The following is a 144,179-nucleotide window of genomic DNA, read 5'->3' on the forward strand; positions in this document are numbered from 1 at the left end:
GAGACCATTCTAATTGTTTCTTAATGATCCAATTAGAGACCATTATGGATTGATGATCCAATTAGGGACCATTCTAATTATTTCTTTAATAATGAGCTTTATCCCTTAGAAAAAAATTGAGATTTATCAGTCATAGTAGCGGAGCTATGGCAAAATTTTTATAAAAATTACGCATAAAATAAATTCATTCAAAGCATAAAAAGAGGAATTCCTACCATATTCTAGGAACTATCATCCTAGATTAATTAAAAGAATTTTATTATGCATGGAGATGTGAATGTTACATGTAGATGTAGATGTATGGATGTGAGTGTGAATGTAGAGGTGGATGTATGCATGGGACGTGGATGTATGCATGTAGAAATAGATGTGTAGATGAGGATGTAAATGGAGATGTGGATGGATGCATGTAGATGTAGAGGTATAGATGTAGATGTAAATGGAGATGTGGATGGATGCATGTAGATGTAGATGTATAGATGTAGATGTGGATGTGGAGGTAGATGGATGCATGTAGATGTAGATGTATAGATGTAGATGGGAATGGAGATATGGATGTATGCATGTAGATGTAGATGTATAGATGTAGATGTGGATGTGGAGGTGGATGGATGCATGTAGATGTAGATGTATAGATGTAGATGTGAATAGAGATGTGGATGTATGCATGTAGATGTAGATGTATAGATGTGGATGTGGATGTATACATGTAGATGTAGATGTATAGATGTAGATGTGGATGTGGAGGTAGATGGATGCATGTAGATGTAGATGTATAGATGTAGATGGGAATGGAAATATGGATGTATGCATGTAGATGTAGATGTATAGATGTAGATGTGGATGTGGAGGTGGATGGATGCATGTAGATGTAGATGTATAGATGTAGATGTGGATGTGGAGGTAGATGGATGCATGTAGATGTAGATGTATAGATGTAGATGGGAATGGAGATATGGATGTATGCATGTAGATGTAGATGTATAGATGTAGATGTGGATGTGGAGGTGGATGGATGCATGTAGATGTAGATGTATAGATGTAGATGTGAATGGAGATGTGGATGTATGCATGTAGATGTAGATGTATGGAGGTGAATGTGAATGTGGATGTGGATGTATGCATAGAGATGTAGATGTATGCATGTAGATGTGAATGTACGCATATAGATGTGGATGTATGGATGTGAATATACGATATGCGATGTGAGGGAATCTGAAGTGATGAGATAGAAATGATGTGATGGGATGAGTATACATATAAATGGAATATGGAATAAGTAATGTAGATTGATGAGGGATAATGTGGAAAAATTAAAGTTAAAATAGAAATTGTGTTGTAAACTGTTTGTAAATACTGTTTGTAAATGCTGTTTGTAAATGATTGTTTTATGTCAAGAATGCTGGGGGGAGCATTTTGACCGTCTTGTGATTAAAGTCGTGATGGTAAAGTTGCAACTGCTGACGGGGAGTCAATGAAGGACGTCTCGCGTAGCAAGGTCGGCCGAGGTCTTGACCAGCCTCGGTGCGATTAAAATGGTGAGCTTCCGGTACGGTGGATGAGGGGCCAAGGAAGCGGCCTATGCGTGAAGCGCTAGGTTACCTGCGAAGGATCCTAGAGGGTGCTGACCATACGGTGCTCGGGCTCTGGGTTGCCTAGGATACCCACGCGTGCGTCGAGGAAGATATTGGAACAGAGTTGGAGTTGTTTTCTGAAATCGAGCATGGATCTGGTTGATTGACCTTGCTGGTCTTCAATGGATGAGTCCATGGCTCCTTATATGGATCTGTTGGTTGATCTTGCTGATCTTCAACGAGAGTCCATCTTGTTAAGTGATTATATTGTCAAGTATTATGGGCTAGGAACTATCGAAACGGCTCCTGAGCGTTCTAGTTGCCAATGATGCCATAGATACTCTGATGAAGGAATGATGGGAAATTAAGAATCAATTGGATAAATTGGAAGATGGTGATCAATGATACTATGGTTTTATTAAAGGATTGTTTTAAACTGGTTGAATCTGGTTGAAAAAAAGGCAATTTCATATTGGGTGTGTGAGTGGTGTGACTAGTTTTATTTTGCATGAACATCCGGCTAGGGGGCCTTGGAACTCTTTTCCTTGGTACCCGGGACAAAACCTAACCAAATTTTTAATTGGATCCCATCACTACAGTGGTTGGGCGGTTGGCTAACCCATGGGATTGGATGGGGTTAGGCTGGACTGATGGATCCGTAAATCGAGACTCAAACTTTTGTTTTTACGATAGAAAAAAAAATAACTCCCGGACAGTAACTGTTCTATGGATAGGAATCAACGGCTGTGCCTCTTGAATGGGGAAAAAAGCGTTGATCCCAATGATCCAAGTGCAAGTTTCTTCCTTGAACTGACTAAGTATCTTATAGATGTAATCGGATCATCTCGATCAGAAATGATCTTGACTACGTTAGAGTAAAAAGTTATCCTGGTGGAATCGCCCGTGCTTTCCGGTAAAGGAAGTTTTTTCGGGTTCGGTTTTGGAACAACCGACGGATTAGTCTCTTATCCGGATATCCGTGGGCGAGGCCCCGAGTGTGGGACCCCTGTCCCGCGCGAGAAGCGCTACTTCCGCTGCCAGTACCCCGAATCCGTTGCTCGGTGGGAACAGGGATCTTACAGATGTGGATATGGATGTGAATATATGATATGTGATGTGAAGGAATTTGAAGTGAAGAGATGGAAAATGAGGTGATTGGATGAGTACACATATAAATGGAATGTGGAATAAGTAATGTGGTTTAATGAGGAACAATGTGGAAAAATGAGAGTTAATATAGAAACTGTATTTGTAAACTGTTTGTAAATGCTGTTTGTAAATGGCTGTTTTATGTCAAGAATGCTGGGGAGGCATTTTGACCATCTTGTGATTAAGGTCGTGGAGACCTAACTGATAAAGTTGCAACTGCTGACGGAGAGTCAATGGAGGACGTCTCGCGTAGCAAGGTCGACCGAGGTCTTGACCAGCCTCGGTTCGATTAAAATGGTGAGCTTCCGGTACGGTGGATGAGGGACCAAGGAAGCGGCCTATGAGTGAAGCGCTAGGTCACCTGCGAAGGATCCTAGAGGGTGCTGACCATACGGTGCTCGGGCTCTGGGTCGCCTAGGATACCCACGCGTGCGTCGAGGAAGATATTGGAACAAGGAGTAAGAGTTGTTTTGTGAAACCGGGCATGGATCTGGTTGACTGACCTTGCTGGTCCTCAACGGATGAGTCCATGGCTCTTTTATATGGATCTGTTGGTTGATCTTGCTGATCTTCAACGAGAGTCCATCTTGATAAGTGATTATATTGCCGAGTATTATGGGCTAGGAACTATAGAAACGGCCCCTGAGTGGTCAGGTGGTGAGCGTTCTAGTTGCCAATGATGCCATAGATACTCTAATGAAGGAATGATGGAAAATTTGAGAATCAATCGGATAATTTGGAAGACTGTGATCAGTGGTACTATGGTTTCATTAAAGGATTGTTTTAAAGTTAGCTGATGCTAAGAAAAAGGCAATTTCATATTGGGTGTGTAAGTGGTGTGCCTAATTTTATGTTTGCATGAACTTCCGGCTAGGGGGCCTTGGAACTCTTTTCCTTGGTACCCGGGACAAAATCTAACCAAATTCCAAATTGGATCCCATCACTACAGTGGTTGGGCGGTTGGCTAACCCATGGGATCGGATGGGGTTAGGCTGGACTGATGGATCCGTAAATCGAGATTTAATTTCTATTATTACGATAGATGAAGTAAATCCCGGATAGAAATTGTTCTATGGATAGGAATCAACGGCTGTGCCTCTTGATGGGGAAAAAAGCGTTGATCCCAATGATCCAAGTGCAAGTTCTTCCTTGATTTGACCAAGTACCGTTAAAGGTGCAGTCAGATCAGTTTGATCAGTAATGATCTTGACTACGTTAGAGTAAAGAGTTATCCTGGTGGAATCGCCCGTGCTTTCCGGGTAAAGGAAGTTTTTCCGGTTTCGGTTTTGGACAAACCGACGGATTAGTCTCTTGTCCGGATATCCGTGGGCGAGGCCCCGAGTGTGGGACCCCTGTCCCGCGCGAGAAGTGCTACTTCCGCTGCTAGTACCCCGAATCCGTTGCTCGGTGGGAACAGGGATCTCACAGTTGGTATCAGAGCCTTTGGCTAATAAAGATCAACTGAGAAACCAAATATGTCAAAAATTTATCAAGAAGCACAAAAAAGGTTGTAATTGTGTGATATAATTCATACAATTTGATATTCAAACTGAAATTCGTAAATTGGTAAATGGGTCTTCAGATGGAAGTACCGCAATTATATAGAATCCCTGACTTGCTTGAGGCCTAGACATGATGGTATTTACCTTATAATTCCAAGGGCCGTGACTACCGTATATACCGAGAGTATAACTGTAGCTCTTTACTGACAGTATATACGAGTAAATCTAAGACTTGAAATTATAAGCGTTAATGCTATCCAGAGGATGATTTTGAATGTGGTTGATATGATTTTTAATTCTGTTTGAGAATTGATGAATTGATTTGGATTCTGATTGAAAAATGATGATCCCTGAAATTTGGTTGAAATGTAATAAGCTTCAATGAGGATGAATGGGATGAGTCCCTGTGATGATATTCATAACTGGAATGATGAATGGGATGAGTCCCTGTGATGATATTCATAACTGGAATGATGATAATGATTTCAGCAAATCACTATGAGATTAGTGGATTGTGCTGTCAGATTGCTACTATTAATACTTGACTTGGTGGATCAAGTTAAGGGATGACAAATTGAGAACTTGCTTGACTAAAATTCCTGTGGAGGAATGTTCAGAAGAAAATTTTTCGGTCTAATGGACCATTATCGTGTTAAAGATATGAATGATATGATTTGAATGAATTGTTATTGATGAATTCTATATAAGGGATATTATCCCCATATTCTGTTGGGTTGACCGGAATATAAGGAACCCCAGAATAAATTGGATCTTAAGCAAAAAAGTTATCCTCTACTTGCGAGATGAGGACATCTTGCACCTTTTAAGTGGGGTAGAATGTAAGATTCCTCCCCCAGCCTTAGAGGTATACAGGAGTAAGAATCTCCCTTTCTGATCTTATAATTATTCTCTCTCTAAAATAAAAGAAAGATTCTGTTTAAAAAAGGAAGAACCTTTTTCCTGAATACTTCTCAAGAGTCCCACCTGTTTTAAGGATTCAGAACAACGAGTTCAGAAGTGAGAATCGATGTTTTGGATATCAAGGTTTTGGTCTCGAGTACGGCCCAAAAGAAGTTCTTTATCTCTTGGGAAGTATAAGAAGTTATCTCCCAGATATTGTGGACCAAAGAAAGTAGGTGATTTAACTTACGAACTTCTTTTATCTCCTCATCTCAAAGTTCTTAATGCCTTCTATAGAAAATTGTGCCAAACCCAAATCATGGAAAGACGGTAAAACTTCAGTGGCAAGCTACCGTTGGCTTCTAAGTTACGCTAGCTCCTTCCTTTATATAAGTCGTAACTTTTACTTGTCGCTCACAGTAATCTTACTCCCATCGATCTCCTTTCTTCCTAATCTCCTTCATGGCTTGGCAACAAGAATTAGTTTTATCCATAATGATTCCTCACCTTCAAGACGCAAGTGAGTCTGTGAAGAAGGATTTTATAGAACAGTATGAGCACTCACTTTTCCCTCACTTGGGAACTTCTGTAGCGCAGACCAAATGGCGGACCTATCAAGACATAACTAGGGTAACACCCTGGGGTCAGCAGCACTTTCGCAACAATGTCCGCTTGGCCATGGTTATTGAAGCCTTGGGTTTGGGTCCCCGATACTACTACGTCATGAGATCAAGACATCCTGGGTTTTCTGAGCGGGTCTTCTTACTGGCGTGTTTTCTTCCTCATGAGAAGATATGCCTTTACTCCGTTTTTGGCTTGCCTCTCAGAGGTCCTTTTGTTAGAACACCTCATACCACTGAGATAGGCGCAGCAATAACCCACAGAATCATTCCCATAGATGAGTTACCTTATACTTGTGCAGCTTGTGAGGACTGCTTTTGTGACCATATGATGGACGGGCTTATGGAAGTGTAAAGAGTTCCTCTATCTTTACTGTATAAGTTCCAAGAATGAATAAAGTTTAAATCTTGTTCTTATCTTGAATCTTGCTCTCTTTGAGACTTTTTCTTGGTGGTTAATCCTGATTTAAATTTTTCTCTAAGTCTCATAATTCGTGCATCTTGCGAAATTATCCCAGTTTGCGAGATGAGGACATCTCGCGTTTTTTAAGTGGGGTAGAATGTAAGATTCCTCCCCCACCCCCTTTTTGATGTCTAGTATCTTTCCCTGTAATCAATCCCTCTTCAGAAATATAAAGACCTTGTTTCTATCTGTTTTAGCCTAGAGAGAGAAAAATATTCTAGAGAGAGAATATTCAGATTTTGAATATTTTTGGATAGAAAAATATCTCTTCTAATTCAGATGAGTTCCCCTGAAACAGAAATTCAAAAAGAATTTTCCAATGTGCAATTGGAATTAATTGAAAATAGCTATAAAGAACCTTAGCCTAAGGGTCTAGATTTTCAGAAATCTTTAGACTATGGTCCAATTAAGGTTCCTATGGACCAATAGCATCAATCCATGTGTAGGGAGGAGATAAATCCAACTTGTAAAAAGAAAATACCCAAAAATGAGTAAATGCTCACATGAGGTGAAGAGTTGAAAATGTACAAGGTTTATTAGTAAAAAACTATGAGCAATATTAAAAATATGACATATGTAAGGAAGGGGAATTCTTTAAAGGAGGTGCATATTTCACATAAGATGAAGAGTTGAAAATGTACAAGGTTTATTAGTAAAAAAATTATGAGCAATATTAAAAGTATGACATATGTAAGGAAGGGGAGTTCTTTAAAGGAGGTGCATATTTCACATGCTTGAATGAGTTTTAAACTCATAAAAATTGAGATATTTCATCTCTCCTCTCTCCTCATTTAAGTCTAGTTCCAAAAAGTTAGCTTAACTGACCTAAAAATGGTCAAATATTGACCAAACTGATTTAGAAAATTCTAGAATCAGTTTGTTTGGTTAGGAGCTCAATTTTTCCTATAAATAGAAGCCTCCCCCTTGTTGAAAAATATATAGTGTTTATGCATCGTTACTCTACTCCACCTAAGCCAAGAACTGTGAATTCATTTAATAATTCACTAGTTTTTGGAGCTTCCCTCTTTCTTCAATTCCCATTAGTGGCTCCATCAACATACTTAACCAATTGATTGGTTGGGGGCCTCTACCGTGAACAAAGAATCAAGCAAGTTGTAAGGTAATTAGTGAATATTGATCTTTCTATAATTTCTCAATGTTTCTCTCTTCTCAACCCCTCTCAAGCTTGAGAAGTTTAATTGGTATGGTTTTTTTTTTAAAATGCTATTGAAGTTTGAATAGTAGTGAAGAGTTACATGATTTAATAAATGCTATTGAAGTTAATTTTCATTTATGTTTAAATTCTAATGATTCTTATGTAAATTCTCTCTCTCACTCAAGAAATGGTCATATTCATGACCCATTCTCAATCCAAATCAAGCTTTTCATAAAGCTTTTCCTTAACCCAAGATTAAGCTATGCTTGAGGCCAAATTAATGGCTTTTTCTTATGCTTTTAGTTTATGTATATTAATGATTCAATCCATTATGGATTGATAATCCAATTAGAGATTATTTTAATTATTTTCTTAATGATAAGCATTATCCCTTAGAAAAATTGAGATTTATCAGTCATAGCAGCGGAGCTATGGCAAAATTTTTATAAAAATTATGCATAAAATAATCTCATTCAAAGCATAAAAAGAGGACTTCCTACCATATTCTAGGAATTATCATCCTAGATGAATTGAAAGAATTTCATTACAATCATGAAGAAATTGAATTTTAATATTAGGCATAATGGATAAATTTTTATATCAAAAGTGTTATTTTTACCATTTTTATTTCATGCATAGAAGTATGCATAATGGATAAATTTTTATATCAAAAGTGTTATTTTTACCATTTTTATTTCATGCATAGAAGTATGCATAATGGAAAAATTTTTATATCAAAAGTGTTACTTTTATCATATTGGATTTCATGCATAGAGGTATGCATAAAAGTTAATTATTTTATTATAAAAGTGTGACTTTTATCATAATTGAATTTCATGCATATAGGTATGCATAAAAGATATTCTTTTTATACTAAAAGTGTGATTTTCCTCATAAATGGATTTTATGCTTAACTTAGATGCATAAGAGAAATTTTTTTATTCTAAAAGTGTAATTCCTACCAAATTGAATTTATGCATAAGAAGATGCATAAAAGATTGATTTTTTTAATTCAAAAGTGTCATTCTCATCTAAATTGAATTTATGCATAGAAAAATGCATAAAAGATTAAAAATTAATTCAAAAGTGTCATTTTTATTAAAAATGAATTTATGCATAGGAAGACGCATAAAAGATTGATTTTTACTTTGAAAGTATTAATCTCCTTAAATAGAATTTATTCATAAATAAATGTGTAAAGAAATCTTATATCAAATGTAAGAATTCTCTTGTATTCTATAAATAGATAAGAGATGTGATAAGATGTGATAAGAGGTGTGATAAGATGCTTATGAAATAAGTTAGGAGGTGATAAGATGAATTAAGATGTGTATGGGGGGATGAGGTAAGAAGTGTATGTGATAGGATAAGATGTATATGGGTTGTGATAGGGCGAGAATGGATGTGATGTAAAAGATTAGATGTGAAGGTATATGGGGTTATATAAATGGGAATGTGGAAATGGATGTATGTATGTGGATGTGTGGATGTGGAGATGGAGTGTGGATGTATGAACGTGAAAATGGATATATGCATGAAGATATATAGGCATAGATGTGAATGTGGATGTAGATGTGGATGTATAGATGTGAATAGATGTGGATGTATAGATGTGAATGGATGTGGATGTATAGATGTGAATGGGAATGTGGATGTGGATGTATGTGAATGTGGATGTAGATGTGGATGTATAGATGTGAATGTGGAATGTGGATGTGGATGTATGTGAATGTGAATGTAGATGTGGATGTATGTGAATGTGAATGTAGATGTGGATGTATAGATGTGAATGGATGTGGATGTATAGATGTGAATGTGGATGTAGATGTGGATGTATAGATGTGAATGGATGTGGATGTATAGATGTGAATGGGAATGTGGATGTGGATGAATGTGAATGTGGATGTAGATGTGGATGTATAGATGTGAATGTGGAATGTGGATGTGGATGTATGTATGTATGTGGATGTAGATGTGGATGTATAGATGTGAATGGGAATGGGGATGTGGATGTATGTGAATGTGAATGTAGATGTGGATGTATAGATGTGAATGTGGAATGTGGATGTATAGATGTGGATGTATGGGAATGTGGATGTGGATGTATGTGAATGTGAATGTGGATGTGGATGTATGTATGTATGTGGATGTAGATGTGGATGTATGGATGTGTATGTATGAATGTGGATATGGGATGTGGATGTATAAATGAGGATGTGAAAATGGAGGTAAGCATGTAGATGTGGATGTATGGATGTGAATGTGGATGTGGATGTGGATGTATGGATGTGGATATGGATGTGTATGTATGAATGTGGATATGGGATGTGGATGTATAAATGAAGATGTGAAAATGGAGATAAGCATGTAGATGTGGATGTATGGATGTGAATGTGGATATGGATGTGGATGTATGGATGTGGATATGGATGTGAATATATGATATGTGATGTGAAGGAATTTGAAGTGAAGAGATGGAAAATGAGGTGATTGGATGAGTACACATATAAATGGAATGTGGAATAAGTAATGTGGTTTAATGAGGAACAATGTGGAAAAATGAGAGTTAATATAGAAACTGTATTTGTAAACTGTTTGTAAATGCTGTTTGTAAATGGCTGTTTTATGTCAAGAATGCTGGGGAGGCATTTTGACCATCTTGTGATTAAGGTCGTGGAGACCTAACTGATAAAGTTGCAACTGCTGACGGAGAGTCAATGGAGGACGTCTCGCGTAGCAAGGTCGACCGAGGTCTTGACCAGCCTCGGTTCGATTAAAATGGTGAGCTTCCGGTACGGTGGATGAGGGACCAAGGAAGCGGCCTATGAGTGAAGCGCTAGGTCACCTGCGAAGGATCCTAGAGGGTGCTGACCATACGGTGCTCGGGCTCTGGGTCGCCTAGGATACCCACGCGTGCGTCGAGGAAGATATTGGAACAAGGAGTAAGAGTTGTTTTGTGAAACCGGGCATGGATCTGGTTGACTGACCTTGCTGGTCCTCAACGGATGAGTCCATGGCTCTTTTATATGGATCTGTTGGTTGATCTTGCTGATCTTCAACGAGAGTCCATCTTGATAAGTGATTATATTGCCGAGTATTATGGGCTAGGAACTATAGAAACGGCCCCTGAGTGGTCAGGTGGTGAGCGTTCTAGTTGCCAATGATGCCATAGATACTCTAATGAAGGAATGATGGAAAATTTGAGAATCAATCGGATAATTTGGAAGACTGTGATCAGTGGTACTATGGTTTCATTAAAGGATTGTTTTAAAGTTAGCTGATGCTAAGAAAAAGGCAATTTCATATTGGGTGTGTAAGTGGTGTGCCTAATTTTATGTTTGCATGAACTTCCGGCTAGGGGGCCTTGGAACTCTTTTCCTTGGTACCCGGGACAAAATCTAACCAAATTCCAAATTGGATCCCATCACTACAGTGGTTGGGCGGTTGGCTAACCCATGGGATCGGATGGGGTTAGGCTGGACTGATGGATCCGTAAATCGAGATTTAATTTCTATTATTACGATAGATGAAGTAAATCCCGGATAGAAATTGTTCTATGGATAGGAATCAACGGCTGTGCCTCTTGATGGGGAAAAAAGCGTTGATCCCAATGATCCAAGTGCAAGTTCTTCCTTGATTTGACCAAGTACCGTTAAAGGTGCAGTCAGATCAGTTTGATCAGTAATGATCTTGACTACGTTAGAGTAAAGAGTTATCCTGGTGGAATCGCCCGTGCTTTCCGGGTAAAGGAAGTTTTTCCGGTTTCGGTTTTGGACAAACCGACGGATTAGTCTCTTGTCCGGATATCCGTGGGCGAGGCCCCGAGTGTGGGACCCCTGTCCCGCGCGAGAAGTGCTACTTCCGCTGCTAGTACCCCGAATCCGTTGCTCGGTGGGAACAGGGATCTCACACAATGAAGGATGTCTCGCGTAGCAAGGTCGGCCGAGGTCTTGACCAGCCTCGGTGCGATTAAAATGGTGAGCTTCCGGTACGGTGGATGAGGGGCCAAGGAAGCGGCCTATGAGTGAAGCGCTAGGTCACCTGCGAAGGATCCTAGAGGGTGCTGACCATACGGTGCTCGGGCTCTGGGTCGCCTAGGATACCCACGCGTGCGTCGAGGAAGATATTGGAACAGAGTTGGAGTTGTTTTCTGAAATCGGGCATGGATCTGGTTGATTGACCTTGCTGGTCTTCAATGGATGAGTCCATGGCCCTTTATATCGATCTGTTGGTTGATCTTGCTGATCTTCAATGAGAGTCCATCTTGATAAGTGATTATATTGCCGAGTATTATGGGCTAGGGATTAGGAAACGGCCCCTGAGTGGACAGGTGGTGAGCGTCCTAGTTACCAATGATGCCATAGATACTCTGACGAAGGAATGATGGGAAAATTGAGAATCAACTGGATAAATTGGAAGATGGTGATCAGTGATACCATGGTTTTATTAAAGGATTGTTTTAAACTGGTTGAATCTGTGAAAAGGCAATTTCATATTGGGTGTGTGAGTGGTGTGACTAGTTTTATTTTGCATGAACATCCCCGGCTAGGGGGCCTTGGAACTCTTTTCCTTGGTACCCGGGACAAAACCTAACCAAATTCTTAATTGGATCCCATCACTACAGTGGTTGGGTGGTTGGCTAACCCATGGGATTGGATGGGGTTAGGCTGGACTGATGGATCCGTAAATCGAGACTCAAACTTTTGTTTTTACGATAGATAAAATAAATCCCGGACAGTAACTGTTCTATGGATAGGAATCAACGGCTGTGCCTCTTGAATGGGGAAAAAAGCGTTGATCCCAATGATCCAAGTGCAAGTTTCTCCCTTGATCTGACCAAGTATCTTATAGATGTAATTGGATCAGCTCGATCAGAAATGATCTTGACTACGTTAGAGTAAAAAGTTATCCTGGTGTAATCGCCCGTGCTTTCCGGTTAAGGAAGTTTTTCTGGGTTCGGTTTTGGAACAACCGACGGATTAGTCTCTTATCCGGATATCCGTGGGCGAGGCCCCGAGTGTGGGACCCCTGTCCCGCGCGAGAAGCGCTACTTCCGCTGCCAGTACCCCGAATCTATTGCTCGGTGGGAACAGGGACCTTACACAAAGATCCACATCCTTTCCATCAGTAGTGTCCACAAGCACTTCCAACTCTTGTACAATAGCCATCTCTTCACAACCATACAACTCAGCTGGTTCAGAACCCTTATCATCCATGGACTTTGCCTTTAGCATTTCAGCAACACGCAAAGAAGCCTTAGTTACACTCTCGACCATATCTGCATCCATGTCTCTCTGGCTCTCCTGTTCATCAAGGCTAGCAACTACCCATATATCATCCTCAAGCACAATACTCACATCACAAAGCTCTTCATCAACCAAATCTACATGCATACCTTCTTGAGTGTTGCCAACCCCCTGGTATCATCGTCCAAGGACTCCCCAACACATAATGCATCAAATGGAAAAACATCCACTTCATTCATATCAAGCTATCCAAGAAAATCCATAATAATGGAATCTCCCTCCATGCTCTCCACATTTGCATTACAAACCATCTTCAATTCATCACAAGTCTCTACCCCATCCTCCTCCCTTATAGAATCTGACAAAGAATCGTCCTTTAAGCATCCTCTATCCAGCTCCTCTTCCTTCTTATCATCAGCCAATCCCAAGGCATCATCCTCTTTGCTTCCATGTGCATGCATATCATCCAGATCCAAATGCAAATGATCTTCAATAGAGCCTTTCAAATCACTGTCATGTACAGCCACGACGTCCAAATCCAAAGAAGAATCCACTGGCAACTCCTCATCTGCACTTTGCTCCTTCACCTGCTTTTCATCCACCTTCACATGCTTTAAAAACTTTGGAAAAAAATCGGAAGGCACATAGAACATACCCCTTTGTACCTGTATCGGCCTTTGAGGTTTCTGTCTAATTAAACTTTGCATAGAACTCTTATCTACCTCAACCAAATTCACCTGCATATCCCTTGCAGACACAATACCTTCATACGGATAAATACCCATCTCCATCTGCTTCAAAATCTTGCCTTCCTTTTCCCTAGCAACCCTAACTGCATCATCAAAAGACTTGGGATTCTTCAACTCAACCCTGACCTTCAAATGGGGTAATAAACCATCAATAAACAAGCTCTTCTTCAGAAACATTGGAGGAACTTCCTGCTTTAATGTCATACACCACTTACTCCACAAACATGTAAATACCTTCACAAAGTCATCGAGTGATTGCCCATGGACCTCCTTCAAGATGCTCAATTCCTGCCAAAGCACACTAAAATCCTCCACTTGCTGAAAACGCTCCAAAAGGCCTTCTTTCAACCTGTCTAAGGTCAAAACACTAGCATCCTGTGCTTCAAAATCCTTAAGCTAGCTTCGGGCATCTCCCTTCAAGAAAATCTTTATCAGCTTCAGAACCTGCTCTTCATCTGTAACATGATTGCTAATGCATGCCAACTCCATTTGCTCCAAAAAGTCACACACAAAAATTCAGGATAAGACCACATCCTGAAAACCTATCACAATCCCTGAGCTCTCCTCAGTGGAACACACGCCCTTCTAGTCAAAGAACAACGCCAGAGCTATCCTCAGTGGGGGCACCAGAAGAATGTGAGGTGAAAAAAAGAAGAGAAGACCACTGCCTCTATAGCCCTTCACCTCCCAAACTTGGAAAACACTAACACAACGGAGGCACCACCAACCACCGGCTGGAATACTTCTCACACTTCACCACCCAACCCATGCCAAACAGACCACAAAACCGGGGCACCATAGACAAAGTAAACACCCAGCAATTTATATTCCCAATCAACAACACTTCATACAAGCTTCTCCTGACATAGAAGCCTTACTCACACAACTTACAAACACTCAGGCCTGGATTTACTGCCAAGGGAATTCCACCACGGCCACACCACCTCAGGAATTACGACCTTGCGTCTGACGACCAAGCCTCTGCAACACAAACACATCAACACTCTGACCTGTTCACTGCCGAGGATACACCACATCCCCAATCACCACGAACCTCTCGCCTGCCTGCTGCTATGCCAATCACACCAAAAGGAACCCGGCCACTCTCTCTTCAGAGGGCGCCCCACCAGCTAACCCTCAACTCCTCTCTGCAGCCCATCACTTCTGTGTGTGTCGCCAGGAGCAGCAGCTACCCAAACATCTCTCTCTCTCTGTGCTGATTCTCTGCCAGCCACTTCCTCACTAGTCTGCAATGCTATCGGCCCCACCAGCCAAGCAGCAACACTGTCCATAGCCCTGTCTCCTAGGCGGCTCCCACACACGACCACACTCTTTTCTTCTTACGCGTCTGTGGCTGCTCACCAGAGAGCCATTCCAAAACTAGGCGGCAACCACCCTTTGCGTTTGCTCTCCACAATCACCAGCCCGTCGGCTTCAGTGCCCACCTTGCCTTCGCTCACTAGCTCTCCCACACACGGCTGCACTCTACACTTGCCTTGCACCTTGACGCCAGCACCCGCCAAGGCCTCTAGCTCAATCACGTCACTCACACCAGCCCGTCTCGGCCAGTCGCACCAACGTCAACCACCAGCCTCACATGAGCCATGACCACGTGGTTGCCACAGGGGGCTCCAACCACTGCTTCATGTCTAAACCAGGGACCATACCGTCCACGCTGCCAACCCATCACGCTGTTGTAGCTTCTCTCCAGGGTGACCTCCCCTTCTCCGTGTATCTGCGGTTACGCCCCAGAGTCCCAAAACAAAACAAGGCGACCTTTTTCCTTTATCTTTTTGCAGCTGCGCGTCACCCGCCTGGCTCGCCAACTCTCCTCTGAGAAGCCGCTTTTCCACGCCTTTGCCAAGCTTCGCTTCACGTGCTGGCCAGCGATGTAAAGCTCCCACGTGGCTATTCGTTTTTATGGCCACGTTTATTATATTTCTTTTATTTTTTCCTAAGGTCTAAAAGAGGGCCTTACAATGCTTTTCACACCAATGCTTTTGTACCATCCCTTCCTACTTTTCATATACGTGGCTATCCGCATCCTTCCATTTCACAACAAATTCAAGGCAACATTGCCCGCATGCTTTCCATACTTTCAAATACAATCTTCCAGTGCCCACTCATCCTTGGACGTGTACACATTTCAAGCTACCAAGTGGCTGATACCACCTGCAGCTGATATCAACCCCAGCAAACCTCGTCTCGGACAGGCCTGCAAAAACAAGCCCAAAACCAAACCGTCCACCTTGTACACCTGCCAGCGCATTCCAAACAAAGCTCTTCACACACGCCATGCATCCATATATACACAGGCCCAAAACATCTTTCAGATTTATGCCTGACACTGTCAATAGAGTCTCCGTGGGCAGTGATAGATGCAAGATAGTTCTACCATCTATATATATACTAGGGGCCTTGATATATGCACCAATTGTATCAAGATTAAAAGGTTATTTTGTTAGGAAGATGGAAAAACCTAACCTCTTTATTACCTTTACTTAAAATCCTATGGGATGAAATAAGCAAAGCTTTACTGCCAGGTCAGGTTGTCCAAGATCGACCTGACTTGATTGCACGAGTTTTCTATGAGAAGCATAAGGATATGATGCACTTGTTGGTGAAAAAAGATTTATTTGGAAGGGGAGTGGGATTTGTTTTTGTTATTGAATTTTAAAAAGAGACTTTCTACATGCACATATACTATTGATATTGGAAAGTGGACGTAAACCTACTGAGATTGCTCACTATGATAAGTTTGTATTATGTGTTGAACTTCTAGATAAGGCGATGTTTTCTAAGTCGCACAACATAATTAGTCATTGTAATGTACATGGACCATGTGGGGAACTAAATATGCTCTCTCCTTATATGGTAAATGGAAGTTGCAAACATTGTTATTCTCGAAAGTTTTCTGAGACTACTATTGATGACAATGGGTATCCAACTTACATGCGGCAAGACAAAAGTAGTTTCATACAAGTAAAGGATCATGAGGTGGATAGTCAATGTGGGTTGTTCCATATAACCCTTTTCTCTCTATGAGGTACAAAGTCTATATTAACATAGAAGTATGCTCTACCATTATCGTAATGAAAATATTCATATAAGTATGTATACAAAGGACATGATAATCTACTATAGAGTCGCAAGATACACATGGGGTTATTGATGAGGTTAGTCAATATCTGGATGCACGGTATGTGTCTACGTCAGAGGCAAGTTGACACTTATTGATGAGGTTAGTCAATATCCGGATGCGTGGTATGTGTCTATGTCAGAGGCAAGTTGGCGTTTATACTAATATGATTTACATTATGAAAACCATATATACAAAGGTTGTCTATTCATTTTTCGATGCAAAATTATGTTATATTCAATGACTTATGATTTGTGTGATGTAATAGTCCTCGTGATAGAAACTAAATAACTACTCTCACTGAATGGTTCAGATCTGGTCAATTGCACGCAGATTCAAATAGCGTGCTATCTAACTTTTTGATCATGGACTAAAATAAAAAAGGAAATACGATTGGACATATATGTATAATGTTAGCCCTGTAAGATTCCTCCCCCAACCCCCTTTTTGATGTCTAGTATATTCCCATGTAATCAATTCCTTTTCTGAAATATAAGAGATCTTGTTTGTGGCTGTTTTAACCTAGAGAGAGAAAGTATTCTAGAGAGAGAATATTCAGATTTTGAATATTTTTGGATAGAAAAATATCTCTTATAATTCAGATGAGTTCCCCTGAAACAGAAATTTAAAAAGAATTTTCCAATGTGCAATTGGAATTAATTGGAAATAGGTATAAAGAACCTTAGCCTAAGGGTCTAGATTTTCAGAAATCTTTAGACTATGGTCCAATTAAGGTTCCTATGGGCCAATAGCATCAATCCATGTGTAGGGAGGAGATAAATCCAAATTGTAAAAGAAGATACCCAAAAATGAGTAAATGCTCACATAAGATGAAGAGTTGAAAATGTACAAGGTTTATTAGTAAATAAACACATATGTAAGGAAGGGGAGTTCTTTAAAGGAGGTGCATATTTCACATAAGATGAAGAGTTGAAAATGTACAAGGTTTATTAGTAAATAAACACATATGTAAGGAAGGGGAGTTCTTTAAAGGAGGTGCATATTTCACATAAGATGAAGAGTTGAAAATGTACAAGGCTTATTAGTAAAAAAACTATGACACATATGTAAGGAAGAGGAGTTCTTTAAAGGAGGTGCATATTTCACATAAGATGAAGAGTTGAAAATGTACAAGGTTTATTAGTAAAAAACTATGAGCAATACAATTTTGACACATATGTAAGGAAGGGGAATTCTTTAAAGGAGGTGCATATTTCACATGCTTGAATGAATTTTAAACTCATAAAAAATTGAGATATTTCATCTCTCCTCTCTCCTAATTCAAGTCTAGTTCCAAAAAGTTAGTTTAAGTGACCTAAAAATGGTCAAAAAGTGACCAAACTGACTTGGAAAATTCTAGAATCAGTTTGTTTGGTTAGGAGCTCAAATTTTCCTATAAATAGAAGCCTCCCCTTGTTGAAAAAAACATAGTCTCTTATGCTTTGTTACTCTACTCCACCTAAGCCAAAATATATAGTCTCTTATGCTTTGTTACTCTACTCCACCTAAGCCAAAATATATAGTCTCTTATGCTTTGTTACTCTACTCCACCTAAGCCAAAATATATAGTCTCTTATGCCTTGTTACTCTACTCTACCCAAGCCAAAACATATAGTCTCTTATGCCTTGTTACTCTACTCTACCTAAGCCAAATTAGATAGAGTCTTATGCTTTATTACTCTACTCCACCTAAGCCAAAATATAGAGTGTCTTGGGCATTGTTACTATACTCTACCTAAGCCAAGAACTGTGAATTCTTTAATAATTCACTAGTTTTTGATACTTCTCTCTTTCTTCAATCCCCATTGGTGGCTCCATCAACACACTAAACCAATTGATTGGTTGGGGGCCTCTACCGTGAATAAAGAATCAAGCAAATCATAAGGTAAGTATATTGAATTTTGATCTTTTCTATGATTTCTCAATGATTCTCTTTTCTCAACCCCTCTCAAGCTTGAGAAGTTTAATTGGTATGGTTTTTTTTAAATGCTATTGAAGTAAATTGGTGAATAGTAGTGAAGAGTTACATAATTTAATAAATGCTATAGAAGTTAATTTCCACTTATATTTAAATTCTAATGGTTTTTATAATTTCTCTCTCTCACTCAAGAAATGGTCATACTCATGACCCATTCTCAATCCAAATGAAGCTTTTCATAAAGCTTTTCCTTAATCCAAGATTAAGCTATGCTTGAGGCCAAATTAATGGCTTTTGCTATGCTTTTAGTTTATGCACATTGATGATTCAATCCATTATGGATTGATGACCCAATTAGAGACCATTCTAATTGTTTTCTTAATGACCCAATTAGAGACCATTCTAATTGTTTTCTTAATGACCCAATTAGAGACCATTCTAATTGTTTTCTTAATGATCCAATTAGAGACCATTATGGATTGATGATCCAATTAGAGACCATTCTAATTATTTCTTTAATAATGAGCTTTATCCCTTAGAAAAAAATTAAGATTTATCAGTCATAGTAGCGGAGCTATGGCAAAATTTTTATAGAAATTACGCATAAAATAAATTCATTCAAAGCATAAAAAGAGGACTTTCTACCATATTCTAGGAACTATCATCCTAGATTAATTAAAAGAATTTTATTATGCATGGAGATGTGGATGTTTGCATGTAGATGTAGATGTATAGATGTAGATGTGGATGTGGAGGTGGATGGATGCATGTAGATGTAGATGTATAGATGTAGATGTGAATGGAGATGTGGATGTATGCATGTAGATGTAGATGTATAGATGTAGATGTGAATGGAGATGTGGAGGTATGCATGTAGATGTAGATGTATAGATGTGGATGTGGATGTATACATGTAGATGTAGATGTATAGATACGGATGTGGATGTGGAGGTGGATGTATACATGTAGATGTAGATGTAGATGTGGATGTGGAGGTAGATGGATGCATGTAGATGTAGATGTATAGATGTAGATGGGAATGGAGATATGGATGTATGCATGTAGATGTAGATGTATAGATATAGATGTGGATGTGGAGGTGGATGGATGCATGTAGATGTAGATGTATAGATGTAGATGTGAATGGAGATGTGGATGTATGCATGTAGATGTAGATGTATGGAGGTGAATGTGAATGTGGATGTGGATGTATGCATAGAGATGTAGATGTATGCATGTAGATGTGAATGTACGCATATAGATGTGGATGTATGGATGTGAATATACGATATGCGATGTGAGGGAATCTGAAGTGATGAGATAGAAATGATGTGATGGGATGAGTATACATATAAATGGAATATGGAATAAGTAATGTAGATTGATAAAGGATAATGTGGAAAAATGAAAGTTAAAATAGAAATTGTGTTGTAAACTGTTTGTAAATACTGTTTGTAAATGCTGTTTGTAAATGATTGTTTTATGTCAAGAATGCTGGGGGGAGCATTTTGACCGTCTTGTGATTAAAGTCGTGATGGTAAAGTTGCAACTGCTGACGGGGAGTCAATGAAGGACGTCTCGCGTAGCAAGGTCGGCCGAGGTCTTGACCAGCCTCGGTGCGATTAAAATGGTGAGCTTCCGGTACGGTGGATGAGGGGCCAAGGAAGCGGCCTATGCGTGAAGCGCTAGGTTACCTGCGAAGGATCCTAGAGGGTGCTGACCATACGGTGCTCGGGCTCTGGGTTGCCTAGGATACCCACGCGTGCGTCGAGGAAGATATTGGAACAGAGTTGGAGTTGTTTTCTGAAATCGAGCATGGATCTGGTTGATTAACCTTGCTGGTCTTCAATGGATGAGTCCATGGCTCCTTATATGGATCTGTTGGTTGATCTTGCTGATCTTCAATGAGAGTCCATCTTGTTAAGTGATTATATTGCCAAGTATTATGGGCTAGGAACTATCGAAACGGCTCCTGAGCGTTCTAGTTGCCAATGATGCCATAGATACTCTGATGAAGGAATGATGGGAATTAAGAATCAATTGGATAAATTGGAAGATGGTGATCAATGATACTATGGTTTTATTAAAGGATTGTTTTAAATTGGTTGAATCTGGTTGAAAAAGGCAATTTCATATTGGGTGTGTGAGTGGTGTGACTAGTTTTATTTTGCATGAACATCCGGCTAGGGGGCCTTGGAACTCTTTTCCTTGGTACCCGGGACAAAACCTAACCAAATTTTTAATTGGATCCCATCACTACAGTGGTTGGGCGGTTGGCTAACCCATGGGATTGGATGGGGTTAGGCTGGACTGATGGATCCGTAAATCGAGACTCAAACTTTTGTTTTTACGATAGAAAAAAAAAAAATCCCGGACAGTAACTGTTCTATGGATAGGAATCAACGGCTGTGCCTCTTGAATGGGGAAAAAAGCGTTGATCCCAATGATCCAAGTGCAAGTTTCTTCCTTGAACTGACTAAGTATCTTATAGATGTAATCGGATCATCTCGATCAGAAATGATCTTGACTACGTTAGAGTAAAAAGTTATCCTGGTGGAATCGCCCGTGCTTTCCGGTAAAGGAAGTTTTTCCGGGTTCGGTTTTGGAACAACCGACGGATTAGTCTCTTATCCGGATATCCGTGGGCGAGGCCCCGAGTGTGGGACCCCTGTCCCGCGCGAGAAGCGCTACTCTGCTGCCAGTACTCCGAATCCGTTGCTCGGTGGGACCAGGGATCTTACAGTTGGTATCAGAGCATTTGGTTAATAAAGATCAACTGAGAAGATAAATATGTCAAAAATTTATCAAGAAACACAAAAAGGTTATAATTGTGTGATACAATTTGATATTCAAACTGAAATTCATAATTTGGTAATTGGTTCTTCAGATGGAAGTACCGCAATTATATAGAAACCCTGACTTGCTTGAGGCCTAGACATGATAGTATTTACCTTATAATTCCAAGGGCCGTGACTACCCGTATATACCGAGAGTATACTGCAGCTCTTTACTGACAGTATATACGAGTAAATCTAAGACTTGAAATTATAAGCGTTAATGCTATCTAGATGATGATTTCGAATGTGATTGATATGATTTTTAATTCTGTTTGAGAATGACTGAATTGATTTGGATTCTGATTGAAAATGCTGATTGAAAAATGTTGATTTTTAAAAATTAGTTGAAATATAATGAAACCACAATGAGGAGGAATGGGACGAGTCCCTGTGATGATATTCATAACTAGAATGATGATAACGAATTCAGCAAATCACTATGAGATTAGTGGGTTGTGCGGTCAGATTGCTACTGTTAATACTTGACCGGTAGATCAAGTTAAGGGATGTCAAATTGAGAACTTGCTTGACTGAAATTCCGTGTGGAGGAATGTTCCGAAGGAAACTTTTCGGTCTAATGGACTATTATCATGTTAAAGATATGAATGATATAATCTGAATGAATTGTTATTTAATGATGAGTTCTATATAAGGGATATTTATCCCAGTGTTCTGTTGGGTTGACCACCCAGAATATAAGGAACCCCAGAATAAAATTGGATCTTAAGAATAAGAGCTGTCCTCTACCTTGCGAGATGAGGACATCTCGCACTTTTTAAGTGGGGTAGGATGTAAGATTCCTCCCCAGCCTTCGAGGTATATAGGAGTAAGAATCTCCCTTTCGGATCTTATAATTATTCCCTCTCTAAAATAAAAGAAAGTTTCTGTTTAAAAAAGGAATACCCTTTTCCTAAAATACTTCTCAGGAGTCACGCCTATTTTAAGGATTTAGAACAATGAGTTTAGAAGTGAGAATCGGTGTTTTGGATACCAAGGTTTTGGTTTTCATTCGAGTATGGCCCAAAAGAAGTTCTTTATCTCTTGGGGAGTATAAGAAGTTATCCCCCAGATATTGTGATCCTTATATCTGAATTCAATGAAAGTAGGTGACTTAGCCTACAAGTTTCTTTTATCTCCTCATCTCAAAATTCTTAATGCCTTCTATAGAAAAATGTGTCAAACACAAATCATGGAAAGACGGTAAAACTTCAGTGGCAAGTTACCGTTGGCTTCTAGGTTACGCTAGCTCCTTCCTTTATATAAGTCGTAACTTTTACTTGTCGCTCACAGTAATCTTACTCCCATCAATCTCCTTTCCTTCTTAATCTCCTTCATGGCTTGGCAACAAGAGCTAGTTTTATCCATGATGATTTCTCACCTTCAAGACGCAAGAGAGTCTGTGAAGAAAGACTTTATAGAACAGTATGAGCGCTCACTTTTTCCTCACCTAGGAACTTCTGTAGCGCAGACCAAATGGCGGACCTATCAAAACATAACTAGGGTAACACCCTGGGGTCAGCAACACTTTCGTAACAATGTCCGCTTGGCCATGGTTATTGAAGCTTTGGGTTTGGGTCCCCGATACTACTGCGTCATGAGATCAAGACATCTTGGGTTTTCTGAGCGGGTCTTCTTACTGGCGTGTTTTCTTCCTCATAAGAAGATATGCCTTTACCCCGTTTTTGGCTTGCCTCTCAGAGGTCCTTTTGTTAGATCACCTCATACCACTGAGATAGGTACGGCAATAACCAGCAGAATCATTCCCATAGATGAGTTACCCTATACTTGTGAAGCTTGTGAGGACTGCTTTTGTGACCATATGATGGACGGGCTTATGGAAGTGTAAAGAGTTTCTCTATCTTTACTGTATAAGTTCCGAGAATGAATAAAGTTTAAATCTTGTTCTTATTTTGAATCCTTCTCTCTTTAAGACTTTTCTTGGTGGTTAATCGTGATTAAAATTTTTCTCTAAGTCTCATTTTCGTGCATCTTGCGAAATTATTCCAAGTTGCGAGATGAGGACATCTCGCATTTTTTAAGTGGGGTAGAATGTAAGATTCCTCCCCCAACCCCCTTTTTGATGTCTAGTATATTCCCATGTAATCAATTCCTTTTCTGAAATATAAGAGATCTTGTTTGTGGCTGTTTTAACCTAGAGAGAGAAAGTATTCTAGAGAGAGAATATTCAGATTTTGAATATTTTTGGATAGAAAAATATCTCTTATAATTCAGATGAGTTCCCCTGAAACAGAAATTTAAAAAGAATTTTCCAATGTGCAATTGGAATTAATTGGAAATAGGTATAAAGAACCTTAGCCTAAGGGTCTAGATTTTCAGAAATCTTTAGACTATGGTCCAATTAAGGTTCCTATGGGCCAATAGCATCAATCCATGTGTAGGGAGGAGATAAATCCAAATTGTAAAAGAAGATACCCAAAAATGAGTAAATGCTCACATAAGATGAAGAGTTGAAAATGTACAAGGTTTATTAGTAAATAAACACATATGTAAGGAAGGGGAGTTCTTTAAAGGAGGTGCATATTTCACATAAGATGAAGAGTTGAAAATGTACAAGGTTTATTAGTAAATAAACACATATGTAAGGAAGGGGAGTTCTTTAAAGGAGGTGCATATTTCACATAAGATGAAGAGTTGAAAATGTACAAGGTTTATTAGTAAATAAACACATATGTAAGGAAGGGGAGTTCTTTAAAGGAGGTGCATATTTCACATAAGATGAAGAGTTGAAAATGTACAAGGTTTATTAGTAAAAAACTATGAGCAATACAATTTTGACACATATGTAAGGAAGGGGAATTCTTTAAAGGAGGTGCATATTTCACATGCTTGAATGAATTTTAAACTCATAAAAAATTGAGATATTTCATCTCTCCTCTCTCCTAATTCAAGTCTAGTTCCAAAAAGTTAGTTTAAGTGACCTAAAAATGGTCAAAAAGTGACCAAACTGACTTGGAAAATTCTAGAATCAGTTTGTTTGGTTAGGAGCTCAAATTTTCCTATAAATAGAAGCCTCCCCTTGTTGAAAAAAACATAGTCTCTTATGCTTTGTTACTCTACTCCACCTAAGCCAAAATATATAGTCTCTTATGCTTTGTTACTCTACTCCACCTAAGCCAAAATATATAGTCTCTTATGCTTTGTTACTCTACTCCACCTAAGCCAAAATATATAGTCTCTTATGCTTTGTTACTCTACTCTACCTAAGCCAAAACATATAGTCTCTTATGCCTTGTTACTCTACTCTACCTAAGCCAAAACATATAGTCTCTTATGCCTTGTTACTCTACTCTACCTAAGCCAAATTAGATAGAGTCTTATGCTTTATTACTCTACTCCACCTAAGCCAAAATATAGAGTGTCTTGGGCATTGTTACTATACTCTACCTAAGCCAAGAACTGTGAATTCTTTAATAATTCACTAGTTTTTGATACTTCTCTCTTTCTTCAATCCCCATTGGTGGCTCCATCAACACACTAAACCAATTGATTGGTTGGGGGCCTCTACCGTGAATAAAGAATCAAGCAAATCATAAGGTAAGTATATTGAATTTTGATCTTTTCTATGATTTCTCAATGATTCTCTTTTCTCAACCCCTCTCAAGCTTGAGAAGTTTAATTGGTATGGTTTTTTTTAAATGCTATTGAAGTAAATTGGTGAATAGTAGTGAAGAGTTACATAATTTAATAAATGCTATAGAAGTTAATTTCCACTTATATTTAAATTCTAATGGTTTTTATAATTTCTCTCTCTCACTCAAGAAATGGTCATACTCATGACCCATTCTCAATCCAAATGAAGCTTTTCATAAAGCTTTTCCTTAATCCAAGATTAAGCTATGCTTGAGGCCAAATTAATGGCTTTTGCTATGCTTTTAGTTTATGCACATTGATGATTCAATCCATTATGGATTGATGACCCAATTAGAGACCATTCTAATTGTTTTCTTAATGACCCAATTAGAGACCATTCTAATTGTTTTCTTAATGACCCAATTAGAGACCATTCTAATTGTTTTCTTAATGATCCAATTAGAGACCATTATGGATTGATGATCCAATTAGAGACCATTCTAATTATTTCTTTAATAATGAGCTTTATCCCTTAGAAAAAAATTAAGATTTATCAGTCATAGTAGCGGAGCTATGGCAAAATTTTTATAGAAATTACGCATAAAATAAATTCATTCAAAGCATAAAAAGAGGACTTTCTACCATATTCTAGGAACTATCATCCTAGATTAATTAAAAGAATTTTATTATGCATGGAGATGTGGATGTTTGCATGTAGATGTAGATGTATAGATGTAGATGTGGATGTGGAGGTGGATGGATGCATGTAGATGTAGATGTATAGATGTAGATGTGAATGGAGATGTGGATGTATGCATGTAGATGTAGATGTATAGATGTAGATGTGAATGGAGATGTGGAGGTATGCATGTAGATGTAGATGTATAGATGTGGATGTGGATGTATACATGTAGATGTAGATGTATAGATACGGATGTGGATGTGGAGGTGGATGTATACATGTAGATGTAGATGTAGATGTGGATGTGGAGGTAGATGGATGCATGTAGATGTAGATGTATAGATGTAGATGGGAATGGAGATATGGATGTATGCATGTAGATGTAGATGTATAGATATAGATGTGGATGTGGAGGTGGATGGATGCATGTAGATGTAGATGTATAGATGTAGATGTGAATGGAGATGTGGATGTATGCATGTAGATGTAGATGTATGGAGGTGAATGTGAATGTGGATGTGGATGTATGCATAGAGATGTAGATGTATGCATGTAGATGTGAATGTACGCATATAGATGTGGATGTATGGATGTGAATATACGATATGCGATGTGAGGGAATCTGAAGTGATGAGATAGAAATGATGTGATGGGATGAGTATACATATAAATGGAATATGGAATAAGTAATGTAGATTGATAAAGGATAATGTGGAAAAATGAAAGTTAAAATAGAAATTGTGTTGTAAACTGTTTGTAAATACTGTTTGTAAATGCTGTTTGTAAATGATTGTTTTATGTCAAGAATGCTGGGGGGAGCATTTTGACCGTCTTGTGATTAAAGTCGTGATGGTAAAGTTGCAACTGCTGACGGGGAGTCAATGAAGGACGTCTCGCGTAGCAAGGTCGGCCGAGGTCTTGACCAGCCTCGGTGCGATTAAAATGGTGAGCTTCCGGTACGGTGGATGAGGGGCCAAGGAAGCGGCCTATGCGTGAAGCGCTAGGTTACCTGCGAAGGATCCTAGAGGGTGCTGACCATACGGTGCTCGGGCTCTGGGTTGCCTAGGATACCCACGCGTGCGTCGAGGAAGATATTGGAACAGAGTTGGAGTTGTTTTCTGAAATCGAGCATGGATCTGGTTGATTGACCTTGCTGGTCTTCAATGGATGAGTCCATGGCTCCTTATATGGATCTGTTGGTTGATCTTGCTGATCTTCAATGAGAGTCCATCTTGTTAAGTGATTATATTGCCAAGTATTATGGGCTAGGAACTATCGAAACGGCTCCTGAGCGTTCTAGTTGCCAATGATGCCATAGATACTCTGATGAAGGAATGATGGGAATTAAGAATCAATTGGATAAATTGGAAGATGGTGATCAATGATACTATGGTTTTATTAAAGGATTGTTTTAAATTGGTTGAATCTGGTTGAAAAAGGCAATTTCATATTGGGTGTGTGAGTGGTGTGACTAGTTTTATTTTGCATGAACATCCGGCTAGGGGGCCTTGGAACTCTTTTCCTTGGTACCCGGGACAAAACCTAACCAAATTTTTAATTGGATCCCATCACTACAGTGGTTGGGCGGTTGGCTAACCCATGGGATTGGATGGGGTTAGGCTGGACTGATGGATCCGTAAATCGAGACTCAAACTTTTGTTTTTACGATAGAAAAAAAAAAAATCCCGGACAGTAACTGTTCTATGGATAGGAATCAACGGCTGTGCCTCTTGAATGGGGAAAAAAGCGTTGATCCCAATGATCCAAGTGCAAGTTTCTTCCTTGAACTGACTAAGTATCTTATAGATGTAATCGGATCATCTCGATCAGAAATGATCTTGACTACGTTAGAGTAAAAAGTTATCCTGGTGGAATCGCCCGTGCTTTCCGGTAAAGGAAGTTTTTCCGGGTTCGGTTTTGGAACAACCGACGGATTAGTCTCTTATCCGGATATCCGTGGGCGAGGCCCCGAGTGTGGGACCCCTGTCCCGCGCGAGAAGCGCTACTCCGCTGCCAGTACTCCGAATCCGTTGCTCGGTGGGACCAGGGATCTTACAAGCCCGAGTGTGCATGTGAGCAATATTATCTATACATATTACTTATAGTGTGTAAAGGCTGCATATCTTTTGAGGATGTACAAACAGTGAATGGACATTTGTATTGTTGTTTTAAGATTTCATGTGAAGCCAGAGGAATGCTGGAGAGATACGAGTGGTATATATGTCTTCAAGAAGCTACATTTCAAAAAACCAGATTCTAATTGCATCAACTTTTTGTCATTATTTTGCTTTTTTGTGAGCCTATATCTCTTGGATAGGTTTGGCACAAATTCTCTATCAAACTTCCAAATATTTTTTTCATGGCTTGGAGAGAAGGTGTGCTGAGATTGGTGTTTGTCATTCTATAGCTAAGAATCAATCTCTCTATTACACATGCAAGACCTCTTACAATAATATGAAAAACGTCTACATGATTTTGAAGGGTTGTCTCTTCCCGATAGATCAACTCTTGCTACTGAAAACAATGGTTTGTTGATGGAAAGAGATGATGTTTGATTCTGTTCTCAATATGATGATTTGGCTCTTTCCAAAAAAGGAGTCTTAATAGTTGTCAATCAAGAGCATTTTATACCATCTTTGAGGCTGTTTATTTGAAGAATGGTAGTGTTTTTTGCCATTGTTTTTTTCCTTGACAGAGCAAGTGGATTAGGCAAAATATATATTTATAATGCCTTTGTATCTTGATTACGTGGATAGAATCAAGTTGCTTTCGCATGTGCATCTTCTAGAATAGCTGCATTGTTACTTTTAAATGGATGTACTGCACACTTACGTTTCAAAATCCCATTGGTTTTCAATGCTTTTTAGCGTGCATGGTCTCTAAATATGTAAAAGTACTCTAAATATGACCATCACCTAAATTCGAATTTCTATTTTTGGAGATACTTATCTCTTAATAGAACTATTCTTGTCTTCTTATTTCTTTTAGGATTTTATGGAGCTAATATTTTCACTCTTATCATTTTCCTAATGATTCTAGCCTTATTGTCTTAGCCTTCTCTAAGTGCGCTCTCTTTCCTTCTTGAAATCTATCTTAAAAGAGACAAATAAATGGCTTGGGAGGGACCTTACAAGAGAAAATGAAGGACTATGATGATGTTCAAAGGAGGCCCTTGAAATTAAAAGGGTATTTTGTGTTCTCGAGGATTCCCAAGTCTAGATATGGCTCACTGAAATAGCAACACCAAGCTTGCTCATCACTTCTATAAGCATTATAAAGTGTTTAGAAGAGATAGGATGCCACCATTTGAGGATATGCATGGTTATAATAATGTGAACTTGCCCGTGGTGGTTTTCAAGCAAATGGAGTCAATCCTATTGCAAAGAAGGAGGTGGAGAGAATGCAACCTCTCCTCCAAAGAGGCTATGTATATACGGTTATAAGGTAAACTTGCTCGTGGCGGTTTTCAAGCAAGATGGAGTCAATCCTAGAACCCACATTGACTATCCACCTCATGATCCTTTACTTGTATGAAACTACTTTCGTCTTGCCGCATGTAAGTTGGATACCCATTGTCATCAATAGTAGTCTCAGAAAACTTTCGAGAATAACGATGTTTGCAACTTTCATTTACCATATAAGGAGAGAGCATATTTAGTTTCCCACATGGTCCATGTACATTACAATGACTAATTATGTTGTGCAACTTAGGAAACATCGCCTTATCTGGAAGTTCAACACATACAAACTTATCATAGTGAGGAATCTCAGTAGGTTTACGTCCACTTTCCAATATCAATAGTATATGTGCATGTAGAAAGTCTCTTTTTAAAATTCAATAACAAAAACAAATCCCACTACCCTTCCAAATAATTCTTTTTTCACCAACAAGTGCATCATATCCTTATGCTTCTCATAGAAAACTCGTGCAATCAAGTCAGGTCGATCTTGGACAACGTGACCTGGCAGTAAAGCTTTGCTTATTTCATCCCACTTAGGATTTTAAGTAAAGGTAATAGAGAGGTTAGGTTTTTCCATCTTCCTAACAAAATAACCTTTTAATCTTGATACAATTGGTGCATATATCAAGGCCCCTAGTATATATATAGATGGTAGAACTATCTTGCATCTATCACTGCCACGGAGACTCTATTGACAGCATTGCTTATATTAATCATCTATGCAAGCCCTTAGTATACTTTAGCACACAATGCTTTCTGGCTATTATGTATCCATACTAATCTTGATTCTTCCATGCTGCTATGAGTATCAACAATGTATTGTTACAAAAGGCGACGACCACGTAGAAGGCACACATTTGTATCTTCCCTTATTTGTAATCTATATGCATAATATTACCGTTGAATTATAGTATTTGTCTCCTCATTTGAACCTTATCTTTTCGTACCATGGAGATCTGGAAGTTCAACACATACAAACTTATCATAGTGAGCAATCTCAGTAGGTTTACGTCCACTTTCCAATATCAATAGTATATGTGCATGTAGAAAGTCTCTTTTTAAAATTCAATAACAAAAACAAATCCCACTACCCTTCCAAATAAATATTTTTTTTTCACCACCAAGTGCATCATATCCTTATGCTTCTCATAGAAAACTCGTGCAACCAAGTCAGGTCGATCTTGGACAACTTGACCTGGCAGTAAAGCTTTGCTTATTTCATCCCACTTAGGATTTTAAGTAGAGGTAATAAAGAGGTTAGGTTTTTCCATCTTCCTAACAAAATAACATTTTAATCTTGATACAATTGGTGCATATATCAAGGCCCCTAGTATATATATAGATGGTAGAACTATCTTGCATCTGCCACACTACTACGGAGACTCTAATGACAGCATGGCTTATATTAATCATATATGCAAGCCCTTAGTATACTTTAGCACACAATGCTTTCTGGCTATTATGTATCCATACTAATCTTGATTCTTCCATGCTACTATGAGTATCAACAATGTATTGTTACAAAAGTCGACCACCACGTAGAAGGCACACATTTGTATCTTCCCTTATTTGTAATCTATATGCATAATATTACCGTTGAATTATAGTATTTGTCTCCTCATTTGAACCTTGTCTATTCCTACCATGGAGTGAAATTCTAACGTGCTAACAATCTTCTCCTCGAGTAAACAGAACATATTTTTTTATAGTATTTGTGCGAGACATTATTTGAATATCTCTATGACCTACATGAAGAGCATCCCCTTGACCTAGTATGATAGCAGCTATCTTACTACCCGTAGGAACCAATTATTTCCTTAATATTGATCCAACTTCAGTGACCATTCTGAAATCTACATGTGGACTGGACTGTAACATTTCTCTTATTGTATGAAATGCACATGCATATGGATTGTGTTTATATATCATTATTTGTAAGCTTTCAAGCATATTATGATTTACAAAAAGCATCCCATGAAAAGTCTATTCTCTAATTCATGCTCCGTATATATATATATATATATATAATTGGAAAAATTGAGGAGCCGCATCTCATATTCTATTAGGTATTACAAAGCCAACATGATGATACGTAATACCATGGATTCGAAAATTAAATACATACCTCCCCCTAGTGATTTGATTATCCAAGTGAGTACCCAGTGAAACAATGCTAAGGCATTGTTTTTATAAGAGCATATATTCTTTTTGTGTTCCTTACCAAGTAACAGATCAATCAATGTAGAAGGAGGATTGTCCTTGCATTTGGAGGAGAGGTTTCATTCTCTCAACCTGTCTCTTCATATAACCCTTTTCTCTCTATGAGGTACAAAGTCTATATTAACATAGAAGTATGCTCTACCATTATCGTAATGAAAATATTCATATAAGTATGTATACAAAGGACATGATAGATCTACTATAGAGTCGCAAGATACACATGGGGTTATTGATGAGGTTAGTCAATATCTGGATGCACGGTATGTGTCTACGTCAGAGGCAAGTTGACACTTATTGATGAGGTTAGTCAATATCCGGATGCGTGGTATGTGTCTATGTCAGAGGCAAGTTGGCATTTATACCAATATGATTTACATAATGAAAACCATATATACAAAGGTTGTCTATTCATTTTTCGATGCAAAATTATGTTATATTCAATGACTTATGATTTGTGTGATGTAATAGTCCTCGTGATAGAAACTAAATAACTACTCTCACTGAATGGTTCCGATCTGGTAAATTGCACGCAAATTCAAATAGCGTGCTATCTAACTTTTTGATCATGGACTAAAATAAAAAAGGAAATATGATTGGACATATGTATAATGTTAGCCCGAGTGTGCATGTGAGCAATATTATCTATACATGTTACTTATAGTGTGTAAAGGTTGCATATCTTTTGAGGATGTACAAACAGTGAATGGACATTTGTATTGTTGTTTTAAGATTTCATGTGAAGCCAGAGGAATGTTGGAGAGATACGAGTGGTATATATGTCTTCAAGAAGTTGCATTTCAAAAAACCAGATTCTAATTGCATCAACTTTTTGTCATTATTTTGCTTTTTTGTGAGCCTATATCTCTTGGACAGGTTTGGCACAAATTCTCTACCGAACTTCCAAATATTTTTTTCATGGCTTGGAGAGAAGGTGTGAGGACATTGGTGTTTGTCATTCTATAGCTAAGAATCAATCTCTATTACACATGCAAGACCTCTTACAATAATATGAAAAACGTCTACATGATTTTGAAGGGCTGTCTCTTCCTGATAGATCAACTCTTGCTATTGAAAACAATGGTTTGTTGATGGAAAGAGATGATGTTTGATTCTGTTCTCAACAGTATGATTTGGCTCTTTCCAAAAAAGGAGTCTTAATAGTTGTCAATCAAGAGCATTTCATACCATCTTTGAGGCTATTTATTTGAACAATGGTAGTGTTTTTTGCCATTGTTTTTTTTTCCTTGATAGAGCAAGTGGATTAGGCAAAATATATATTTATAATGCCTTTCTATCTTGATTACGTGGATAGAATCAAGTTGCTTTCGCAAGTGCATCTTCTAGAATAGCTGCATTGTTACTTTTAAATGGATGTACTGCACACTTAAGTTTCAAAATCCCATTGGTTTTCAATGCTTTTTAGCGTGCATGGTCTCTAAATATGTAAAAGTACTCTAAATATGACCTCCTATCATCTAAATTCGAATTTCTATTTTTGGAGATACTTATCTCTTAATAGAACTATTCTCGTCTTCTTATTTCTTTTAGGATTTTATGGAGGTAATATTTTTACTCTTATCATTTTCCTAATGTTTCTAGCCTTATTGTCTCAACCTTCTCTAAGTGCGCTCTCTTTCCTTCTTGAAATCTATATTAAAAGAGACACATAAATGGCTTGGGAGGGACCTTACAAGAGAAAATGAAGGACTCTGATGACGCTCAAAGGAGGCCTTGAAAATTAAAAGGGTATTTTGTGTTCTTGAGGATTCCCAAGTCTAGATATGGCTCACTAAAGGGAAATACCAACACCAAGCTTGCTCATCACTTCTATAAGCATTATAAAGTGTTTAGAAGGGATAGGATGCCACCATTTGAGGATATGCATGGTTATAATAATGTGAACTTGCCCATGGTGGTTTTCAAGCAAATGGAGTCAATCCTTTTACAAAGAAGGAGGTGGAGAGAATGCAACCTCTCCTCCAAAGAGGCTATGTATATACGGTTATAAGGAAAACTTGCCCGTGGGCGGTTTTCAAGCAAGATGGAGTCAATCCTAGTGAAAAGAAAGAGGTTGAGAGAATGAAACATCTCCTCCAAATGCAAGGACAATCCTCCTTCTACATTGGTTGATCTGTTACTTGGTGATGATAATGCAAGTAAGGAACATAGAAAGAATATATGCTCTTATAAAAACAATGCCTTAGTATTCGTTTCACTGGGTACTCACTTGGATAATCAAATCACTAGGGGGAGGTATGTATTTAATTTTCAAATCCATGGTATTACATATCATCTCATGTTGGCTCTGTAATACCTAATAGAATATGAGATGCGGCTCCTCAATTTTTCTAATTATATATATATATATATATATATATATATATATATATGTGTGTGTGTGTGTGTGTGTGTGTGTGTGTGTGTGTGTGTGTGACGGAGCATGAATTAGAGAATAGACTTCATGGGATGCTTTTTGTAAATCATAACATGCTTGAAAGCTTACAAATAATGATGTATAAACACAATCCATATGCATGTGCATTTCATACAATAAGAGAAATGTTACAGTCCAGTCCAAATGTAGATTTCAGAATGGTCACTGAAGTTGGATCAATATTAAGGAAATAATTGGTTCCTACGGGTAGTAAGATAGCTGCTATCATACTAGGTCAAGGGGATGCTCTTCATGTAGGTCATAGAGATATTCAAATAATGTCTCGCACAAATACTATAAAAAAATATGTTCTGTTTACTCGAGGAGAGGATGGTTAGCATGTTAGAATTTCACTCCATGGTACGAATAGACAAGGTTCAAATGAGGAGACAAATACTATAATTCAACGGTAATATTATGCATATAGATTACAAATAAGGGAAGATACAAATGTGTGCCTTCTACGTGGTGGTCGACTTTTGTAACAATACATTGTTGATACTCATAGCAGCATGGAAGAATCAAGATTAGTATGGATACATAATAGCCAGAAAGCATTGTGTGCTAAAGTATACTAAGGGCTTGCATATATGATTAATATAAGCAATGCTGTCAATAGAGTCTCCGTGGCAGTGATAGATGTAAGATAGTTCTACCATCTATATATATACTAGGGGCCTTGATAGATGCACCAATTGTATCAAGATTAAAAGGTTATTTTGTTAGGAAGATGGAAAAACCTAACCTCTCTATTACCTTTACTTAGAATCCTAAGTGGGATGAAATAAGCAAAGCTTTACTGCCAGGTTAAGTTGTCCAAGATCGACCTGCTGACTTGATTGCACGAGTTTTCTATGAGAAGCATAAGGATATGATGCACTTGTTGGTGAAAAAAGAATTATTTGGAAGGGTAGTGGGATTTGTTTTTGTTATTGAATTTCAAAAAGAGATTTTCTTATGCACATATACTATTGATATTGGAAAGTGGACGTAAACCTACTGAGATTGCTCACTATGATAAGTTTGTATCTGTTGAACTTCCAGATAAGGCGATGTTTCCTAAGTTGCACAACATAATTAGTCATTGTAATGTACATGGACCATGTGGAAAACTAAATATGCTCTCTCCTTATATGGTAAATGGAAGTTGCAAACATCGTTATTCTCGAAAGTTTTCTGAGACTACTATTGATGACAATGAGTATCCAACTTACATGCGGCAAGACGAAAGTAGTTTCATACAAGTAAAGGATCATGAGGTGGATAGTCAATGTGGGTTGTTCCATATAACCCTTTTCTCTCTATGAGGTACAGAGTCTATATTAACATAGAAAATATGTATACAAAGGACATGATAGATCTACTATAGAGTCACAAGATACACATGGGTTATTGATGAGGCTAGTCAATATCTGGATGCACGGTATGTGTCTATGTCAGAGGCAAGTTGACACTTATTGATGAGGTTAGTCAATATCCGGATGCATGGTATGTGTCTATGTCAGAGGCAAGTTGGCGTTTATACCAATATGATTTACATAATGAAAACCATATATACAAAGGTTGTCTATTCATTTTTCAATGCAAAATTATGTTATATTCAATGACTAATGATTTGTGTGATGTAATAGTTCTCGTGATAGAAACTAAATAACTACTCTCACTGAATGGTTCAGAGCTGGTAAATTGCACGCAAATTCAAATAGCGTGCTATCTAACTTTTTGATCATGGACTAAAATAAAAAAGGAAATATGATTGGACATATGTATAATGTTAGCCCGAGTGTGCATGTGAGCAATATTATCTATACATGTTACTTATAGTGTGTAAAGGCTGCATATCTTTTGAGGATGTACAAACAGTGAATGGACATTTATATTGTTGTTTTAAGATTTCATGTGAAGCCAAAGGAATGCTGGAGAGATACGAGTGGTATATATGTCTTCAAGAAGCTGCATTTCAAAAAACCAGATTCTAATTGCATCAACTTTTTATCATTATTCTGCTTCTTTGTGAGCCTATATCTCTTGGACAGGTTTGGCACAAATTCTCTACTGAACTTCCAAATATTTTTTTCATGGCTTGGAGAGAAGGTGTACTGACATTTGTGTTTGTCATTCTACAGCTAAGAATCAATCTCTAATACACATGCAAGACCTCTTACAATAATATGAAAAACATCTACATGATTTTGAAGGGCTGTCTCCTCCCGATAGATCAACTCTTGCTACTGAAAACAATGGTTTGTTGATGGAAAGAGATGATGTTTGATTCTGTTCTCAACAGGATGATTTGGCTCTTCCCAAAAAAGGAGTCTTAATAGTTGGTCAATCAAGAGCATTTCATACCATCTTTGAGGCTGTTTATTTGAACAATGGCAGTGTTTTTTGCCATTGTTTTTTTTCCTTGACAGAGCAAGTGGATTAGGCAAAATATATATTTATAATGCCTTTGTATCTTAATTACGTGGATAGAATCAAGTTGCTTTTGCATGTGCATCTTCTAGAATAGCTGCATTGTTACTTTTAAATGGATGTACTACACACTTACGTTTCAAAATCCCATTGGTTTTCAATGCTTTTTAGCATGCATGGTCTCTAAATATGTAAAAGTACTCTAAATATGACCTCCTATCACCTAAATTCGAATTTCTATTTTTGGAGATACTTATCTCTTAATAGAACTATTCTTGTCTTCTTATTTCTTTTAGGATTTTATGGAGGTAATATTTTTACTCTTATCATTTTCCTAATGTTTCTAGCCTTATTGTCTCAACCTTCTCTAAGTGCGCTCTCTTTCCTTCTTGAAATCTATATTAAAAGAGACACATAAATGGCTTGGGAGGGACCTTACAAGAGAAAATGGACGCTGATGATGCTCAAAGGAGGTCCTTGAAATTAAAAGGGTATTTTGTGTTCTTGAGGATTCCCATGTCTAGATATGGCTCACTAAAGGGAAATACCAACACAAAGCTTGCTTATCACTTCTATAAGCATTATAAAGTGTTTAGAAGGGTTAGGATGCCACCATTGAGGATATGCATGGTTATAATAATGTGAACTTGCCCGTGGTAGTTTTCAAGCAAATGGAGTCAATCCTATTGCAAAGAAGGAGGTGGAGAGAATGCAACCTCTCCTCCAAAGAGGCTATGTATATACGGTTATAAGGTAAACTTGCCCATGGCGGTCTTCAAGCAAGATGGAGTCAATCCTAGTGAAAAGAAACAGGTTGAGAGAATAAAACCTCTCCTCCACATGCAAGGACAATCCTCCTCCTACATTGGTTGATCTGTACTTGGTGATGATAATGCAAGTAAGGAACATAGAAAGAATATATGCTCTTATAAAAACAATGCCTTAGCATTCGTTTCACTGGGTACTCACTTGGATAATCAAATCACTAGGGGGAGGTATGTATTTAATTTTCGAATCCATGGTATTACATATCGTCATGTTGGCTCTGTAATACCTAATAGAATATGAGATGCGGCTCCTCAATTTTTCCAATTATATATATATATATATATATATATATATATATATATATATGATACGGAGCATGAATTAGAGAATAGACTTCATGGGATGCTTTTTGTAAATCATAACATGCTTGAAAGCTTACAAATAATGATGTATAAACACAATCCATATGCATGTGCATTTCATACAATAAGAGAAATGTTATAGTCCAGTCCACATTGAAATTTGAGAATGGTCACTGAAGTTGGATCAATATTAAGGAAATAATTGGTTCCTACGGGTAGTAAGATAGCTGCTATCATACTAGGTCAAGGGGATGCTCTTCATGTAGGTCATAGAGATATTCAAATAATGTCTCGCACAAATACTATAAAAAAATATGTTCTGTTTACTCGAGGAGAGGATGGTTAGCATGTTAGAATTTCACTCCATGGTACGAATAGACAAGGTTCAAATGAGGAGACAAATACTATAATTCAACGGTAATATTATGCATATAGATTACAAATAAGGGAAGATACAAATGTGTGCCTTCTACGTGGTGGTCGACTTTTGTAACAATACATTGTTGATACTCATAGCAGCATGGAAGAATCAAGATTAGTATGGATACATAATAGCTAGAAAGCATTGTGTGCTAAAGTATACTAAGGGCTTGCATATATGATTAATATAAGCAATGCTGTCAATAGAGTCTCCGTGGCAGTGATAGATGCAAGATAGTTCTACCACCATCTATATATATACTAGGGGCCTTGATATATGCACCAATTGTATCAAGATTAAAAGGTTATTTTGTTAGGAAGATGGAAAAAACTAGCCTCTTTATTACCTTTACTTAAAATCCTAAGTGGGATGAAATAAGCAAAGCTTTATTGCCAGGTCAGGTTGTCCAAGATCGACCTGACTTGATTGCATGAGTTTTCTATGAGAACCATAAAAATATGATGCACTTGTTGGTGAAAAAACAAATATTTGGAAGGGTAGTGGGATTTGTTTTTGTTATTGAATTTTAAAAAGACTTTCTACATGCACATATACTATTGATATTGGAAAGTGGACGTAAACCTACTGAGATTGCTCACTATGATAAGTTTGTATGTGTTGAACTTCCAGATAAGGCGATGTTTCCTAAGTTGCACAACATAATTAGTTATTGTAATGTACATGGACCATGTGGGAAACTAAATATGCTCTCTCCTTATATGGTAAATGGAAGTTGCAAACATCGTTATTCTCGAAAGTTTTCTGAGACTACTATTGATGACAATGAGTATCCAACTTACATGCGGCAAGACGAAAGTAGTTTCATACAAGTAAAGGATCATGAGGTGGATAGTCAATGTGGGTTGTTCCATATAACCCTTTTCTCTCTATGAGGTACAAAGTCTATATTAACATAGAAAATATTATTTTCTCGCTCTACCATTATCGTGATGAAAATATTCATATAAGTATGTATACAAAGGACATGATAGATCTACTATAGAGTCACAAGATACACATGGGTTATTGATGAGGCTAGTCAATATCTGGATGCACGGTATGTGTCTACGGTAGAGGCAAGTTGACACTTATTGATGAGGTTAGTCAATATCCGGATGCATTGTATGTGTCTATGTCAGAGGCAAGTTGGCGTTTATACCAATATGATTTACATAATGAAAACCATATATACAAAGGTTGTCTATTCATTTTTCAATGCAAAATTATGTTATATTCAATGACTAATGATTTGTGTGATGTAATAGTTCTCGTGATAGAAACTAAATAACTACTCTCACTGAATGGTTCAGAGCTGGTAAATTGCACGCAGATTCAAATAGCGTGCTATCTAACTTTTTGATCATGGACTAAAATAAAAAAGGAAATATGATTGGACATATGTATAATGTTAGCTCGAGTGTGCATGTGAGCAATATTATCTATACATGTTACTTATAGTGTGTAAAGGCTGCATATCTTTTGAGGATGTACAAACACTGAATGGACATTTATATTGTTGTTTTAAGATTTCATGTGAAGCCAAAGGAATGCTGGAGAGATACGAGTGGTATATATGTCTTCAAGAAGCTGCATTTCAAAAAACCAGATTCTAATTGCATCAACTTTTTATCATTATTCTGCTTTTTTGTGAGCCTATATCTCTTGGACAGGTTTGGCACAAATTCTCTACTAAACTTCTAAATATTTTTTTCATGGCTTGGAGAGAAGGTGTACTGAGATTGGTGTTTGTCATTCTACAGCTAAGAATCAATCTCTAATACACATGCAAGACCTCTTACAATAATATGAAAAACGTCTACATGATTTTGAAGGGCTGTCTCCTCCCGATAGATCAACTCTTGCTACTGAAAACAATGGTTTGTTGATGGAAAGAGATGATGTTTGATTCAGTTCTCAACAGGATGATTTGGCTCTTCCCAAAAAAAGAGTCTTAATAGTTGGTCAATCAAGAGCATTTCATACCATCTTTGAGGCTGTTTATTTGAACAATGGTAGTGTTTTTTGCCATTGTTTTTTTTCCTTGACAGAGCAAGTGGATTAGGCAAAATATATATTTATAATGCCTTTGTATCTTGATTACGTGGATAGATTCAAGTTGCTTTCGCATGTGCATCTTCTAGAATAGCTGCATTGTTACTTTTAAATGGATGTACTGCACACTTACGTTTCAAAATCCCATTGGTTTTCAATGCTTTTTAGCATGCATGGTCTCTAAATATGTAAAAGTACTCTAAATATGACCTCCTATCACCTAAATTCGAATTTCTATTTTTGGAGATACTTATCTCTTAATAGAACTATTCTTGTCTTCTTATTTCTTTTAGGATTTTATGGAGGTAATATTTTTACTCTTATCATTTTCCTAATGTTTCTAGCCTTATTGTCTCAACCTTCTCTAAGTGCGCTCTCTTTCCTTCTTGAAATCTATATTAAAAGAGACACATAAATGGCTTGGGAGGGACCTTACAAGAGAAAATGGACGCTGATGATGCTCAAAGGAGGCCCTTGAAATTTAAAGGGTATTTTGTGTTCTTGAGGATTCCCAAGTCTAGATATGGCTCACTAAAGGGAAATACCAACACAAAGCTTGCTCATCACTTCTATAAGCATTATAAAGTGTTTAGAAGGGTTAGGATGCCACCATTTGAGGATATGCATGGTTAAAATAATGTGAACTTGCCCGTGGTGGTTTTCAAGCAAATGGAGTCAATCCTATTGCAAAGAAGGAGGTGGAGAGAATGCAACCTCTCCTCCAAAGAGGCTATGTATATACGGTTATAAGGTAAACTTGCCCATGGCGGTTTTCAAGCAAGATGGAGTCAATCTTAGTGAAAAGAAACAGGTTGAGAGAATGAAACCTCTCCTTCAAATGCAAGGACAATCCTCCTCCTACATTGGTTGATCTGTACTTGGTGATGATAATGCAAGTAAGGAACATAGAAAGAATATATGCTCTTATAAAAACAATGCCTTCGCATTCGTTTCACTGGGTACTCACTTGGATAATCAAATCACTAGGGGGAGGTATGTATTTAATTTTCGAATCCATGATATTACATATCGTCATGTTGGCTCTGTAATACCTAATAAAATATGAGATGCGGCTCCTCAATTTTTTCAATTATATATTTTTTTAATTATATATATATATATATATATATATATATATATATATATATATATGATACGGAGCATGAATTAGAGAATAGACTTCATGGGATGCTTTTTGTAAATCATAACATGCTTGAAAGCTTACAAATAATGATGTATAAAAACAATCCATATGCATGTGCATTTCATACAATAAGAGAAATGTTACAGTCCAGTCCACATGTAGATTTCAGAATGGTCACTGAAGTTGGATCAATATTAAGGAAATAATTGGTTCCTACGGGTAGTAAGATAGCTGCTATCATACTAGGTCAAGGGGATGCTCTTCATGTAGGTCATAGAGATATTCAAATAATGTCTCGCACATATACTATAAAAAAATATGTTCTGTTTACTCGAGGAGAGGATGGTTAGCATGTTAGAATTTCACTCCATGGTACGAATAGACAAGGTTCAAATGAGGAGACAAATACTATAATTCAACGGTAATATTATGCATATAGATTACAAATAAGGGAAGATACAAATGTGTGCCTTCTACGTGGTGGTCGACTTTTGTAACAATACATTGTTGATACTCATAGCAGCATGGAAGAATCAAGATTAGTATGGATACATAATAGCCAGAAAGCATTGTGTGCTAAAGTATACTAAGGGCTTGCATATATGATTAATATAAGCAATGCTGTCAATAGAGTCTCTATGGCAGTGATAGATGCAAGATAGTTCTACCACCATCTATATATATACTAGGGGCCTTGATATATGCACCAATTGTATCAGGATTAAAAGGTTATTTTGTTAGGAAGATGGAAAAACCTAACCTCTCTATTACCTTTACTTAAAATCCTAAGTGGGATGAAATAAGCAAAGCCTTACTGCCAGGTCAAGTTGTCCAAGATCGACCTGACTTGATTGCACGAGTTTTCTATGAGAAGCATAAGGATATGATGCACTTGTTGGTGAAAAAAGAATTACTTGGAAGGGTAGTGGGATTTGTTTTTGTTATTGAATTTTAAAAGAGACTTTCTACATGCACATATACTATTGATATTGGAAAGTGGACGTAAACCTACTGAGATTGCTCACTATGATAAGTTTGTATGTGTTGACTTCTAGATAAGGCGACGTTTCCTAAGTTGCACAACATAATTAGTCATTGTAATGTACATGGACCATGTGGGAAACTAAATATGCTCTCTCCTTATATGGTAAATGGAAGTTGCAAACATCGTTATTCTCGAAAGTTTTCTGAGACTACTATTGATGACAATGGGTATCCAACTTACATGCGGCAAGACGAAAGTAGTTTCATACAAGTAAAGGATCATGAGGTGGATAGTCAATGTGGGTTGTTCCATATAACCCTTTTCTCTCCATGAGGTACAAAGTCTATATTAACATAGAAGTATGCTCTACGATTATCGTAATGAAAATATTCATATAAGTATGTATACAAAGGACATGATAGATCTACTATAGAGTCGCAAGATACACATGGGGTTATTGATGAGGTTAGTCAATATCTGGATGCACGGTATGTGTCTACGTCAGAGGCAAGTTGACACTTATTGATGAGGTTAGTCAATATCCGGATGCGTGGTATGTGTCTATGTCAGAGGCAAGTTGGCATTTATACCAATATGATTTACATAATGAAAACCATATATACAAAGGTTGTCTATTCATTTTTCGATACAAAATTATGTTATATTCAATGACTTATGATTTGTGTGATGTAATAGTCCTCGTGATAGAAACTAAATAACTACTCTCACTAAATGGTTCAGAGCTGGTCAATTGCGTGCAGATTCAAATAGCATGCTATCTAACTTTTTGATCATGGACTAAAACAAAAAAGGAAATATGATTGGACATATGTATAATGTTAGCCCGAGTGTGCATGTGAGCAATATTATCTATACATGTTACTTATAGTGTGTAAAGGTTGCATATCTTTTGAGGATGTACAAAAAGTGAATGGACATTTGTATTGTTGTTTTAAGATTTCATGTGAAGCCAGAGGAACGTTGGAGAGATACGAGTGGTATATATGTCTTCAAGAGGTTGCATTTCAAAAAACCAGATTCTAATTGCATCAACTTTTTGTCATTATTTTGCTTTTTTGTGAGCCTATATCTCTTGGATAGGTTTGGCACAAATTCTCTACCGAACTTCCAAATATTTTTTTCAAGGCTTGGAGAGAAGGTGTGAGGACATTGGTGTTTGTCATTCTATAGCTAAGAATCAATCTCTATTACACATGTAAGACCTCTTACAATAATATGAAAATCATCTACATGATTTTGAAGGGCTGTCTCTTCCTGATAGATCAACTCTTGCTATTGAAAACAATGGTTTGTTGATGGAAAGAGATGATGTTTAATTCTGTTCTCAACAGTATGATTTGGCTCTTTCCAAAAAAGGAGTCTTAATAGTTGTCAATCAAGAGCATTTCATACCATCTTTGAGGCTATTTATTTGAACAATGGTAGTGTTTTTTGCCATTGTTTTTTTTTTCTTTGATAGAGCAAGTGGATTAGGCAAAATATATATTTATAATGCCTTTCTATCTTGATTACGTGGATAGAATCAAGTTGCTTTCGCAAGTGCATCTTCTAGAATAGCTGCATTGTTACTTTTAAATGGATGTACTGCACACTTAAGTTTCAAAATCCCATTGGTTTTCAATGCTTTTTAGCGTGCATGGTCTCTAAATATGTAAAAGTACTCTAAATATGACCTCCTATCATCTAAATTCAAATTTCTATTTTTGGAAATACTTATCTCTTAATAGAACTATTCTTGTCTTCTTATTTCTTTTAGGATTTTATGGAGGTAATATTTTTACTCTTATCATTTTCCTAATGTTTCTAGCCTTATTGTCTCAACCTTCTCTAAGTGCGCTCTCTTTCCTTCTTGAAATCTATATTAAAAGAGACATATAAATGGCTTGGGAGGGACCTTACAAGAGAAAATGAAGGACTCTGATGATGCTCAAAGGAGGCCTTTGAAATTAAAAGGGTATTTTGTGTTCTTGAGGATTCCCAAGTCTAGATATGGCTCACTAAAGGGAAATACCAACACCAAGCTTGCTCATCACTTCTATAAGCATTATAAAGTGTTTAGAAGGGATAGGATGCCACCATTTGAGGATATGCATGGTTATAATAATGTGAACTTGCCCATGGTGGTTTTCAAGCAAATGGAGTCAATCCTTTTACAAAGAAGGAGGTGGAGAGAATGCAACCTCTCCTCCAAAGAGGCTATGTATATACGGTTATAAGGTAAACTTGCCCATGGGCGGTTTTCAAGCAAGATGGAGTCAATCCTAGTGAAAAGAAAGAGGTTGAGAGAATGAAACATCTCCTCCAAATGCAAGGACAATCCTCCTTCTACATTGGTTGATCTGTTACTTGGTGAGGATAATGCAAGTAAGGAACACAGAAAGAATATATGCTCTTATAAAAACAATGCCTTAGCATTCGTTTCACTGGGTACTCACTTGGATAATCAAATCACTAGGGGGAGGTATGTATTTAATTTTCGAATCCATGCTATTACATATCAAATAATGTTGGCTCTGTAATACCTAATAGAATATGAGATGCGGCTCCTCAATTTTTCCAATTATATATTTTTCCAATTTTATATATATATATATATATATCTGATACGGAGCATGAATTAGAGAATAGACTTCATGGGATGCTTTTTGTAAATCATAACATGCTTGAAAGCTTACAAATAATGATGTATAAAAACAATCCATATGCATGTGCATTTCATACAATAAGAGAAATGTTACAGTCCAGTCCAAATGTAGATTTCAGAATGGTCACTGAAGTTTTATCAATATTAAGGAAATAATTAGTTCCTACGGGTAGTAAGATAGCTGCTATCATACTAGGTCAAGGGGATGCTCTTCATGTAGGTCATAGAGATATTCAAATAATGTCTCGCACAAATACTATTAAAAAATATGTTCTGTTTACTCGAGGAGAGGATGGTTAGCATGTTAGAATTTCACTCCATGGTACGAATAGACAAGGTTCAAATGAGGAGACAAATACTATAATTCAACGGTAATATTATGCATATAGATTACAAATAAGGGAAGATACAAATGTGTGCCTTCTATGTGGTGGTCGACTTTTGTAACAATACATTGTTGATACTCATAGCAGCATGGAAGAATCAAGCTTAGTATGGATACATAATAGCCAGAAAGCATTGTGTGCTAAAGTATACTAAGGGCTTGCATATATGATTAATATAAGCAATGCTGTCAATAGAGTCTTCGTGGCAGTGATAGATGCAAGATAGTTCTACCATCTATATATATACTAGGGGCCTTGATATATGCACCAATTGTATCAAGATTAAAAGGTTATTTTGTTAGGAAGATGGAAAAACCTAACCTCTCTATTACCTTTACTTAAAATCCTAAGTGGGATGAAATAAGCAAAGCCTTACTGCCAGGTCAAGTTGTCCAAGATCGACCTGACTTGATTGCACGAGTTTTCTATGAGAAGCATAAGGATATGATGCACTTGTTGGTGAAAAAAGAATTATTTGGAAGGGTAGTGGGATTTGTTTTTGTTATTGAATTTTAAAAAGAGACTTTCTACATGCACATATACTATTGATATTGGAAAGTGGACGTAAACCTACTGAGATTGCTCACTATGATAAGTTTGTATGTGTTGACTTCTAGATAAGGCGATGTTTCCTAAGTTGCACAACATAATTAGTCATTGTAATGTACATGGACCATGTGGGAAACTAAATATGCTCTCTCCTTATATGGTAAATGGAAGTTGCAAACATCGTTATTCTCGAAAGTTTTCTGAGACTACTATTGATGACAATGGGTATCCAACTTACATGCGGCAAGACGAAAGTAGTTTCATACAAGTAAAGGATCATGAGGTGGATAGTCAATGTGGGTTGTTCCATATAACCCTTTTCTCTCTATGAGGTACAAAGTCTATATTAACATAGAAGTATGCTCTACCATTATCGTAATGAAAATATTCATATAAGTATGTATACAAAGGACATGATAGATCTACTATAGAGTCGCAAGATACACATGGGGTTATTGATGAGGTTAGTCAATATCTGGATGCACGGTATGTGTCTACGTCAGAGGCAAGTTGACACTTATTGATGAGGTTAGTCAATATCCGGATGCGTGGTATGTGTCTATGTCAGAGGCAAGTTGGCATTTATACCAATATGATTTACATAATGAAAACCATATATACAAAGGTTGTCTATTCATTTTTCGATGCAAAATTATGTTATATTCAATGACTTATGATTTGTGTGATGTAATAGTCCTCGTGATAGAAACTAAATAACTACTCTCACTGAATGGTTTAGAGCTGGTCAATTGCGTGCAGATTCAAATAGCATGCTATCTAACTTTTTGATCATGGACTAAAACAAAAAAGGAAATATGATTGGACATATGTATAATGTTAGCCCGAGTGTGCATGTGAGCAATATTATCTATACATGTTACTTATAGTGTGTAAAGGTTGCATATCTTTTGAGGATGTACAAACGGTGAATGGACATTTGTATTGTTGTTTTAAGATTTCATGTGAAGCCAGAGGAACGTTGGAGAGATACGAGTGGTATATATGTCTTCAACAAGTTGCATTTCAAAAAACCAGATTCTAATTGCATCAACTTTTTGTCATTATTCTGCTTTTTTGTGAGCCTATATCTCTTGGACAGGTTTGGCACAAATTCTCTACCGAACTTCCAAATATTTTTTTCATGGCTTGGAGAGAAGGTGTGAGGACATTGGTGTTTGTCATTCTATAGCTAAGAATCAATCTCTATTACACATGCAAGACCTCTTACAATAATATGAAAAACGTCTACATTATTTTGAAGGGCTGTCTCTTCCTGATAGATCAACTCTTGCTACTGAAAACAATGGTTTGTTGATGGAAAGAGATGATGTTTGATTCTGTTCTCAACAGGATGATTTGGCTCTTTCCAAAAAAGGAGTCTTAATAGTTGTCAATCAATAGCATTTCATACCATCTTTGAGGCTATTTATTTGAACAATGGTAGTGTTTTTTGCCATTGTTTTTTTTTCCCTTGATAGAGCAAGTGGATTAGGCAAAATATATATTTATAATGCCTTTCTATCTTGATTACGTGGATAGAATCAAGTTGCTTTCGCAAGTGCATCTTCTAGAATAGCTGCATTGTTACTTTTAAATGGATGTACTGCACACTTAAGTTTCAAAATCCCATTGGTTTTCAATGCTTTTTAGCGTGCATGGTCTCTAAATATGTAAAAGTACTCTAAATATGATCTCCTATCACCTAAATTCGAATTTCTATTTTTGGAGATACTTATCTCTTAATAGAACTATTCTTGTCTTCTTATTTCTTTTAGTATTTTATGGAGGTAATATTTTTACTCTTATCATTTTCCTAATGTTTCTAGCCTTATTGTCTCAACCTTCTCTAAGTGCGCTCTCTTTCCTTCTTGAAATCTTTATTAAAAGAGACACATAAATGGCTTGGGAGGGACCTTACAATAGAAAATGAAGGACTCTGATGATGCTCGAAGGAGGCCTTTGAAATTAAAAGGGTGTTTTGTGTTCTTGAGGATTCCCAAGTCTAGATATGGCTCATTAAAGGGAAATACCAAAACCAAGCTTGCTCATCACTTCTATAAGCATTATAAAGTGTTTAGAAGGGATAGGATGCCACCATTTGAGGATCTGCATGGTTATAATAATGTGAACTTGCCCATGGTGGTTTTCAAGCAAATGGAGTCAATCCTATTACAAAGAAGGAGGTGGAGAGAATGCAACCTCTCCTCCAAAGAGGCTATGTATATACGGTTATAAGGTAAACTTGCCCATGGGTGGTTTTCAAGCAAGATGGAGTCAATCCTAGTGAAAAGAAAGAGGTTGAGAGAATGAAACATCTCCTCCAAATGCAAGGACAATCCTCCTTCTACATTGGTTGATCTGTTACTGTTGGAATTAGGGTTGCAGGAATGCACACACAACTTCAAGAAGATGAGGAAGCTTGAGCACAACACAGTAGTGTATTATGAGTGCCAAAAATGAAAGATAACTAGCCCTAGAAGATAATGGGCGTATATACAATGCACGGGGGAAAAAACCTCCTAGTGAGGGAAAAAGTGCCCCGGCGGTCCTAAGTGTGTTCACACACATCACTACTATAATATGGTAACAAATCCCCCCTGGAGTGATGCGGTGAACAAGAGCTAGCACTCATGTATAGGGAAGTGTCTAGCTATGTGGACGAATCCACAAAAGGGAGTAAGCCCAAAGCTTTGCGAAAAGCTTCGAACTTCTCACGAGGCAGAGCCTTTGTGAAAAGGTCTGCAAGGTTATCCTGTGTTGGCACATAAGCCAAACTGATCTCTCCTGCAGAGAGTCTCTCCCTGACATAATGGTAGTGCACCTCAATGTGCTTCGTACGAGCATGGAACACTGGGTTCCGCGCAACTGCCAATGCGCTCTGACTGTCAGTGAAGATGGTGGTGGCAGATGGCTGCCCAACACCCAAATCAGCCATAAGGCGTCTGAGCCACACACACTCAACCGTAGCTGTGAAAGCTGCCCTGTACTCAGCTTCACAACTAGAAGTGGCCACAGTAGGCTGCTTCTTGCTCAACCATGATATGCATGAGCTTCCAAGCATGAAGCAAAAACCACTCGTGGACACGCGTGTGTCATAACAACCAGCCCAGTCAGAATCTGAAAAAGCATGTAAATCTGGCGGCAATGATCCCTCCTTGGGATAAAACAACCCAAGATGCCGAGTACCACTCAAATAGCGAAAGATACGCTTCACTGCCTGCCAATGCTTAATGCCTGGGCTATGCATAAATCTGCTCACCTGTGAGACTGCAAACTGAATGTCTGGCCTCGTAATGCATACATAAATGAGGCAACCAACAGCTGTCTGATAGAGTGTGACATCAAAGTGATCTCCAGCATCATGAAGACTCAACTTCAAACCTGTCTCCATTGGAGTAGCAATAGGCTTGCAGTCTTCAAGGCCAAATCTCCGCAACAATGTTTCAATATACTTTGTCTGACACAAAGCAATACCTCCATCACACTGCTTAAATTGTATCCCCAAATAATGATGCAAATGCCCCAAATCTGACATCTCAAAAGAGGCATTCAAATCAGCCTTAAAATCAGCAATATGACTCTCATTTGGTCCTGTGAGCAGCATGTCATCGACATAGAGAGCAATGATTAGATGTACACCATCCACACGTTTAACATACAAAGTGCTTTCTGTTGGACTATTCTGAAACCCATGTGCAGTCAAATATGCATGTATTTTTTCATACCAAGCTCGTGGAGCTTGCTTTAAACCATATAAAGCCTTTTTTAACCTGCACACTTTGTTTTCCTGCCCTCTTTGAACAAAACCACGAGGCTGCGATACATACACCTCCTCATGCAAATCTCCATTTAAGAACGCAGTCTTTATGTCCAGCTGATGTACATTCCAACCATTATGAGCTGCTAATGCACAGATGCTACGAACAGTGGTCATACGACATGTGGGAGCAAAAGTCTCATCAAAATCAATGCCCTTCTCTTGAGCATAACCTTTTGCAACAAGCCTAGCCTTATGGCGATCCACTGTGCCATCAGGCTTACGCTTCAATTTGTATACCCACTTAGTGCCAATGGCCTTCTTGCCAGGGGGCAAGTCACATAAAGACCATGTACCATTCTTCATAATAGCATCGTATTCTGCTTGCATAGCAGCCATCCAATTTTCTGAACTTTGTGCCTCATCAAATGAAACAGGCTCACTTTCATCGCACATACTAGAAACAGCCAATGCATAACAATCTGACGCATAAGAGGCACCATGAGAGCCAGAACGAGTGCGACTAGACAAAGGGGCATCCAACTTGCTGTCACGCAAAGTCTGCACCAGCCATCTAGGCATATTCCTAGAGCCCTCAATCTCTTGTCTCTCATCCTCAAGTGCATCATGCACATCTGCATCAGATATAGGCTGATCTGTGCCATCATTTAAAACCTGCATAGGCTGAAAAACTGCCTCATGAGGTATTGCACTTGACTGTGCACCACTGAAAAGAGGCAACAGTGTATCATAGACATCACGTGAGCTGATATCTGTCTCCTTAGTACATGAAACCAAGGGCTGAACTGCATCTTCCACAAATACAACATCACGGCTAACCAAAATGCGCTTTGTCTGTGGATGATACAAACGATAGCCTTTGCTCTCAGCACTATATCCAACAAAAATACATTTGACAGCTTTGTCATCCAATTTTCTGCGATGTTGCACAGGCACTAATGCATATGCCAGGCAACCAAAAACACGTAAATGGCCAACAGATGGCTTGCGGCCATGCCAAGCCTCATATGGAGTGACAACCTGTAATGCTTTGGTGGGACACCTGTTTAGTACATAAGTGGCACACATGACAGCCTCAAGCCAAAAACCATGTGGTAGACTTTGACTCTTAACCATACATCTTGCCATTTCCATGAGAGACCTGTTTTTTCTCTCAGCCACACCATTTTGCTGTGGTGTATACGGCACTGTACATTGGTGTTTTATCCCACGCTCAGCCAGAAATGCATTAAATTCTGAAGACATATACTCCCCCCCTCGATCTGAACGGAGGGTGCCCATCTTACTTTCTGACACATTTTCAGCCATAACCAAAAACTGTTTGAAGCACAAAAACACTTCGGACTTTGCCTTCAAAGGATATACCCATGCATGCCTGGTAAAATCATCAATGAAAGTCACGAAGTAAAGGTAGTTTCCAAATGATGGAGTTTGCATGGGACCACAAACATCACTGTGAACAAGCTGCAATCTGCGTTCAGCTCTCACTGATCCATCTTTGGGAAAGGAAGCACGCTGCATTTTACCCAATATGCAGCCCTCACAAACATGCTTGACAGGTGCCTCAAGCTTAGGCAAAGAAGACACCATTTCAGATTTCTGCAGGCGCAGCAAACTTGCAAAATTCAGATGACCAAAACGTGCATGCCACAGTTTTGCATTTGAAATAGCCTGCGTATCCATAATAGCACATGCTGAATCCTCTACACATTTGCCATCCATATTGAGCTTATACAGCCCTCGACATAGTGAACCAGATGCTACAATGATGTCACCACAAGAGAGATCATGAACAGTACATCTGTCATCCACAAATTTTACAACCAAACCTGTTTTGGCAAATGCGGAGACTGACAGCAGATTCTTTTTGATCCCTGGCACATACAATGCATCAAAAAGTGTAAAGGTGTTGCCATTTGCAACATTCAGCACAATCTGTCCAACTCCTTTAACGGGATAAGAGGAGTTATTGGCACAAGTGACAGTATTCCCTGTGGGAGCAGACTCAAGGAAAGTGAATAAACTGCGCTGCGAGGTGATATGCTTAGTGGCACCACTGTCAAAGTACCATACATCTGAATCTACTGCAGACATACATGTGTCATGCAAAGATGGGTCATAACTGCACTGCGCATTGAATGCCCATTCTGTATCTAGCACAACATTAGCAGATTCATTGTTAGAAGGAGAGGCATCTGCAACAGCCATACCAGCCTCTTTCTTCTTAGCCTCTTTCGCAGCCAGCTTAGGACACGCTTTGATGACATGATCATTTCCCTTACAGTACTTGCAAAATGTCTTCTGTTTGTCACCCTTCTTCTCATCTTTGTCTTCCTTCTTTGGTTGCGCAGCATTTGCAGATTTCTGCTTACTAGAAGAAAAGCCAGCTTTACCTTTCCCGCTTCTCTGACTAGCACCGAAAGCTTGATCTGCGACACGCATACTATTCCTGTTTTGCCTTGACTGGTCTTCTTGCAGCAAAACAGAAACTAACTCCTCAAATGATAAGGCATTGGGATTGCCTTTCATCATCAAGCGAAGAGTGGAAGCAAAACCCTGATAAGAATCTGGTAGACCATTCAAAACAGTCTGCACAAGTGAACTGTCTGACAGGATTTCATCTGCAGAAATGAGCTGCTCTTTGAAATCCTTGATCTTTGTCAAAAAGCTATCCATAGAATCACCTTCGTTCATATGCTCATTCTCCAACTGTTTTCGGAGATAAGCAACACGAGCCTCATTTCTTGCCTGATACAATGTGGCAAGTACATCCCAAGCATCCTTAGAAGTCCTGCAGGAGCGAATATGTGGGATAATGGTACGTTTGACAGACAGCGCAATCAAGGCATGAGCCTGCGCATCTCTACCATCCCAACGAATCTGCTCTGCTGAAAGTGGTGGTTCCCGAACAGCTGCTACAGCACTTGTGCCTGCACCATCATCAACAGTACCTGTTTCTGATGTGTTTGCAGCATTCCCAGCCACAATAGGACGTGCATCAATACCCTGCACAATATTCCATAACCCCTTTGCTACCAATACATGTCGCATCATATATGCCCACAATGGATAGTTGGTGCCATCCAACTTATCCTCAGCAGCCAACATGCGGAATACATCATTGTTGTCAGCCATGGCCAATGACTGTACTACTAGATGTAAATGCTGTCTGCAAGAGGTAAACCTGTATAAAATCGACCTGTGCTATATAGCACAGCCCAAAACAGACGAATGGGCACCTGTCCTGCAGATTTTAATCTTGACAGAAAATCTGCACAGTAGGACGATTTTGCCTGCGCAGTACTTGGAATGCAAAAACGGAGGGCGAAATGACTTCAGATCAAAATTCTGAAACGACCAAGCCCTACGGGCTCTCCCACGGCATATACTAACCTGCAGGCGCTCGTGAAACCTCGTTGCAATCGGAGGAGATGAAGCGGCAGGTGCCGGTGATGCTGCCCGGGAGGAGGAAGCCTGCTCTGATACCAATTGTTGGAATTAGGGTTGCAGGAATGCACACACAACTTCAAGAAGATGAGGAAGCTTGAGCACAACACAGTAGTGTATTATGAGTGCCAAAAATGAAAGATAACTAGCCCTAGAAGATAATGGGCGTATATACAATGCACGGGGGAAAAAACCTCCTAGTGAGGGAAAAAGTGCCCCGGCGGTCCTAAGTGTGTTCACACACATCACTACTATAATATGGTAACAGTTACTTGGTGACGATAATGCAAGTAAGGAACACAGAAAGAATATATGCTCTTATAAAAACAATGCCTTAGCATTCGTTTCACTGGGTACTCACTTGGATAATCAAATCACTAGGGGGAGGTATGTATTTAATTTTCGAATCCATGGTATTACATATCATCTCATGTTGGCTCTATAATACCTAATAGAATATGAGATGCGGCTCCTCAATTTTTCTAATTATATATATATATATATGTGTGTGTGTGTGTGTGTGTGTGTGTGACGGAGCATGAATTAGAGAATAGACTTCATGGGATGCTTTTTGTAAATCATAACATGCTTGAAAGCTTACAAATAATGATGTACAAACACAATCCATATGCATGTGCATTTCATACAATAAGAGAAATGTTACAGTCCAGTCCAAATGTAGATTTCAGAATGGTCACTGAAGTTGGATCAATATTAAGGAAATAATTGGTTCCTACGGGTACTAAGATAGCTGCTATCATACTAGGTCAAGGGGATGCTCTTCATGTAGGTCATAGAGATATTCAAATAATGTCTCGCACAAATACTATTAAAAAATATGTTCTGTTTACTCGAGGAGAGAATGGTTAGCATGTTAGAATTTCACTCCATGGTACGAATAGACAAGGTTCAAATGAGGAGACAAATACTATAATTCAACGGTAATATTTTGCATATAGATTACAAATAAGGGAAGATACAAATGTGTGCCTTCTACGTGGTGGTTGCCTTTTGTAACAATACATTGTTGATACTCATAGCAGCATGGAAGAATCAAGATTAGTATGGATACATAATAGCCAGAAAGCATTGTGTGCTAAAGTATACTAAGGGCTTGCATATATGATTAATATAAGCAATGCTGTCAATAGAGTCTTCGTGGCAGTGATAGATGCAAGATAGTTCTACCATCTATATATATACTAGGGGCCTTGATATATGCACCAATTGTATCAAGATTAAAAGGTTATTTTGTTAGGAAGATGGAAAAACCTAACCTCTCTATTACCTTTACTTAAAATCCTAAGTGGGATGAAATAAGCAAAGCTTTATTGCCAGGTCAGGTTGTCCCAGATCGACTTGACTTGATTGCATGAGTTTTCTATGAGAACCATAAAAATATGATGCACTTGTTGGTGAAAAAACATTTATTTGGAAGGGTAGTGGGATTTGTTTTTGTTATTGAATTTTAAAAAGAGACTTTCTACATGCACATATACTATTGATATTGGAAAGTGGACGTAAACCTACTGAGATTGCTCACTATGATAAGTTTGTATGTGTTGAACTTCCAGATAAGGCGATGTTTCCTAAGTTGCACAACATAATTAGTCATTGTAATGTACATGGACCATGTGGGAAACTAAATATGCTCTCTCCTTATATGGTAAATGGAAGTTGCAAACATCGTTATTCTCGAAAGTTTTCTGAGACTACTATTGATGACAATGAGTATCCAACTTACATGCGACAAGACGAAAGTAGTTTCATATAAGTAAAGGATCATGAGGTGGATAGTCAATGTGGGTTGTTCCATATAACCCTTTTCTCTCTATGAGGTACAAAGTCTATATTAACATAGAAAATATTATTTTCTCGCTCTACCATTATCGTAATGAAAATATTCATATAAGTATGTATACAAAGGACATGATAGATCTACTATAGAGTCACAAGATACACATGGGTTATTGATGAGGCTAGTCAATATTTGGATGCACGGTATGTGTCTACGTCAGAGGCAAGTTGACACTTATTGATGAGGTTAGTCAATATCCGGATGCATTGTATGTGTCTATGTCAGAGGCAAGTTGGCATTTATACCAATATGATTTACATAATGAAAACCATATATACAAAGGTTGTCTATTCATTTTTCAATGCAAAATTATGTTATATTCAATGACTAATGATTTGTGTGATGTAATAGTTCTCGTGATAGAAACTAAATAACTACTCTCACTGAATGGTTCAGAGCTGGTAAATTGCACGCAGATTCAAATAGCGTGCTATCTAACTTTTTGATCATGGACTAAAATAAAAAAGAAAATATGATTGGACATATGTATAATGTTAGCCCGAGTGTGCATGTGAGCAATATTATCTATACATGTTACTTATAGTGTGTAAAGGCTGCATATCTTTTGAGGATGTACAAACAGTGAATGGACATTTATATTGTTGTTTTAAGATTTCATGTGAAGCCAAAGGAATGCTGGAGAGATACGAGTGGTATATATGTCTTCAAGAAGCTGCATTTCAAAAAACCAGATTCTAATTGCATCAACTTTTTATCATTATTCTGCTTTTTTGTGAGCCTATATCTCTTGGACAGGTTTGGCACAAATTCTCTACTGAACTTCCAAATATTTTTTTCATGGCTTGGAGAGAAGGTGTACTGACATTCGTGTTTGTCATTCTACAGCTAAGAATCAATCTCTAATACACATGCAAGACCTCTTACAATAATATGAAGAACGTCTACATGATTTTGAAGGGCTGTCTCCTTCCCGATAGATCAACTCTTGCTACTGAAAACAATGGTTTGTTGATGGAAAGAGATGATGTTTGATTCTGTTCTCAACAGGATGATTTGGCTCTTCCCAAAAAAGGAGTCTTAATAGTTGGTCAATCAAGAGCATTTCATACCATCTTTGAGGCTGTTTATTTGAACAATGGCAGTGTTTTTAGCCATTGTTTTTTTTCCTTGACAGAGCAAGTGGATTAGGCAAAATATATATTTATAATGCCTTTGTATCTTGATTACGTGGATAGAATCAAGTTGCTTTCGCATGTGCATCTTCTAGAATAGCTGCATTGTTACTTTTAAATGGATGTACTGCACACTTACGTTTCAAAATCCCATTGGTTTTCAATGCTTTTTAGCGTGCATGGTCTCTAAATATGTAAAAGTACTCTAAATATGACCTCCTATCACCTAAATTCGAATTTCTATTTTTGGAGATACTTATCTCTTAATAGAACTATTCTTGTCTTCTTATTTCTTTAAGGATTTTATGGAGGTAATATTTTTACTCTTATCATTTTCCTAATGTTTCTAGCCTTATTGTCTCAACCTTCTCTAAGTGCGCTCTCTTTCCTTCTTGAAATCTATATTAAAAGAGACACATAAATGGCTTGGGAGGGACCTTACAAGAGAAAATGGACGCTGATGATGCTCAAAGGAGGCCCTTGAAATTAAAAGGGTATTTTGTGTTCTTGAGGATTCCCAAGTCTAGATATGGCTCACTAAAGGGAAATACCAACACAAAGCTTGCTCATCACTTCTATAAGCATTATAAAGTGTTTAGAAGGGTTAGGATGCCACCATTTGAAGATATGCATGGTTATAATAATGTGAACTTGCCCGTGGTGGTTTTCAAGCAAATGGAGTCAATCTTATTGCAAAGGAGGAGGTGGAGAGAATGCAACCTCTCCTCCAAAGAGGCTATGTATATACGGTTATAAGGTAAACTTGCCCATGGCGGTTTTCAAGCAAGATGGAGTCAATCCTAGTGAAAAGAAACAGGTTGAGAGAATGAAACCTCTCCTCCAAATGCAAGGACAATCCTCCTCCTACATTGGTTGATCTGTACTTGGTGATGATAATGCAAGTAAGGAACACAGAAAGAATATATGCTCTTATAAAAACAATGCCTTAGCATTCGTTTCACTGGGTACTCACTTGGATAATCAAATCACTAGGGGGAGGTATGTATTTAATTTTCGAATCCATGGTATTACATATCGTCATGTTGGCTCTGTAATACCTAATAGAATATGAGATGCGGCTCCTCAATTTTTCCAATTATATATTTTTCCAATTATATATATATATATATATATATATATATATATACATATGATACGGAGCATGAATTAGAGAATAGACTTCATGGGATGCTTTTTGTAAATCATAACATGCTTGAAAGCTTACAAATAATGATGTATAAAAACAATCCATATGCATGTGCATTCCATACAATAAGAGAAATGTTACAATCCAGTCCACATGTAGATTTGAGAATGGTCACTGAAGTTGGATCAATATTAAGGAAATAATTGGTTCCTACGGGTAAAAAGATAGCTGCTATCATACTAGGTCAAGGGGATGCTCTTCATGTAGGTCATAGAGATATTCAAATAATGTCTCGCACAAATACTATAAAAAAATTTGTTCTATTTACTCGAGGAGAGGATGGTTAGCATGTTAGAATTTCACTCCATGGTGGGAATAGACAAGGTTCAAATGAGGAGACAAATACTATAATTCAACAGTAATATTATGCATATAGATTACAAATAAGGAAAGATATAAATGTGTGCCTTCTACGTGGTGGCCGACTTTTGTAACAATACATTGTTGATACTCATAGCAGCATGGAAGAATCAAGATTAGTATGGATATATAATAGCCAGAAAGCATTGTGTGCTAAAGTATACTAAGGGCTTGCATATATGATTAATATAAGCCATGCTGTCAATAGAGTCTCCATGTGGCAGTGAGATAGATGCAAGATAGTTCTACCATCTATATATATAATAGGGGCCTTGATATATGCACCAATTGTATCAAGATTAAAAGGTTATTTTGTTAGGAAGATGGAAAAACCTAGCCTCTTTATTACCTTTACTTAAAAGCCTAAGTGTGATGAAATAAGCAAAGCTTTATTGCCAGGTCAGGTTGTCCAAGATCGACCTGACTTGATTGCATGAGTTTTCTATGAGAACCTTAAAAATATGATGCACTTGGTGAAAAAACATTTATTTGGAAGGGTAGTGGGATTTGTTTTTGTTATTGAATTTTAAAAAGACTTTCTACATGCACATATACTATTGATATTGGAAAGTGGATGTAAACCTACTGAGATTGCTCACTATGATAAGTTTGTATGTGTTGAACTTCCAGATAAGGCGATGTTTCCTAAGTTGCACAACATAATTAGTCATTGTAATGTACATGGACCATGTGGGAAACTAAATATGCTCTCTCCTTATATGGTAAATGGAAGTTGCAAACATCGTTATTCTCGAAAGTTTTCTGAGACTACTATTGATAACAATGAGTATCCAACTTACATGCGGCAAGACGAAAGTAGTTTCATACAAGTAAAGGATCATGAGGTGGATAGTCAATGTGGGTTTTTCCATATAACCCTTTTCTCTCTATGAGGTACAAAGTCTATATTAACATGGAAAATATTATTTTCTCGCTCTACCATTATCGTAATGAAAATATTCATATAAGTATGTATACAAAGGACATGATAGATCTACTATAGAGTCACAAGATACACATGGGTTATTGATGAGGCTAGTCAATATCTGGATGCACGGTATGTGTCTACGTCAGAGGCAAGTTGACACTTATTGATGAGGTTAGTCAATATCCGGATGCATGGTATGTGTCTATGTCAGAGGCAAGTTGGCGTTTATACCAATATGATTTACATAATGAAAACCATATATACAAAGGTTGTCTATTCATTTTTCAATGCAAAATTATGTTATATTCAATGACTAATGATTTGTGTGATGTAATATTTCTCGTGATAGAAACTAAATAACTACTCTCACTGAATGGTTCAGAGCTGGTAAATTGCACGCAGATTCAAATAGCGTGCTATCTAACTTTTTGATCATGGACTAAAATAAAAAAGGAAATATGATTGGACATATGTATAATGTTAGCCCGAGTGTGCATGTGAGCAATATTATCTATACATGTTACTTATAGTGTGTAAAGGCTGCATATCTTTTGAGGATGTACAAACAGTGAATGGACATTTATATTGTTGTTTTAAGATTTCATGTGAAGCCAAAGGAATGCTGGAGAGATACGAGTGGTATATATGTCTTCAAGAAGCTGCATTTCAAAAAACCAGATTCTAATTGCATCAACTTTTTATCATTATTCTGCTTTTTTGTGAGCCTATATCTCTTGGACAGGTTTGGCACAAATTCTCTACTGAACTTCCAAATATTTTTTTCATGGCTTGGAGAGAAGGTGTACTGACATTGGTGTTTGTCATTCTACAGCTAAGAATCAATCTCTAATACACATGCAAGACCTCTTACAATAATATGAAAAACGTCTACATGATTTTGAAGGGCTGTCTCCTCCCGATAGATCAACTCTTGCTACTGAAAACAATGGTTTGTTGATGGAAAGAGATGATGTTTGATTCTGTTCTCAACAGGATGATTTGGCTATTCCCAAAAAAGGAGTCTTAATAGTTGGTCAATCAAGAGCATTTCATACCATCTTTGAGGCTGTTTATTTGAACAATGGTAGTGTTTTTTGCTATTGTTTTTTTTCCTTGACAGAGCAAGTGGATTAGGCAAAATATATATTTATAATGCCTTTGTATCTTGATTACGTGGATAGATTCAAGTTGCTTTCGCATGTGCATCTTCTAGAATAGCTGCATTGTTACTTTTAAATGGATGTACTGCACACTTACGTTTATAAATCTTATTGGTTTTCAATGCTTTTTAGCGTGCATGGTCTCTAAATATGTAAAAGTACTCTAAATATGACCTCCTATCACCTAAATTCGAATTTCTATTTTTGGAGATACTTATCTCTTAATAGAACTATTCTTGTCTTCTTATTTCTTTTAGGATTTTATGGAGGTAATATTTTTACTCTTATCATTTTCTTAATGTTTCTAGCCTTATTGTCTCAACCTTCTCTAAGTGCGCTCTCTTTCCTTCTTGAAATCTATATTAAAAGAGACACATAAATGGCTTGGGAGGGACCTTACAAGAGAAAATGGACGCTGATGATGCTCAAAGGAGGCCCTTGAAATTAAAAGGGTATTTTGTGTTCTTGAGGATTCCCAAGTCTAGATATGGCTCACTAAAGGGAAATACCAACACAAAGCTTGCTCATCACTTCTATAAGCATTATAAAGTGTTTAGAAGGGTTAGGATGCCACCATTTGAAGATATGCATGGTTATAATAATGTGAACTTGCCCGTGGTGGTTTTCAAGCAAATGGAGTCAATCCTATTGCAAAGAAGGAGGTGGAGAGAATGCAACCTCTCCTCCAAAGAGGCTATGTATATACGGTTATAAGGTACACTTGCCCATGGCGGTTTTCAAGCAAGATGGAGTCAATCCTAGTGAAAAGAAACAGGTTGAGAGAATGAAACCTCTCCTCCAAATGCAAGGACAATCCTCCTCCTACATTGGTTGATCTGTACTTGGTGATGATAATGCAAGTAAGGAACATAGAAAGAATATATGATCTTATAAAAACAATGCCTTAGCATTCGTTTCACTGGGTACTCACTTGGATAATCAAATCACTAGGGGGAGGTATGTATTTAATTTTCGAATCCATGGTATTACATATTGTCATGTTGGCTCTGTAATACCTAATAGAATATGAGATGCGGCTCCTCAATTTTTCCAATTATATATTTTTCTAATTTTATATATATATATATATATATGATACGGAGCATGAATTAGAGAATAGACTTCATGGGATGCTTTTTGTAAATCATAACATGCTTGAAAGCTTACAAATAATGATGTATAAACACAATCCATATGCATGTGCATTTCATACAATAAGAGATGTTACAGTCCAGTCCACATTTAGATTTGAGAATGGTCACTGAAGTTGGATCAATATTAAGGAAATAATTGGTTCCTACGGGTAGTAAGATAGCTGCTATCATACTAGGTCAAGGGGATGCTCTTCATGTAGGTCATAGAGATATTCAAATAATGTCTCGCACAAATACTATAAAAAAATATGTTCTGTTTACTCGAGAAGAGGATGGTTAGCATGTTAGAATTTCAGTCCATGGTACGAATAGACAAGGTTCAAATGAGGAGACAAATACTATAATTCAACGGTAATATTATGCATATAGATTATAAATAAGGGAAGATACAAATGTGTGCCTTCTACGTGGTGGTCGACTTTTGTAACAATACATTGTTGATACTCATAGCAGCATGGAAGAATCAAGATTAGTATGGATACATAATAGCCAGAAAGCATTGTGTGCTAAAGTATACTAAGGGCTTGCATATATGATTAATATAAGCAATGCTGTGAATAGAGTCTCCGTGGCAGTGATAGATGCAAGATAGTTCTACCACCATCTATATATATACTAGGGGCCTTGATAGATGCACCAATTGTATCAAGATTAAAAGCTTATTTTGTTAGGAAGATGGAAAAACCTAACCTCTCTATTACCTTTACTTAAAATCCTAAGTGGGATGAAATAAGCAAAGCTTTACTGCCAGGTCAAGTTGTCCAAGATCGACCTGACTTGATTGCACGAGTTTTCTATGAGAAGCATAAGGATATGATGCACTTGTTGGTGAAAAAAGAATTATTTGGAAGGGTAGTGGGATTTGTTTTTGTTATTGAATTTTAAAAAGAGACTTTCTACATGCACATATACTATTGATATTGGAAAGTGGACGTAAACCTACTGAGATTGCTCACTATGATAAGTTTGTATGTGTTGAACTTCCAGATAAGGCGATGTTTCCTAAGTTGCACAACATAATTAGTCATTGTAATGCACATGGACCATGTGGGAAACTAAATATGCTCTCTCCTTATATGGTAAATGGAAGTTGCAAACATCGTTATTCTCGAAAGTTTTTTGAGACTACTATTGATGACAATGGGTATCCAACTTACATGCGGCAAGACGAAAGTAGTTTCATACAAGTAAAGGATCATGAGGTGGATAGTCAATGTGGGTTGTTCCATATAACCCTTTTCTCTCTATGAGGTACAAAGTCTATATTAACATAGAAGTATGCTCTACCATTATCGTAATGAAAATATTCATATAAGTATGTATACAAAGGACATGATAGATCTACTATAGAGTCGCAAGATACACATGGGGTTATTGATGAGGTTAGTCAATATCTGGATGCACGGTATGTGTCTACGTCAGAGGCAAGTTGACACTTATTGATGAGGTTAGTCAATATCCGGATGCGTGGTATGTGTCTATGTCAGAGGCAAGTTGGCATTTATACCAATATGATTTACATAATGAAAACCATATATACAAAGGTTGTCTATTCATTTTTCGATGCAAAATTATGTTATATTCAATGACTTATGATTTGTGTGATGTAATAGTCCTCGTGATAGAAACTAAATAACTACTCTCACTGAATGGTTCAGAGCTGGTCAATTGCGTGCAGATTCAAATAGCATGCTATCTAACTTTTTGATCATGGACTAAAATAAAAAAGGAAATATGATTGGACATATGTATAATGTTAGCCCGAGTGTGCATGTGAGCAATATTATCTATACATATTACTTAAAGTGTGTAAAGGTTGCATATCTTTTGAGGATGTACAAACAGTGAATGGACATTTGTATTGTTGTTTTAAGATTTCATGTGAAGCCAGAGGAATGTTGGAGAGATACGAGTGGTATATATGTCTTCAAGAAGTTGCATTTCAAAAAACCAGATTCTAATTACATCAACTTTTTGTCATTATTCTGCTTTTTTGTGAGCCTATATCTCTTGGACAGGTTTGGCACAAATTCTCTACCAAACTTCCAAATATTTTTTTCATGGCTTGGAGAGAAGGTGTGAGGACATTGGTGTTTGTCATTCTATAGCTAAGAATCAATCTCTATTACACATGCAAGACCTCTTACAATAATATGAAAAACGTCTACATGATATTGAAGGGCTGTCTCTTCCTGATAGATCAACTCTTGCTATTGAAAACAATGGTTTGTTGATGGAAAGAGATAATGTTTGATTCTGTTCTCAACAGGATGATTTGGCTCTTTCCAAAAAAGGAGTCTTAATAGTTGTCAATCAAGAGCTTTTCATACCATCTTTGAGGCTATTTATTTGAACAATGGTAGTGTTTTTTGCCATTGTTTTTTTTTCCTTGATAGAGCAAGTGGATTAGGCAAAATATATATTTATAATGCCTTTCTATCTTGATTACGTGGATAGAATCAAGTTGCTTTCGCAAGTGCATCTTCTAGAATAGCTGCATTGTTACTTTTAAATGGATGTACTGCACACTTAAGTTTCAAAATCCCATTGGTTTTCAATGCTTTTTAGCGTGCATGGTCTCTAAATATGTAAAAGTACTCTAAATATGACTTCCTATCACCTAAATTCGAATTTCTATTTTTGGAGATACTTATCTCTTAATAGAACTATTCTTGTCTTCTTATTTCTTTTAGGATTTTATGGAGGTAATATTTTTACTCTTATCATTTTCCTAATGTTTCTAGCCTTATTGTCTCAACCTTCTCTAAGTGCGCTCTCTTTCCTTCTTGAAATCTATATTAAAAGAGACACATAAATGGCTTGGGAGGGACCTTACAAGAGAAAATGAAGGACTCTGATGATGCTCAAAGGAGGCCTTTGAAATTAAAAGGGTATTTTGTGTTCTTGAGGATTCCCAAGTCTAGATATGGCTCACTAAAGGGAAATACCAACACCAAGCTTGCTCATCACTTCTATAAGCATTATAAAGTGTTTAGAAGGGATAGGATGCCACCATTTGAGGATATGCATGGTTATAATAATGTGAACTTGCCCATGGTGGTTTTCAAGCAAATGGAGTCAATCCTATTACAAAGAAGGAGGTGGAGAGAATGCAACCTCTCCTCCAAAGAGGCTATGTATATACAGTTATAAGGTAAACTTGCCCATGGGTGGTTTTCAAGCAAGATGGAGTCAATCCTAGTGAAAAGAAAGAGGTTGAGAGAATGAAACATCTCCTCCAAATGCAAGGACAATCCTCCTTCTACATTGGTTGATCTGTTACTTGGTGACGATAATGCAAGTAAGGAACACAGAAAGAATATATGCTCTTATAAAAACAATGCCTTAGCATTCGTTTCACTGGGTACTCACTTGGATAATCAAATCACTAGGGGGAGGTATGTATTTAATTTTCGAATCCATGGTTTTACATATCATCTCATGTTGGCTCTGTAATACCTAATAGAATATGAGATGCGGCTCCTCAATTTTTCTAATTATATATATATATATATATGTGTGTGTGTGTGTGTGTGTGTGACGGAGCATGAATTAGAGAATAGACTTCATGGGATGCTTTTTGTAAATCATAACATGCTTGAAAGCTTACAAATAATGATGTATAAACACAATCCATATACATGTGCATTTCATACAATAAGAGAAATGTTACAGTCCAGTCCAAATGTAGATTTCAGAATGGTCACTGAAGTTGGATCAATATTAAGGAAATAATTGGTTCCTACGGGTAGTAAGATAGCTGCTATCATACTAGGTCAAGGGGATGCTCTTCATGTAGGTCATAGAGATATTCAAATAATGTCTCGCACAAATACTATAAAAAAATATGTTCTGTTTACTCGAGGAGAGGATGGTTAGCATGTTAGAATTTCACTCCATGGTACGAATAGATAAGGTTCAAATGAGGAGACAAATACTATAATTCAACGGTAATATTATGCATATAGATTACAAATAAGGGAAGATACAAATGTGTGCCTTCTACGTGGTGGTCGACTTTTGTAACAATACATTGTTGATACTCATAGCAGCATGGAAGAATCAAGATTAGTATGGATACATAATAGCCAGAAAGCATTGTGTGCTAAAGTATACTAAGGGCTTGCATATATGATTAATATAATCAATGCTGTCAATAGAGTCTCCGTGGGGTGGCAGTGATAGATGCAAGATAGTTCTACCATCTATATATATACTAGGGGCCTCGATAGATGCACCAATTGTATCAAGATTAAAAGCTTATTTTGTTAGGAAGATGGAAAAACCTAACCTCTCTATTACCTTTACTTAAAATCCTAAGTGGGATGAAATAAGCAAAGCTTTACTGCGAGGTCAAGTTGTCCAAGATCGACCTGACTTGATTGCACGAGTTTTCTATGAGAAGCATAAGGATATGATGCACTTGTTGGTGAAAAAAGAATTATTTGGAAGGGTAGTGGGATTTGTTTTTGTTATTGAATTTTAAAAAGAGACTTTCTACATGCACATATACTATTGATATTGGAAAGTGGACGTAAACCTACTGAGATTGCTCACTATGATAAGTTTGTATGTGTTGAACTTCCAGATAAGGCGATGTTTCCTAAGTTGCATAACATAATTAGTCATTGTAATGTACATGGACCATGTGGGAAACTAAATATGCTCTCTCCTTATACGGTAAATGGAAGTTGCAAACATCGTTATTCTCGAAAGTTTTCTGAGACTACTATTGATGACAATGGGTATCCAACTTACATGCGGCAAGACGAAATTAGTTTCATACAAGTAAAGGATCATGAGGTGGATAGTCAATGTGGGTTGTTCCATATAACCCTTTTCTCTCTATGAGGTACAAAGTCTATATTAACATAGAAGTATGCTCTACCATTATCGTAATGAAAATATTCATATAAGTATGTATACAAAGGACATGATAGATCTACTATAGAGTCGCAAGATAAACATGGGGTTATTGATGAGGTTAGTCAATATCTGGATGCATGGTATGTGTCTACGTCAGAGGCAAGTTGACACTTATTGATGAGGTTAGTCAATATCCGGATGCGTGGTATGTATCTATGTCAGAGGCAAGTTGGCATTTATACCAATATGATTTACATAATGAAAACCATATATACAAAGGTTGTCTATTCATTTTTCGATGCAAAATTATGTTATATTCAATGACTTATGATTTGTGTGATGTAATAGTCCTCGTGATAGAAACTAAATAACTACTCTCACTGAATGGTTCAGAGCTGGTCAATTGCGTGCAGATTCAAATAGCATGCTATCTAACTTTTTGATCATGGACTAAAATAAAAAAGGAAATATGATTAGACATATGTATAATGTTAGCCCGAGTGTGCATGTGAGCAATATTATCTATACATGTTACTTATAGTGTGTAAAGGTTGCATATCTTTTGAGGATGTACAAACAATGAATGGACATTTGTATTGTTGTTTTAAGATTTCATGTGAAGCCAGAGGAATGTTGGAGAGATACGAGTGGTATATATGTCTTCAAGAAGTTGCATTTCACAAAACCAGATTCTAATTGCATCAACTTTTTGTCATTATTCTGCTTTTTTGTGAGCCTATATCTCTTGGACAGGTTTGGCACAAATTCTCTACTGAACTTCCAAATATTTTTTTCATGGCTTGGAGAGAAGGTGTGAGGACATTGGTGTTTGTCATTCTATAGCTAAGAATCAATCTCTATTACACATGCAAGACCTCTTACAATAATATGAAAAACGTCTACATGATATTGAAGGGCTGTCTCTTCCTGATAGATCAACTCTTGCTATTGAAAACAATGGTTTGTTGATGGAAAGAGATGATGTTTGATTCTGTTCTCAACAGTATAAATTGGCTCTTTCCAAAAAAGGAGTCTTAATAGTTGTCAATCAAGAGCATTTCATACCATCTTTGAGGCTATTTATTTGAACAATGGTAGTGTTTTTTGCCATTGTTTTTTTTTCCCTTGATAGAGCAAGTGGATTAGGCAAAATATATATTTATAATGCCTTTCTATCTTGATTACGTGGATAGAATCAAGTTGCTTTCGCAAGTGCATCTTCCAGAATAGCTGCATTGTTACTTTTAAATGGATGTACTGCACACTTAAGTTTCAAAATCCCATTGGTTTTCAATGCTTTTTAGCGTGCATGGTCTCTAAATATGTAAAAGTACTCTAAATATGACCTCCTATCATCTAAATTCGAATTTCTATTTTTGGAGATACTTATCTCTTAATAGAACTATTCTTGTCTTCTTATTTCTTTTAGGATTTTATGGAGGTAATATTTTTACTCTTATCATTTTCCTAATGTTTCTAGCCTTATTGTCTCAACCTTCTCTAAGTGCGCTCTCTTTCCTTCTTGAAATCTATATTAAAAGAGACACATAAATGGCTTGGGAGGGACCTTACAAGAGAAAATGAAGGACTCTGATGATGCTCAAAGGAGGCCTTGAAAATTAAAAGGGTATTTTGTGTTCTTGAGGATTCCCAAGTCTAGATATGGCTCACTAAAGGGAAATACCAACACCAAGCTTGCTCATCACTTCTATAAGCATTATAAAGTGTTTAGAAGGGATAGGATGCCACCATTTGAGGATATGCATGGTTATAATAATGTGAACTTGCCCATGGTGGTTTTCAAGCAAATGGAGTCAATCCTTTTACAAAGAAGGAGGTGGAGAGAATGCAACCTCTCCTCCAAAGAGGCTATGTATATACGGTGATAAGGTAAACTTGCCCGTGGGCGGTTTTCAAGCAAGATGGAGTCAATCCTAGTGAAAAGAAAGAGGTTGAGAGAATGAAACATCTCCCTTAAATGCAAGGACAATCCTCCTTCTACATTGGTTGATCTCTTACTTGGTGATGATAATGCAAGTAAGGAACACAGAAAGAATATATGCTCTTATAAAAATAATGCCTTAGCATTCGTTTCACTGGGTACTCACTTGGATAATCAAATCACTAGGGGGAGGTATGTATTTAATTTTCAAATCCATGGTATTACATATCGTCATGTTGGCTCTATAATACCTAATAGAATATGAGATGCGGCTCCTCAATTTCTCCAATTATATATTTTTCCAATTATATATATATATATATATATATATATGATACGGAGCATGAATTAGAGAATAGACTTCATGGGATGCTTTTTGTAAACCATAACATGCTTGAAAGCTTACAAATAATGATGTATAAAAACAATCCATATGCATGTGCATTTCATACAATAAGAGAAATGTTACAGTCCAGTCCACATGTAGATTTCAGAATGGTCACTGAAGTTGGATCAATATTAAGGAAATAATTGGTTCCTACGGGTAGTAAGATAGCTGCTATCATACTAGGTCAAGGGGATGCTCTTCATGTAGGTCATAGAGATATTCAAATAATGTCTCGCACAAATACTATAAAAAAATATGTTTTGTTTACTCGAGGAGAGGATGGTTAGCATGTTAGAATTTCACTCCATGGCACGAATAGACAAAGTTCAAATGAGGAGACAAATACTATAATTCAACGGTAATATTATGCATATAGATTACAAATAAGGGAAGATACAAATGTGTGCCTTCTACGTGGTGGTCGACTTTTGTAACAATACATTGTTGATACTCATAGCAGCATGGAAGAATCAAGATTAGTATGGATACATAATTGCCAGAAAGCATTGTGTGCTAAAGTATACTAAGGGCTTGCATATATGATTAATATAAGCAATGCTGTCAATAGAGTCTCCGTGGCAGTGATAGATACAAGATAGTTCTACCATCTATATATATACTAGGGGCCTTGATATATGCACCAATTGTATTAAGATTAAAAGCTTATTTTGTTAGGAAGATGGAAAAACCTAACCTCTCTATTACCTTTACTTAAAATCCTAAGTGGGATGAAATAAGCAAAGCCTTACTGCCAGGTCAAGTTGTCCAAGATCGACCTGACTTGATTGCACGAGTTTTCTATGAGAAGCATAAGGATATGATGCACTTGTTGGTGAAAAAAGAATTATTTGGAAGGGTAGTGGGATTTGTTTTTGTTATTGAATTTTAAAAAGAGACTTTCTACATGCACATATACTATTGATATTGGAAAGTGGACGTAAACCTACTGAGATTGCTCACTATGATAAGTTTGTATGTGTTGAACTTCCAGATAAGGCGATGTTTCCTAAGTTGCACAACATAATTAGTCATTGTAATGTACATGGACCATGTGGGAAACTAAATATGCTCTCTCCTTATATGGTAAATGGAAGTTGCAAACATCGTTATTCTCGAAAGTTTTCTGAGACTACTATTGATGACAATGGGTATCCAACTTACATGCGGCAAGACGAAAGTAGTTTCATACAAGTAAAGGATCATGAGGTGGATAGTCAATGTGGGTTGTTCCATATAACCCTTTTCTCTCTATGAGGTACAAAGTCTATATTAACATAGAAGTATGCTCTACCATTATCGTAATGAAAATATTCATATAAGTATGTATACAAAGGACATGATAGATCTACTATAGAGTCACAAGATACACATGGGGTTATTGATGAGGTTAGTCAATATCTGGATGCACGGTATGTGTCTACGTCAGAGGCAAGTTGACACTTATTGATGAGGTTAGTCAATATCCGGATGCGTGGTATGTGTCTATGTCAGAGGCAAGTTGGCATTTATACCAATATGATTTACATAATGAAAACCATATATACAAAGGTTGTCTATTCATTTTTCGATGCAAAATTATGTTATATTCAATGACTTATGATTTGTGTGATGTAATAGTCCTCGTGATAGAAACTAAATAACTACTCTCACTGAATGGTTCAGAGCTGGTCAATTGCGTGCAGATTCAAATAGCATGCTATCTAACTTTTTGATCATGGACTAAAATAAAAAAGGAAATATGATTGGACATATGTATAATGTTAGCCCGAGTGTGCATGTGAGCAATATTATCTATACATGTTACTTATAGTGTGTAAAGGTTGCATATCTTTTGAGGATGTACAAACAGTGAATGGACATTTGTATTGTTGTTTTAAGATTTCATGTGAAGCCAGAGGAATGTTGGAGAGATACGAGTGGTATATATGTCTTCAAGAAGTTGCATTTCAAAAAACCAGATTCTAATTGCATCAACTTTTTGTCATTATTCTGCTTTTTTGTGAGCCTATATCTCTTGGACAGGTTTGGCACAAATTCTCTACCGAACTTCCAAATATTTTTTTCATGGCTTGGAGAGAAGGTGTGAGGACATTGGTGTTTGTCATTCTATAGCTAAGAATCAATCTCTATTACACATGCAAGACCTCTTACAATAATATGAAAAACGTCTACATGATATTGAAGGGCTGTCTCTTCCTGATAGATCAACTCTTGCTATTGAAAACAATGGTTTGTTGATGGAAAGAGATGATGTTTGATTCTGTTCTCAACAGTATAAATTGGCTCTTTCCAAAAAAGGAGTCTTAATAGTTGTCAATCAAGAGCATTTCATACCATCTTTGAGGCTATTTATTTGAATAATGGTAGTGTTTTTTGCCATTGTTTTTTTTTCCTTGATAGAGCAAGTGGATTAGGCAAAATATATTTAGAATGCCTTTCTATCTTGATTACGTGGATAGAATCAAGTTGCTTTCGCAAGTGCATCTTCTAGAATAGCTGCATTGTTACTTTTAAATGGATGTACTGCACACTTAAGTTTCAAAATCCCATTGGTTTTCAATGCTTTTTAGCATGCATGGTCTCTAAATATGTAAAAGTACTCTAAATATGACCTCCTATCACCTAAATTCGAATTTCTATTTTTGGAGATACTTATCTCTTAATAGAACTATTCTTGTCTTCTTATTTCTTTTAGGATTTTATGGAGGTAATATTTTTACTCTTATCATTTTCCTAATGTTTCTAGCCTTATTGTCTCAACCTTCTCTAATGTTGAAAGAACGGTAGAGGAGGAGGAGACACACACACAGGAGCAAACCCTAATGTATATTGCAAACCCTAACCATAGAGGGAAGCCATGTCCACTCTCACACAAGGCATAATGCACTAATCCATAATCCACACAACACACAATGAGTTGTGTCCACACTCTACTAACCCTAGCTAATGTCGACACACTATGACCAGCTGGACACGCGGTCATTTATGTCTCACACATGTTCCTACCTAATCTGCCAGCACATAGCATAGCTGGCTCACACTGACATCGAGCTTGAATCTCAACAGCCCCTCTCAAGCTCATGATGTACTGCCGATGAAGATGTAGATGAGCTTGGGATATCAACACTCTCAACACTCCCCCTCAAGCTCATCCCATGTACTCCCAACATAGTCCGGAAGTACTCAAACTTCTCCCTGCTAAGTGGCTTCGTGAAGATATCAGCCACCTGCTCATCAGTCTTCACATAGTGAAGATCAACTGTACCATCCAGCACCTTTTCTCTGACAAAGTGATAATGGACCTCTATGTGTTTGGTCCTCGCATGAAATACTGGATTCTTTGCCAACTGCATACTGCTCATGTTGTCACAATGTATGACAACTTTGCCATCAAGAGGCTCACATAAATCTGCCAAGAGACTCTTTAACCATATAGCCTCACAAGTAGCAATGGCTGCTCCTCTGTACTCAGCCTCTGTATTGGATAAAGCAACTGTAGGTTGCTTTTTGCTACTCCAACTCACCACAGCACTGCCAAGTGTAAAAGCATATCCACTAGTAGACCTCCTGTCATATGCGCTACCTGCCCAATCAGCATCTGTGTAGCCATGTATGTCCAAGCTTTTACCACTCTCATAGAATAAACCATAATGTGCTGTGGTTTTCACATATCTCATGATGCGTCTCACTGCATCCAAATGTGGTTTCCTGGGGCTCTGCATAAACTGGCTGACTAGCCCCACTGAATAACTCAAATCTGGGCGTGTGATAGTCATGTATATGAGACTACCAACCATCTTCCTGTACATAGAAGGATCATCCAATTCCTCGCCATAATCAGCCCGCAACTTCACATTTTGCTCCAATGGTGTACTCATAGGCTTACACCCTGTCATGCCATACTTTGCCAACATATCCAATGCATATTGGCGCTGTACTAACCAAGTACCTGCATGATCTTTCACCACTTCAATGCCAAGGAAGTATCTCAACTCACCAAGATCTTTCATGTCAAATTGCCCACTCAAAGCTTTCTTGACATGCATCACATCTGCACCATGATCACCTGTAATAATCAAGTCATCCACATAGATGACTAGTAAAACAATCCCATGCTGTGTCTTCTTCACATAGAGTGAAGAATCTACTGTAGAAATCTGAAAACCAAGTGAGATAAGATATCTGCTCATCTTATCACTCCAAGCACGTGGTGCTTGCTTCAGACCATACAATGCCTTTTTCAACCTGCATACGTGAGTGGGATATCTAGGGTGTACATACCCTTCTGGCTGTGCCATGTATACTTCCTCTTGTAGATCTCCATTCAGAAATGCATTTTTAACATCCATCTGATGCATTTCCCAGCCATTAGCTGCAGCCATAGCAATGACTGCTCTCACTGTGCCCATCTTAGCCACTGGACTAAACGTCTCATCATAATCCAATCCATGGGTCTGTGCATAACCCTTTGCTACCAATCTAGCTTTATGTCTCTCAATAGAACCATTAGATTTGCACTTCACTTTGTAAACCCATTTACATCCAATAACATTCTTGTCCTTTGGTAGTGCAACCAAGTCCCATGTATCATTATGGACCAATGCGTCCATCTCCACATCCATTGCTTTTTCCCATACATGCTCTCCAACAGCCTCTGTATAGCATGTAGGTTCCACATTCTTCACCATAGATGTCATGTATGCATAGTGCATAGCAAAATCTCTGTATGTCAACCTGTCAACAGGATATCTGACCCTCTGGGATCTCCGCAATGCATGCGGGTCACTCTGTACACCTGTGACTCTAGCATGTGGTGGCACATATCTGTCCTGTCTAGCACCAGGTGTGCGTAAAATAGGTATGCCAAGCTCCTCATCCAAACTTTCAGAACTGGATGACTCATATCCTGTGATTCCAATTCCTTCAACTTTCTTTTTGCCTTTATCCATAGCACTACTCCTAGTGCTTACGCTCTCATGCCTCAAACGTCCTGACCATGGACGTACACTGCTACTCTCAGCTTCTGCTGCTGGCCCAGACATAGTAGTTGAACTAGAACTTGCTTGTGATAGCAAGTTCACAGGCACATCTGCTTCCAGTGACTCAATAACACCTTCATCTTTTGCTTTATACCAACTAGCAAGCTCATCAAACACCACATCACGTGAGATGACCACTTGTCTAGTTTGTGGATTATAACACTTGTAGGCCTTTCGATCCTGTGCATATCCAACAAATATACATTTCTCTGCCTTAGGATCCAACTTTCTTCTCCTTTCATCAGGCACATGCACATAGGCTATGCATCCAAAAACTTTAAGATGTCTAATGTCTGGCCTGTAACCTATGAGCCGCATCTCTGGCGTGCTTCCATGAATGGCTGCTGTAGGTGTTTTGTTCAATATGTATACTGCAGTAGCACATGCTTCTGCCCAATAGTAATCTGGCATGATCTTTTCATTAAGCATCGCCCTTGCCACTTCACATATGACTCTATTCTTTCTCTCAGCTACACCATTCTACTGAGGTGTATACCTGCAAGTCAATTGTCTCCTTATTCCATGCTTCCTCAAGAAATGCTCAAAAGCTTTTGAGGTGTATTCACCACCTCCATCTGTCCTCAGACATTTAATCCAACAGCCATACTGCTTTTCTGCAAAAGCTTTGAAATCCATGAATTTTTCCAATACTTCACTCTTCTCCTTGAGAAAGTATATCCATGTCATCCTGCTAAAGTCATCAATGAATGTAACATAGTATAAGCTGCCTTTGATAGATGGGTTTTGTGCAGGACCCCATACATCACTGTGTACTATCTCAAGTGGCCTGTTACTCATATTTCCTTCTCTAGGAAACCTCAATCTTGCCTGCTTCCCAAACTGACAGGCTTCACAAACATGCATATGTCCATCATATTTGAACCTAGGCAATCCATTGACAATGCCTCTTGTTTGCATGTTCTTTAATCTCTGTATATTTACATGGCCAATCCTCTTGTGTCACATATCAATATCCTGTACCACATTCCTGCTCTTTGAGAACATGGCTGATTTTAGCTCAGGAATTCCAGCATCCAGCTTAAACAGTCTTCCTTCTTTCTTGCCTTTAGCAATCACTCTACATCCATGTTTAAAGTCTTCAACGAAGCATCCATGCTCATTGAATCTAACCTGTAATCCCTGTTCTACCATTTGACCAACTGAGGCCAAGCTTTTAGTGATCGAAGGCACATACAGCACATCTGACATAGACTTTGTCTGACCATTATGCATGACCAATGGTACACTGCCAACATGTGTAATGACATGCTGGGTATCATCACCTGTTTCCACATAGCCTTTGACATCCATTGGCTTCATGTGCTCAAACCATTCACCATGGCATGTCATATGATTTGATGCTCCTGAGTCCATATACCATGTATCATCATTCTCAGCATTTGTTGTCATAGAACCCACAACATGCTTCATGGCAAACAAATGATTTGCAGTTCCATCATTGCTACTTGATGCATAGTTGCCACCATGTTGTGCATAGTTTCCACCATAATGACCACCACGTTGTGCTCTTCCCCCTCTCAAATCATTCTGTTTGCGAAAGCAATCTCTCGCCATATGACCATATTTGCCACAATAATGGCATTCCACATCTTGCATAGAATTTTGTTGGCCTTGCCAACGTCCTCTACCACGGGGGGTACCTCTGCCTCTTTGTGGTGCATATCCACGACCACCTCGAGCACCATATGAAGGCTGAAAATTCTGTTGTGGAGGCCTATCCTGCCATCCACGACCATTACCACCACGTCCACGTGATGCGAATCTCCCCCTGCCTCTAAAGCCTCTCTGCGAGTAGAAAGCCTGATTTCTGCCATCATCATGGCTAGTAGATGCATCCAGAAATGAATCACTGAGCTTGATTTCCTCAACCAATAAGAGTGAAACCAACTCATCGAAGTCGGGTAAACCTGTACTCCTCACGGAGATAGATGTATCAAAAGATTTGTATTCCTTGCCAAGACCACGCAAGGTAATATCCACCAAATCATCATCAGGCATGGGGGCATTTATTGTGGCCAATGCATCTGCAAACTTCTTGATTTCTTGCACATAATCATGTATACTCCTTTTATTCCTTTTCACATTGTGTATCTGCTGTCGCAATTGAGACTTGCGAGCACTCGTATCTGTATCAAACATCTTGACCAAAGTATCCCATGCATCTTTGGGATTCTCAGCATCCTGAATGTGTATGAGCATAGCATCAGAAATGCATATAGACAAATAATGCAGCACTTTGAATGCTCTCTCTGACCATTGCTTATGAGCAATAAGCTGCTGCTGTGTAGGTTGCCGAGGTAGCTCAGGCTCTGGCTCAGCACCTGTAATGAGATTCCAAAATCCCTTTCCTTTCAAGAAACTCTTTGTCCTGTACTTCCATGCTTGGAAGTTCTTCCTATCCAGCTTTTCACCAACAATCTGAACTGGATTATCCGACATGTTGCTCAATGCATACACCTTCCGCACACTTCAAATCTGTAAATGAGCCTTCCTCAGCTCAACCACACTTCAATTAATGTTCCAGATACTCCAAGGTAGCCAACAAACTCCAAATTTGATGTAAAAAATCAACCTGTAAGCATCCAAGACGAACTGACTTACTCAGTGCGGGATACCCTGAATTGACATGCCTTCCAAGGCTCCAAATCGCAATGTAATGGTGCAATCAAGTCTAGGCAACTTGCATTGACACCTAATGAACCTCAATGTTGAGTATCAACTCCATCTGGCATGTGTAATTATCAATTTTTGAAAACCCCTTTTTCTGTTTTTGGAAAAACCAGAAAAACCAGAAAAACCAGAAAAACCAGTAGAAACTTTGCTCTAATTTCTTCAATATTTCACCAAATTGAGCAACCAGGCATTCATTGGCTTAGCAATAGTGTCCATCAACTCCATGTAAGAGGAATTTGTCCAATTGTAAAACACCAAAGATTAATTGCTCGATTAAAATGCTCTGTTTCTGTGCAACCAGTGGACAGCCTATTTTAATCAGCTCATTCCCAGCTCAATTAAGCATCATTGGTCAAACAAATCACATAGCCCTCTTCTCCAAGATGTAAAGCATCCAATTGCTAAGGAATTTTTGGAAGATATCAAGCAACCACTGAGAAATCGATCTCCTCGTGTCAGAACGGACAGTTTTCAGCTCTGTTTTCCCCTGTCTGGCTGCGCCGCCTGCATTCAGGGTGTTTGGGAGTGATTGAAGTGACAATTGATGTTGTATTTAGTTGCCCAACACACTTGGGTATGTGTGCAACCCACCAATGCTTTGATTTTCACCAAAAATAGGCTCCAAATGCATCAATTTTTGACTTTCTTCTCTCTGTTTTGTGAGAGCTCAAAAAACCAGTAATTTCTCTCAATTAAATGCATGTAAATTGCTCCAAAATCACAGTAGGGCTTGCATAAGAGTTGCCATTACATCTCTCATTGTCAGATACATTTTTGCTTTGCCAGAATCACACATATTTCCACCATACATCAATGTTGCCAAGCTTTAATGGAAAGCTTCAAAAACCAGAATTTTGCCTTGCTTTGATTTGCTCTAAAATGCTTTGCTTTTGCCTGTATCAATTGCAATCCGCTCAAGGATGTTTAGAAGACCTTACCCGGTAGGCCAAGCTCTCAGATCTGATAAGATTCGGTGTGCTCCAAGCTTTACAGCTCCAATGGCAGCTTCACAGCTTCTTTTCACAGCTTCTTCTTCTCCCTCTTCACTCACTCACTCATAAACCCTAATAAACAGCACAAGGCTCTGATACCATGTTGAAAGAACGGTAGAGGAGGAGGAGACACACACACAGGAGCAAACCCTAATGTATATTGCAAACCCTAACCATAGAGGGAAGCCATGTCCACTCTCACACAAGGCATAATGCACTAATCCATAATCCACACAACACACAATGAGTTGTGTCCACACTCTACTAACCCTAGCTAATGTCGACACACTATGACCAGCTGGACACGCGGTCATTTATGTCTCACACATGTTCCTACCTAATCTGCCAGCACATAGCATAGCTGGCTCACACTGACATCGAGCTTGAATCTCAACATCTAAGTGCGCTCTCTTTCCTTCTTGAAATCTATATTAAAAGAGACACATAAATGGCTTGGGAGGGACCTTACAAGAGAAAATGAAGGACTCTGATGATGCTCAAAGGAGGCCTTTGAAATTAAAAGGGTATTTTGTGTTCTTGAGGATTCCCAAGTCTAGATATGGCTCACTAAAGGGAAATACCAACACCAAGCTTGCTCATCACTTCTATAAGCATTATAAAGTGTTTAGAAGGGATAGGATGCCACCATTTGAGGATATGCATGGTTATAATAATGTGAACTTGCCCATGGTGGTTTTCAAGCAAATGGAGTCAATCCTATTACAAAGAAGGAGGTGGAGAGAATGCAACCTCTCCTCCAAAGAGGCTATGTATATACAGTTATAAGGTAAACTTGCCCATGGGCGATTTTCAAGCAAGATGGAGTCAATCCTAGTGAAAAGAAAGAGGTTGAGAGAATGAAACATCTCCTCCAAATGCAAGGACAATCCTCCTTCTACATTGGTTGATCTGTTACTTGGTGATGATAATGCAAGTAAGGAACACAGAAAGAATATATGCTCTTATAAAAACAATGCCTTAGCATTCGTTTCACTGGGTACTCACTTGGATAATCAAATCACTAGGGGGAGGTATGTATTTAATTTTCGAATCCATGGTATTACATATCATCTCATGTTGGCTCTGTAATACCTAATAGAATATGAGATGCGGCTCCTCAATTTTTCTAATTATATATATATATGTGTGTGTGTGTGTGTGTGTGTTTGTGTGTGTGTGTGTGTGTGTGACAGAGCATGAATTAGAGAATAGACTTCATGGGATGCTTTTTGTAAATCATAACATGCTTGAAAGCTTACAAATAATGATGTATAAACACAATCCATATGCATGTGCATTTCATACAATAAGAGAAATGTTACAGTCCAGTCCAAATGTAGATTTCAGAATGGTCACTGAAGTTGGATCAATATTAAGGAAATAATTGGTTCCTACGGGTAGTAAGATAGCTGCTATCATACTAGGTCAAGGGGATGCTCTTCATGTAGGTCATAGAGATATTCAAATAATGTCTCGCACAAATACTATAAAAAAATATGTTCTGTTTACTCGAGGAGAGGATGGTTAGCATGTTAGAATTTCACTCCATGGTACGAATAGATAAGGTTCAAATGAGGAGACAAATACTATAATTCAACGGTAATATTATGCATATAGATTACAAATAAGGGAAGATACAAACGTGTGCCTTCTACGTGGTGGTCGACTTTTGTAACAATACATTGTTGATACTCATAGCAGCATGGAAGAATCAAGATTAGTATGGATACATAATAGCCAGAAAGCATTGTGTGCTAAAGTATACTAAGGGCTTGCATATATGATTAATATAATCAATGCTGTCAATAGAGTCTCCGTGGGGTGGCAGTGATAGATGCAAGATAGTTCTACCATCTATATATATACTAGGGGCCTTGATAGATGCACCAATTGTATCAAGATTAAAAGCTTATTTTGTTAAGAAGATGGAAAAACCTAACCTCTCTATTACCTTTACTTAAAATCCTAAGTGGGATGAAATAAGCAAAGCTTTACTGCCAGGTCAAGTTGTCCAAGATCGACCTGACTTGATTGCACGAGTTTTCTATGAGAAGCATAAGGATATGATGCACTTGTTGGTGAAAAAAGAATTATTTGGAAGGGTAGTGGGATTTGTTTTTGTTATTGAATTTTAAAAAGAGACTTTCTACATGCACATATACTATTGATATTGGAAAGTGGACGTAAACCTACTGAGATTGCTCACTATGATAAGTTTGTATGTGTTGAACTTCCAGATAAGGCGATGTTTCCTAAGTTGCATAACATAATTAGTCATTGTAATGTACATGGACCTGTTGGAAATCATGGATCTAGGACTAGGCTAGCCTAAGGAGGCTCAAACATAATGCTAAACATGATTATAAACAAATGACAAAAGCAATACAAAGCAACACAAGATGCACTGACTTGACCAAGAGATTGTGTACTTGAGAATGAATTGTTGTATTACATTACATTGAAATGACCCTTTATATAGGTCCAAGTACCATATGGGCTTTGCCTTTGCATGTGGGATAACTCCTAGCCTTCACCACATTCATCCACATCCCTTTGACCTTGTCTATGATATGACATAGATCACTTTTTCTAACACCCTTCCTTGATCATGGCATATCATAATGCCCTTCCTTGCTTCTAACATTACATGAAAGAAAAAGCTTAACTCATAAGGAGTATAGCTCTACATTGCGAAAAGAAAATGACATGACATGAAAACATTCCTACATGAAAACATTCCTCTCCCATACCCCATCATCATCATAGCATCATCATCATCATATCCATGAACATTGTGCCTCATGTGCACCATCATGTGTTGAGCATGGAAACCCAACTCCCATCAATCCCCCCTTGTGGGCTACCTGGCCAACGTAGGAGAACTGTGAGCATACATCATAGCACATGACCTACATCATCGGTGGTCAGAGGTGAACATACATAAACATTTGGGTAAGAGAGGGCATAAATCATTCGTCATTATGACATGTGAGTCATGACATAATAATCAACATAGACAGTATCTTGTTCATCTTCATCGACATCTTCGTCTTTGTCTTCATCCATTTTTGCGTCTTCATCTGCATCTTTATTTTTGCATAGCATCTTCTCCGTCCTGACATTGCACATAGACTATGCGTGCATTCCCATCCTTGAGGCATCTTCATAATGCAGAGAATTTTCCAAAAAAAAGAGGTAAAAGAACCCTCCCTTAAGTGCCATAGGAACAACCTCAAAAAGGTTTTTTTAAACCTTAGTCTCAAAAAAATAAAAGAGAATCTTTTATTTCAAATGCAAAAACGGCCAGCTTTTATTTCACCGGCGGTGATTTCGGATTTGTCAGCTGCGCTGATTTCGGATTTGTCAGCTGCGAGAAGCCCTTCGTGTATACCTCAGCTGCGCACGGCTTGAGCTGCTCCAAAGGCGACCTTCACCTCTCTGCTCCTTCACGAACAGCAGCAGTGCTTTCTCATGATCACCTCTGCAAGGCGGTGTCTCTGTAATCGCCCTGCTTGTAAGCCTCATCGTCACCACAAGATCTTTGTGGTATTCTGCTGGCAGGGGCATTCCATAACCTACATCCCTTTCTTTCGAGGAAGAGGCCGTCCTACTGGCTATTTCACCTTTGGCGTGCAGTATTAAGCAAGATATTGCCATCGCGTACGCAACTCCGCCATAGCCTTCTGTCTGCAGCGTCCCTCTTCCGGCTGGCTGTATCTGCAACTTCTGGCGCATTCGTTGCTGCTCATCACTTGCCTCTGATGCTGCCTCTACAGCTTATTGCTTTCTCTTACTGCCGGCTAGTCTTTGCTTTGTTGCCGAGTTGCTTATTATCAGAGATCTATCAATGCTTGTGACTGAGGATTTGCTTTGCAAATGGCTGCTTCTCAAGTGACTATGTTTGCAAAGGATTCAAGCACTACTTGTGATCCCTAATTGTGGATGCTAAGGAGGATGGAGAAACTCCTTAGACTTAAAAAACCTTAAATCTTTTTCTAATGAAAACCTAAATCAATGCTAAGAGAGAAAGGATCTAAGCTATTGGAGAGCTGAACCTACCAGATCCCTAATGGTGCAAAGACTAATGCAATAATTTTGTTATTCCTTCTTCTCAATGGCACTTCCTTTTGTGGGCACCATATTGAAGAGAAATGGCAAAACAACTAAACTAAGCTAAGCCATAGCCTACCAAGCTCTGATACCATGTTGGAAATCATGGATCTAGGACTAGGCTAGCCTAAGGAGGCTCAAACATAATGCTAAACATGATTATAAACAAATGACAAAAGCAATACAAAGCAACACAAGATGCACTTACTTGACCAAGAGATTGTGTACTTGAGAATGAATTGTTGTATTACATTACATTGAAATGACCCTTTATATAGGTCCAAGTACCATATGGGCTTTGCCTTTGCATGTGGGATAACTCCTAGCCTTCACCACATTCATCCACATCCCTTTGACCTTGTCTATGATATGACATAGATCACTTTTTCTAACGACCATGTGGGAAACTAAATATGCTCTCTCCTTATATGGTAAATGGAAGTTGCAAACATTGTTATTCTCGAAAGTTTTCTGAGACTACTATTGATGACAATGGGTATCCAACTTACATGCGGCAAGACGAAAGTAGTTTCATACAAGTAAAGGATCATGAGGTGGATAGTCAATGTGGGTTGTTCCATATAACCCTTTTCTCTCTATGAGGTACAAAGTCTATATTAACATAGAAGTATGCTCTACCATTATCGTAATGAAAATATTCATATAAGTATGTATACAAAGGACATGATAGATCTACTATAGAGTCGCAAGATACACATGGGGTTATTGATGAGGTTAGTCAATATCTGGATGCACGGTATGTGTCTACGTCAGAGGCAAGTTGACACTTATTGATGAGGTTAGTCAATATCCGGATGCGTGGTATGTATCTATGTCAGAGGCAAGTTGGCATTTATACCAATATGATTTACATAATGAATACCATATATACAAAGGTTGTCTATTCATTTTTCGATGCAAAATTATGTTATATTCAATGACTTATGATTTGTGTGATGTAATAGTCCTCGTGATAGAAACTAAATAACTACTCTCACTGAATTCAGAGCTGGTCAATTGCGTGCAGATTCAAATAGCATGCTATCTAACTTTTTGATCATGGACTAAAATAAAAAAGGAAATATGATTGGACATATGTATAATGTTAGCCCGAGTGTGCATGTGAGCAATATTATCTATACATGTTACTTATAGTGTGTAAAGGTTGCATATCTTTTGAGGATGTACAAACAATGAATGGACATTTGTATTGTTGTTTTAAGATTTCATGTGAAGCCAGAGGAATGTTGGAGAGATACGAGTGGTATATATGTCTTCAAGAAGTTGCATTTCACAAAACCAGATTCTAATTGCATCAACTTTTTGTCATTATTCTGCGTTTTTGTGAGCCTATATCTCTTGGACAGGTTTGGCACAAATTCTCTACCGAACTTCCAAATATTTTTTTCATGGCTTGGAGAGAAGGTGTGAGGACATTGGTGTTTGTCATTCTATAGCTAAGAATCAATCTCTATTACACATGCAAGACCTCTTACAATAATATGAAAAATGTCTACATGATTTTGAAGGGCTGTCTCTTCCTGATAGATCAACTCTTGCTATTGAAAACAATGGTTTGTTGATGGAAAGAGATGATGATTGATTCTGTTCTCAACAGTATGATTTGGCTCTTTCCAAAAAAGGAGTCTTAATAGTTGTCAATCAAGAGCATTTCATACCATCTTTGAGGCTATTTATTTGAACAATGGTAGTGTTTTTTGCCATTGTTTTTTTTTCCTTGATAGAGCAAGTGGATTAGGAAAAATATATATTTATAATGCCTTTCTATCTTGATTACGTGGATAGAATCAAGTTGCTTTCGCAAGTGCATCTTCTAGAATAGCTGCATTGTTACTTTTAAATGGATGTACTGCACACTTAAGTTTCAAAATCCCATTGGTTTTCAATGCTTTTTAGCGTGCATGGTCTCTAAATATGTTAAAGTACTCTAAATATGACCTCCTATCATCTAAATTCGAATTTCTATTTTTGGAGATACTTATCTCTTAATAGAACTATTCTTGTCTTCTTATTTCTTTTAGGATTTTATGGAGGTAATATTTTTACTCTTATCATTTTCCTAATGTTTCTAGCCTTATTGTCTCAACCTTCTCTAAGTGCGCTCTCTTTCCTTCTTGAAATCTATATTAAAAGAGACACATAAATGGCTTGGGAGGGACCTTACAAGAGAAAATGAAGGACTCTGATGACGCTCAAAGGAGGCCTTGAAAATTAAAAGGGTATTTTGTGTTCTTGAGGATTCCCAAGTCTAGATATGGCTCACTAAAGGGAAATACCAACACCAAGCTTGCTCATCACTTCTATAAGCATTATAAAGTGTTTAGAAGGGATAGGATGCCACCATTTGAGGATATGCATGGTTATAATAATGTGAACTTGCCCATGGTGGTTTTCAAGCAAATGGAGTCAATCCTTTTACAAAGAAGGAGGTGGAGAGAATGCAACCTCTCCTCCAAAGAGGCTATGTATATACGGTTATAAGGAAAACTTGCCCGTGGGCGGTTTTCAAGCAAGATGGAGTCAATCCTAGTGAAAAGAAAGAGGTTGAGAGAATGAAACATCTCCTCCAAATGCAAGGACATTCCTCCTTCTACATTGGTTGATCTGTTACTTGGTGATGATAGTGCAAGTAAGGAACACAGAAAGAATATATGCTCTTATAAAAATAATGCCTTAGCATTCGTTTCACTGGGTACTCACTTGGATAATCAATTCACTAGGGGGAGGTATGTATTTAATTTTCGAATCCATGGTATTACATATCATCATGTTGGCTCTGTAATACCTAATAGAATATGAGATGCGGCTTCTCAATTTTTCCAATTATATATTTTTCCAAATATATATACATATATATATATATATATATATATATATATATATATGATACGGAGCATGAATTAGAGAATAGACTTCATGGGATGCTTTTTGTAAATCATAACATGCTTGAAAGCTTACAAATAATGATGTATAAAAACAATCCATATGCATGTGCATTTCATACAATAAGAGAAATGTTACAGTCCAGTCCACATGTAGATTTCAGAATGGTCAATGAAGTTGGATCAATATTAAGGAAATAATTGGTTCCTACGGGTAGTAAGATAGCTGCTATCATACTAGGTCAAGGGGATGCTCTTCATGTAGGTCATAGAGATATTCAAATAATGTCTCGCACAAATACTATAAAAAAATATGTTCTGTTTACTCGAGGAGAGGATGGTTAGCATGTTAGAATTTCACTCCATGGTACGAATAGACAAGGTTCAAATGAGGAGACAAATACTATAATTCAACGGTAATATTATGCATATAGATTACAAATAAGGGAAGATACAAATGTGTGCCTTCTACGTGGTGGTCGACTTTTGTAACAATACATTGTTGATACTCATAGCAGCATGGAAGAATCAAGATTAGTATGGATACATAATAGCCAGAAAGCATTGTGTGCTAAAGTATACTAAGGGCTTGCATATATGATTAATATAAGCAATGCTGTCAATAGAGTCTCCGTGGCAGTGATAGATGCAAGATAGTTCTACCATCTATATATATACTAGGGGCCTTGATATATGCACCAATTGTATCAAGATTAAAAGGTTATTTTGTTAGGAAGATGGAAAAACCTAACCTCTCTATTACCTTTACTTAAAATCCTAAGTGGGATGAAATAAGCAAAGCCTTACTGCCAGGTCAAGTTGTCCAAGATCAACCTGACTTGATTGCACGAGTTTTCTATGAGAAGCATAAGGATATGATGCACTTGTTGGTGAAAAAAGAATTATTTGGAAGGGTAGTGGGATTTGTTTTTGTTATTGAATTTTAAAAAGAGACTTTCTACATGCACATATACTATTGATATTGGAAAGTGGACGTAAACCTACTGAGATTGCTCACTATGATAAGTTTGTATGTGTTGAACTTCCAGATAAGGCGATGTTTCCTAAGTTGCACAACAAAATTAGTCATTGTAATGTACATGGACCATGTGGGAAACTAAATATGCTCTCTCCTTATATGGTAAATGGAAGTTGCAAACATCGTTATTCTCGAAAGTTTTCTGAGACTACTATTGATGACAATGGGTATCCAACTTACATGCGGCAAGACGAAAGTAGTTTCATACAAGTAAAGGATCATGAGGTGGATAGTCAATGTGGGTTGTTCCATATAACCCTTTTCTCTCTATGAGGTACAAAGTCTATATTAACATAGAAGTATGCTCTACCATTATCGTAATGAAAATATTCATATAAGTATGTATACAAAGGACATGATAGATCTACTATAGAGTCGCAAGATACACATGGGGTTATTGATGAGGTTAGTCAATATCTGGATGCACGGTATGTGTCTACGTCAGAGGCAAGTTGACACTTATTGATGAGGTTAGTCAATATCCGGATGCGTGGTATGTGTCTATGTCAGAGGCAAGTTGGCATTTATACCAATATGATTTACATAATGAAAACCATATATGCAAAGGTTGTCTTCATTTTTCGATGCAAAATTATGTTATATTCAATGACTTATGATTTGTGTGATGTAATAGTCCTCGTGATAGAAACTAAATAACTACTCTCACTGAATGGTTCAGAGCTGGTCAATTGCGTGCAGATTCAAATAGCATGCTATCTAACTTTTTGATCATGGACTAAAATAAAAAAGGAAATATGATTGGACATATGTATAATGTTAGCCCGAGTGTGCATGTGAGCAATATTATCTATACATGTTACTTATAGTGTGTAAAGGTTGCATATCTTTTGAGGATGTACAAACAATGAATGGACATTTGTATTGTTGTTTTAAGATTTCATGTGAAGCCAGAGGAATGTTGGAGAGATACGAGTGGTATATATGTCTTCAAGAAGTTGCATTTCACAAAACCAGATTCTAATTGCATCAACTTTTTGTCATTATTCTACGTTTTTGTGAGCCTATATCTCTTGGACAGGTTTGGCACAAATTCTCTACCAAACTTCCAAATATTTTTTTCATGGCTTGGAGAGAAGGTGTGAGGACATTGGTGTTTGTCATTCTATAGCTAAGAATCAATCTCTATTACACATGCAAGACCTCTTACAATAATATGAAAAACGTCTACATGATTTTGAAGGGCTGTCTCTTCCTGATAGATCAACTCTTGCTATTGAAAACAATGGTTTGTTGATGGAAAGAGATGATGTTTGATTCTGTTCTCAACAGTATGATTTGGCTCTTTCCAAAAAAGGAGTCTTAATAGTTGTCAATCAAGAGCATTTCATACCATCTTTGAGGCTATTTATTTGAACAATGGTAGTGTTTTTTGCCATTGTTTTTTTTTTCCTTGATAGAGCAAGTGGATTAGGCAAAATATATATTTACAATGCCTTTCTATCTTGATTACGTGGATAGAATCAAGTTGCTTTCGCAAGTGCATCTTCTAGAATAGCTGCATTGTTACTTTTAAATGGATGTACTGCACACTTAAGTTTCAAAATCCCATTGGTTTTCAATGCTTTTTAGCGTGCATGGTCTCTAAATATGTAAAAGTACTCTAAATATGACCTCCTATCATCTAAATTTGAATTTCTATTTTTGGAGATACTTATCTCTTAATAGAACTATTCTTGTCTTCTTATTTCTTTTAGGATTTTATGGAGGTAATATTTTTACTCTTATCATTTTCCTAATGTTTCTAGCCTTATTGTCTCAACCTTCTCTAAGTGCGCTCTCTTTCCTTCTTGAAATCTATATTAAAAGAGACACATAAATGGCTTGGGAGGGACCTTACAAGAGAAAATGAAGGACTCTGATGACGCTCAAAGGAGGCCTTGAAAATTAAAAGGGTATTTTGTGTTCTTGAGGATTCCCAAGTCTAGATATGGCTCACTAAAGGGAAATACCAACACCAAGCTTGCTCATCACTTCTATAAGCATTATAAAGTGTTTAGAAGGGATAGGATGCCACCATTTGAGGATATGCATGGTTATAGTAATGTGAACTTGCCCATGGTGGTTTTCAAGCAAATGGAGTCAATCCTTTTACAAAGAAGGAGGTGGAGAGAATGCAACCTCTCCTCCAAAGAGGCTATGTATATACGGTTATAAGGAAAACTTGCCCGTGGGCGGTTTTCAAGCAAGATGGAGTCAATCCTAGTGAAAAGAAAGAGGTTGAGAGAATGAAACATCTCCTCCAAATGCAAGGACATTCCTCCTTCTACATTGGTTGATCTGTTACTTGGTGATGATAGTGCAAGTAAGGAACACAGAAAGAATATATGCTCTTATAAAAATAATGCCTTAGCATTCGTTTCACTGGGTACTCACTTGGATAATCAAATCACTAGGGAGACATGGTTCAGAGCTGGTCAAAGTGAGTACCCAGTGAAACGAATGCTAAGGCATTATTTTTATAAGAGCATATATTCTTTCTGTGTTCCTTACTTGCATTATCATCACCAAGTAACAGATCAACCAATGTAGAAGGAGGATTGTCCTTGCATTTGGAGGAGATGTTTCATTCTCTCAACCTCTTTCTTTTCACTAGGATTGACTCCATCTTGCTTGAAAACCGCCCACGGGCAAGTTTACCTTATAACCGTATATACATAGCCTCTTTGGAGGAGAGGTTGCATTCTCTCCACCTCCTTCTTTGTAAAAGGATTGACTCCATTTGCTTGAAAACCACCATGGGCAAGTTCACATTACTATAACCATGCATATCCTCGAATGGTGGCATCCTATCCCTTCTAAACACTTTATAATGCTTATAGAAGTGATGAGCAAGCTTGGTGTTGGTATTTCCCTTTAGTGAGCCATATCTAGACTTGGGAATCCTCAAGAACACAAAATACCCTTTTAATTTTCAAGGCCTCCTTTGAGCGTCATCAGAGTCCTTCATTTTCTCTTGTAAGGTCCCTCCCAAGCCATTTATGTGTCTCTTTTAATATAGATTTCAAGAAGGAAAGAGAGCGCACTTAGAGAAGGTTGAGACAATAAGGCTAGAAACATTAGGAAAATGATAAGAGTAAAAATATTACCTCCATAAAATCCTAAAAGAAATAAGAAGACAAGAATAGTTCTATTAAGAGATAAGTATCTCCAAAAATAGAAATTCGAATTTAGATGATAGGAGGTCATATTTAGAGTACTTTTACATATTTAGAGACCATGCACGCTAAAAAGCATTGAAAACCAATGGGATTTTGAAACTTAAGTGTGCAGTACATCCATTTAAAAGTAACAATGCAGCTATTCTAGAAGATGCACTTGCGAAAGCAACTTGATTCTATCCACGTAATCAAGATAGAAAGGCATTGTAAATATATATTTTGCCTAATCCACTTGCTCTATCAAGGAAAAAAAACAATGGCAAAAAACACTACCATTGTTCAAATAAATAACCTCAAAGATGGTATGAAATGCTCTTGATTGACAACTATTAAGACTCCTTTTTTGGAAAGAGCCAAATCATACTGTTGAGAACAGAATCAAACATCATCTCTTTCCATCAACAAACCATTGTTTTCAATAGCAAGAGTTGATCTATCAGGAAGAGACAGCCCTTCAAAATCATGTAGACGTTTTTCATATTATTGTAAGAGGTCTTGCATGTGTAATAGAGATTGATTCTTAGCTATAGAATGACAAACACCAATGTCCTCACACCTTCTCTCCAAGCCATGAAAAAAATATTTGGAAGTTCGGTAGAGAATTTGTGCCAAACCTGTCCAAGAGATATAGGCTCACAAAAAAGCAGAATAATGACAAAAAGTTGATGCAATTAGAATCTGGTTTTGTGAAATGCAACTTCTTGAAGACATATATACCACTCGTATCTCTCCAACATTCCTCTGGCTTCACATGAAATCTTAAAACAACAATACAAATGTCCATTCATTGTTTGTACATCCTCAAAAGATATGCAACCTTTACACACTATAAGTAACATGTATAGATAATATTGCTCACATGCACACTCGGGCTAACATTATACATATGTCCAATCATATTTCCTTTTTTATTTTAGTCCATGATCAAAAAGTTAGATAGCATGCTATTTGAATCTGCACGCAATTGACCAGCTCTGAACCATTCAGTGAGAGTAGTTATTTAGTTTCTATCACGAGGACTATTACATCACACAAATCATAAGTCATTGAATATAACATAATTTTGCATCAAAAAATGAATAGACAACCTTTGTATATATGGTTTTCATTATGTAAATCATATTGGTATAAATGCCAACTTGCCTCTGACATAGACACATACCACGCATCCGGATATTGACTAACCTCATCAATAAGTGTCAACTTGCCTTTGACGTAGACACATATCGTGCATCCAGATATTGACTAACCTCATCAATAACCCCATGTGTATCTTGCGACTCTATAGTAGATCTATCATGTCCTTTGTATACATACTTATATGAATATTTTCATTACGATAATGGTAGAGCATACTTCTATGTTAATATAGACTTTGTACCTCATAGAGAGAAAAGGGTTATATGGAACAACCCACATTGACTATCCACCTCATGATCCTTTACTTGTATGAAACTACTTTCGTCTTGCCGCATGTAAGTTGGATACCCATTGTCATCAATAGTAGTCTCAGAAAACTTTCAAGAATAACGATGTTTGCAACTTCCATTTACCATATAAGGAGAGAGCATATTTAGTTTCCCACATGGTCCATGTACATTACAATGACTAATTATGTTGTGCAACTTAGGAAACATCGCCTTATCTGGAAGTTCAACACATACAAACTTATCATAGTGAGCAATCTCAGTAGGTTTACGTCCACTTTCCAATATCAATAGTATATGTGCATGTAGAAAGTCTCTTTTTAAAATTCAATAACAAAAACAAATCCCACTACCCTTCCAAATAATTCTTTTTTCACCAACAAGTGCATCATATCCTTATGCTTCTCATAGAAAACCCGTGCAATCAAGTCAGGTCGATCTTGGACAACTTGACCTGGCAGTAAGGCTTTGCTTATTTCATCCCACTTAGGACTTTAAGTAAAGGTAATAGAGAGGTTAGGTTTTTCCATCTTCCTAACAAAATAACCTTTTAATCTTGATACAATTGGTGCATATATCAAGGCCCCTAGTATATATATAGATGGTAGAACTATCTTGCATCTATCACTGCCACGGAGACTCTATTGACAGCATTGCTTATATTAATCATATATGCAAGCCCTTAGTATACTTTAGCACACAATGCTTTCTGGCTATTATGTATCCATACTAATCTTGATTCTTCCATGCTGCTATGAGTATCAACAATGTATTGTTACAAAAGTCGACCACCACGTAGAAGGCACACATTTGTATCTTCCCTTATTTGTAATCTATATGCATAATATTACCGTTGAATTATAGTATTTGTCTCCTCATTTGAACCTTGTCTATTCGTACCATGGAGTGAAATTCTAACATGCTAACCATCCTCTCCTCGAGTAAACAGAACATATTTTTTTATAGTATTTGTGCGAGACATTATTTGAATATCTCTATGACCTACATGAAGAGCATCCCCTTGACCTAGTATGATAGCAGCTATCTTACTACCCATAGGAACCAATTATTTCCTTAATATTGATCCAACTTCAGTGACCATTCTGAAATCTACATGTGGACTGGACTGTAACATTTCTCTTATTGTATGAAATGCACATGCATATGGATTGTTTTTATACATCATTATTTGTAAGCTTTCAAGCATGTTATGATTTACAAAAAGCATCCCATGAAGTCTATTCTCTAATTCATGCTCCGTATCATATATATATATATATATATATATAAAATTGGAAAAATATATAATTGGAAAAATTGAGGAGCCACATCTCATATTCTATTAGGTATTACAGAGCCAACATGACGATATGTAATACCATGGATTCGAAAATTAAATACATACCTCCCCCTAGTGATTTGATATCCAAGTGAGTACCCAGTGAAACGAATGCTAAGGCATTATTTTTATAAGAGCATATATTCTTTCTGTGTTCCTTACTTGCATTATCATCACCAAGTAATAGATCAACCAATGTAGAAGGAGGATTGTCCTTGCATTTGGAGGAGATGTTTCATTCTCTCAACCTCTTTCTTTTCACTAGGATTGACTCCATCTTGCTTGAAAACCGCCCACGGGCAAGTTTACCTTATAACCGTATATACATAGCCTCTTTGGAGGAGAGGTTGCATTCTCTCCACCTCCTTCTTTGTAAAAGGATTGACTCCATTTGCTTGAAAACCACCATGGGCAAGTTCACATTACTATAACCATGCATATCCTCGAATGGTGGCATCCTATCCCTTCTAAACACTTTATAATGCTTATAGAAGTAATGAGCAAGCTTGGTGTTGGTATTTCCCTTTAGTGAGCCATATCTAGACTTGGGAATCCTCAAGAACACAAAATACCCTTTTAATTTTCAAGGCCTCCTTTGAGCGTCATCAGAGTCCTTCATTTTCTCTTGTAAGGTCCCTCCCAAGCCATTTATGTGTCTCTTTTAATATAGATTTCAAGAAGGAAAGAGAGCGCACTTAGAGAAGGTTGAGACAATAAGGCTAGAAACATTAGGAAAATGATAATAGTAAAAATATTACCTCCATAAAATCTTAAAAGAAATAAGAAGACAAGAATAGTTCTATTAAGAGATAAGTATCTCCAAATATAGAAATTCAAATTTAGATGATAGGAGGTCATATTTAGAGTACTTTTACATATTTAGAGACCATTCACGCTAAAAAGCATTGAAAACCAATGGGATTTTGAAACTTAAGTGTGCAGTACATCCATTTAAAAGTAACAATGCAGCTATTCTAGAAGATGCACTTGCGAAAGCAACTTGATTCTATCCACGTAATCAAGATAGAAAGGCATTATAAATATATATTTTGCCTAATCCACTTGCTCTATCAAGGAAAAAAAAACAATGGCAAAAAACACTACCATTGTTCAAATAAATAGCCTCAAAGATGGTATGAAATGCTCTTGATTGACAACTATTAAGACTCCTTTTTTGGAAAGAGCCAAATCATACTGTTGAGAATAGAATCAAACAGCATCTCTTTCCATCAACAAACCATTGTTTTCAATAGCAAGAGTTGATCTATCAGGAAGAGACAGCCCTTCAAAATCATGTAGACGTTTTTCATATTATTGTAAGAGGTCTTGCATGTGTAATAGAGATTGATTCTTAGCTATAGAATGACAAACACCAATGTCCTCACACCTTCTCTCCAAGCCATGAAAAAAATATTTGGAAGTTCGGTAGAGAATTTGTGCCAAACCTCTCCAAGAGATATAGGCTCACAAAAAAGCAGAATAATGACAAAAAGTTGATGCAATTAGAATCTGGTTTTGTGAAATGCAACTTCTTGAAGACATATATACCACTCGTATCTCTCCAACATTCCTCTGGCTTCACATGAAATCTTAAAACAACAATACAAATGTCCATTCATTGTTTGTACATCCTCAAAAGATATGCAACCTTTACACACTATAAGTAACATGTATAGATAATATTGCTCACATGCACACTCGGGCTAACATTATACATATGTCCAATCATATGGAATGAAGGGATGTAATGCATGAAAAATATGAGTAATCACCATGTAAACATGATGCCTAAGTGTGTTTAGTCTCTCACCAAGAGAATGGAAATAGCCTTCCACAAGCCAAGAGAGAAGCCATGAGCTCCAAGAAACATAAGTTTCCATTTGTAAAAATGATCATCAAAAGTTACAACCATGGTCCAAGTCCCCTCTTTTATACATGGACTTGTCCCATTATTAACCCTATTGAATAAAGTTCCTACTTTATTACAAACCATCCCTTCCCAAAGATTTTGTCCTCAAAATCAATAACATGTACAATCTCAAAGTATGAGACTCTAATGTAATCAATGGGAAGTGGTTAAGAGTTCTCAAGTACATCCAAAGCACATATACAATGAAAATCCGGATGTATACAAGTCCACAAAGCTTCAAGCCCAAAGTGTATGAGTGGGACTGTTATGACAGCCCTTCTAGTCGATGAAGACCCTTGAAAATCCTTCATTTAGACTCCATATATTGGGCTGAAAATGATATGTACACTCAGCCATATGTAGCCCACATCATAATCTTTCATTAGGATACGCCATGAAGCTTGTTGGAGTAGAAAAATAGGCCCAATAGTAGACCTTCCCAAAGCTGTCCAGAAATTACAGCATGTATACTTCTCCTCATATTACCCAATTTGCTCAAGTAAACCATACCACTTGGTCACGGAAAGTCATCCACAAGTAAGCCATGTTGTTGGACATACTCCAATGATTGCCAAGTAGCCTCATCCATGGGTAATTGCTTCCATTTGACAAGGTATTCATCAATATTCCGATTCCTCAACTCTCTTGTCCTCTTGCCAATAACCCTCTCCGGCTCATAAATGATCTCACCTTCTTCATTCATGGGTGGAAGCTCTTCCATCTCTTGAGGCAAAGATCCCATAAACCTCTTAAGGTTAGATACATGAAACACATTATGGATCCTTGTCGAAGAAGGCAAATCCAACTTGTAGGCCAAATCACCAACCCTCTTGATAATCAAGTATGGTCCATAATACCTATGAGCCAATTTTGAGTTGGTTACGCCTTTGAGAGTGTTATGCCGACTCTTGGGAAGCTTCAATAGCACATAATCACCCTCTTGAAACTCCACATCCCTTCTATGAACATCCGCCTTAGCCTTCATGACATCTTGAGCCTTCTTCATATTGTCCTTGCAAAGTTGAAGAAGCTGTCTCATTCTTTCCAACTCTTCTTTTGCCAATGGATTGACCACTTTGTCTTCACGGAAGGCTATCGATGGCACATGTACTTGATATCGATAGAGAGCCTCAAATGGTGACATGCCAATACTCAAATGCTTGCTTGAATTATGGCAAAATTCAGCAAGATAAAGCCACTCATCCCAAGATGTTTGCATGTCATGACAATAGTGCCTCAAGTACACCTCAAGCCATTTGTTTGTGCACTCCGTTTGCCCATCCGTTTGAGGGTGATAGGCTGTAGATGGAGTGATTTGAGTACCCAAGCTCTCATATAATGACCTCCAAAAAGTCCCCATGAACTTGGTATCTCGATCACAAACTATGTTGAGTGGCAAGCCATGTATCTTGAATACATGTTCCAAAAATTGCTTGGCAATATGAGATGCTCCATAAGTGGTCTTTGAAGCAATGAAATGGGCTGATTTTGTAAGCCTATCAATCACCACAAATATTTGATCCCATCCATGCTTTGTCTTTGGTAGACCCGTGATGAAGTCCATAGAAATGTGAGTCCATTTACCATCCGGAATAGGTAATGGATGAAGTAAACCACTTGGGAGTTGATGGCTATCCTTATTCTTTTGACAAGAAGCACATTCCATCACAAACTTCTTCACATCTCCCCATATGCCTTTCCAATAAAAACTCTTGCTCACTTTATCATAGGTTTTGAGTACACCAAGATGGCCCGAAAGTGGTGAAGAATGCATCTCATGAAGCACCTTTGGTATGTAGAATGAGGTAGGAACCAAATACACCTTACCCTTGTGCCACAAGAGACCATTGTGAAGCTTGTAATGAGGAAACTCTCCACCTTCACCTTGCTGTAATTTGGTATAAATATGGGCAGCACCTTCATTGATGAGGTATTCCTCTTGAATCCCTTTGATCCATTCACTATATACCTCCATGATTGAAGTTGTAGCGCATGCCCACATTCTAGACAATGCATCCGCCACTACATTGTCCTTCCCGGGTGTGTAGGATATCTCAAAATCATATCCTTGAAGTGTGGCCAGCCATCTCTTTTGCTTTGGAGAAAGATTTGGTTGGGAGAGGAAAAATTTCAGCACCCTATGATCACTTCTCACCTTGAAATGAGCACCATAAAGATAGTGATGCCACTTCTTGATGGCATGAAGTATGGCTACCATCTCCTTTTCGGTAAGCTTTCTACTTTCAAATGCAATGACTCCATGCTCTTGATACAAAACTGCCCCAATTCCTCTACCACTTGCATCCGCCCTCACATAAAACGTCTTTGCAAAATCCGGACATACAAGTATAGGGGCTGAAGTGAGCAACTCCTTGAGCTCATTGAAGCTCTTGTTGGCAATGGAATCCCAAAAGAAAGCCTCCCTCTTGAGCAAGTCGGTAAGAGGTGCCGCAATGGATGCATAATGTTGCATGAATCTTCTATAAAAAGAAGATAATCCCAAAAATCCTCTCAATTGAGTTGTATTGCTTGGTGTTGGCCGCTCTTTGACACATGCCACTTTCTTAGGATCAGCCCTTATGCCATTCTCACCCACCAAGTGTCCAAGATATTCCACTTCATTGACCATGAATGTGCATTTGCTCTCCTTTGCATAAAGCTTGTGCTTCCTCAACACTTCAAACACTTGCTTCACATGACATAGATGTTCCCCTTTGCTCTTGCTATAGATCAAGATGTCATCGAAGAACACTAGCACAAACTTGAAAAGAAGGGGAGCCAATATCCGATTCATCAATGCTTGAAAAGTGGCCGGAGCATTTGTAAGACCAAAGGGCATCACCATGAAGTGAAACAATCCCCTTTCCGTCCTAAATGCTGTCTTCTCTTCATCACCTTCCTTCATCCTTATTTGATGATATCCCGATCTCAAATCAATCTTGGTGAAGAACTTTGCCCCTTTGAGCTCATCAAGAAGATCATCAATGCGAGGTATGGGATACCTATTCTTGATTGTGACCTTGTTCAAGTCACGATAATCAATGCACATGCGAAAGGATCCATCCTTCTTCTTCACCAAGAGAACGGGAGATGCAAATGGAGATTGTGAAGGTTGAATAAGACCCATAGTAAGCAAATCTTGCACTTGCTTAGCCACTTCCTCTCTTTCTACCTTAGACAAACGGTAAGGAGGCTTGTTGACAACCTTTGCATTCGGTTCAAGTACTATGGCATGGTCAATCTCCCTCTTAGGTGGTAGACTCTTTGGCACTTGCAAAATATCTTCATACTCCTTAAGAAGAGTTGCCATTTCCTCATCTATGTGCTGTCCACTGCCTTCCATCCCCTCTTGGGTAACATGTAACACATAGATAGTGCCAAAAGCCTTAATCTCTTTCTTGAGTCACCTTGGAGTGATCAAAGAGAGCTTCTAAGGTGCATTTGCAGCAAGTACCACTTGTTGCCCATGATGTAGAAAGCTCATGAAACCTTGTTGAAGGTTCATGTGAATGTCACCAAGTGAAGCCAACCAATCACACCCCATAATAATGTCGATGGGATCCATATCCAAAACCACCAAATCACCTTCCCAAGTGTATGAAGAGGATAAAACCACTTTTGTAGAAGGGCAAACCAAGCTAGTCTTCTCACTTTCCCCATTTGCCACTTGCACTTGGAATGTTGTAGGTGTCTTCTTTGTGTTGAGTTTGAGAGAGTTGATGGATTTAGAGTTGATAAAGCTATGAGTGCTCCCGGAATCCACAAGAATATGTGCAACCCTCCCATTGATGGTCCCCACCAACCTTAGTGTGCTTGGGTTCTTGCAACCCGCCAACAACTCTTGTGAGATAGAGCATATGCAAGCTGAAATTTCTGCATTGGTAGGCATGTCTCCATCCACAAGGCTTTCCTTAACTCCACCTCCCGGATCAAACGGAAACTCACCATCCTCCGTGATGAAAGAATGGTCTTCAAGTGACTCCTCATGTGCTTCTTCATTGCAATCCTCCCATTCCTCAATGTCATGAGAGTCATCCTTGTTCTCTTCCTCATCCATGAGGATCATAGTGGCCACAATCTTCTTTGATTTACACACATGCCCGGGTGACCACCTCTCTTTGCACTTGAAACATAGCCCTTTGCTTCTCAACTCCTCAATCTTTGGATCATCCATTCTTTGAGTCTTCTTGAAGGGTTGAAAGGGCTTCTTCTTCATGAAGTCACTACTCCTCTTGGCATCAAATTGATGTATGCCATTCTTTGGCTGTCCACCCCCAAATGATGTAGGAGTTCTTGGATTAGAGGATGGTAATGTAGAGGTAGGACCTTTCCCAAAATTGTAAGAAGTAGTGGTTGGTTTGAGTGTGTCTTTGGTGGAGGTCATGGGCTGAGACCTCTTGTACTTTGGCTCATAGAGTTCGGCTAACCTCATAGCTTCTTTGAGAGAGCTAGGCCTTTGAGCCGACACATCCGCCTTGATGAAGTGTTCAAGCCCATGCACAAACTTTTTCATCTTCATGTCTTCACTCAAGCCTTCCACGTACATTGAAAGCTTAAAAAATCTCTTGATGTAATCTCTCACCATCATCCCCTTTTGACAAAGCTCATACCATTCTTCATGGTATCGGTCAAGCACTAAGGGTGAAATGAAGGCCAAGTTCATCTCCCGCTTCAATCCTTCCCAAGTTGATGGCGTGTTCCCTTGTTTGACCAAGTGCCTCCACCATTGATGAGCATAATCTTCAAGATGTAAGGAGGAAAATTGTACCATATCACGCTCACTTTTTGGGTAAAGTTGGAAATAGGTGTCAAGCTTAGTAGCCCACTCCTCCAACTCTTGCGGAGATGACCCGTCACCTTTGAACTTTTATAGTGAGATTTTGTCTTTGACATCCTTGGAAGATATGTGGGATGGGTTATCATGTTGGGTAGAGGGCTTGAATCTTTGCATCTTTGAGTATGACTCCATAAATTGTGCAAAGTCTTTGTAATCCCTCTTGATGATATTCGACAATTCCATCCACTTCTCGTGAGCATCCCTTTGTCTTTGGGCAAAGGACATTTGATTCCAATCGAGTGCAATCTCCCCATCATTCACAAACGCCTCATCCTCTTCCCTTGAATGCATTGCCCTAGAAGAGGTAGGACCCTTTGATGCATTAGGGTGAGACAACCCCGAATGAAAAGAAGGAGGAAACATATCCTTGACAAGAGGTCTCCTTGCATCCGCCATGAATCCCCGAGTGGATGCTCCCAATGGATCCTCTTGTACGGCCTTCATGGAATCCTCATTCAAGATGCCCTTGCATTTTCTTTGCTCATAGTCACCATAATTCCCATGCTTTTCTTGTGCTTGAGACTTCCCAAACTTGTCCTCCATCACACCAATCCGTGAGGATAATGTTTCAAAATGAGAATCAAGCTTGGAGTCTAAAGTCTCCAACCGTTGTACAAGCATTTGCATGAGGGTGTCATGGTTGACCGCCGCTTGTGTCCCTTGAGAAATTTGATTATGTACATTGCCCCCATTGTCTTCATTGATGAATGCATCCCTTGCATCCATATTACCTTCCATGTCCTCATCACCCATGATCATTTCTTGCACAACATCCCCACCCTTGCGTGGTCTTCCCTTCGGCATAGTGAAGAAAATGCAAGATGTTGGTAGAATGCCCAAATGATGTCGGAATTGGACAAAAGAAGGTTCTATGGGTAGGTAATGATGTCTACTATCCTCCCAAATGAACACAGTAAGAATTAGGTGTGGGCAAGTACTCTCTGTTTTAGGGTTTATGTGGGACAGCTGAAAGTAGTAATTTGGCTCTAAAATGCAAAATATATGTCGGAATTAGGATTTTGACGGCTCTATAGAAAGCTAACGAAAGATAGAACCTACCCCTAAAAGCATTTTGATTCAGTCAAAGTGGAAGTATATTCTGTTTGACTTTGACCAGAAAGTCAACATGACTACTTTGACCGAGATTGTGATATTCGATTAACGGGTTCTAAGGCTCATTTGAAAGCTCTCAAGGAGTAGAATAGAGTCGTGTAATCACTCGGACCTAATCCCAAAAACCCTAGGACTGAATTAGGGTTTTGTAAAATCCCAGAAATTTCCAAAATTCGGTCCCAAAGCTCAATCCGGCTACAAATGATTGGCGTTTCTCCCCTTGGTAGTTGTGAATAACCCTTCAAGTGTATCCATGGGGTAAATCTCCAATCAATAAGCTTGTTTGGCTCCCTTGTTGGAAAAATTCCGCCATAGTCTCCTTTGTAATTGGAACCAAATCTCAAATGAAAATGCAGCTTCTCAAATCACAATGCAATACTCTTTGTATCCCACAATGTCATGAAAGATCATATGCACTCTTTGTCCATCAAAGCATTTGCAATATCCACACAATATGACGGAAAAAGGGCCCCATTGCCCAAATGCATCCACAAAGTCGATGGTGAGGATTGTTGAGGATGCGCGTTGAAGCTTGCCGATCTCCCGGCCAAGCTCTTCTCACCCCTTCACCAAGTTTTCCTCCAAGGTGAAGGTTGAGGCCATTTCTTCACACCGGTGTACCTAATCCCCCTTTGTACCGCTTTTCCAAGGCAATCACGGCACAAAGAGTTCAAGCCATTCTCCCCTTGGCCTCTCCAACCAATGCCAAGGTACCCTCACACATTGCTAGATTCTATAGAAACTTGAAGTGGTAGCAATGGTGAGTGTAGGTACAAAATGATGTGGATAATATCAAATGATAGAACAAGTTTGTTGGCTTACAAGTATTGAGCATGACTCATGCCCTTTTACAATTTAGAACTCACCAATAAAGCATGGACTCATGCCTCCATCCATCATCCAAAAGCTCCAACACAAACCAACAATTCACAATGCCCTCACCATGGCATTTGCATAAGCATTGGTTAACCACAATCAAGGCATTTGCAATGGCATTCCAACAATCCCTTTCACATCATATTGACAAATGCATGCTTCCCAAATGCTCTCTTATGCCCATGTGTAAAACATAGCATTGGCATGGCTATGTATAGCATCCATAGTGTCCATATGGCATCAAGATGAGCATGAGAGACTCCAAAAACATTGCATAAGCTTGCTATTCCATCAATGGCATGCCAATTGAGACATAATGAAGAAAATCCCCCAAAATGTGATCTATGAATTGGCCAAGCTCATGTGGAATCAATTCCTTTCACCATTGCCATCAATAATGCATGGAGAAGCAATATTGGCAAGTGAATGGTCAAGCTTTAATGGTTAATTTCTAAAAATTAGGGAAATTTGAATGTGTCCAACCCTAATCCATTCCCAAGCTCCACCAAATGCTTCAAACTTGCAAGAAATTGATCATACCACTCACCAATGTCATCCGGAAAGCTTCAATGGTAGAAAATGTTGAAGAAGCCTCTTGTTGAAGAAAAACGTAGCTCTCTTTTGCTCTGAAATTTGCAGCCAAAATACACCTCCCATGTGCTTGAATAAGGCTTGAAATTATGCTCCAAATAATAGCTAAAAACCCTATTGTAAGGCTTCCATGTCTTGAGGTAGTAGAGCTAGGTGAAGCCTAGCTCTCCCTCTCCCAAATTTCAGCGCTGATTTTTAGGCGTGAGCATGTTGCAGCCCGCCATTTTCGCTTCATTGCCTCCTTTCATGAGAAGAGAATGCTAACAATGATGCCTATGAAGTGCAAGAGCTTAGCAATGCAAGATATGGTTCATGGAAGGTAGACTAAGCTTAACTTTCAGCCATGGAGAAATGAACAAAAGCTCCCAAATCTTGAGAAAAAAATTAGCAAGAAGAGGCTCAAATGAAAGATCTCAGGAAGCTCTACAAAAACCCCAAGGTTTGGCATCAAAACGGGTAAAGGAAGAGCATCCCATGGCTATGGAAAGCTTGAGGAAGAAGAAGATGATTACTAATCATGATTAACAGAAAAGTTAATTGCAATTAGTCACTTGCCCTAAGTTTTGGCCCGACTGCCCCAAATTTTTGGTCCAGAGGCCCAAAATTTGGTCCAAAAATGGCAAAATTGGCCAAAATCACTCAAAATTCAAGCAATTTCCATGAAATGCTCACCATCTCCATGAGATTTGTAAGATTCCTCCCCCAACCCCTTTTTGATGTCTAGTATCTTCCCGTGTAATCAACCCTCTTCAGAAATATAAAGACCCTGTTGCTAACTATTTTAGCCTAGAGAGAGAAAAATTATTCTAGAGAGAGAATATTTAAATTTTGAATATTTCTGGATAGAAAAATATCTCTTATAATTCAGATGAGTTCCCCTGAAACAGAAATTCAAAAAGAATTTTCCAATGTGCAATTGGAATTAATTGGAAATAGGTATAAAGAACCTTAGTCTAAGGGTCTAGATTTTCAGAAATCTTTAGACTATGGTCCAATTAAGGTTCCTATGGGCCAATAGCATCAATCCATGTGTAGGGAAGAGATAAATCCAAATTTGTAAAAAGAAGATACCCAAAAATGAGTAAATGCTCACATAAGATGAAGAGTTGAAAAATGTACAAGGTTTATTAGTAAAAAACTATGAGCAATATTAAAATGATGCCATTATGACACATATGTAAGGAAGGGGAATTCTTTAAAGGAGGTGCATATTTCACATAAGATGAAGAGTTGAAAATGTACAAGGTTTATTAGTAAAAAACTATGAGCAATATTAAAATGATTCCATTATGACACATATGTAAGGAAGGGGAATTCTTTAAAGGAGGTGCATATTTCACATAAGATGAAGAGTTGAAAATGTACAAGGTTTATTAGTAAAAAAAAACTATGAGCAATATTAAAATGATTCCATTATGACACATATGTAAGGAAGGGGAGTTCTTTAAAGGAGGTGCATATTTCACATGCTTGAATGAGTTTTAAACTCATAAAAATTGAGATATTTCATCTCTCCTCTCTCCTCATTCAAGTCTAGTTCCAAAAAGTTAGCTTAACTGACCTAAAAATGGTCAAATATTGACCAAACTGATTTAGAAAATTCTAGAATCAGTTTGTTTGGTTAGGAGCTCAATTTTTCCTATAAATAGAAGCCTCCCCCTTGTTGAAAAATAGTTAGTGTTTATGCATCGTTACTCTACTCCACCTAAGCCAAGAACTGTGAATTCATTTAATAATTCACTAGTTTTTGGAGCTTCCCTCTTTCTTCAATCCCCATTAGTGGCTCCATCAACATACTTAACCAATTGATTGGTTGGGGGCCTCTACCGTGAACAAAGAATCAAGCAAGTTGGAAGGTAATTAGTGAATATTGATCTTTCTATAATTTCTCAATGTTTCTCTCTTCTCAACCCCTCTCAAGCTTGAGAAGTTTAATTGGTATGGTTTTTTTTAAATACTATTGAAGTTTGAATAGTAGTGAAGAGTTACATAAGTTAATAAATGCTATTGAAGTTAATTTTCATTTATGTTTAAATTCTAATGATTTTTATGTAAATTCTCTCTCTCACTCAAGAAATGGTCATACTCATGACCCGTTCTCAATCCAAATCAAGCTTTTCATAAAGCTTTTCCTTAACCCAAGATTAAGCTATGCTTGAGGCCAATTTAATGGCTTTTTTCTATGCTTTTAGTTTATGCATATTGATGATTCAATCCACTATAGATTAATGATCCAATTAGAGATCATTTTAATTATTTCCTTAATGATAAGCTTTATCCCTTAGAAAAAATTGAGATTTATCAGTCATAGCAGCGGAGCTATGGCAAAATTTTTATAAAAATTATGCATAAAATAATTTCATTCAAAGCATAAAAAGAGGACTTCCTACCATATTCTAGGAATTATCATCCTAGATTAATTGAAAGAATTTCATTATAATCATGGAGAAATTGAATTTTAATATCATGCATAAAGGATAATTTTTTTATATTAAAAGTGTTACTTTTATCATTTTTAATTTTCATGCATAGAAGTATGCATAAAGAAAAAATTTTTATATCAAAAGTGTTACTTTTATCATTTTTAATTTTCATGCATAGAAGTATGCATAAAGGATAAATTTTTTATATCAAAAGTGTTACTTTTATCATATTGGATTTCATGCATAGAGGTATGCATAAAAGTTAAATATTTTATTATAAAAGTGTTACTTTTAGCATAATTGAATTTCATGCATAGAGGTATGCATAAAAGATATGGGAATGTGGATGTGGATGTGGATGTATGGATGTATGCATGTAGATGTGGATGCATGAATGTGGATGTATGGATGTGAATGAGGATATAGATGTGGATGTATGGATGTGAATGTGCATGTAGATATGGATGTATATATGTGAATGGGAATGTGGATGTGGATGTATGTATGCATGTGGATGTGGATATGGATGTGTATGTATGAATGTGGATATGGGATGTGGATGTATAAATGAGGATGTGAAAATGGAGATAAGCATGTAGATGTGGATGTATGGATGTGAATGTGGATGTGGATGTGGATGTATGAATGTGGATGTATGGATGTGAATGAGGATGTGGATGTGGATGCATGGATGTAAATGTGGATGTGTATGTATGGATGTAGGCATGTAGATGTGGAGCATGAATGTGGATGTATGGATGTGAATGAGGATATAGATGTGGATGTATGGATGTGAATGTGCATGTAGATATGGATGTATAGATGTGAATGAGAATGTGGATGTGGATGTGGATGTATGTATGTATGTATGTATGTATGTGGATGTGGATGTGGATGTATGAATGAGGACGTGATAATGAATGTATGCATGTGGATGTGGATATGGATGTGTATGTATGAATGCGGATATGGATGTGGATATGGATGTGTATGTATGAATGTGGATATGGGATGTGGATGTATAAATGAGGATGTGAAAATGGAGATAAGCATGTAGATGTGGATGTATGGATGTGAATGTGGATGTGGATGTGGATGTATGGATGTGGATATGGATGTGAATATATGATATGTGATGTGAAGGAATCTGAAGTGAAGAGATGGAAAATGATATGATTGGATGAGTACACATATAAATGAAATGTGGAATAAGTAATGTGGATTGCATGAGGGATAATGTGGAAAAATGAGAGTTAATATAGAAATTGTATTTGTAAACTGTTTGTAAATGCTGTTTGTAAATGGCTGTTTGTAAATGGCTGTTTTATGTCAAGAATGCTGGGAAAGCATTTTGACCGTCTTGTGATTAAGGTCGTGGAGACCTAACTGATAAAGTTGCAACTGCTGACGGAGAGTCAATGGAGGACGTCTCGCGTAGCAAGGTCGGGCCGAGGTCTTGACCAGCCTCGGTTCGATTAAAATGGTGAGCTTCCGGTACGGTGGATGAGGGACCAAGGAAGCGGCCTATGAGTGAAGCGCTAGGTCACCTGCGAAGGATCCTAGAGGGTGCTGACCATACGGTGCTCGGGCTCTGGGTCGCCCAGGATACCCACGCGTGCGTCGAGGAAGATATTGGAACAAGGAGTAAGAGTTGTTTTCTGGAACCGGGCATGGATCTGGTTGACTGACCTTGCTGGTCCTCAACGGATGAGTCCATGGCTCTTTTATATGGATCTGTTGGTTGATCTTGCTGATCTTCAACGAGAGTCCATCTTGATAAGTGATTATATTGTTGAGTATTATGGGCTAGGAACTATTGAAACGGCCCCTGTGTGGACAGGTGGTGAGCGTTCTAGTTGCCAATGATGCCATAGATACTCTGATGAAGGAATGATGGGAAATTATGAATCAACTGGATAAATTGGGAGATTGTGATCAGTGGTACTATGGTTTCATTAAAGGATTGTTTTAAAGTTAGCTCATGCTAAGAAAAAGGCAATTTTCATATTGGGTGTGTAAGTGGTGTGGCTAGTTTTATGTTTGCATGAAATTCCGGCTAGGGGGCCTTGGAACTCTTTTCCTTGGTACCCGGGACAAAACCTAACCAAATTCCAAATTGGATCCCATCACTACAGTGGTTGGGCGGTTGGCTAACCCATGGGATCGGATGGGGTTAGGCTGGACTGATGGATCCGTAAATCGAGACTCAATTTCTGTTATTACGATAGATAAAGTAAATCCCGGATAGTAATTGTTCTATGGATAGGAATCAACGGCTGTGCCTCCTTGGTGGGGAAAAAAGCGTTGATCCCAATGATCCAAGTGCAAGTTTCTTCCTTGATCTGACCAAGTATCTTTATAGATGCAGTCGGATCTGTTTGATCAGTAAGAGTTTTGACTACGTTAGAGTAAAAATTATCCTGGTGGAATCGCCCGTGCTTTCCGGATAAGGGAAGTTTTTCCGGGTCTGGTTTTGGAAAAACCGACGGATTAGTCTTTTGTCCGGATATCCGTGGACGAGGCCCCGAGTGTGGGACCCTGCCTCGCGCAAGAAGTGCTACTTCCGCTGCTAGTACCCCGAATCCGTTGCGCGGTGGGAACAGGGATCTCACAAGATTAAGCAAGATTAGAGAATATTTGTCAAGAATCACTCAAGGATTACAAGAAAATGAAAAAAAATTAAAAGAAACTCAAATTTTCAAGCAAATTTTCCCAACAACCCATGCATGCCCATGATCAAAATCAAGAGCTCTGATACCAATTGGAATGAAGGGATGTAATGCATGAAAAATATGAGTAATCACCATGTAAACATGATGCCTAAGTGTGTTTAGTCTCTCACCAAGAGAATGGAAATAGCCTTCCACAAGCCAAGAGAGAAGCCATGAGCTCCAAGAAACATAAGTTTCCATTTCTAAAAATGATCATCAAAAGTTACAACCATGGTCCAAGTCCCCTCTTTTATACATGGACTTGTCCCATTATTAACCCTATTGAATAAAGTTCCTACTTTATTACATCATATTTCCTTTTTTATTTTAGTCCATGATCAAAAAGTTTATCGTAATGAAAATATTCATATTAGTATGTATACAAAGGACATGATAGATCTACTATAGAGTCACAAGATACACATGGGTTATTGATGAGGCTAGTCAATATTTGGATGCACGGTATGTGTCTACGTCAGAGGCAAGTTGACACTTATTGATGAGGTTAGTCAATATCCGGATGCATGGTATGTGTCCATGTCAGAGGCAAGTTGGCGTTTATACCAATATGATTTACATAATGAAAACCATATATACAAAGGTTGTCTATTCATTTTTCAATGCAAAATTATGTTATATTCAATGACTAATGATTTGTGTGATGTAATAGTCCTCGTGATAGAAACTAAATAACTACTCTCACTGAATGGTTCAGAGCTGGTAAATTGCGTGCAGATTCAAATAGCGTGCTATCTAACTTTTTGATCATGGACTAAAATAAAAAAGGAAATATGATTGGACATATGTATAATGTTAGCCCGAGTGTGCATGTGAGCAATATTATCTATACATGTTACTTATAGTGTGTAAAGGCTGCATATCTTTTGAGGATGTACAAACAGTGAATGGACATTTGTATTGTTGTTTTAAGATTTCATGTGAAGCCAGAGGAATGTTGGAGAGATACGAGTGGTATATATGTCTTCAAGAAGCTGTATTTCAAAAAACCAGATTCTAATTGCATCAACTTTTTATCATTATTCTGCTTTTTTGTGAGCCTATATCTCTTGGACAGGTTTGGCACAAATTCTCTACTGAACTTCCAAATATTTTTTTCATGGCTTGGAGAGAAGGTGTACTGACATTGGTGTTTGTCATTCTACAGCTAAGAATCAATCTCTAATACACATGCAAGACCTCTTACAATAATATGAAAAATGTCTACATGATTTTGAAGGGTTGTCTCCTCCCGATAGATCAACTCTTGCTACTGAAAACAATGGTTTGTTGATGGAAAGAGATGATGTTTGATTCTGTTCTCAACAGGATGATTTGGCTCTTTCCAAAAAAGGAGTCTTAATAGTTGGTCAATCAAGAGCATTTCATACCATCTTTGAGGCTGTTTATTTGAACAATGGCAGTGTTTTTTGCCATTGTTTTTTTTCCTTGACAGAGCAAGTGGATTAGGCAAAATATATATTTATAATGCCTTTGTATCTTGATTACGTGGATAGAATCAAGTTCCTTTCGCATGTGCATCTTCTAGAATAGCTGCATTGTTACTTTTAAATGGATGTACTGCACACTTACGTTTCAAAATCCCATTGGTTTTCAATGCTTTTTAGCGTGCATGGTCTCTAAATATGTAAAAGTACTCTAAATATGACCTCCTATCACCTAAATTCGAATTTCTATTTTTGGAGATACTTATCTCTTAATAGAACTATTCTTGTCTTCTTATTTCTTTTAGGATTTTATGGAGCTAATATTTTTACTCTTATCATTTTCCTAATGTTTCTAGCCTTATTGTCTCAACCTTCTCTAAGTGCGCTCTCTTTCCTTCTTGAAATCTATATTAAAAGAGACACATAAATGGCTTGGGAGGGACCTTACAAGAGAAAATGGACGCTGATGATGCTCAAAGGAGGACCTTGAAATTAAAAGGGTATTTTGTGTTCGTGAGGATTCCCAAGTCTAGATATGGCTCACTAAAGGGAAATACCAACACAAAGCTTGCTCATCACTTCTATAAGCATTATAAAGTGTTTAGAAGGGTTAGGATGCCACCATTTGAGGATATGCATGGTTATAATAATGTGAACTTGCCCGTGGTGGTTTTCAAGCAAATGGAGTCAATCCTATTGCAAAGAAGGAGGTGGAGAGAATGCAACCTCTCCTCCAAAGAGGCTATGTATATACGGTTATAAGGTAAACTTGCCCATGGTGGTTTTCAAGCAAGATGGAGTCAATCCTAGTGAAAAGAAACAGGTTGAGAGAATGAAACCTCTCCTCCAAATGCAAGGACAATCCTCCTCCTACATTGGTTGATCTGTACTTGGTGATGATAATGCAAGTAAGGAACACAGAAAGAATATATGCTCTTATAAAAACAATTCCTTAGCATTCGTTTCACTGGGTACTCACTTGGATAATCAAATCACTAGGGGGAGGTATGTATTTAATTTTCGAATCCATGGTATTACATATCATCTCATGTTGGCTCTGTAATACCTAATAGAATATGAGATGCGGCTCCTCAATTTTTCTAATTATATATATATATATATATATGTGTGTGTGTGTGTGTGTGTGACGGAGCATGAATTAGAGAATAGACTTCATGGGATGCTTTTTGTAAATCATTACATGCTTGAAAGCTTACAAATAATGATGTATAAACACAATCCATATGCATGTGCATTTCATACAATAAGAGAAATGTTACAGTCCAGTCCAAATGTAGATTTCAGAATGGTCACTGAAGTTGGATCAATATTAAGGAAATAATTGGTTCCTACGGGTAGTAAGATAGCTGCTATCATACTAGGTCAAGGGGATGCTCTTCATGTAGGTCATAGAGATATTCAAATAATGTCTCGCACAAATACTATAAAAAAATATGTTCTATTTACTCGAGGAGAGGATGGTTAGCATGTTAGAATTTCACTCCATGGTACGAATAGACAAGGTTCAAATGAGGAGACAAATACTATAATTCAACGGTAATATTATGCATATAGATTACAAATAAGGGAAGATACAAATGTGTGCCTTCTACGTGGTGGTCGACTTTTGTAACAATACATTGTTGATACTCATAGCAGCATGGAAGAATCAAGATTAGTATGGATACATAATAGCCAGAAAGCATTGTGTGCTAAAGTATACTAAGGGCTTGCATATATGATTAATATAAGCAATGCTGTCAATAGAGTCTCCGTGGCAGTGATAGATGCAAGATAGTTCTACCATCTATATATATACGAGGGGCCTTGATATATGCACCAATTGTATCAAGATTAAAAGGTTATTTTGTTAGGAAGATGGAAAAACCTAACCTCTCTATTACCTTTACTTAAAATCCTAAGTGGGATGAAATAAGCAAAGCCTTACTGCCAGGTCAAGTTGTCCAAGATCGACCTGACTTGATTGCACGAGTTTTCTATGAGAAGCATAAGGATATGATGCACTTGTTGGTGAAAAAAGAAATATTTGGAAGGGTAGTGGGATTTATTTTTGTTATTGAATTTTAAAAAGACTTTCTACATGCACATATACTATTGATATTGGAAAGTGGACGTAAACCTACTGAGATTGCTCACTATGATAAGTTTGTATGTGTTGAACTTCCAGATAAGGCGATGTTTCCTAAGTTGCACAACATAATTAGTCATTGTAATGTACATGGACCATGTGGGAAACTAAATATGCTCTCTCCTTATATGGTAAATGGAAGTTGCAAACATCGTTATTCTCGAAAGTTTTCTGAGACTACTATTGATGACAATGGGTATCCAACTTACATGCGGCAAGACGAAAGTAGTTTCATACAAGTAAAGGATCATGAGGTGGATAGTCAATGTGGGTTGTTCCATATAACCCTTTTCTCTCTATGAGGTACAAAGTCTATAGTAACATAGAAGTATGCTCTACCATTATCGTAATGAAAATATTCATATAAGTATGTATACAAAGGACATTATAGATCTACTATAGAGTCGCAAGATACACATGGGGTTATTGATGAGGTTAGTCAATATCTGGATGCACGGTATGTGTCTACGTCAGAGGCAAGTTGACACTTATTGATGAGGTTAGTCAATATCCGGATGCGTGGTATGTGTCTATGTCAGAGGCAAGTTGGCATTTATACCAATATGATTTACATAATGAAAACCATATATACAAAGGTTGTCTATTCATTTTTCGATGCAAAATTATGTTATATTCAATGACTTATGATTTGTGTGATGTAATATTCCTCATGATAGAAACTAAATAACTACTCTCATTGAATGGTTCAGAGCTGGTCAATTGCGTGCAGATTCAAATAGCATGCTATCTAACTTTTTGATCATGGACTAAAATAAAAAAGGAAATATGATTGGACATATGTATAATGTTAGCCCGAGTGTGCATGTGAGCGATATTATCTATACATGTTACTTATAGTGTGTAAAGGTTGCATATCTTTTGAGGATGTACAAACAGTGAATGGACATTTGTATTGTTGTTTTAAGATTTCATGTGAAGCCAGAGGAATGCTGGAGAGATACGAGTGGTATATATGTCTTCAAGAAGTTGCATTTCAAAAAACCAGATTCTAATTGCATCAACTTTTTGTCATTATTCTACTTTTTTGTGAGCCTATATCTCTTGGACAGGTTTGGCACAAATTCTCTACCGAACTTCCAAATATATTTTTTCATGGCTTGGAGAGAAGGTGTGAGGACATTGGTGTTTGTCATTCTATAGCTAAGAATCAATCTCTATTACACATGCAAGACCTCTTACAATAATATGAAAAACGTCTACATGATTTTGAAGGGCTGTCTCTTCCTGATAGATCAACTCTTGCTATTGAAAACAATGGTTTGTTGATGGAAAGAGATGATGTTTGATTCTGTTCTCAACAGTATGATTTGGCTCTTTCCAAAAAAGGAGTCTTAATAGTTGTCAATCAATAGCATTTCATACCATCTTTGAGGCTATTTATTTGAACAATGGTAGTGTTTTTTGCCATTGTTTTTTTTTCCTTGATAGAGCAAGTGGATTAGGCAAAATATATATTTATAATGCCTTTCTATCTTGATTACGTGGATAGAATCAAGTTGCTTTCGCAAGTGCATCCTCTAGAATAGCTGCATTGTTACTTTTAAATGGATGTACTGCACACTTAAGTTTCAAAATCCCATTGGTTTTCAATGCTTTTTAGCATGCATGGTCTCTAAATATGTAAAAGTACTCTAAATATGACCTATCACCTAAATTCGAATTTCTATTTTTGGAGATACTTATCTCTTAATAGAACTATTCTTGTCTTCTTATTTCTTTTAGGATTTTATGGAGGTAATATTTTTACTCTTATCATTCTCCTAATGTTTCTAGCCTTATTGTCTCAACCTTCTCTAAGTGCGCTCTCTTTCCTTCTTGAAATCTATATTAAAAGAGACACATAAATGGCTTGGGAGGGACCTTACAAGAGAAAGTGAAGGACTCTGATGATGCTCGAAGGAGGCCTTTGAAATTAAAAGGGTATTTTGTGTTCTTGAGGATTCCCAAGTCTAGATATGGCTCACTAAAGGGAAATACCAACACCAAGCTTGCTCATCACTTCTCTAAGCATTATAAAGTGTTTAGAAGGGATAGGATGCCACCATTTGAGGATATGCATGGTTATAATAATGTGAACTTGCCCATGGTGGTTTTCAAGCAAATGGAGTCAATCCTATTACAAAGAAGGAGGTGGAGAGAATGCAACCTCTCCTCCAAAGAGGCTATGTATATACGGTTATAAGGTAAACTTGCCCATGCGGTTTTCAAGCAAGATGGAGTCAATCCTAGTGAAAAGAAAGAGGTTGAGAGAATGAAACATCTCCTCCAAATGCAAGGACAATCCTCCTTCTACATTGGTTGATCTGTTACTTGGTGATGATAATGCAAGTAAGGAACACAGAAAGAATATATGCTCTTATAAAAACAATGCCTTAGCATTCGTTTCACTGGGTACTCACTTGGATAATCAAATCACTAGGGGGAGGTATGTATTTAATTTTCGAATCCATGGTATTACATATCATCTCATGTTGGCTCTGTAATACCTAATTGAATATGAGATGCGGCTCCTCAATTTTTCTAATTATATATATATATGTGTGTGTGTGTGTGTGTGACGGAGCATGAATTAGAGAATAGACTTCATGGGATGCTTTTTATAAATCATAACATGCTTGAAAGCTTACAAATAATGATGTATAAACACAATCCATTTGCATGTGCATTTCATACAATAAGAGAAATGTTACAGTCTAGTCCAAATGTAGATTTCAGAATGGTCACTGAAGTTGGATCAATATCAAGGAAATAATTGGTTCCTACGGGTAGTAAGATAGCTGCTATCATACTAGGTCAAGGGGATGCTCTTCATGTAGTCATAGAGATATTCAAATAATGTCTCGCACAAATACTATAAAAAAATATGTTCTGTTTACTCGAGGAGAGGATGGTTAGCATGTTAGAATTTCACTCCATGGTACGAATAGACAAGGTTCAAATGAGGAGACAAATACTATAATTCAACGGTAATATTATGCATATAGATTACAAATAAGGGAAGATACAAATGTGTGCCTTCTACGTGGTGGTCGCCTTTTGTAACAATACATTGTTGATACTCATAGCAGCATGGAAGAATCAAGATTAGTATGGATACATAATAGCCAGAAAGCATTGTGTGCTAAAGTATACTAAGGGCTTGCATATATGATTAATATAAGCAATGCTGTCAATAGAGTCTCCGTGGCAGTGATAGATGCAAGATAGTTCTACCATCTATATATATACTAGGGGCCTTGATATATGCACCAATTGTATCAAGATTAAAAGGTTATTTTGTTAGGAAGATGGAAAAACCTAACCTCTCTATTACCTTTTTTTAAAATCCTAAGTGGGATGAAATAAGCAAAGCTTTACTGCCAGGTCATGTTGTCCAAGATCGACGTGACTTGATTGCACGAGTTTTCTATGAGAAGCATAAGGATATGATGCACTTGTTGGTGAAAAAAGAATTATTTGGAAGGGTAGTGGGATTTGTTTTTGTTATTGAATTTTAAAAAGAGACTTTCTACATACACATATACTATTGATATTGGAAAGTGGACGTAAACCTACTGAGATTGCTCACTATGATAAGTTTGTATGTGTTGAACTTCCAGATAAGGCGATGTTTCCTAAGTTGCACAACATAATTAGTCATTGTAATGTACATGGACCATGTGGGAAACTAAATATGCTCTCTTCTTATATGGTAAATTGAAGTTGCAAACATCGTTATTCTCGAAAGTTTTCTGAGACTACTATTGATGACAATGAGTATCCAACTTACATGCGGCAAGACGAAAGTAGTTTTATACAAGTAAAGGATCATGAGGTGGATAGTCAATGTGGGTTGTTCCATATAACCCTTTTCTCTCTATGAGGTACAAAGTCTATATTAACATAGAAAATATTATTTTCTCGCTCTACCATTATCGTAATGAAAATATTCATATAAGTATGTATACAAAGGACATGATAGATCTACTATAGAGTCACAAGATACACATGGGTTATTGATGAGGCTAGTCAATATCTGGATGCACGGTATGTGTCTACGTCAGAGGCAAGTTGACACTTATTGATGAGGTTAGTCAATATCCGGATGCATGGTATGTGTCTATGTCAGAGGTAAGTTGGCATTTATACCAATATGATTTACATAATGAAAACCATATATACAAAGGTTGTCTATTCATTTTTTGATGCAAAATTATGTTATATTCAATGACTAATGATTTGTGTGATGTAATAGTCCTCGTGATAGAAAGTAAATAACTACTCTCATTGAATGGTTCAGAGCTAGGCAATTGCGCGCAGATTCAAATAGCGTGCTATCTAATTTTGATCATGGACTAAAATAAAAAAGGAAATATGATTGGACATATGTATAACGTTAGCCCGAGTGTGCATGTGAGCAATATTATCTATACATGCTACTTATAGTGTGTAAAGGCTGCATATCTTTTGAGGATGTACAAACAGTGAATGGATATTTGTATTGTTGTTTTAAGATTTCATGTGAAGCCAGAGGAATGCTGGAGAGATACGAGTGGTATATATGTCTTCAAGAAGCTACATTTCAAAAAACCAGATTCTAATTGCATCAACTTTTTGTCATTATTCTGCTTTTTTGTGAGCCTATATCTCTTGGACAGGTTTGGCACAAATTCTCTACCGAACTTCCAAATATTTTTTTCATGGCTTGGAGAGAAGGTGTGATGACATTGGTGTTTGTCATTCTATAGCTAAGAATCAATCTCTATTACACATGCAAGACCTCTTACAATAATATGAAAAATGTCTACATGATTTTGAAGGGCTGTCTCTTCCCGATAGATCAACTCTTGCTACTGAAAACAATGGTTTGTTGATGGAAAGAGATGATGTTTGATTCTGTTCTCAACAGGATGATTTGGCTCTTTCCAAAAAAGGAGTCTTAATAGTTGTCAATCAAGAGCATTTCATACCATCTTTGAGGCTGTTTATTTGAACAATGGCATTGTTTTTTGCCATTGTTTTTTTTCCTTGTTAGACCAAGTGGATTAGGCAAAATATATATTTATAATGCCTTTCTATCTTGATTACATGGATAGAATCAAGTTGCTTTCACATGTGCATCTTCTAGAATAGCTGCATTGTTACTTTTAAATGGATGTACTGCACACTTACGTTTCAAAATCCCATTGGTTTTCAATGCTTTTTAGCGTGCATGGTCTCTAAATATGTAAAAGTACTCTAAATATGACCTATCACCTAAATTCGAATTTCTATTTTTGGAGATACTTATCTCTTAATAGAACTATTCTTGTCTTCTTATTTCTTTTAGGATTTTATGGAGGTAATATGTTTACTCTTATCATTCTCCTAATGTTTCTAGCCTTATTGTCTCAACCTTCTCTAAGTGCGCTCTCTTTCCTTCTTGAAATCTATATTAAAAGAGACACATAAATGGCTTGGGAGGGACCTTACAAGAGAAAATGGACGCTGATGATGCTCAAAGGAGGCCCTTGAAATTAAAAGGGTATTTTGTGTTCTTGAGGATTCCCAAGTCTAGATATGGCTCACTAAAGGGAAATACCAACACAAAGCCTGCTCATCACCTCTATAAGCATTATAAAGTGTTTAGAAGGGTTAGGATGCCACCATTTGAGGATATGCATGGTTCTAATAATGTGAACTTGCCCGTGGTGGTTTTCAAGCAAATGGAGTCAATCCTATTGCAAAGAAGGAGGTGGAGAGAATGCAACCTCTCCTCCAAAGAGGCTATGTATATACGGTTAAAAGGCAAACTTGCCCATGGCGGTTTTCAAGCAAGATGGAGTCAATCCTAGTGAAAAGAAAGAGGTTGAGAGAATGAAACCTCTCCTCCAAATGCAAGCACAATCCTCCTCCTACATTGGTTGATCTGTACTTGGTGATGATAATGCAAGTATGGAAGATAGAAAGAATATATGCTCTTATAAAAACAATGCCTTAGCATTCGTTTCACTGGGTACTCACTTGGATAATTAAATCACTAGGGGGAGGTATGTATTTAATTTTCGAATCCATGGTATTACATATCGTCATGTTGGCTCTATAATACCTAATAGAATATGAGATGTGGTTCCTCAATTTTTCCAATTATATATTTTTCCAATTATATATATATATATATATATATATATATATATATATATATATATATATATATATATATATATATATATATGATACGGAGCATGAATTAGAGAATAGACTTCATGGGATGCTTTTTGTAAATCATAACATGCTTGAAAGCTTACAAATAATGATGTATAAAAACAATCCATATGCATGTGCATTTCATACAATAAGAGAAATGTTACAGTCCAGTCCACATGTAGATTTCAGAATGGTCACTGAAGTTGGATCAATATTAAGGAAATAATTGGTTCCTACGGGTAGTAAGATAGCTGCTATCATACTAGGTCAAGGGGATGCTCTTCATGTAGGTCATAGAGATATTCAAATAATGTCTCGCACAAATACTATAAAAAAATATGTTCTATTTACTCGAGGAGAGGATGGTTAGCATGTTAGAATTTCACTCCATGGTAGGAATAGACAAGGTTCAAATGAGGAGACAAATACTATAATTCAACAGTAATATTATGCATATAGATTACAAATAAGGAAAGATATAAATGTGTGCCTTCTACGTGGTGGCCGACTTTTGTAACAATACATTGTTGATACTCATAGCAGCATGGAAGAATCAAGATTAGTATGGATATATAATAGCCAGAAAGCATTGTGTGCTAAAGTATACTAAGGGCTTGCATATATGATTAATATAAGCCATGCTGTCAATAGAGTCTCCGTGGCAGTGAGATAGATGCAAGATAGTTCTACCATCTATATATATACTAGGGGCCTTGATATATGCATCAATTGTATCAAGATTAAAAGGTTATTTTGTTAGGAAGATGGAAAAACCTAGCCTCTTTATTACCTTTACTTAAAATCCTAAGTGGGATGAAATAAGCAAAGCTTTATTGCCAGGTCAGGTTGTCAAAGATCGACCTGACTTGATTGCATGAGTTTTCTATGAGAACCATAAGAATATGATGCACTTGTTAGTGAAAAAAGATTTATTTGGAAGGGTAGTGGGATTTGTTTTTGTTATTGAATTTTAAAAAGACTTTCTACATGCACATATACTATTGATATTGGAAAGTGGACGTAAACCTACTGAGACTGCTCTCACTATGATAAGTTTGTATATGTTGAACTTCCAGATAAGGCAATGTTTCCTAAGTTGCACAACATAATTAGTCATTGTAATGCACATGGAACATATGGGAAACTAAATATGCTCTCTCCTTATATGGTAAATGGAAGTTGCAAACATCGTTATTCTCGAAAGTTTTCTGAGACTATTATTGATGACAATGGGTATCCAACTTACATGCGGCAAGACGAAAGTAGTTTCATACAAGTAAAGGATCATGAGGTGGATAGTCAATGTGGGTTGTTCCATATAACCCTTTTCTCTCTATGAGGTACAAAGTCTACATTAACATAGAAGTATGCTCTACCATTATCGTAATGCAAATATTCATATCAGTATGTATACAAAGGACATGATAGATCTACTATAGAGTCGCAAGATACACATGGGGTTATTGACGAGGTTAGTCAATATCTGGATGCATGGTATGTGTCTACGTCAGAGGCAAGTTGACACTTATTGATGAGGTTAGTCAATATCCGGATGCGTGGTATGTGTCTATGTCAGAGGCAAGTTGGCATTTATACCAATATGATTTACATAATGAAAACCATATATACAAAGGTTGTCTATTCATTTTTTGATGCAAAATTATGTTATATTCAATGACTAATGATTTGTGTGATGTAATAGTCCTCGTGATAGAAACTAAATAACTACTCTCATTGAATGGTTCAGAGCTAGGCAATTGCGCGCAGATTCAAATAGCGTGCTATCTAACTTTTTGATCATGGACTAAAATAAAAAAGGAAATATGAATGGACATATGTATAACGTTAGCCCGAGTGTGCATGTGAGCAATATTATCTATACATGTTACTTATAGTGTGTAAAGGCTGCATATCTTTTGAGGATGTACAAACAGTGAATGGATATTTGTATTGTTGTTTTAAGATTTCATGTGAAGCCAGAGGAATGCTGGAGAGATACGAGTGGTATATATGTCTTCAAGAAGCTGCATTTCAAAAAACCAGATTCTAATTGCATCAACTTTTTGTCATTATTCTGCTTTTTTGTGAGTCTATATCTCTTGGACAAGTTTGGCACAAATTCTCTACCGAACTTCCAAATATATTTTTTCATGGCTTGGAGAGAAGGTGTGAGGACATTGGTGTTTGTCATTCTATAGCTAAGAATCAATCTCTGTTACACATGCAAGAACTCTTACAATAATATGAAAAATGTCTACATGATTTTGAAGGGCTGTCTCTTCCCGATAGATCAACTCTTGCTACTGAAAACAATGGTTTGTTGATGGAAAGAGATGATGTTTGATTCTGTTCTCAACAGGATGATTTGGCTCTTTCCAAAAAAGGAGTCTTAATAGTTGTCAATCAAGAGTGTAAGATCCCTGTTCCCACCGAGCAACGGATTCAGGGTACTGGCAGCGGAAGTAGCGCTCCTCGCGCGGGACAGGGGTCCCACACTCGGGGCCTCGCCCACGGATATCCGGATAAGAGACTAATCCGTCGGTTGTTCCAAAACCGAACCCGGAAAAACTTCCTCTACCGGAAAGCACGGGCGATTCCACCACGATAACTTTTTACTCTAACGTAGTCAAGATCATTTCTGATCGAGATGATCCAATTACATCTATAAGATACTTAGTCAGTTCAAGGAAGAAACTTGCACTTGGATCATTGGGATCAACGCTTTTTTCCCCATTCAAGAGGCACAGCCGTTGATTCCTATCCATAGAACAGTTTCTGTCCGGGATTTATTTTTTTTTTCTATCGTAAAAACAAAAGTTTGAGTCTCGATTTACGGATCCATCAGTCCAGCCTAACCCCATCCAATCCCATGGGTTAGCCAACCGCCCAACCACTGTAGTGATGGGATCCAATTAAAAATTTGGTTAGGTTTTGTCCCGGGTACCAAGGAAAAGAGTTCCAAGGCCCCCTAGCCGGATGTTCATGCAAAATAAAACTAGTCACACCACTCACACACCCAATATGAAATTGCCTTTTTTCAACCAGATTCAACCAGTTTAAAACAATCCTTTAATAAAACCATAGTATCATTGATCACCATCTTCCAATTTATCCAATTGATTCTTAATTTTCCATCATTCCTTCATCAGAGTATCTATGGCATCATTGGCAACTAGAACGCTCAGGAGCCGTTTCGATAGTTCCTAGCCCATAATACTTGGCAATATAATCACTTAACAAGATGGACTCTCGTTGAAGATCAGCAAGATCAACCAACAGATCCATATAAGGAGCCATGGACTCATCCATTGAAGATCAGCAAGGTCAATCAACCAGATCCATGCTCGATTTCAGAAAACAACTCCAACTCTGTTCCAATATCTTCCTCGACGCACGCGTGGGTATCCTAGGCGACCCAGAGCCCGAGCACCGTATGGTCAGCACCCTCTAGGATCCTTCGCAGGTAACCTAGTGCTTCACGCATAGGCCGCTTCCTTGGCCCCTCATCCACCGTACCGGAAGCTCACCATTTTAATCGCACCGAGGCTGGTCAAGACCTCGGCCGACCTTGCTACGCGAGACGTCCTTCATTGACTCCCTTTTTTGCAACTTTACCATCACGACTTTAATCACAAGACGGTCAAAATGCTCCCCCCAGCATTCTTGACATAAAACAATCATTTAAAAACAGCATTTACAAACAGTATTTGCAAACAGTTTACAACACAATTTCTATTTTAACTTTCATTTTTCCACATTATCCCTCATCAATCTACATTACTTATTCCATATTCCATTTATATGTATACTCATCCCATCACATCATTTCTATCTCATCACTTCAGATTCCCTCACATCACATATCGTATATTCACATCCATACATCCACACCTATATGCGTACATTCACATCTACATGCATACATCTACATCTCTATGCATACATCCACATCCACATTCACATTCACCTCCATACATCTACATCTACATGCATATATCCACATCTCCATTCACATCTACATCTATACATCTACATCTACATCCATCCATCCACCTCCACATCCACATCTACATTTATACATCTACATCTACATGCATACATCCATATCTCCATTCCCATCTACATCTATACATCTACGTCTACATGCATCCATCCACCTCCACATCCACATCTTCATCTGTACATCTACATCTACATGTATACATCCACCTCCACATCCACATCCGTATCTATACATTTACATCTACATGTATACATCCACATCCACATCTATACATCTACATCTACATGCATACATCTACATTTCTATTCACATCCACATCTATACATCTACATCTACATGCATCCATCCACATCTCTATTTACATCCTCATCTATACATCTACTTCTACATGTATACAACCACATCTCCATGCATACTTCCACCTCTACATTCACACTCACATCCATACATCTACATCTACATGCAAACATCCACATCTCCATGCATAATAAAATTCTTTTAATTAATCTAGGATGATAGTTCCTAGAATATGGTAGGAAGTCCTCTTTTTATGCTTTGAATGAATTTATTTTATGCGTAATTTCTATAAAAAGTTTGCCATAGCTCCGCTACTATGACTGATAAATCTCAATTTTTTTCTAAGGGATAAAGCTCATTATTAAAGAAATAATTAGAATGGTCTCTAATTGGATCATCAATCCATAATGGTCTCTAATTGAATCATTAAGAAAACAATTAGAATGGTCTCTAATTGGATCATCAATCCATAATGGATTGAATCATCAATGTGCATAAACTAAAAGCATAGCAAAAAGCCATTAATTTGGCCTCAAGCATAGCTTAATCTTGGATTAAGGAAAGGCTTTATGAAAAGTTCATTTGGATTGAGAATGGGTCATGAGTATGACCATTTCTTGAGTGAGAGAGAGAAATTACATAAAAACCATTAGAATTTAAACATAAATGGAAGTTAACTTCTATAGCATTTATTAAATTATGTAACTCTTCAATACTATTCACCAATTAACTTCAATAGCATTTAAAAAAAACCATACCAATTAAACTTCTCAAGCTTGAGAGGGGTTGAGAAGAGAGAATCATTGAGAAATTATAGAAAAGATCAAAATTCAATATACTTACCTTATGATTTGCTTGATTCTTTATTCACGGTAGAGGCTCCCAACCAATCAATTGGTTTAGTATGTTGATGGAGCCACCAATGGGGATTGAAGAAAGAGAGAAGTGTCAAAAACTAGTGAATTATTAAAGAATTCACAGTTCTTAGCTTAGGTGGAGTAGAGTAACAAGGCATAAGACTCTATATGCTTTGGCTTAGGTGGAGTAGAGTAACAAAGCATAAGAGACTATATATTTTTTCAACAAGGGGAGGCTTCTATTTATAGGAAAATTTGAGCTCCTAACCAAACAAACTGATTCTAGAATTTTCCAAGTCAGTTTGGTCACTTTTTGACCATTTTTAGGTCACTTAAGCTAACTTTTTGGAACTAGACTTGAATTAAGAGAGAGGAGAGATAAAATATCTCAATTTTTATGAGTTTAAAACTCATTCAAGCATGTGAAATATGCACCTCCTTTAAAGAATTCCCCTTCCTTACATATGTGTCATAATGGAATCATTTTAATATTGCTCATAGTTTTTTTACTAATAAGCCTTGTACATTTTCAACTCTTCATCTTATGTGAGCATTTAAGGGACTCCCCTTCCTTACATATGTGTCATAATAAAATCATTATTCCCAAAATCTCTCATATTTTTAATATTGCTCATAGTTTTTTATTAATAACCCTTGTACATTTTCAACTCTTCATCTTATGTGAAATATGCACCTCCTTTAAAGAACTCTCCTTCCTTACATATGTGTCATAATGGAATCATTTTAATATTGCTCATAGTTTTTTACTAATAAACCTTGTACATTTTCAACTCTTCATCTTATGTGAGCATTTAAGGGACTCCCCTTCCTTACATATGTGTCATAATAAAATCATTATTCCCAAAATATCTCATATTTTTAATATTGCTCATAGTTTTTTACTAATAAACCTTGTACATTTTCAACTCTTCACCTCATGTGAGCATTTACTCATTTTTGGGTATTTTCTTTTTACAATTTGGATTTATCTCCTCCCTACACATGGATTGATGCTATTGGCCCATACAAACCTTAATTGGACCATAGTCTAAAGATTTCTGAAAATCTAGACCCTTAGGCTAAGGTTCTTTATACCTATTTCCAATTAATTCCAATTGCACATTGGAAAATTCTTTTTAAATTTCTGTTTCAGGGAAACTCATCTGAATTATAAGAGATATTTTTCTATCCAAAAATATTCAAAATCTGAATATTCTCTCTCTAGAATATTTTCTCTCTCTAGGTTAAAACAGCCACAAACAAGATCTCTTATATTTCAGAAAAGGAATTGATTACAGGGGAATATACTAGACATCAAAAAGGGGTTGGGGGAGGAATCTTACATTCTACCCCACTTAAAAAACGCGAGATGTCCTCATCTCGCAACTTGGAATAATTTCGCAAGATGCACGAATATGAGACTTAGAGAAAAATTTTAATCACGATTAACCACCAAGAAAAGTCTTAAAGAGAGCAAGATTCAAAATAAGAACAAGATTTAAACTTTATTCATTCACGGGACTTATACAGTAAAGATAGAAGAACTCTTTACACTTCCATAAGCCCGTCCATCATATGGTCACAAAATCAGTCCTCACAAGCTGTACAAGTATAGGGTAACTCATCTATGGGAATGATTCTGCTGGTTATTGCCGCACCTATCTCTGTGGTATGAGGTGATCTAACAAAAGGACCTCTGAGAGGCAAGCCAAAAACGGGGTAAAGGTATATCTTCTCATGAGGAAGAAAACATGCCAGTAAGAAGACCCGCTCAGAAAACCCAAGATGCCTTGATCTCATGACGCAGTAGTATCGGGGACCCAAACCCAAGGCTTCGATAACCATGGCCAAGCGGACATTGTTACGAAAGTGCTGCTGACCCCAGGGTGTTACCCTAGTTATGTTTTGATAGGTCCGCCATTTGGTCTGCGCTACAGAAGTTCCTAGGTGAAGAAAAAGTGAGCGCTCATACTGTTCTATAAAGTCTTTCTTCACAGACTCTCTTGCGTCTTGAAGGTGAGAAATCATCATGGATAAAACTAGTTCTTGTTGCCAAGCAATGAAGGAGATTAAGAAAGAAAGGAGATTGATGGGAGTAAGATTACTGTGAGCGACAAGTAAAAGTTACGACTTATATAGAGGAAGGAGCTAGCGTAACCTAGAAGCCATCGGTAACTTGCCATTGAAGTTTTACCGTCTTTCCATGATTTGAGTTTGACACATTTTTCTATAGAAGGCATTAAGAATTTTGAGATGAGGAGATAAAAGAAACTTGTAGGCTAAGTCACCTACTTTCATTGAATTTAGATATAAGGATCACAATATCTGGGGGATAACTTCTTATACTTCCCAAGAGATAAAGAACTTCTTTTGGGCCGTACTCAAATGAAAACCAAAATCTTGGTATCCAAAACACCGATTTTCACTTCTGAACTCATTGTTTTGAATCTTTAAAATAGGCGTGACTCCTGAGAAGTATTCTAGGAAAAGGGTCTTCCTTTTTTAAACAGAAACTTTCTTTTATTTTAGAGAGGGAATAATTATAAGATCAGAAAGGGAGATTCTTACCCCTGTATACCTAGAAGGCTGGGGAGGAATCTTACATCCTACCCCACTTAAAAAGTGCGAGATGTCCTCATCTCGCAAGGTAGAGGACAGCTCTTTTTCTTAAGATCCAATTTTATTCTAGGGTTCCTTATACTCTGGTCAACCCAACAGAACACTGGGATAAATATCCCTTATATAGAACTCATCATTAAATAACAATTCATTCAGATCATGTCATTCATATCTTTAACATGATAATGGTCCATTAGACCGAAAAGTTTCCTTCGGAACGTTCCTCCACGGAAATTTCAGTCAAGCAAGTTCTCAATTTGACATCCCTTAACTTGATCTACCGGTCAAGTATTAACAGTAGCAATCTAACAGCACAACCCACTATACCTCATAGTGATTTGCTGAATTCATTATCATCATTCTAGTTATGAATATCATCACAGGGACTCGTCCCATTCCCCCCCATTGTGGTTTCATTATATTTCAACTAATTTTTAAAATCAACATTTTTCAATCAGCATTTTCAATCAGAATCCAAATCAATTCATCCATTCTCAAACAGAATTAAAAATCATATCAATCACATTCGAAATCATCATCTAGATAGCATTAACGCTTATAATTTCAAGTCTTAGATTTACTCGTATATACTGTCAGTAAAGAGCTGCAGTATACTCTCGGTATATACGGGTAGTCATGGCCCTTGGAATTATAAGGTAAATACTATCATGTCTAGGCCTCAAGCAAGTCAGGGATTCTATATAATTGCGGTGCTTCCATCTGAAGACCCAATTACCAATTTACGAGTTTCAGTTTGAATATCAAATTGTATGAATTATCTCACACAATTATAACCTTTTTGTGTTTCTTGATAAATTTTTGATATATTTGTCTTCTCAGTTGATCTTTATTAACCAAATGCTCTGATACCAACTCTAAGATCCCTGTTCCCACCGAGCAACGGATTCAGGGTACTGGCAGCGGAAGTAGCGCTCCTCGCGCGGGACAGGGGTCCCACACTCGGGGCCTCGCCCACGGATATCCGGATAAGAGACTAATCCGTCGGTTGTTCCAAAACCGAACCCGGAAAAACTTCCTCTACCGGAAAGCACGGGCGATTCCACCAGGATAACTTTTTACTCTAATGTAGTCAAGATCATTTCTGATCGAGATGATCCGATTACATCTATAAGATACTTAGTCAGTTCAAGGAAGAAACTTGCACTTGGATCATTGGGATCAACGCTTTTTTCCCCATTCAAGAGGCACAGCCGTTGATTCCTATCCATAGAACAGTTTCTGTCCGGGATTTATTTATTTTTTTCTATCGTAAAAACAAAAGTTTGAGTCTCGATTTACGGATCCATCAGTCCAGCCTAACCCCATCCAATCCCATGGGTTAGCCAACCGCCCAACCACTGTAGTGATGGGATCCAATTAAAAATTTGGTTAGGTTTTGTCCCGGGTACCAAGGAAAAGAGTTCCAAGGCCCCCTAGCCATCCGGATGTTCATGCAAAATAAAACTAGTCACACCACTCACACACCCAATATGAAATTGCCTTTTTTCAACCAGATTCAACCAGTTTAAAACAATCCTTTAATAAAACCATAGTATCATTGATACCATCTTCCAATTTATCCAATTGATTCTTAATTTTCCATCATTCCTTCATCAGAGTATCTATGGCATCATTGGCAACTAGAACGCTCAGGAACCGTTTCGATAGTTCCTAGCCCATAATACTTGGCAATATAATCACTTAACAAGATGGACTCTCGTTGAAGATCAGCAAGATCAACCAACAGATCCATATAAGGAGCCATGGACTCATCCATTGAAGATCAGCAAGGTCAATCAACCAGATCCATGCTCGATTTCAGAAAACAACTCCAACTCTGTTCCAATATCTTCCTCGACGCACGCGTGGGTATCCTAGGCGACCCAGAGCCCGAGCACCGTATGGTCAGCACCCTCTAGGATCCTTCGCAGGTAACCTAGCGCTTCACGCATAGGCCGCTTCCTTGGCCCCTCATCCACCGTACCGGAAGCTCACCATTTTAATCGCACCGAGGCTGGTCAAGACCTCGGCCGACCTTGCTACGCGAGACGTCCTTCATTGACTCCCTTTTTTGCAACTTTACCATCACGACTTTAATCACAAGACGGTCAAAATGCTCCCTCCAGCATTCTTGACATAAAACAATCATTTAAAAACAGCATTTACAAACAGTATTTGCAAACAGTTTACAACACAATTTCTATTTTAACTTTCATTTTTCCACATTATCCCTCATCAATCTACATTACTTATTCCATATTCCATTTATATGTATACTCATCCCATCACATCATTTCTATCTCATCACTTCAGATTCCCTCACATCACATATCGTATATTCACATCCATACATCCACACCTATATGCGTACATTCACATCTACATGCATACATCTACATCTCTATGCATACATCCACATCCACATTCACATTCACCTCCATACATCTACATCTACATGCATATATCCACATCTCCATTCACATCTACATCTATACATCTACATCTACATCCATCCATCCACCTCCACATCCACATCTACATTTATACATCTACATCTACATGCATACATCCATATCTCCATTCCCATCTACATCTATACATCTACGTCTACATGCATCCATCCACCTCCACATCCACATCTTCATCTATACATCTACATCTACATGTATACATCCACCTCCACATCTACATCCGTATCTATACATTTACATCTACATGTATACATCCACATCCACATCTATACATCTACATCTACATGCATACATCTACATTTCTATTCACATCCACATCTATACATCTACATCTACATGCATCCATCCACATCTCTATTTACATCCTCATATATACATCTACTTCTACATGTATACAACCACATCTCCATGCATACTTCCACCTCTACATTCACACTCACATCCATACATCTACATCTACATGCAAACATCCACATCTCCATGCATAATAAAATTCTTTTAATTAATCTAGGATGATAGTTCCTAGAATATGGTAGGAAGTCCTCTTTTTATGCTTTGAATGAATTTATTTTATGCGTAATTTCTATAAAAATTTTGCCATAGCTCCGCTCCTATGACTGATAAATCTCAATTTTTTTCTAAGGGATAAAGCTCATTATTAAAGAAATAATTAGAATGGTCTCTAATTGGATCATCAATCCATAATGGTCTCTAATTGAATCATTAAGAAAACAATTAGAATGGTCTCTAATTGGATCATCAATCCATAATGGATTGAATCATCAATGTGCATAAACTAAAAGCATAGCAAAAAGCCATTAATTTGGCCTCAAGCATAGCTTAATCTTGGATTAAGGAAAGGCTTTATGAAAAGTTCATTTGGATTGAGAATGGGTCATGAGTATGACCATTTCTTGAGTGAGAGAGAGAAATTACATAAAAACCATTAGAATTTAAACATAAATGGAAGTTAACTTCTATAGCATTTATTAAATTATGTAACTCTTCAATACTATTCACCAATTAACTTCAATAGCATTTAAAAAAAACCATACCAATTAAACTTCTCAAGCTTGAGAGGGGTTGAGAAGAGAGAATCATTGAGAAATTATAGAAAAGATCAAAATTCAATATACTTACCTTATGATTTGCTTGATTCTTTATTCACGGTAGAGGCTCCCAACCAATCAATTGGTTTAGTATGTTGATGGAGCCACCAATGGGGATTGAAGAAAGAGAGAAGTGTCAAAAACTAGTGAATTATTAAAGAATTCACAGTTCTTAGCTTAGGTGGAGTAGAGTAACAAGGCATAAGACTCTATATGCTTTGGCTTAGGTGGAGTAGAGTAACAAAGCATAAGAGACTATATATTTTTTCAACAAGGGGAGGCTTCTATTTATAGGAAAATTTGAGCTCCTAACCAAACAAACTGATTCTAGAATTTTCCAAGTCAGTTTGGTCACTTTTTGACCATTTTTAGGTCACTTAAGCTAACTTTTTGGAACTAGACTTGAATTAAGAGAGAGGAGAGATAAAATATCTCAATTTTTATGAGTTTAAAACTCATTCAAGCATGTGAAATATGCACCTCCTTTAAAGAATTCCCCTTCCTTACATATGTGTCATAATGGAATCATTTTAATATTGCTCATAGTTTTTTTACTAATAAGCCTTGTACATTTTCAACTCTTCATCTTATGTGAGCATTTAAGGGACTCCCCTTCCTTACATATGTGTCATAATAAAATCATTATTCCCAAAATATCTCATATTTTTAATATTGCTCATAGTTTTTTATTAATAACCCTTGTACATTTTCAACTCTTCATCTTATGTGAAATATGCACCTCCTTTAAAGAACTCTCCTTCCTTACATATGTGTCATAATGGAATCATTTTAATATTGCTCATAGTTTTTTACTAATAAACCTTGTACATTTTCAACTCTTCATCTTATGTGAGCATTTAAGGGACTCCCCTTCCTTACATATGTGTCATAATAAAATCATTATTCCCAAAATATCTCATATTTTTAATATTGCTCATAGTTTTTTACTAATAAACCTTGTACATTTTCAACTCTTCACCTCATGTGAGCATTTACTCATTTTTGGGTATTTTCTTTTTACAATTTGGATTTATCTCCTCCCTACACATGGATTGATGCTATTGGCCCATAGAAACCTTAATTGGACCATAGTCTAAAGATTTTTGAAAATCTAGACCCTTAGGCTAAGGTTCTTTATACCTATTTCCAATTAATTCCAATTGCACATTGGAAAATTCTTTTTAAATTTCTGTTTCAGGGAAACTCATCTGAATTATAAGAGATATTTTTCTATCCAAAAATATTCAAAATCTGAATATTCTCTCTCTAGAATATTTTCTCTCTCTAGGTTAAAACAGCCACAAACAAGATCTCTTATATTTCAGAAAAGGAATTGATTACAGGGGAATATACTAGACATCAAAAAGGGGTTGGGGGAGGAATCTTACAAAGAGCATTTCATACCATCTTTGAGGCTGTTTATTTGAACAATGGCAGTGTTTTTTGCCATTGTTTTTTTTCCTTGGTAGACCAAGTGGATTAGGCAAAATATATATTTATAATGCCTTTCTATCTTGATTACATGGATAGAATCAAGTTGCTTTCACATGTGCATCTTCTAGAATAGCTGCATTGTTACTTTTAAATGGATGTACTGCACACTTAAGTTTCAAAATCCCATTGGTTTTCAATGCTTTTTAGCGTGCATGGTCTCTAAATATGTAAAAGTACTCTAAATATGACCTCCTATCACCTAAATTCCAATTTCTATTTTTGGAGATACTTATCTCTTAATAGAACTATTCTTGTCTTCTTATTTCTTTTAGGATTTTATGGAGCTAATATTTTTACTCTTATCATTTTCCTAATGTTTCTAGCCTTATTGTCTCAGCCTTCTCTAAGTGTGCTCTCTTTCCTTCTTGAAATCTATATTAAAAGAGACACATAAATGGCTTGGGAGGGACCTTACAAGAGAAAATGGACGCTGATGATGCTCAAAGGAGGCCCTTGAAATTAAAAGGGTATTTTGTGTTCTTGAGGATTCCCAAGTCTAGATATGGCTCACTAAAGGAAAATACCAACACAAAGCTTGCTCATCACTTCTATAAGCATTATAAAGTGTTTAGAAGGGTTAGGATGCCACCATTTGAGGATATGCATGGTTATAATAATGTGAACTTGCCCGTGGTGGTTTTCAAGCAAATGGAGTCAATCCTATTGCAAAGAAGGAGGTGGAGAGAATGCAACCTCTCCTCCAAAGAGGCTATGTATATACGGTTATAAGGTAAACTTGCCCATGGCAGTTTTCAAGCAAAATGGAGTCAATCCTAGTGAAAAGAAACAGGTTGAGAGAATGAAACCTGTGAGATCCCAGTCTCCACCACGCAACATATTCGGGTACTAGCAGCGGAAGTAGTACATCGTGCGCGGGTAGGGGTCTCACACTCGGGGCCTCGCCCACGGATATCCGGACAAGAGACTAATCCGTCGGTTTGTCCAAAATCCAAATCGGAAAAACTCCCTTTACCCAGAAAGCATGGGCGATTCCACCAGGATAACTCTTTACTCTAACGTAGTCAAGATCATTACGGATCAACTGATCTGACTGCACCTTTAACGGTACTTGGTCAATTCAAGGAAGAAACTTGCACTTGGATCATTGGGATCAACGCTTTTTTCCCCATCAAGAGGCACAGCCGTTGATTCCTATCCATAGAACAATTTCTATCCGGGATTTACTTCATCTATCGTAATAATAGAAATTAAAATCTCGATTTACGGATCCATCAGTCCAGCCTAACCCCATCCAGTCCCATGGGTTAGCCAACCGCTCAACCACTGTAGTGATGGGATCCAATTAATAATTTGGTTAGGTTTTGTCCCGGGTACCAAGGAAAAGAGTTCCAAGGCCCCCTAGCCGGAAGTTCATACAAACATAAAACTAGTCATACCACTTACACACCCAATATGAAATTGCCTTTTTCTTAGCATTAACTAGCTTTAAAACAATCCTTTAATAAAACCATTATGTCACTGATGACAATCCTCAAAGTCTCTACAGTTTCTATAACGAACTCTTGTCTTTCCATATTATCCACTCTCGGACCACATTACTTATTCCACATTCCATTCAGTGTGTACTCGTTCTCATCCATTCACTCATATAGACTACATTATCTCACATACATCTTCATATTCATTATTCTACATACATATCCATGTTCGTACGTCCACATCATACATCCAATTTCACATTCATACATACGCATCTACATGCATACATCCACATCTACATTCATACATCCATACCTCCATTTCCACATCCACACATCCACATTCATATTCATACATCCACATTCACATGCATACATCCATTTTCACATCCTCATTCATACATCCACATTCACATACATACATCCACATCCGTATCTACATCCATACATCCACATCCACCTCTTCATTCACATTCATATCCATACATCCACATCTACATACATACATCCACATCTACATACATACATCCATACATCCACAACTACATACATACATCCATTTTCACATCCTCATTCATACATACACATCCACATACATACATACACATCTGTATCTACATCCATACATCCACATCCACATCAACATTCACATTCATACATATACATCTACATGTATACATCCACATCACATTCATACAACCATATTACATCCATTCTCGTCCTAGCACATCCCATATACATCTTAACACATCCTAACTCATCTTAACACATTCTATCACATCTCATACACATCTTATCACATCTTTTTTTACATCTCATACACCTCTTATCACATCCTATCACTTTCCATACGCATCTTATCAAATCTTATCACATCTCATACACATCTTATCACATCTTTTTACATCTCATACACCTCTTATCACATCCTATCACTTTTCATACGCATCTTATCAATTCTTATCACATCTCATACACCTCGTATCACATCTTATCACATTTCATATCTTTAAAAAAAAAAAAGAGAATTCTTATACTTGATATAAGATTTCTCTACACATTTATTTATACATAAATTCCATTTAAGGAGACTAACACTTTCGAATTTAAAATCAATCTTTTATGCATCTTCTTATGCATAAATTCAATTTGGTAGGAAATTACACTTTTAGAATAAAAGAATTTCTCTTATGCATCTAAGTTATGCATAAAATCCATTTATGAGGAAAATCACACTTTTAGTATAAAAAGAATATCTTTTATGCATACCTATATGCATGAAATCCAATATGATAAAAGTAACACTTTTGATATAAAAATTTTTCTTTTATGCATACTTCTATACATGAAAATTAAAAATGATAAAAGTAACACTTTTGATATAAAAAATTTTCCTTTATGCATACTTCTATGCATGACAATTAAAAATGTTAAAAGTAACACTTTTGATATAAAAAATTTTCCTTTATGCATACTTCTATGCATGAAAATTAAAAATGATAAAAGTAACACTTTTGATATAAAAAATTTTCCTTTATGCATACTTCTATGCATGAAAATTAAAAATGATAAAAGTAACACTTTTGATATAAAAAAATTTTCCTTTATGCATACTTCTATGCATGAAAATTAAAAATGATAAAAGTAACACTTTTGATATAAAAAATTTTCCTTTATGCATACTTCTATGCATGAAAATTAAAAATGATAAAAGTAACACTTTTGATATAAAAATTATCCTTTATATATACTTCTATGCATGAAAATTAAAATTTGATAAAAGTAACACTTTTATGTTAAAATAATAATCTTTTATGCATACCTCTATGCATGAAAATCAATGATGCATAATATAAAAATCAATTTCTCTATGATTACAATGAATATCTTTCAATTAATCTAGGATGATAATTCCTAGAATATGGTAGGAAGTCCTCTTTTTATGCTTTGAATGAAATTATTTTATGCATAATTTTTATAAAAATTTTACCATAGCTCCGCTGCTATGACTGATAAATCTTAATTTTTCTAAGGGATAAAGCTTATCATTAAGGAAATAATTAAAATGATCTCTAATTGGATCATTAATCCATAATGGATTGAATCATCAATATACATAAACTAAAAGCATAGAAAAAAGCCATTAATTTGGCCTCAAGCATAGCTTAATCTTGGGTTAAGGAAAAGCTTTATGAAAAGCTTGATTTGGATTGAGAATGGGTCATGAGTATGACCATTTCTTGAGTGAGAGAGAGAAATTACATAAAAACCATTAGAATTTAAACATAAATGAAAGTTAACTTCAATAGCATTTATTAAATTATGTAACTCTTCACTACTATTCACCAATTAACTTCAATAGCATTTAAAAAATCATACCAATTAAGCTTCTCAAGCTTGAGAGGGGTTGAGAAGAGAGAAACATTGAGAAATTATAGAAAAGATCAATATTCACAATTTACCTTACAAATTGCTTGATTCTTTGTTCACGGTAGAGGCCCCCAACCAATCAATTGGTTAAGTATGTTGATGGAGCCACTAATTGGGATTGAAGAAAGAGGGAAACTCCAAAAACTAGTGAATTATTAAATGAATTCACAGTTCTTGGCTTAGGTGGAGTAGAGTAACGATGCATAAACACTATATATTTTTCAACAAGGGGGAGGCTTCTATTTATAGGAAAAATTGAGCTCCTAACCAAACAAACTGATTCTAGAATTTTCCAAATCAGTTTGGTCAATTTTTGACCATTTTTAGGTCAGTTAAGCTAACTTTTTGGAACTAGACTTGAATTAGGAGAGAGGAGAGATGAAATATCTCAATTTTTATGAGTTTAAAACTCATTCAAGCATGTGAAATATGCACCTCCTTTAAAGAACTCCCCTTCCTTACATATGTGTCATAATGGAATCATTTTAATATTGCTCATAGTTTTTTTTACTAATAAACCTTGTACATTTTCAACTCTTCATCTTATGTGAAATATGCACCTCCTTTAAAGAACTCCCCTTCCTTACATATGTGTCATAATGGAATCATTTTAATATTGCTCATAGTTTTTTTTTTTACTAATAAACCTTGTACACTTTCAACTCTTCATCTTATGTGAAATATGCACCTCCTTTAAAGAACTCCCCTTCCTTACATATGTGTCATAATGGAATCATTTTAATATTGCTCATAGTTTTTTACTAATAAACCTTGTAAATTTTCAACTCTTCATCTTATGTGAGCATTTACTCATTTTTGGATACCCAAAATATCTCATATTTTTAATATTGCTCATAGTTTTTTACTAATAAACCTTGTACATTTTCAACTCTTCATCTTATGTGAGCATTTACTCATTTTTGGGTATCTTCTTTTACAAATTGGATTGATCTCCTCCCTACACATGGATTGATGCTATTGGCCCATAGGAACCTTAATTGGACCATAATCCAAAAATTTCTGAAAATCTAGACCCTTAGGCTAAGGTCCTTTATACCCATTTCCAATTAATTCCAATTGCACATTGGAAAGTTCTTTTTGAATTTCTGTTTCAGGGGAACTTATTTTAATAAGATGAGATAATTTTCTATCCAAAAATATTAAAAATTTGAATATTCTCTCTCTATAATATTTTCTCTCTCTAGGTTAAAACAGTTAGAAGCAAGTCTTTTATATTTCTGAAGAGGGATTGATTACAGGGGAAGATGCTGGACATTTTGAGAGGCTGGGGAGGAATCTTACAAAACCTCTCCTCCAAATGCAAGGACAATCCTCCTCCTACATTGGTTGATCTGTACTTGGTGATGATAATGCAAGTAAGGAACATAGAAAGAATATATGCTCTTATAAAAACAATGCCTTAGCATTCGTTTCACTGGGTACTCACTTGGATAATCAAATCACTAGAGGGAGGTATGTATTTAATTTTCGAATCCATGGTATTACATATCGTCATGTCGGCTCTGTAATACCTAATAGAATATGAGATGCGGCTCCTCAATTTTTTCAATTATATATTTTTCCAATTATATATATATATATATATATATATATATATATATATATATATATATATATATATATATATATATATGATACGGATCGGCATGAATTAGAGAATAGACTTCATGGGATGCTTTTTGTAAATCATAACATGCTTGAAAGCTTACAAATAATGATGTATAAAAACAATCCATATGCATGTGCATTTCATACAATAAGAGAAATGTTACAGTTCAATCCACATGTAGATTTCAGAATGGTCACTGAAGTTGGATCAATATTAAGGAAATAATTGGTTCCTACGGGTAGTAAGATAGCTGCTATCATACTAGGTCAAGGGGATGCTCTTCATGTAGGTCATAGAGATATTCAAATAATGTCTCGCACAAATACTATAAAAAAATATGTTCTATTTACTCAAGGAGAGGATGGTTAGCATGTTAAAATTTCACTCCATGGTAGGAATAGACAAGGTTCAAATGAGGAGACAAATACTATAATTCAACGGTAATATTATGCATATAGATTACAAATAAGGAAAGATATAAATGTGTGCCTTCTACGTGGTGGCCGACTTTTGTAACAATACATTGTTGATACTCATAGCAGCATGGAAGAATCAAGATTAGTATGGATATATAATAGCCAGAAAGCATTGTGTGCTAAAGTATACTAAGGGCTTGCATATATGATTAATATAAGCCATGCTGTCAATAGAGTCTCCGTGGCAGTGAGATAGATGCAAGATAGTTCTACCATCTATATATATACACTAGGGGCCTTGATATATGCACCAATTGTATTAAGATTAAAAGGTTATTTTGTTAGGAAGATGGAAAAACCTAGCCTCTTTATTACCTTTACTTAAAATCCTAAGTGGGATGAAATAAGCAAAGCTTTATTGCCAGGTCAGGTTGTCCAAGATCGACCTGACTTGATTGCATGAGTTTTCTATGAGAACCATAAGAATATGATGCACTTGTTGGTGAAAAAAGATCTATTTGGAAGGGTAGTGGGATTTGTTTTTGTTATTGAATTTTAAAAAGACTTTCTACATGCACATATACTATTGATATTGGAAAGTGGACGTAAACCTACTGAGACTGCTCACTATGATAAGTTTGTATATGTTGAACTTCCAGATAAGGCAATGTTTCCTAAGTTGCACAACATAATTAGTCATTGTAATGCACATGGAACATGTGGGAAACTAAATATGCTCTCTCCTTATATGGTAAATGGAAGTTGCAAACATCGTTATTCTCGAAAGTTTTCTGAGACTATTATTGATGACAATGGGTATCCAACTTACATGCGGCAAGACGAAAGTAGTTTCATACAAGTAAAGGATCATGAGGTGGATAGTCAATGTGGGTTGTTCCATATAACCCTTTTCTCTCTATGAGGTACAAAGTCTACATTAACATAGAAGTATGCTCTACCATTATGGTAATGAAAATATTCATATCAGTATGTATACAAAGGACATGATAGATCTACTATAGAGTCGCAAGATACACATGGGGTTATTGACGAGGTTAGTCAACATCTGGATGCATGGTATGTGTCTACGTCAGAGGCAAGTTGACACTTATTGATGAGGTTAGTCAATATCCGGATGCGTGGTATGTGTCTATGTCAGAGGCAAGTTGGCATTTATACCAATATGATTTACATAATGAAAACCATATATACAAAGGTTGTCTATTCATTTTTTGATGCAAAATTATGTTATATTCAATGACTAATGATTTGTGTGATGTAATAGTCCTCGTGATAGAAACTAAATAACTACTCTCATTGAATGGTTCAGAGCTAGGCAATTGCGCGCAGATTCAAATAGCGTGCTATCTAACTTTTTGATCATGGACTAAAATAAAAAAGGAAATATGATTGGACATATGTATAACGTTAGCCCGAGTGTGCATGTGAGCAATATTATCTATACATGCTACTTTTGGTGTGTAAAGGCTGCATATCTTTTGAGGATGTACAAACAGTGAATGGATATTTGTATTGTTGTTTTAAGATTTCATGTGAAGCCAGAGGAATGCTGGAGAGATACGAGTGGTATATATGTCTTCAAGAAGCTACATTTCAAAAAACCAGATTCTAATTGCATCAACTTTTTGTCATTATTCTGCTTTTTTGTGAGCCTATATCTCTTGGACAGGTTTGGCACAAATTCTCTACCGAACTTCCAAATATTTTTTTCATGGCTTGGAGAGAAGGTGTGATGACATTGGTGTTTGTCATTCTATAGCTAAGAATCAATCTCTATTACACATGCAAGACCTCTTACAATAATATGAAAAATGTCTACATGATTTTGAAGGGCTGTCTCTTCCCGATAGATCAACTCTTGCTACTGAAAACAATGGTTTGTTGATGGAAAGAGATGATGTTTGATTCTGTTCTCAACAGGATGATTTGGCTCTTTCCAAAAAAGGAGTCTTAATAGTTGTCAATCAAGAGCATTTCATACCATCTTTGAGGCTGTTTATTTGAACAATGGCAGTGTTTTTTGCCATTGTTTTTTTTCCTTGTTAGACCAAGTGGATTAGGCAAAATATATATTTATAATGCCTTTCTATCTTGATTACATGGATAGAATCAAGTTGCTTTCACATGTGCATCTTCTAGAATAGCTGATTGTTACTTTTAAATAGATGTACTGCACACTTAAGTTTCAAAATCCCATTGGTTTTCAATGCTTTTTAGCGTGCATGGTCTCTAAATATGTAAAAGTACTCTAAATATGACCTCCTATCACCTAAATTCCAATTTCTATTTTTGGAGATACTTATCTCTTAATAGAACTATTCTTGTCTTCTTATTTCTTTTAGGATTTTATGGAGCTAATATTTTTACTCTTATCATTTTCCTAATGTGTCTAGCCTTATTGTCTCAGCCTTCTCTAAGTGCGCTCTCTTTCCTTCTTGAAATCTATATTAAAAGAGACACATAAATGGCTTGGGAGGGACCTTACAAGAGAAAATGAAGGACTATGATGATGTTCAAAGGAGGCCCTTGAAATTAAAAGGGTATTTTGTGTTCTTGAGGATTCCCAAGTCTAGATATGGCTTACTAAAGGAAAATACCAACACCAAGCTTGCTCATCACTTCTATAAGCATTATAAAGTGTTTAGAAGAGATAGGATGCCACCATTTAAGGATATGCATGGTTATAACAATGTGAACTTGCCCGTGGTGGTTTTGAAGCAAATGGAGTCAATCCTATTGCAAAGAAGGAGGTGGAGAGAATGCAACCTCTCCTCCAAAGAGGCTATGTATATACGGTTATAAGGTAAACTTGCCCGTGGCGGTTTTCAAGCAAGATGGAGTCAATCCTAGTGAAAAGAAAGAGGTTGAGAGAATGAAACCTCTCCTCCAAATGCAAGGACAATCCTCCTTCTACATTGGTTGATCTGTTACTTGGCAAGGTGATGATAATGCAAGTAAGGAACACAGAAAGAATATATGCTCTTATAAAAACAATGCCTTAGCATTCGTTTCACTGGGTACTCACTTGGATAATCAAATCACTAGGGGGAGGTATGTATTTAATTTTCGAATCCATGGTATTACATATCATCATGTTGGCTCTGTAATACCTAATAGAATATAAGATGCGGCTCCTAAATTTTTCTAATTATATATATATATATATATATATATATATATATATATATATATGATACGGGGCATGAATTAGAGAATAGACTTTTCATGGGATGCTTTTTGTAAATCATAACATGCTTGAAAGCTTACAAATAATGATGTATAAAAACAATCCATATGCATGTGCATTTCATACAATAAGAGAAATGTTACAGTCCAGTCCACATGTAGATTTCAGAATGGTCATTGAAGTTGGATCAATATTAAGGAAATAATTGGTTCCTACGGGTAGTAAGATAGCTGCTATCATACTAGGTCAAGGGGATGCTCTTCATGTAGGTCATAGAGATATTCAAATAATGTCTCGCACAAATACTATAAAAAAATATGTTCTGTTTACTCGAGGAGAGGATGGTAAGCATGTTAGAATTTCACTCCATGGTAGGAATAGACAAGGTTCAAATGAGGAGACAAATACTATAATTCAACGGTAATATGATGCATATAGATTACAAATAAGGGAAGATACAAATGTGTGTCTTCTACGTGGTGGTCGACTTTTGTAACAATACATTGTTGATACTCATAGAAGCATGGAAGAATCAAGATTAGTATGGATACATAATAGCCAGAAAGCATTGTGTGCTAAAGTATACTAAGGGCTCGCATATATGATTAATATAAGCCATGCTGTCATTAGAGTCTCCGTAGCAAGGGCAGATGCAAGATAGTTCTACCATCTATATATATACTAGGGGCCTTGATATATGCACCAATTGTATCAAGATTAAAAGGTTATTTTGTTAGGAAGATGGAAAAACCTAACCTCTTTATTACCTTTACTTAAAATCCTAAGTGGGATGAAATAAGCAAAGCTTTATTGCCAGGTCAGGTTGTCCAAGATCAACCTAACTTGATTGCACGAGTTTTCTATGAGAAGCATAAGGATATGATGCACTTGTTGGTGAAAAAATATTTATTTGGAAGGGTAGTAGGATTTGTTTTTGTTATTGAATTTTAAAAAGAGACTTTCTACATGCACATATACTATTGATATTGGAAAGTGGACGTAAACCTACTGAGATTGCTCACTATGATAAGTTTGTATGTGTTGAACTTCCAGATAAGGCGATGTTTTCTAAGTTGCACAACATAATTAGTCATTGTAATGTACATGGACCATGTGGGAAACTAAATATGCTCTCTCCTTATATGGTAAATGGAAGTTGCAAACATCGTTATTCTCGAAAGTTTTCTGAGACTACTATTGATGACAATGAGTATCCAACTTAAATGCAACAAGACGAAAGTAGTTTCATACAAGTAAAGGATCATGAGGTGGATAGTCAATGTGGGTTTTTCCATATAACCCTTTTCTCTCTATGAGGTACAAAGTCTATATTAACATAGAAACCATTATCGTAATGAAAATATTCATATAAGTATGTATACAAAGGACATGATAGATCTACTATAGAGTCGCAAGATACACATGGGGTTATTGATGAGGTTAGTCAATATCTAGATGCACAGTATGTGTCTAGGTCAGAGGCAAGTTGACACTTATTGATGAGGTTAGTCAATATCCGGATGCGTGGTATGTGTCTATGTCAGAGGCAAGTTGGCATTTATACCAATATGATTTACATAATGAAAACCATATATACAAAGGTTGTCTATTCATTTTTCGATGCAAAATTATGTTATATTCAATGACTAATGATTTGTGTGATGTAATAGTCCTCGTGATAGAAACTAAATAACTACTCTCACTGAATGGTTCAGAGCTAGTCAATTGCGTGCAGATTCAAATAGCGTGCTATCTAACTTTTTGATCATGGACTAAAATAAAAAAGGAAATATGATTGGACATATGTATAATGTTAGCCCGAATGTGCATGTGAGCAATATTATCTATACATGTTAGTTATAGTGTGTAAAGGCTGCATATCTTTTGAGGATGTACAAACAGTGAATGGACATTTGTATTGTTGTTTTAAGATTTCATGTGAAGCCAGAGGAATGTTGGAGAGATACGAGTGGTATATATGTCTTCAAGAAGTTGCATTTCAAAAAACCAGATTCTAATTGCATCAACTTTTTATCATTATTTTGCTTTTTTGTGAGCCTATATCTCTTGGACAGATTTGGCACAAATTCTCTACTGAACTTCCAAATATTTTTTTCATGGCTTGGAGAGAAGGTGTGATGACATTGGTGTTTATCATTCTATAGCTAAGAATCAATCTCTATTACACATGCAAGACCTCTTACAATAATATGAGAAACGTCTACATGATTTTGAAGGGCTGTCTCTTCCTGATAGATCAACTCTTGCTATTGAAAAGAATGGTTTGTTGATGGAAAGAGATGATGTTTGATTCTGTTCTCAACAGTATGATTTGGCTCTTTCCAAAAAAGGAGTCTTAATAGTTGTCAATCAAGAGCATTTCATACCATCTTTGAGGCTATTTATTTGAACAATGGTAGTGTTTTTTGCCATTGTTTTTTTCCTTCCTTGATAGAGCAAGTGGATTAGGCAAAATATATATTTATAATGCCTTTCTATCTTGATTACATGGATAGAATCAAGTTGCTTTTGCAAGTGCATCTTCTAGAATAGCTGCATTGTTACTTTTAAATGGATGTACTGCACACTTAAGTTTCAAAATCCCATTGGTTTTCAATGCTTTTTAGCGTGCATGGTCTCTAACTATGTAAAAGTACTCTAAATATGACCTCCTATCACCTAAATTCGAATTTCTATTTTTGGAGATACTTATCTCTTAATAGAACTATTCTTGTCTTCTTATTTCTTTTAGGATATTATGGAGGTAATATTTTTACTCTTATCATTTTCCTAATGTTTCTAGCCTTATTGTCTCAACCTTCTCTAAGTGCGCTCTCTTTCCTTCTTGAAATCTATATTAAAAGAGACACATAAATGGCTTGGGAGGGACCTTATAAGAGAAAATGAAGGACTCTGATGATGCTCAAAGGAGGCCTTTGAAATTAAAAGGGTATTTTGTGTTCTTGAGGATTCCCAAGTCTAGATATGGCTCACTAAAGGGAAATACCAACACCAAGCTTGCTCATCACTTCTATAAGCATTATAAAGTGTTTAGAAGGGATAGGATGCCACCATTTGAGTGTAAGATTCCTCCCCCAACCCCCTTTTTGATGTCTAGTATCTTCCCCCGTAATCAATCCCTCTTCAGAAATATAAAGACCTTGTTTCTAACTGTTTTAACTTAGAGAGAGAAAATATTCTAGAGAGAGAATATTTAGATTATGAATATTTTTGGATAGAAAAATAACTCATCTTATTAAAATAAGTTCCCCTGAAACAGAAATTCAAAAAGAATTTTCCAATGTGCAATTGGAATTAATTGGAAATAGGTATAAAGAACCTTAGTCTAAGGGCCTAGATTTTCAGAAATCTTTAGACTATGGTCCAATTAAGGTTTCTATGGGCCAATAGCATCAATCCATGTGTAGGGAGGAGATAAATCCAAATTGTAAAAGAAGATACCCAAAAATGAGTAAATGCTCACATAAGATGAAGAGTTGAAAATGTACAAGGTTTATTAGTAAATAAACTCATATGTAAGGAAGAGGAGTTCTTTAAAGGAGGTGCATATTTCACATAAGATGAAGAGTTGAAAATGTACAAGGTTTATTAGTAAATAAACACATATGTAAGGAAGGGGAGTTCTTTAAAGGAGGTGCATATTTCACATAAGATGAAGAGTTGAAAATGTACAAGGCTTATTAGTAAAAAAACTATGACACATATGTAAGGAAGAGGAGTTCTTTAAAGGAGGTGCATATTTCACATAAGATGAAGAGTTGAAAATGTACAAGGTTTCTTAGTAAAAAACTATGAGCAATACAATTTTGACACATATGTAAGGAAGGGGAATTCTTTAAAGGAGGTGCATATTTCACATGCTTGAATGAGTTTTAAACTCATAAAAATTGAGATATTTCATCTCTCCTCTCTCCTCATTCAAGTCTAGTTCCAGAAAGTTAGCTTAACTGACCTAAAAATGGTCAAAAAGTGACCAAACTGACTTAGAAAATTCTAGAATCAGTTTGTTTGGTTAGGAGCTCAAATTTTCCTATAAATAGAAGCCTCCCCTTGTTGAAAAAAATATAGAGTCTTATGCCTTGTTACTCTACTCCACCTAAGCCAAAGCATATAGAGTCTTATGCCTTGTTACTCTACTCCACCTAAGCCAAAGCATATAGAGTCTTATGCCTTGTTACTCTACTCCACCTAAGCCAAGAACTGTGAATTCTTTAATAATTCACTAGTTTTTGACACTTCTCTCTTTCTTCAATCCCCATTGGTGGCTCCATCAACATACTAAACCAATTGATTGGTTGGGGGCCTCTACCGTGAATAAAGAATCAAGCAAATCATAAGGTAAGTATATTGAATTTTGATCTTTCTATAAATTCTCAATGATTCTCTCTTCTCAACCCCTCTCAAGCTTGAGAAGTTTAATTGGTACGGTTTTTTAAATGCTATTGAAGTTAATTGGTGAATAGTAGGGAAGAGTTACATAATTTAATAAATGCTATAGAAGTTAATTTCCATTTATGTTTAAATTCAAATGGTTTTTATGTAATTTCTCTCTCTCTCTCTCAAGAAATGGTCATACTCATGACCCATTCTCAATCCAAATGAAGCTTTCCATAAAGCTTTTCCTTAATCCAAGATTAAGCTATGCTTGAAGCAAAATTAATGGCTTTTTGCTATGCTTTTAGTTTATGCACATTGATGATTCAATCCATTATGGATTGATGACCCAATTAGAGACCATTCTAATTGTTTTCTTAATGATCCAATTAGAGACCATTATGGATTGATGATCCAATTAGAGACCATTCTAATTATTTCTTTAATAATGAGCTTTATCCCTTAGAAAAAAATTGAGATTTATCAGTCATAGTAGCGGAGCTATGGCAAAATTTTTATAGAAATTACGCATAAAATAAATTCATTCAAAGCATAAAAAGAGGAATTCCTACCATATTCTAGGAACTATCATCCTAGATTAATTAAAAGAATTTTATTATGCATGGAGATGTGGATGTTGCATGTAGATGTAGATGTATGGATGTGAGTGTGAATGTGGAGGTGGATGTATGCATGGGATGTGGATGTATGCATGTAGAAATAGATGTATAGATGAGGATGTAAATGGAGATGTGGATGGATGCATGTAGATGTAGAGGTATAGATATAGATGTGAATGGAGATGTGGATGTATACATGTAGATGTAGATGTATAGATGTAGATGTGGATGTGGAGGTGGATGGATGCATGTAGATGTAGATGTATAGATGTAGATGGAAATGGAGATATGGATGTATGCATGTAGATGTAGTTGTGAATGGAGATGTATATGTATACATGTAGATGTAGATGTATAGATGTAGATGTGGATGTGGATGGGGATGTATGCATGTAGATGTAGGTGTATAAACGTAGATGTGGATGTAGAGGTGGATGTATGCATGTAGATGTAGATGTATAGATGTGGATGTGAATGTGGAGTGGATGTATGCATGTAGATGTAGATGTATGGAGGTGAATGTGAATGTGGATGTGGATGTATGCATAGGGATGTAGATGTATGCATGTAGATGTGAATGTACGCATATAGTTGTGGATGTATGGATGTGAATATACGATTGTGATGTGAGGGAATCTGAAGTGATGAGATGGAAATGATGTGATGGGATGAGTATACATATAAATGGAATATGGAATAAGTAATGTAGATTGAGGAGGGATAATGTGGAAAAATGAAAGTTAAAATAGAAATTGTATTGTAAACTGTTTGTAAATGCTGTTTGTAAATGCTGTCTGTAAATGATTGTTTTATGTCAAGAATGCTGGGGGGAGCATTTTGACCGTCTTGTGATTAAGGTCGTGATGAGAAAGTTGCAACTGCTGACGGGGAGTCAATGAAGGACGTCTCGCGTAGCAAGGTCGGCCGAGGTCTTGACCAGCCTCGGTGCGATTAAAATGGTGAGCTTCCGGTACGGTGGATGAGGGGCCAAGGAAGCGGCCTATGCGTGAAGCGCTAGGCTACCTGCGAAGGATCCTAGAGGGTGCTGACCATACGGTGCTCGGGCTCTGGGTCGCCTAGGATACCCACGCGTGCGTCGAGAAGATATTGGAACAGAGTTGGAGTTGTTTTCTGAAATCGAGCATGGATCTGGTTGATTGACCTTGCTGGTCTTCAATGGATGAGTCCATGGCTCCTTATATGGATCTGTTGGTTGATCTTGCTGATCTTCAACGAGAGTCCATCTTGTTAAGTGATTATATTGCCAAGTATTATGGGCTAGGAACTATCGAAACGGCTCCTGAGCGTTCTAGTTGCCAATGATGCCATAGATACTCTGATGAAGGAATGATGGGAAATTAAGAATCAATTGGATAAATTGGAAGATGGTGATCAATGATACTATGGTTTTATTAAAGGATTGTTTTAAACTGGTTGAATCTGGTTGAAAAAGGCAATTTCATATTGGGTGTGTGAGTGGTGTGACTAGTTTTATTTTGCATGAACATCCGGCTAGGGGGCCTTGGAACTCTTTTCCCCAAGGAAAAGAGTTCCAAGGCCCCCTAGCCGGATGTTCATGCAAAATAAAACTAGTCACACCACTCACACACCCAATATGAAATTGCCTTTTTCAACCAGATTCAACCAGTTTAAAACAATCCTTTAATAAAACCATAGTATCATTGATCACCATCTTCCAATTTATCCAATTGATTCTTAATTTCCCATCATTCCTTCATCAGAGTATCTATGGCATCATTGGCAACTAGAAAGCTCAGGAGCCGTTTCGATAGTTCCTAGCCCATAATACTTGGCAATATAATCACTTAACAAGATGGACTCTCGTTGAAGATCAGCAAGATCAACCAACAGATCCATATAAGGAGCCATGGACTCATCCATTGAAGACCAGCAAGGTCAATCAACCAGATCCATGCTCGATTTCAGAAAACAACTCCAACTCTGTTCCAATATCTTCCTCGACGCACGCGTGGGTATCCTAGGCGACCCAGAGCCCGAGCACCGTATGGTCAGCACCCTCTAGGATCCTTCGCAGGTAACCTAGCGCTTCACGCATAGGCCGCTTCCTTGGCCCCTCATCCACCGTACTGGAAGCTCACCATTTTAATCGCACCGAGGCTGGTCAAGACCTCGGCCGACCTTGCTACGCGAGACGTCCTTCATTGACTCCCCGTCAGCAGTTGCAACTTTCTCATCACGACCTTAATCACAAGACGGTCAAAATGCTCCCCCCAGCATTCTTGACATAAAACAATCATTTACAAACAGCATTTTCAAACAGCATTTACAAACAGTTTACAATACAATTTCTATTTTAACTTTCATTTTTCCACATTATCCCTCCTCAATCTGCATTACTTATTCCATATTCCATTTATATGTATACTCATCCCATCACCTCATTTCCATCTCATCACTTCAGATTCCCTCACATCACAATCGTATATTCACATCCATACATCCACAACTATATGCGTACATTCACATCTACATGCATACATCTACATCCCTATGCATACATCCACATCCACATTCACATTCACCTCCATACATCTACATCTACATGCATACGTCCACTCCACATTCACATCCACATCTA

Source organism: Cibotium barometz, chromosome 37 (genome assembly GCF_041138505.1).
Source record: "Cibotium barometz isolate CiBa-2024 chromosome 37, ASM4113850v1, whole genome shotgun sequence".
Taxonomy (NCBI): Eukaryota; Viridiplantae; Streptophyta; class Polypodiopsida; order Cyatheales; family Cibotiaceae; genus Cibotium; species Cibotium barometz.